General features: G+C 47.0%; 2 protein-coding genes and 1 long non-coding RNA gene across 6 annotated transcripts; 2 read left to right on the top strand and 1 right to left on the bottom strand.

Annotated features, from left to right (window-relative positions):
* Positions 1-11,486: 11,486 nt before the first annotated feature.
* Positions 11,487-41,607, top strand: PFAS (phosphoribosylformylglycinamidine synthase). 4 transcript variants are annotated; one of them, XM_077446936.1, is made up of 29 exons: positions 11,487-11,654; positions 18,107-18,250; positions 19,515-19,650; positions 21,489-21,594; positions 23,513-23,699; positions 23,789-23,894; positions 25,558-25,698; positions 25,832-25,956; positions 26,210-26,338; positions 26,426-26,557; positions 26,640-26,768; positions 26,984-27,057; positions 27,140-27,296; positions 27,373-27,434; positions 29,405-29,566; positions 29,658-29,768; positions 31,767-31,898; positions 31,992-32,222; positions 32,318-32,498; positions 32,588-32,668; positions 33,321-33,476; positions 33,664-33,783; positions 35,759-35,904; positions 38,447-38,657; positions 38,734-38,825; positions 38,906-39,020; positions 39,531-39,680; positions 39,855-40,010; positions 40,803-41,607. In XM_077446936.1, the coding sequence occupies exons 2-29, from the start codon at positions 18,133-18,135 to the stop codon at positions 41,123-41,125; spliced, it is 3,969 nt and encodes a 1,322-aa protein (XP_077303062.1). In that variant the 5' UTR covers positions 11,487-11,654; positions 18,107-18,132; the 3' UTR covers positions 41,126-41,607. The 4 variants fall into 4 exon arrangements, with proteins under 4 accessions (XP_077303062.1, XP_077303059.1, XP_077303061.1 ...); XM_077446933.1 differs by having other exon boundaries at positions 11,496-11,654; positions 32,588-32,671; XM_077446935.1 differs by having other exon boundaries at positions 11,499-11,654; positions 32,588-32,671; positions 39,858-40,010.
* An 8,777-nt stretch (positions 41,608-50,384) lies between these two features.
* On the bottom strand, positions 50,385-143,708 carry LOC143923325 (uncharacterized). Its single transcript, XM_077446932.1, has 15 exons — positions 143,177-143,708; positions 115,664-115,905; positions 110,638-110,844; positions 109,535-109,584; positions 108,178-108,529; positions 94,828-95,058; positions 92,036-92,061; positions 89,190-89,436; positions 87,195-87,395; positions 79,861-79,965; positions 76,832-76,906; positions 67,042-67,237; positions 51,638-51,770; positions 51,398-51,505; positions 50,385-51,030 (listed from the first exon to the last, which is right to left on the bottom strand). The coding sequence occupies exons 1-15, from the start codon at positions 143,410-143,412 to the stop codon at positions 50,596-50,598; spliced, it is 2,844 nt and encodes a 947-aa protein (XP_077303058.1). The 5' UTR covers positions 143,413-143,708; the 3' UTR covers positions 50,385-50,595.
* LOC143923324 (uncharacterized) lies at positions 119,528-121,619 on the top strand. The gene is made up of 2 exons (XR_013261715.1): positions 119,528-120,337; positions 121,043-121,619. It is a non-coding gene; the product is annotated as an uncharacterized LOC143923324 (long non-coding RNA).
* Positions 143,709-144,179: the final 471 nt, after the last annotated feature.

Below are 144,179 nucleotides of genomic sequence, written 5' to 3'. Positions count from 1 at the left end.
TTGCCCCTAGGTATTCCTGCACCATGTAAATCAGACGCTGGCGATGGGTGCTGGAACCGATCACACCTTGGGGCTGCGGACTAAAAAATTGTCTGAAAGCATCAGTCAGACGGCCACCTTCTCCACCGCTCCTTCTGACCAATGCCTCAGCAACACGTTGTCCAGGACCAGGAGTTTGTAACCTCCCAGTCTCTGGGAACGCGTTGCACAGACCTTTCTGCAAGGCCTCCCGGAGATGTCTCATCCTCTGCTCCCTCTGCGATGGCAAGATAAGGTCGGCAACCTTACCCTTGTACCGTGGATCAAGGAGAGTGGCCAGCCAGTAATGGTCCCTCTCCTTGATCCGAAGAATACTGTCACGTACCTTACAGCGGAGTCAGACTGTTGAGGGTGGCCTCTTGCACGGTTCCGGTCTCCACACCCCTGGAGGTGGTAACAGGGAGCGTGAAAGACAGCGAAAGGGTGCAGGTGCCTGCAGGTGGAAGTTGAAGACCTGGAGACGCTGGGACCTCACGGAGGAAGAGGTGTTGGTTGATCACGGAGGTAGACAGCGGAGCTTCAGCAGGTATACAGGAAACACTGCGCGTCTGGAACAAGCAAGGTCGGCAACTGGCAGGCAATGCGGTACAGGAACAAGAGGCAGGTGCGTAGTCAAGGACGAGCAAGGGTCTGGTAACGTGCTAGCAATGAGGTACAAAATCAGGAAACAAGCCAAAGTCGAAAGTCCAAGCCGAGGTCAGAGGTAGTCCAGGAGATCAAAACAAGGAGTATCCAAAGGAATGGGTATCAGGAACAAGGTCACAGGAACAAGAGCACAGGAACAATGGTCAGGGTGTCTCAGGAGCAGCTGAAGACGATCCAGCACTGGTATCACGTCAGGATCCTGTTTATATAGGGTGAGATGTGCCCGGATTGGTGGACGTGGCCGTGCGTGCGTAATTACGTATACACGTTCGGTTGGCGCGAGTGCGTCCACGTGTTCGTATTGGCGTGCGTCCGTTCGTACCGGAACTCGCACGCCTCCGACGGGGACACCGCGCATGATCCTTGGGTCGAAAGTGAGCTGCTGCTACACGGGGACGGATCTTCGCATGGTGAGTTCTCTGACAGTGCCCCCCCCTTAAGGGCAGCCTCCGGATGCCTCTTCGAACCACACTTTGAGAATGATGAAAGGCCCGTATGAGCCTCTGGGCATGGAGGTTTGTTTCGGGTTCCCAGGAATTCTCCTCAGGACCAAAGCCTTTCCATTTAATTAAATATTGGTTTTGTCCTTGGCGTTTCCTGTAATCCAAAATGGCTTCGATTTCGAACTCCTCCTGCCCATCTACCAACACAGCTTCTGGAGGGCCTATTTCACGACCTGGAAAGGAATTGGGTACATCAGGTTTAAGTAAAGAAGCATGGAACACAGGATGGATCCTAAATGAGTCAGGAAGTTCAAGTTCATATGCCACTGGATTGATTTTCTTTTAATTGGAAAAGGTCCCAAATATCTGGGTCCCAATTTTCTAGAGGGACATGCCAGTTTTAGGTTCGCGGTTGAAAGCCATGCACAATCACCAACCTTTAAATCCAATTCTCCTCTTTTCTTTCTATCGAAGAATCTTTTATTGTCTTCTTGTGCTTTGGCAATGGTTTCCTTAAGTACCTGATTGTTGGCAACAAAGAAATTTAGCCTGTCCTGGACAGCTGGTACAGGATAATCCATTACAAATGTTGGCAGAAAAGAAGGATGAAAACCATAGTTAGAAAAGAATGGTGACTGGTTTGTGGCAGAGTGAGTAGAATTATTGAATGCAAATTCTGCCAAGGGTAATAATGAAGCCCAATCCTCTTGGGAAAAGGAAGTGAAACAACGTAAATACTGCTCCAACGTCTGATTAGTACGTTCCGTTTGTCCGTTGGTTTGGGGATGATAGGCTGAAGAAAAATTCAATTTGATGCCTAGTGCCTCACACAAGGATTTCCAGAATTTTGACGTGAACTGAACTCCACGGTCAGAGACAATATCACTGGGAATTCCGTGGAGCCTAACAATTTCTTTAATGAATATTTTGGCTGTTTCAGTCGCAGATGGAGTTCCTCTCATGGGAATGAAGTGTGACATTTTAGAAAAACGATCCACTACCACAAAAATGGAAGAAAACCTTTCAGATGGAGGAGGTTCAACAATGAAATCCATTGCGATCTTCTCCCATGGTCTTTCGGGAATGGGTAGTGGTCTCAACAGTCCCCATGCTTTATTCTTGCTATTTTTATTCCTGAGGCAAGTTGGGCAAGAGTTGACATAGTCCCTACAGTCTTTTGCAAGATTTGGCCACCAGAAGTGTCTTTGAACTAGATTCGTAGTCTTGTGACCCCCAAAGTGACCAGCCAGGGGATAGTCATGGCAAACCTGTAGAACAGAAGTGCGAAGATCCTGAGGGATGAAAAGTTTGTCTTTCAGCCAGAAGAGACCATCCTTCTCTTGGAGGTTTGTATCTGGAGGGATTAATGTTCCTTGGGAGGACTGACGAACCTGTGATAAGAAACTAGGTTGTGTTAATAAGAAATTTCCAGCTTGCAGGATAGTGTCTGGAGGAGATGAGACTTCAGTTTCTGTGAACATACGGGATAACGCATCAGGTTTACTGTTCTTGGATCCTGGTCTGTAAGTTATGTGAAAATTAAAAACGAGAAAAGAAAAGAGCCCATCTTGCCTGCCGGGGCCTGAGACGTTTGGCCGTTCTGAGGTACTCCAAATTTTTATGATCTGTGAAGATCAATATTGGGTGTGTTGCCCCTTCCAGGAGGTACCGCCATTCCTCTAAAGCTGATTTTATTGCCAAAAGTTCCCGATCCCCCACATCATAGTTCTTTTCCGATGCACCTAGTTTTTTGGAAAAGAAAGCTACAGGATGCATTAAGGACTGAGGCCCTTGGCGTTGGGACAAAATGGCTCCTACAGCATTTTCTGATGCATCCACTTCCAGGGTATAAGGCAGAGCAGGGTCAGGATGTTTTAATATTGGGGCAGATGTGAACAGTCCTATTAATTTATCAAACGCAGCTTGAGCTGCAGCAGTCCATTGAAACCGACTTTGTTTTCTTGGGAGTTGTGTGATAGGTGCAATAATGCTGGAGAAGTTCTTGATAAATTTTCTATAGAAATTAGAAAACCCAATAAAACGTTGTACCCCTTTCTTATCGGTTGGAGGTGGCCAGGATAAGATGGCTGAAACCTTCTGAGGATCCATTTCCACACCCTCAATCGATATCACCAAGCCGAGAAAGTGAATGGTCTGGCGCTCAAACTCACATTTCTCGGCTTTGGCATAGAGTCCGTTTTGCCTCAGTCTGAGAAGAACCTGTTTTACGTGGTTACGATGTGTTTCTAGGGAGTCTGAAAATATCAAAATATCGTCCAAATAAACGATCACAAACAAATCCAAAAAGTCTCTGAAAATATCGTTTACAAAATGCTGGAACGTAGCTGGTGCGTTGCAGAGTCCGAATGGCATGACCAAATACTCGAAGTGGCCAAAGCGTGTCCGGAAAGCCGTTTTTCACTCATCCCCTTCACGGATTCTGATCAAATTATAGGCCCCTCGCAAATCTAGTTTTGTAAATATTCTTGCCGACCGAAGTCTCTGGAATAATTCCGGGATCAATGGAAGGGGATATCGATTTTTAATCGTTACTTTGTTCAAGTCCCTGTAGTCCACACATGGGCGGAGGGAATGATCTTTTTTCTCCACAAAGAATATTCCAGCACCAGCTGGAGAGGAGGAATGCCGGATGAACCCCTTCTTGAGGTTCTCATCAATATATTCTTTGAGGACCAGAAGTTCAGGTTCCGATAAGGGAAATATCCTTCCGAAGGGAATTTCAGCTCCTGGTAATAATTCAATTGGGCAATCGTAAACCCGATGTGGAGGAAGAGTGTCAGCTTTTTGTTTGTCAAAAACATCTAGAAAACTGTGATAAGTAGCCGGGACCAGTCCTTGAGCCTCGGATGCGGGCTCTGAGCAGGCAAGAACTGGGACCAAGTGATGGGAGATCTTGAGGCAGTTCTGAAGGCAGTAGGCGGATTGAAAAACCACTTCACCAGTCACCCAGTTTATTTGAGGATTATGGGCTTGTAGCCAGGGCATCCCCAGAATGATCAGAAATAGAGGTGAAGAAATAACGTCCAGGCGGAGTAGTTCCTGATGGTTGGGTAGTATGTTGGCGGATAGTGGTTGAGTCTCATGGGTGATGGGGCCAGATTTAATGTTTGACCCATCCGCCAACCGTATGGAGAGTTGACGTTGCTTGGATATCAGAGGTATATTATGTTGAAGGACCAGAGCGTGATCAATGAAGCAGCTGCAGGCGCCAGAGTCAACTATAGCTTGAACCTGGAGTGTTCCTTCTGGAAGCTGTAAGGAAATGGGAACAGCGATGTGAATGGATTTTGTTAAAGGCAAAGCATTGGGTTCAAGAAATGAAGGATGGAACTTACGAGTCTTGTTTGGACACGTATTTGCATAATGACCAGCTTCTCCACAATAGAGACAGAGATTGTTCTGACGACGGCGCTGTTTTTCTTCCCCAGATAACGGCGAACAAAGCAAGCCTATTTGCATTGGTTCTGGAGTTTCAGAAGTGGTAACAGGTGTATGAGATGAAGGAATGGGAGGATGATTCGGGATTTTAGGCAACATCCATGTGGGACGAATTTGGCTGATTCTCTCAGATCTCCTTTCCCTGAGACGACGATCAATTTGAATTGACACTTGTATTAGGTCCTCCAAAGAACTGGGAACTCCGATACGGGCCAACTCGTCTTTTAGAGCCTCGGATAGTCCAATGCGGAACTGATAACGGAGGGCGGCGTCGTTCCATTGAGTATCAGAACTCCACCTCCTGAAGTCCGTTACGTAGTCCTCTACAGGTCTGCGACCCTGCTGAAGGGCATGGAGACTGGCCTCTGCAGTAGTGGCACGCTGAGGGTCATCATATAACTTAGTCATCTCATTTAAAAAAGAGTCCATGGTATCAAGCAGAGGGCTGGCCTGTTCCAATAAGCGGTGGGCCCAGGTTTGGGGTTCGCCCTGAAGTAAGGAAACAATGAATCCCACCTTTGTGCTTTCCAGGGAAAAAGTACGAGGCTGCAGCAAAAAATATAACTGGCAGGCGTTCTTGAAGGCGCGAAATTTGCTGCGATCTCCGGAAAACCTCTCTGGGGTAGGAACTCGAGGTTCTGGGGGTGGCATCACTACTGCATGTGCAGATGCGGATGTTGACGGAACGGAGGATCGGGATGCTGTGGCCCCTTGGAGAGCAGCGGTGCTTGGTGTAAATGACTCCACCCTCTGCTCAAGTTGGTGATAACCATCTTGCAGGCCCTGGACTGCTTGGGTGAGGGTGGAAATTTGTTGGCACAAGGCTTCCAAGGGTGAGGCCCCCCTGTCGGACTCCATTCTTGGCTGGATCGTACTGTCACGTACCTTACAGCGGAGTCAGACTGTTGAGGGTGGCCTCTTGCACGGTTCCGGTCTCCACACCCCTGGAGGTGGTAACAGGGAGCGTGAAAGACAGCGAAAGGGTGCAGGTGCCTGCAGGTGGAAGTTGAAGACCTGGAGACGCTGGGACCTCACGGAGGAAGAGGTGTTGGTTGATCACAGAGGTAGACAGCGGAGGTTCAGCAGGTATACAGGAAACACTGCGCGTCTGGAACAAGCAAGGTCGGCAACTGGCAGGCAATGCGGTACAGGAACAAGAGGCAGGTGCGTAGTCAAGGACGAGCAAGGGTCTGGTAACGTGCTAGCAATGAGGTACAAAATCAGGAAACAAGCCAAAGTCGAAAGTCCAAGCCGAGGTCAGAGGTAGTCCAGGAGATCAAAACAAGGAGTATCCAAAGGAATGGGTATCAGGAACAAGGTCACAGGAACAAGAGCACAGGAACAATGGTCAGGGTGTCTCAGGAGCAGCTGAAGACGATCCAGCACTGGTATCACGTCAGGATCCTGTTTATATAGGGTGAGATGTGCCCGGATTGGTGGACGTGGCCGTGCGTGCGTAATTACGTATACACGTTCGGTTGGCGCGAGTGCGTCCACGTGTTCGTATTGGCGTGCGTCCGTTCGTACCGGAACTCGCACGCCTCCGACGGGGACACCGCGCATGATCCTTGGGTCGAAAGTGAGCTGCTGCTACACGGGGACGGATCTTCGCATGGTGAGTTCTCTGACAAATACGAGGATCCTTCCGCAGGCTTTGCAGGATCAGGGAGGCCATGCAGCGTAGGTTAGCTGAGGCATTCGGTCCGGAGTCCTCTGGGTCACTAAGGACAACATGATCCGCAGCTACCTCCTCCCAGCCACGTACAAGTCCACGTGTTTCTTGGGACTGTAAATCATCCCTACAAGACTGCTGCTGCTGCTGCTGCTGCTGATGCTGATGCTGAGTGCCAGCCTCCACCTCCATGCTGACACAATCATCCTCCTCCTCCTCTTCCTCCTCCTCATCCTCTTCCTGTGTGATGGGTGGCACAGCAGGAACACTGTCTGGATAAAGGGGGCCTTGAGAGGCAAGGAAGTCCTCCTCTTCCTGCCTCTGTTCTGCCTCAAGTGCCCTGTCCATTATTCCACGCAGCGTATGCTCCAAGAGGTGGACAAGCGGTACAGTGTCACTGATGCATGCACTGTCACTGCTCACCATCCTTGTGGCCTCCTCAAACGGTGACAGGACAGTGCATGCATGCCTGATCATGCCCCACTGGCGTGGTGAGAAAAAACCAAGCTCCTCTGACCCTGTCCTGGTGCCGTAGTCGCACAGGTACTCATTGATGGCCCTCTGCTGCGTGTGCAGCCGCTGCAGCATGGCCAATGTTGAGTTCCATCTGGTGGGCATGTCACATATAAGGCGGTTCTTGGGCAGGTTCAACTACTTTTGGAGCTCAGCCAGCCGAGCACAGGCATTAAATGATCGGCGGAAATGCACACAGACTTTCCTGGCCTGCTTCAGGACATCCTGTAAGCCGGGGTACCTGCCCAAGAACCGCTGCACCACCAGGTTAAGGACGTGAGCTACACAGGGCACATGGGTCAGTTGTCCCTGTCGGAGGGCGGAGAGGAGGTTGGTGCCATTGTCGCAAACCACCATTCCCGGCTTAAGCTGGCGTGGCGTCAACCACCTCTCGGCCTGCCCCTGCAGAGCTGACAAAACATCCGCCCCAGTGTGGCTCCTGTCCCCCAAACAAACCAGCGCAAGCACGGCATGACATCGTTTTGCCTGCGTACTTGCGTAGCCCCTGGAACGCCTACGGAGCACCGCTGGTTCTGAGGACAGAGCACTGGAAGAGGCCATGGAGGAAGAAGAAGAGGAGGGGGTGGAGGAGAGAGGTGTGTCACAACCAATAGTAGCATTTTGGAGGCGTGGTGGCGGAACAACCTCCAACACTACTGCACCTTGTCCTGCATCCTTCCCAGCTGCCAGAAGAGTGACCCAATGGGCCGTGAAAGACAGGTAACGTCCCTGTCCATGCCTGCTGGACCATGAGTCAGCGGTAATATGCACCTTACCGCTGACCGCCCTGTCCAGCGAGGCAAGGACATTGCCTTCCACATGCCGGTAGAGAGCCGGAATCGCCTTCCGTGAGAAAAAGTGGCGTTTGGGGACCTGCCACTGAGGAACCGCACATTGTACAAACTCACAGAAGGGGGCCGAGTCTACCAACTGAAAAGGCAGCAGTTGAAGTGCTAGCAATTTAGTCAAGCTAGCATTCAACCGCTGGGCATGTGGATGGCTGGGAGTGAACTTCTTTTGCCGGTCCAGCAGCTGGGGCAGGGACATTTGCCTGCTATAATCGGACGTGGGTGTACCGCTAGCAGAGTTCCTGGAAGCACTTGGCTGTGACAAACCTAATTCTACACCTTCATTCCTCTCAGAGCAGGTTTCAGAGAGGACTGAAGGTCTAGTGGGGTTGGAGATGCCAGCTGATGAGGATCAAGGAGAGGTCCGCTTTGTTCTTTGGTGTGGGTCTTTGAGGTACGCTTGCCAACGAGCTGCATGGCAGGTCAACATATGTTTGGTCAAGCATGTGGTGCCCAAGTGGCTGATGTTTTGGCCACGTGAGATACGATTGAGACATATGTTGCAAATAGCAGCGGTGCGATCTGATGCACTCGTCTCAAAAAAGGCCCACACCAAAGAACTTTTAGAATAACGCGCAGAGGAAGCGCTCTGCACAGGCGGAGCTCTGCGGTGTGATTCAGTCGGTGTGCTGCCCCTAAGCTGGCCCCTGGAGGGCATCCTGCCTCGTTGGACATGTGCCTCCTCCTCCTCCTCCTCCTCCCTCCTTCCAGGCACCCACGTGGAGTCAGTGCTCTCATCATCCCCTCCCTCTTCATCGCTGTAGCAAACCTGGCAGTATGCTGCAGCTTGTGGAACATGACTGCCAGATTGCTGTCCTTCTTGAGCATCCCCTCTCTCTGCGCTCACGCTACTGCCTTCCTCTAGCTGAGTGTCATCATCAGAGCCCACAAAACACTGGGCATCCTCCTGGAGCATGTACCCAACACTGTGCTCAAAGAGTTCAGGAGACTCCTCAGGAGGACGTGGTGGGTCTAGGGAAGGAGTCACTGATGATGACATTGAGAGGAGGGAAGACGATGCGTTGGCAGCTGCTTTGCTAGTACCCTGAGACTGGGTGAGAGAGGATGAGGAGGATGAAGAGGGCTTGGTCATCCACTCTACCAAGTCGTTGGCATGTTGCGGTTCAACATGTCCAGCTGCCGAAAAGAAGGACAAGCGTGTCCCATGGCCACGTGCTAATGACAATGCACCGCGTCCACGACCAGCACTGTTGTCTCTAGACACAGAGCCTGCTTGCCCTTTTTTATCGGCTCGCGCCTGTCTGCCTCTCCTTGCTGGCCTTCCAGACATGGTAATGGCCTGAAGGGAGTTGGGTAAAAAAGCAGTTGGGTAGTGTATATTGTGCTGGAGGCACACAACACCCACTAACTCCTGCAGATGCCTTTTTTATAGAACACCAGAGATAAAGGGGTATATACAGATGTATACTGTGCTGTGCTGGAGGCACACACAACTTCCAATAACTCCTGTAGATGGAAAGTGGGCTCAAATAGAGAACAGCTATGTAGGTGGATATAGTGGTATGTACTGGGTACAGAGCACGCAGACAGCACGCACAAGCTCCTAACACTACTGACTGCAAGCTCTATTATAAAAGATAGATCACTAGCTATATAGGTGAGGTGAATATAGCGGTGTATACTGCGGTCAGGGCACGCAGACAATAACCAGAGAACACCAGAGATAAAGGGGTATATACAGATGTATACTGTGCTGTGCTGGAGGCACACACAACTTCCAATAACTCCTGCAGATGGCAAGTGGTCTCAAATAGAGAAGAGCTATGTAGGTGGATCATAGCGGTATGTACTGGGTACAGAGCACGCAGACAGCACGCACTATCTCCTAACACTACTGACTGCAAGCTCTATTATAAAAGATAGATCACTAGCTATATAGGTGAGGTGAATATAGCGGTGTATACTGCGGTCAGGGCACGCAGACAACAACCACTACACAACAGCAAGATCGAAAATCGACCGAAAACGATCGGTGTGTACTGTGTTGAAGGTACACAGAACACCCACTGCTTCAGACGCCAACACACTACACGAGGCCGCCGCGATGGCGGCCTTATATAGTGTGGGGCGTGCACTACACAGCCTGAGCTATGATTGGCCACAGGCATCCTGCCTGTGGCCAATCATGGCTCTCCTCGCTGCTGGCGCTGCGATTGGCCAAGCATGCGGGGTCACAGTGCATGCTTGGCCAATCATGAGCCAGCAATGCACTGCGCCATCGCAGTGCATTGTGGGCCACACGAATTTGACGCAAACGGACCAAAATGTTCGGACTTCGCCGAACGGACGAACAGCCAATGTTCGAGTCGAACGTATGTTCAACTCGAACACGAAGCTCATCCCTAACAGTAGGATACCGTGAGATGTGAGAGAAGATCTATAACGGGTTACTGTGAGTTACGTGTGTAGATCTATAGTTCAGTTGCTATAGGAGACAGCCGTTCTACAAAATTCAGTGTGCTGCATCCAGCTTAAAGGCCCTCCACCTATATAGCTGTCTTCCTATTACTATTTTTGGTCAACGGAGTCTGCCAATTACCATTGCATCTGCCTTAGGGTGTCCCGACCCTAACCCTCTCTAAACCAGTTCTTGTTAAAGTGGTTGTAAACCCTTACAAGCCACTTTGACCTACAGGTAAGCCTAGATTAAGGCTAGGCCTGTAGGTCCAAGAAATATCTCCTAAACCAACACGGTTTAGGGGATATTTACTAAAAGACAGGCACAGCTGTCAACGGCGCATGCGTCGTAGACAGCAGCGCGCAGGCGCACTATCGCCGTTAGTGGCGGCTCCCATGCACATGCGCGGTACTGACGTCATCGCTGCTCCGGCGCTGTGAGTGGGACAGCTGTGACATGGATGCTCCGGACTACAGGGGACAGCGGTGACTTCGCTGGCTCCTGTGTCAGGTAAGCGACACATAATGGGCTACTATGCGATGCGATGCGATGCATAGTAGTCCATTATGCTTTACCTTTGCAGGGAGACAAAGAGGAAGTAACACCCACCAGGGTTTACTTCCTATTCAAGGGACAATAAAATCTCTTTTGTTGCATTCAAAAAGTGACTGGCGCCCATGTTTCCAACTGGCATTACGCCCACCATGCCCAGTGTCCTGCACCCTGAGGAGGAATGTCAGTTCTCCCTGGCTCTGGGGGTCACCATTAAGCCCTTAGATGTTGGGGAGACCGCGACATTCTAATTTATGTTCTTTGTTTTCTTGAAGTTCTTTCTCTTTACACTGATAAAACTCCCTTCTGTTTAATGAATCACATTCATTCATTCATTCTCCTCATTCATCTATAAAACGGATGTTTTCTAGGCACATGGATATTTGTAAAGTATACAATGTGGCCCCCGTACTGAAATTCCTGGAGACCCCCGATGTCAGATAATGGAAATCCACGCTGAGCGTAAATAACTTCTACTCCTTTAGTCAATCAGCCCCTCTGACTCCGGAAGACCCCGGAAGACGCGGCAAACAATTTGCAGGCTATTGATCATTCCGCGGTGGAGGGCGCTCTGATGGGGGGGGGGGGGGGGTTACTCGGGGACAATCATGAGGACATCACGAGGGTCCGGAGTACATAACACACAACGAGTGACCCTCATCAGACCGGAAAGACAATTATCAGCCTGAGAGGAGTGTACGCACGATGATCCGCGCTCTTCCTGTCACCCTCCCAACACTCCACTCCTGATTTTTACCTTCACTGAAGATTAACTCTTTGCACTCCGCTATACCCCCCTCCATAGTTCTGTCCAGCCTATGGATCAAATCTGGAATCCTGGTTCACATACATTGCAATACATGTTTAAGCCGGCCAACTGCGTCAAAGATCTTTGCATCTGAGCACAGACAGTTCTCTATTTCAGCTTTTGAGTTTCCTCCTCTGCTACCTCCCTTCCCTGTCACCCCTCCCCCATCTCTTGTTCTTCCCTACCCCTCCTCCATAGCAGTATATCTAAGTGTCTCCTCCTCCAGCAGGCTCTGCTCTGGAAGCACATGGTCTAGGTGAGCGATTGTATGAATTGTACAGGAAATCTGCAAATGGAGCCTGCGCTCTGTGTGCTGAAGTCGTTGCAGGGTGATCGGTGCCAGGCTGGGTGCAGAGTGATCGGTGCCAGGCAGGGCGCAGAGTGATCGGTGCCAGGCTGGGCGCAGAGTGATTGGTGCCAGGCTGGGCGCAGAGTGATCGGTGCCAGGCTGGGCGCAGAGTGATCGGTGCCAGGCTGGGCGCACAGTGATTGGTGCCAGGCTGGGCGCACAGTGATTGGTGCCAGGCTGGGCGCAGAGTGATCGGTGCCAGGCTGGGTGCACAGTGATCGGTGCCAGGCTGGGTGCACAGTGATCGGTGCCAGGCTGGGTGCACAGTGATCGGTGCCAGGCAGGGTGCACAGTGATCGGTGCCAGGCAGGGTGCACAGTGATCGGTGCCAGGCAGGGTGCACAGTGATCGGTGCCAGGCAGGGTGCACAGTGATCGGTGCCAGGCAGGGTGCACATCCTGGAAGGTGCGGGGTGACTATGATACAAACTCAGTAGAATAACCTCTGCCAGTGCTTAGTTCCTGGCTGCAGCTTTGTATCTCCTCTGCTGCTGATCATTGAGGTTGATTTTTACTAAAGCTGGAGAGTGCAAAATCCGGCTCAGATCTACATAGAAACCAATCAGCTTCCAGGTCTTATTGCCAAAGCTTAACAGAACAAGCTGAAGTTAGAAGCTGATTGGCTACCATACACAGCTGCACCAGATTCTGAGTGCTATAGTTTTAGTAACTGTCCTCCATTGTGATGTGAGATATAATATATATATTATTCTCTGGGGTGCTTTACTCTCATCTGCAACTTTGTCTCTGCTCTGTGTCCATCCTGATTGTTTGTTTGTTTTTATAAATCTGAAACATACTTTATAATCTGTAACTTTGTATCTCCTTCCTGGTCCATTTTAGAATTGTTGTTGTGCTTTATTCTTCTCTGTTCTTCTCTGCAACTTTGTATCTCTGAACTGTTGCTGATCCTTGTTTTGTAAACCTGGATTGTTGTGCTTTTATTATCTGTAACTTTTTTTAATTTTTTTTGTATTTCCTGTTTGTTTTTGTTATTTTATGAACATAGTACACTCTGAATAATTGTACCCAGGCTATCAGTGATCATTGTATATCGGAGGAAGTGGAATACATTTTTGTTGTGTTTTTATTGTACAACAGGGGTGCCCAACCAGTGGCCCGGGGGCCACATGTGGCCTGAGGAGCCCTCTGATGTGGCCCGCGACCTCCTTCTGTGGGATGGCAGATTGGCAAGCCCAGACCATGGGTTGCAGACCCACCATCCCAGAGCATCTGTGTTGTTAATGAAGTCGGCAAAGCAAGCAGCTGTGGAGCAGAGCTGTATAAGCTGATGCTTCCTGTATAGCTCCGTCTCTCGCTACAGGCGGAGTGATGCCAAATGCACTCTGCTGGGGACAGCAACAGCAGACAATATCTGAATGGAGAATATCTATCTATCTATCTATCTATCTATCTATCTATCTATCTATCTATCTATCTATCTATAATCTGAGTTATGGGGATGCTTTGGGTGGGCTTCGCTCGGTTCTGGGGGTGTGATGGGCTTTGGGGGGCTGTGATCAGTTCTGGGGATGTGATGAGCTTTGGGGGGCTGTGGTCAGTTCCTCGGGGGCTTTTGGGGCTGTTCTCGGTTCTGGGGATGTGATGGGCTTTTGGGGCTGTGCTCAGTTCTGGGGATGTGATGGGCTTTGGGGGGGCTGTGCGCGGTTCTGGGGATGTGATGGGCTTTGGGGGGGCTGTGCGCGGTTCTGCGCATGTGATGGGCTTTGGGGGGGCTGTGCTCAGTTCTGGGTATGTGATGGGCTTTGGGGGGGGGGGGCTGTGCTCAGTTCTGGGTATGTGATGGGCTTTGGGGAGGGGGGCTGTGCTCAGTTCTGGGTATGTGATGGGCTTTGGGGGGGGGGGGGGGCTGTGCTCAGTTCTGGGTATGTGATGGGCTTTGGGGGGAGGGGGGCTGTGCTCAGTTCTGGGTATGTGATGGGCTTTGGGGGGGGGGGGGGCTGTGCTCGGTTCTGGGTATGTGATGGGCTTTGGGGGGGGGGGGCTGTGCTCGGTTCTGGGTATGTGATGGGCTTTGGGGGGGGGGCTGTGCTAGCTTCTGGGGATGTGATGGGCTTTGGGGGGGGGGCTGTGCTCGCTTCTGGGGATGTGATGGGCTTTGGGGGGGGGGGGGGCTGTGCTAGCTTCTGGGGATGTGATGGGCTTTGGGGGGGGGGGGGGGCTGTGCTAGCTTCTGGGGATGTGATGGGCTTTGGGGGGGGGGGCTGTGCTCGCTTCTGGGGATGTGATGGGCTTTGGGGGGGGGGGGCTGTGCTCGCTTCTGGGGATGTGATGGGCTTTGGGGGGGCTGCGCTCGCTTCTGGGGATGTGATGGGCTTTGGGGGGGCTGCGCTCGCTTCTGGGGATGTGATGGGCTTTGGGGGGGCTGCGCTCGCTTCTGGGAATGTGATGGGCTTTGGGGGGCTGCGCTCAGTTCTGGGGATGTGATGAGCTTTGGGGGGCTGTGCTCAGTTCCTCGGGGGCTTTGGGGGCTGCGCTCGGTTCTGGGGATGTGATGAGCTTTGGGGGGCTGTGCTCAGTTCCTCTGGGGCTTTGGGGGCTGTGCTCGGTTCTGGGGATGTGATGGGCTTTGGGGGGCTGTGCTCAGTTCCTTGGGGGCTGTGCACCGTTCTGGGGATGTGATGGGCTTTGGGGGGGGCTTGCTCGGTTTTGGCGATGTGATGAGCTTTGGGGGCTGTGCTCAGTTCCTCGGGGGCTGTGCTCGGTTCTGGGGATGCGATGGGCTTCGGGGGCCTGTGCTCGGTTCTGGGGATGTGATGAGCTTTGGGGGGCTGTGCTCAGTTCCTCGGGGGCTGTGCTCGGTTCTGTGCATGTGATGGGCTTTGGGGGGCTGTGCACGGTTCTGGGGATGTGATGGGCTTTGGGGGGGGGGGGCTGTGCGCGGTTCTGCGCATGTGATGGGCTTTGGGGGGGGGGCTGTGCTCAGTTCTGGGTATGTGATGGGCTTTGGGGGGGGGGGGGGCTGTGCTTGGTTCTGGGGATGTGATGGGCTTTGGGGGGGCTGTGCTTGGTTCTGGGGATGTGATGGGCTTTGGGGGGGCTGTGCTCGCTTCTGGGGATGTGATGGGCTTTGGGGGGAGGGGGGCTGCGCTCGCTTCTGGGGATGTGATGGGCTTTGGGGGGGCTGCGCTCGCTTCTGGGGATGTGATGGGCTTTGGGGGGCTGCGCTCAGTTCTGGGGATGTGATCAGTTCCTCGGGGGCTTTGGGGGCTGCGCTCGGTTCTGGGGATGTGATGAGCTTTGGGGGGCTGTGCTCAGTTCCTCGGGGGCTTTGGGGGCTGTGCTCGGTTCTGGGGATGTGATGGGCTTTGGGGGGCTGTGCTCAGTTCCTTGGGGGCTGTGCACCGTTCTGGGGATGTGATGGGCTTTGGGGGGGGGCTGTGCTCGGTTTTGGCGATGTGATGAGCTTTGGGGTCTGTGCTCAGTTCCTCGGGGGCTGCGCTCGGTTCTGGGGATGCGATGGGCTTCGGGGGCCTGTGCTCGGTTCTGGGGATGTGATGAGCTTTGGGGGGCTGTGCTCAGTTCCTCGGGGGCTTTGGGGGGCTGTGCACCGTTCTGGGGATGTGATGGGCTTTGGGGGGGGGGCTGTGCTCGGTTTTGGCGATGTGATGAGCTTTGGGGTCTGTGCTCAGTTCCTCGGGGGCTGTGCACGGTTCTGGGGATGTGATGGGCTTTGGGGGGCTGTGCACGGTTCTGGGGATGTGATGGGCTTTGGGGGGGGGGGCTGTGCGCGGTTCTGCGCATGTGATGGGCTTTGGGGGGGGGGCTGTGCTCAGTTCTGGGTATGTGATGGGCTTTGGGGGGGGGGGGGGCTGTGCTTGGTTCTGGGGATGTGATGGGCTTTGGGGGGGCTGTGCTTGGTTCTGGGGATGTGATGGGCTTTGGGGGGGCTGTGCTCGCTTCTGGGGATGTGATGGGCTTTGGGGGGAGGGGGGCTGCGCTCGCTTCTGGGGATGTGATGGGCTTTGGGGGGGGCTGCGCTCGCTTCTGGGGATGTGATGGGCTTTGGGGGGCTGCGCTCAGTTCTGGGGATGTGATCAGTTCCTCGGGGGCTTTGGGGGCTGTGCTCGGTTCTGGGGATGTGATGGGCTTTGGGGGGCTGTGCTCAGTTCCTTGGGGGCTGTGCACCGTTCTGGGGATGTGATGGGCTTTGGGGGGGGGCTGTGCTCGGTTTTGGCGATGTGATGAGCTTTGGGGTCTGTGCTCAGTTCCTCGGGGGCTGCGCTCGGTTCTGGGGATGCGATGGGCTTCGGGGGCCTGTGCTCGGTTCTGGGGATGTGATGAGCTTTGGGGGGCTGTGCTCAGTTCCTCGGGGGCTTTGGGGGGCTGTGCTCGGTTCTGGGGATGTGATGGGCTTTGGGGGGCTGTGCTCGGTTCTGGGGATGTGATGAGCTTTGGGGGGCTGTGCTCAGTTCCTCGGGGGGCTTTGGGGGCTGTGCTCGGTTCTGGGGATGTGATGGGCTTTGGGGGGCTGTGCTTGGTTCTGGGGATGTGATGGGCTTTGGGGGGCTGTGCTAGGTTCTGGGGATGTGATGGGCTTTGGGGGGGCTGTGCTAGGTTCTGGGGATGCAATGGGCTTTGGGGGGCTGTGCTAGGTTATGGGGATGCGATGGGCTTCGGGGGGCTGTGCTCAGTTCTGGGGATGTGATGGGCTTGGGGGGGGGGGGGGGCTGCGCTCGGTTCTAGGGATGCGATGGGTTCTGAAGGCTGTAGTTTGGGGGGGCTGCAATCATCTGCGAGTTGTCTGATCTTGTACAGTAGTAGAAAAATTTGCGTAAAACAAAAAAAACTGTAAAAAACAGCTCATGCTCACTGATCACCAGCCGGCTGCAGTGATCTGATCTGATCTGCTCTCCTCTCCTCAGCAACAACTTCCGTGTGAAGAGACGAGAGCCGATTGCCTTGCAACTGGCTGTTTACATCACATGATGGCTTTGATTGGACACGGCCGTCATGGGATCAGGAGGGCCAATCACAGAGCCCTCCTGCCGATCCAAGATGCACCATGTCCGGGTAACACGAGCGCATCGGGATTGCGTCGCTGCATGGGCACGATCCCCCCTCCTTCTGAAGGACGTTCTTGAACGTCCAGTCAAAAGGATAGAGCTCCCACCCGGCCATATATATATACATTGGCCGGGTGGGAAGTAGTTAAAAATAATACAACTCCAATTTGCTTTGCCATATATTTAAATGGTCTTTAGTAATGTATATGTAAAAAACAATTAAATTACCTAAAAGGTATAATAAACAAACTTCATACGTTAGCAGAGCTTTAAGAAGTCTTATCTTGAGAAGCTTCAGTGAGGTGATGAGTTCCAAAGGGATTCCCTCCCTACATTTCTTCAGCTACCTTTCTTTCTTCCCATCAGACTTCCAGATATGTGATCTGTAGCTACTTTTTATCTTCTCCCTAAAAGTGGGTGTGTATTTCTTATTACTCTCAAATGACCATGATGTTTATACGTTTCTATGGCAACCATAATAAACGCCATTTTGAATAATTACTATTTTTCCCCTCTAGGGGGCAGGGTTGTATCAGAAATGACCTTTTTTTTTTTTTTTTTTTTTTTAAATGTGATTGTCATAACCTTCTGACCTAGGCTTAGAAAAACACCATTGATTGTGTAATGGTTGACAATCAAGTGTTACTATCCCCAGCCATCCTGGCGCTTCTTAAAAATTTATGGGGGGGGGGGGGGGGTCCCCACACACAATTAACTGAGACCTGTAAATGCCATGAAAGTGAAGTCATTATTCTAACAATAAACGTATAATAGTATATATGTGGACAGGTTTATAAATGAATAACTAATACATATATATACTATAAACATTATAAAAGAAAACCTCATTTAAAATGCAATATGAGACGAATTGTGAATAAGCCCTCTGGCTTCTGTTGCTTAATTCTGGTCATACCAATTGTGATCTCAGATTTCATCTGTAGAATCTCCCCTTTATCTATACATGTATAAACCTTTACATTTATGGTCTGGGAAGGTGGTGCAGACTCTCATTATAAGACAGAAAAACAATGTCTTATTCATGGGCTATGAACTCTGATTTAACATTTAAAAAAAAGATTCAAGATGGCTTTGGGTTTTCTCAAAGCCTCGATGGGGGGGGAAATAATTAAAATATATTTATAAAAAAAAAAAGTGTATGTGTGTATGTATGTGTGTGTGTGTGTCTGTGTGTATGTGTGTATATATATATATTTATAATTTTTTTTATTTTAACCCCAAATGATCTATTATCTTGTAAACCAGCTGTAACACAATTGTATATATTTTTTTTTTTTTTTGTTTTCTGACTTGGTTTCTTCTTCCTGCCCAGGTGCCCGTCCCCACTCCTCAGACAAGATGGTGGTCCTGCACTTCTACTGCGCCCTCCAGGGCTCCACCCACTCCCTGCGTCTGCCCGGAGCGGAGAATATCCAGAGCGTTCAGAGAGAGCTCTGCTACAACGTCAACTGGACGGGTAAGTGACCCCCCCCCCCCCCCCCTCCCCCAGACTGTGTGGCTTGGTGTCTGAGCCAATCATAGTCCTGAAGAGGGCCACAGACAGGCCACTGATGTGTCAAAGGATTGATGGATAATCAATAATAATCTTTATTGCATAGACAGAGGAAGTGTCGGAGGCGACATTTTATTCATATAATGTAGATGTAAACCCAATCGCCAAAACCTCCTATAGAAGCTTTAAAATATTCACTTTTTTGCAAGGGTCATTTTTAATATCTGCAGCCTTCCTTAAAAATAATAATCCATGGTGATCCCGCCATGGAGGTCCTTGTTCAGGCCCTTCCTGTTATAGGGTGACAACGCTCTGTCCCCATTTCCTAATTGTGCTTCCAGGTTGTCACCCCGTCACACAGGCTTCCGGGAGACATGTACGGCTCGTCTCGTTCCAAATTGATATTTTTGGTATTCATAGATTGGATGTATCCAAATCTCTGAATTACAATAGTAACGAATTATAAACAAGTCTGAAATAAAGAATTATCCAAATTCAAGACAAATTTTGGGAAAAATTAAATCAAGCGAATTTGAAACGTAAACCTATTACTGATTTCCTTCAGAGACCTTGTGTATTAGACTATAGCTGTTTTCCAAAAAATTTGAATTTTGTAAAGAATGGGCTAGAATAAAGCCATCTTCCAATGTTGGAATCGAAAAGAAAAAGAATAGATTCTGCCTGCTTTCCAGATCGTGTTCTAGCCACACCTTTTGGGTTGTATTCAATGTTGATGGCACCCCAAACGCGGTAAAGAAACGGGCATTTTTGTCACACGACAAAAAACGCTGAAAACTTTTAAAATCTCCCAAATTCAGCTTAAAAAAAAAATAAAAAAAAATAAAAGGGCCCTACTTTGGCGCGCTTTTTTTTTTTTTTTTTTTTGAGTGTAGGGCAGCCCGTTAAAATTGCACTGTATTGTCTATTGATGATGTCCTTTTTGAGTTTTAACAATTTATCCATCATGAGGAGCAAAAGAGAATCTGGAGAGAACCAATCACAGCTTGTAGTCAAGTCACCAGGGAAACAAAAAACAAAAAAAAAAAAACATGAATTCTGATTGGTGGTTGTATTTCTCTGGCCATATTTAGTTGTTTATGATGTATTGCCACCTCTCATAAAATTACAAAAGTTTTATTTTCCCTTTTTTTTGCATAACGTTAGTAATCTTGTCCATCCCATATAAAGGTATCTGTATTGTTTTTTTTTTTTTTTTTTTTCTGTGCAGGTGAAGCCCCGCCTTCTAGCGAGGAGGCGGAGTCGTTGCGTTGGCTCTTCAGCTGCCCCTTTGACCCCCAGAGCACCTCAGACGTGTCTTTTCTACACCCGGAACCCTCAGACCTGCTCGTGGAGATTGGACCAAGGTGAGCCGCAGGCAGTATTTTTATTGCACCATAAACATCCAGATCTCTTGAAGTTAAACTCTTTAAATACGATGTGTTGTGCGGCATTCAAACGATTTTTAGGTTATTTAAAAAAATAAAATAAAATAAATAAATAATCTAATTCTATTTCACTTTGTAGATTGCAGCCATTCTTTTCTAAAATTTGTTCCAGGCAACCTTCTCCTTCCACCCATGGCTGTTGTACTTTGAATCCTTGTCCCTCTGCTCTTGTAACTGGTTTGCTGGATCTGGAAGTTCAGATTGAAGGCAGCTTGTTGCATGGAATGTGTTGTGCCTCGTAGTGACAGATTCTACCACTTTTGTCATCATGTCTCTTAAAGGAACAAACACTTGTACTCCCCTTTCCTGTTGCTCTGCTCCTCTGTTGGAGCTGGGAATGGTGACGCCACCCCCCTCCTCAGATTGTACACCGTGTTGACGCCACCCGTTCCTTAGCACTTACATGGTGTTGATTAGGCTTGTGCAATTCGTTTCGTAACGAATCTAAATTCGGCCAAATTTTGCATCTTTCGGACATTCGGATGCATCCGAATGTCCAAATAGAAAAAATAACGAATAACAACGAATACGAAAGCAATATAACGAATGAATTTGAATGAATTCGACATGATTTAGTAATTCTTTAAAGATATAATGAAACAAAAGGTCAGCTCAAAGTAAATCTTACAGTCCAATCAGCTAATTTAATTTTGTGCCGGAGGTTGGATTACTGGCAAAGTGCATTCCTGAGAACTGAGTGAGAAGGGTGTTGTATTGTATTGGAGCCGAGGAGAAGAGACATTGTCATTGTGTGTGTTAAAAGATTCAATAAACAAATGACTTTCCAAACTACGAATCATTATCATGAATGTCTATACATACATAAATAGCAAATTTCAACGAATACGAACGAATGAATTCGACACTCTACGAATAATAACGAATTATCCGAAAACGTATTAACGTAACATAACGAATATAACAGAACGAAATTATGTATTTTACGAATGACAACGAACCGAAACTAAATGAAAATTGTGCACAAGTCTAGTGTTGATGGCGCCACCCCTTCCTCAGATTGAATGGTGTTGATGGCGCCGCCCCTTCCTCAGATTGAATGGTGTTGATGGCGCCACCCCTTCCTCAGATTGAATGGTGTTGATGGCGCCACCCCTTCCTCGTGTTGATGGCGCCACCCCTTCCTCGTGTTGATGGCGCCACCCCTTCCTCGTGTTGATGGCGCCACCCCTTCCTCGTGTTGATGGCGCCACCCCTTCCTCGTGTTGATGGCGCCACCCCTTCCTCGTGTTGATGGCGCCACCCCCTCCTCGTGTTGATGGCGCCACCCCTCCTCAACACTTACATGGTGTTGATGGCGCCACCCCCTCCTCAGATTGTACACAGTGTTGATGGCGCCACCCCTTCCTCACATGGTAGTGTTTGGGTATTTTTAATTGGCTGCTCAGCGTGGCATCCTTAGAGATGGTCAAATGACAACCCCCCTCTGCATACCCCAAAATACCAGGTATTATGTGATGGCTCTAATAAAGGCAGAGCATGGTGGGTCGTTGGGTGGGACTAAAGAGGACTCTACTACTTCGGCCTGAATGGAAAATATAACACCACTAATAAAGGCTCGCTGGGAAGCAGAAAATCTCCCAAGCAGGAATAAAGCCAACAGTAAAAACCGGGGGGGGGGGGGGGTGGGTTCTAACCTTCCCTAGTTCATTAGTGCTGAAATGAAGTTCAGTTCCTCTATTCATTCCTTTTTTATTTTATTTATTTATTTATTTTTTAAATGTCGCCATCCTCTACAGGCTGAACTTCTCCACCGCCTCCTCCACCAACGCCGTCTCCATCTGCCGCTCCATCGGACTGACCGCTGTGGACAGGATAGAATGCTCCAAGAGATTCCTGATAAAGGTAGGAAGGGGGTTCAGGGGATCACTAAACCCAAAAGATGCTTATTGGGGGTTCAACATCAGGTTATTGGGAGCTAATGTGGGCATGTTGGGTGGCTAGGAATTCTGCCTTGCAGTACTGGGGTTCTCGATTCAAAGCTAAACCAGGACACTAGCTGCATGGAGTTTTCTCTCCTTGGCCTTGTGCGAGTTTCCTCCCAAGATTCAAAGACATGCTGGTCAGCTAGTTGGTGTACCTGTAATAAATAAATCAATCGCACCCAGGAAAAGAACAGCACCCGTACTTCTATAGGCAGCCCTTGTCTTTAAACCTCAGTCCTTTGCCCCCTGACCGCTGAATGTAATCAACCCTTCTGGGTGTATTCCATGCCTGCTCCCCTTGCTACATGCTGTGGTACTTTCCACCAGGCCGTGGGTCCTGTAGTGACAAAGAAACCAGCAGGAGGAGCAGATATTCACACACCTGACCTGATCCTGCCTCCCCGGGAACCACATGGGGGGAGGGGGAGGGGGGGGGGTTGTGTGTAAGTATTGATACTTTTCTATAGGGACAAGGTCACGTTACCATAAAGCTATAGGTGTCAGGAACCATGAAACAGACAGAAGTACAATCAAATCACACTTGTTTATTAATAAAAAAGATAAATAGAAAAAAGCATAGCCAGAGTCCAGTAGCCAGATCGGGTAATCAGCCAGTCCAGACGTCAGGGATCCAAGGAGAGCAACTGCAAGCAGAATAGAAGCCAGGAGGGATGTCAGCAAGCCGGTCTTGAAACAAACAGCAGGAGATGGTTCCTAGTGATGTGACCAATGCTAAGGCAAAGGAAAGAGTGAGCAGGAAGGCTTTAAATAGGCAGGTCAGACGAGCATCATCGGGAACAGCTGGTAACTGTGGAAAGAGAAGAGAGCTGGCAATTAGCCGACAGCTGAGCGGCCAGTCCAGAGGTGGAAGGGCTAAGCCAGCCCTGACAACAGGTCAATGAGGGAGAATATTGTATGACATGCTGCTCTCTGCTTCCCATCAACCTTTGCCCTGCCTAAAATGACCAAACATACCATACAACAGCAGTCCAAAAAAAGAACATGCTCTGCCACAAATTACCCGGAAGCCCTTGTACACACGGTCGGACATTCCAACAACAAAATCCGTCTGATTTTTTTATTTATTTTTCCGATAGATTTTGTCCGAAACTGGTGTTGCATACACAAGGTCGGAAAATCTGATCATTCGGAACGTGATGACGTTCGGTCATTGCGACAGGACTACCTTGCAGCTAGTAGCCAATAGCGTTGGTCTCGTAATTTGATCTGAGCATGAGTGGCACGTTGTCCGATCGGAATTCTCTACAAACGATCGGACCATGTTGTCGGAAAAATTTTATATCCAGCTCTCAAACTTTGTTGGTCGGACATTCTGACGGAAAAAGTCAGATGGAGCCCACACACGGTCGGATGATCTGACCACGCGGTCCGATCGGGCCTTTTCCATCGGAATGGCCGACCGTGTGTACAAGGGCTAAGAGTGGGGACAGGGGCTCTGGTCCAAACATCTTTGGATTGTTGCAATAATCCTCTAATATAATGAAGCTGGCTACTCTGTAACATCCATTGTATCAAATCTTTATTGCCTACATGGCAGGATACACACGTAAAGACCTTAACGCGTTTCGTACAAAGTTTTACTCTATAGTAGGGCTTTAGCCAAAATGCAGAGTTTTACTGCTGTATCCTGCCATGTAGACAATGAAGAATTGGTGCAATAGATGTTTCTGAGTAGCTGCCTCCATTATATTAGAGGATTATTGCTACGTACCATACAATGGGTGGTCATTTTGTTCTACACGCCCAGTAATGTTTTGGGTTCCTGCTTGTCCTGTGTGCCGCTCTCAGCCACTCATACACTATACATTTTTTTTTAGTTCCATAGACGGCTGGAGGAGAGCGAGAAGCAGAAGCTCGTTGCGTCGCTGTACGATCGGATGACGGAATGTGTGTATCCGGATCCGGTGACGAGCTTTAAGATCTCGGTGCGTCCAGAGCAGGTTTATGAGGTGGATGTGATCAGGTGTGGACGGGCAGCACTGGAGCAGGCAAACAGTCAGCTGGGTATGTGAGCCCCATAATGGAAGGATTCTCCCAGGATTAGATATCTGGAATGTTTCCTCAAGTCCCATATACATTCTTTCCATCTGCAGGTTTGGCGTTTGATTCCTGGGATCTGGACTATTACACGGGGCTCTTCCAGAGTGTTGGCCGCAACCCCAGCAGCGTGGAGTGCTTTGATCTGGCTCAGTCCAATAGGTCAGTGATACTTGTGTGTATCGGGCGGCAGGATGGAGAGAGACTGTGCAGTTCAGTCAATGGGAAGAACTGCAAAGCTTGTTTGTTTTTACCCCATTGTGGAGGAACATGGCTGAACATCACCGGCTACTTCTATTAAATCATTTCTAGGGCTCCGGGATGTTTCCCGTCTTTGACTGAGTAATCATATGAGAACCATCCCTCCTCCCTCTCCTCCTCTTCATTTTTCCCTGTCTCACTCTCTTCTCTCCTTCCACTTTTTTTTTTTTTTCTCCTCCTTTTCTCATCTCCTGTCTCCTCCTCTACTCCTATTTCTCCCTCCTCTTCCCCTCTTGCTTTCTCTTTGCTTCTCTCCTCTCTGCTCATTCTTTTCTTCTCTTCTCTTCTGCTCTTCTTTGCTCCCTTTTTCTTCTGCTCTGCTCTTCTCTTTGCTCCCTTTCTCTTCTGCTCTGCTCTTCTCCTCTTCTCCTCTGCTCCCTCTCCCCTTCTCTTCTCTTCTCTTTGCTCCCTTTCTCTTCTCTTTGCTCCCTTTTCCCTTCTCTTTTCTTCTCTTTGCTCTTTCTCTTCTCTTTGCTCCCTTTCCCCTCTCTTCTCTTCTCTGCTCCCTTTTCTCTTTGCTCTCTTTCCCTTCTCTTTGCTCCCCTTCTCTTCTCTTTGCTCCCTTTCCCTTCTCTTTGCTCCCTTTACCTTCTCTTTTCTTTGCTCCCCTTCTCTTTTCTTTGCTCCCCTTCTCTTTTCTTTGCTCCCCTTCTCTTTTCTTTGCTCCCCTTCTCTTTTCTTTGCTCCCCTTCTCTTTTCTTCTCTTTTTCTTTGCTCCCCTTCTCTTTTCTTCTCTTTTCTTTGCTCCCCTTCTCTTTTCTTCTCTTTTCTTTGCTCCCCTTCTCTTCTCTTCTCTTTGCTCCCTTTCCCTTCTCTTTGCTCCCTTTCCCTTCTCTTTGCTCCCTTTCCCTTCTCTTTGCTCCCTTTCCCTTTTCTTTGCTTGCCTTTTCTTTGCTCCCCTTCCCTTTTCTTTGCTCCCCTTCCCTTTTCTTTGCTCCCCTTCCCTTTTCTTTGCTCCCCTTCCCTTTTCTTTGCTCCCCTTCCCTTTTCTTTGCTCCCCTTCCCTTTTCTTTGCTCCCCTTCCCTTTTCTTTGCTCCCCTTCCCTTTTCTTCCCTTTTCTTTGCTCCCCTTTTCTTTGCTCCCCTTTTCTTTGCTCCCCTTCTCTTTTCTTTGCTCCCCTTCTCTTTTCTTTGCTCCCCTTCTCTTTTCTTTGCTCCCCTTCTCTTTTCTTCTCTTTTTCTTTGCTCCTCCTTTTTCTTTTCTTCTCTTTTTCTTTGCTCCTCCTTTTTCTTTGCTCCTCCTTTTTCTTTTCTTCTCTTTTTCTTTGCTCCCCTTCTCTTTTCTTTGCTCCCCTTCTCTTTTCTTTGCTCCCCTTCTCTTTTCTTTGCTCCCCTTCTCTTTTCTTTGCTCCCCTTCCCTTTTCTTCTCTTTTCTTTGCTCCCCTTTCCCTTCTCTTCCCTTCCCTTCTCTTTGGGTCTTCTCCTCCTCCTCCTCTTCTTCTCTTGTCTCTCTCTTTTCTCCTTCCTTCTTTCTCTCTCTCCAACTTTTATGGTGTGTGTGTGTGTGTGTGTTTTTGTTCGTTTTTAATTATATTTTTTGTTTCTTTACCTTCTTCCTCCGCAGTGAGCACAGCCGACATTGGTTCTTCAAGGGTCGGTTGGTGATAGACGGAGAGGAGAAGGCTCACTCGCTGTTTGATCTGATCATGAAGACACAGGACACCAGTAACCCCAACAATGTCATCAAATTCTGTGATAACAGCAGGTAGGTGTGAAGAGGATTGGTGCCGTACGTTGCCATGTCTGAACACTTTTTGGATACAATTATCAAGTCGCACTCATGTGAGAAATTAATTGAATGCATTTTTATAAGATGTTTTGGCCTTTTATCTACCCAGTGCCATTCAGGGAAGAGAAGTGAAAAGTCTGATTCCTGATGACCCGTTACGTGCCAGCCGCTATCACCTGCACAGCTCCACCCGGCACCTCATCTTCACTGCTGAGACCCACAACTTCCCCACAGGTGAGACCCACACGTGATTGTGACCCTGTACTAACCTTTCATGAGGCAAAGGGTTATGTGGCAAGTCTATGCTTCTGCACCATCCTATTGTTAGACTGAGGGTCTAACATGAGACATGTGTGTCTCTCCCCATCATGAGAATGAGGGTCATGTAACATGTATGTCCCTCTCTCTATTATAGGACTGAGGGTCATGTGACATGCCTGTGTTTTTATAAGTCTAAGGGTCATGTGACTTCCCCCCTCTCTTTCAGGTGTAGCTCCATTCAGTGGTGCCACCACAGGCACAGGCGGGCGTATTAGGGATGTGCAGTGCACAGGGAAGGGTGCTCATGTCATAGCAGGCACTGCTGGATACTGCTTCGGCAACTTGCACATTCCAGGTAAGTTGGCTGCATATGACCAATCTTCTACCCTTGCATGGCTGTCTTGTTCTTTGCTCACTGGAGTATATGCCCACCTCCACCCAGGTTACCCCCTTCCTTGGGAGGAAGACTCCTTTCAGTACCCAGTCCAGTTTGCCCGGCCTATAGAGGTTGCAATTGAAGCCAGCAATGGAGCCTCTGATTATGGCAACAAGTTTGGAGAGCCAGTGCTAGCAGGTAAATTATGTTCAGCGCATTTTATTCTGTACACAAATAATCACTGGTGAGCTAAAGTTATCTTTTTGTGACCTATCCACAGGGTTTGCCCGTTCCTTCGGCCTACGCTTGCCCTCCGGAGAGAGAAGGGAATGGGTGAAACCCATCATGTTCAGCGCTGGCATTGGTTCCATGGAGGACATTCACCAGAAGAAGGAGATGCCAGAACCAGGTGAGGGATGTGATGTGAAGAGCGGGTCAAATGTTTATCTTTTTAAAACCTAACTTTTATGGGTGGGGGGAAACGTTTAAGCAGAAATTTCCAATTGGTAAAACCTCTTTTTTTGCAAACAAAGCGGCAGCCACCAATTGATCTGTTATTGACTGCAGCATTTGCACGGTCAATGTCCCATATATCTTGTATTTATTTATGTCCTGTTCCTGTAGGAATGCATGTAGTGAAGATTGGAGGTCCAGTGTACAGGATTGGTGTAGGAGGTGGAGCGGCCTCTTCCATTCAGGTGAGGATGGTCTCTGGAGCAGGGCTGTATTGTTTATTGAGAAGATGGAGAACACACGTTTTTATTCTTCACCATCCTCCAGGTTCAGGGGGACAACGCCAGCGATTTGGACTTTGGCGCAGTTCAGCGAGGCGATGCGGAGATGGAGCAGAAGATGAATCGGGCAGTTCGGGCGTGCGTGGAGAGGGGAGAGAGGAATCCTGTCTGCAGTATTCATGACCAGGGTGCAGGAGGGAATGGTGAGAACCTGGATCTTCTCCCTGTTATTTCTGTTGGTTTAAACCTCCATCCTGACTCGCTTGATCCACTCCGCAGGTAACGTCCTGAAAGAGCTCAGCGAACCTGAAGGAGCCATCATCTATACCAAAACCTTCCAGGTAGGTGCAGTGACCGTCCCTTACAAAACCCACCTACCTTCCTATACCCAGATCATTCCTTTGCCCCTTAACCTGGATTTAGAAGTCAATGACTGTCCCTTACTTATCTTACCTACCTTCCATTCACTGAGTCCTTCTTATGCCTTTTTAACCTTGGTTTACAGGAACCAGTAACACTACCTTTCCTCCTATTTCCCCATCTTCCCATACCCGAGTCCTTCTTTTACCCCTTTCTCTGGTGGCAGGAACCAGTGTTTGTTCCTTACTTCCCCTACCTACCTTCCCATACCTGAGTTCTTATGCCTTTTTTTTATCTGCAGGCACTAGTAACTCTACCTTTCTTATCCTCCCAATCTTCCTATACCCGAGTCCTTCTTTCACACCCTTACCCTGGTGGCAGGAATTAGTGATTTGTCTCTTACTTATTCCACTTACCTTCCCATACCCGAGTCCTTACCTTGGCTCCAGAAACCAATCATTGCCCCTTATACCATCTTCCTCCCCATAACTTCTGATGCCCTTACCACCAGGCTGCAGGAACCACTAATTTACATATCCCGCTTACCTTTCTTTCCCTGGGGGCTTTTTCTTACCGTGTCTTCATGCTGTGAAACCGATTTGCATTCCACGTGCTACTAGGTAGACTTCTGTAAACTGGAATCTGTGTTGCTTTTATATAAGCCGTAATTGAATACAGCACAGGATTTTCAGGCCTTATGTATTGATACAACATCCAAAAAAGTGACCATACATTATATATAAATGTGCAAGACAGTTGCAGCCAGTAGGTTTTGTTTATAAACAATATGGAGGGCACTGTGACAGCTGCAGCCAGCAGGCTTGTTTGTAAACCATGTGGAAGGCCCTGAAGGTCTAGGTTGGAGAATCTTCTAGAAATTAGTGGGAGGAGTTTAGAAGGAGCTGCCTTGCCTATTTATGGAGCCTCAGCCAATCTTCAGCAGTGGGCTGGCCGGGGCCCTTAGATCACTCCATAATTAGACATGGGCCAAGCCAGTAGGATGGAAGATGGAGATACAGTAATGGAGATACAGTGTTCAGAAAGAGACGGTCATGGCCCTCCAGGGTTATCCTCTAGTCTGGTGGTTGGAGGAGGTGGGGGGGCATGGTGTCCTTCCCTGGGCTGGGGCTCGGGTGCCAGACGGAGAAGGCTTTCCTAGAGTCATGGGAACAAGAGGATAGAGTAGGTGGCAACACTGTTTGGACTAACAAGAGGAGAGACTGCCACGTGTAGCCAGTCTCGCTGAAGAGTGATTTTGCTTGCGTCTTAATTCCTTTCCTGAGAGTCAGCTGGGTGGGCTGGTGTCGGAGTTAGCCTAGAGGGCTAGTGATGGGGGCAGCTGCAGCCAGGTGGGTTGGCAGTGCCTGAAGAGGTGGTCTAGGGATCAGTGGCCACAGTGGAAGCTGTTTTGACTATTTATTTATTTATTTATTTATTTTTTGGTTCACATTTTTGCTACACAACCAGGGGCTACAAGTTCCTACCTGTAAAGGGCCATTGCTAAAATCCGACTGTGAGTCAGCTGAAGCAAGCAAGTGTGTGCAGGAGACTGTATATAGGAAGAGGTCTCTGAAGTTTTGCTGAAGTCAAGTGGGCATCCCATAAATTTCCATCCCTATTTAAGTTATTAACCCTCAATAAATAACAAAAATCAAAGTCAGACTGTGCTTGTGAAGGTTGCCCCTGGGAGTAGGGGATCCAATTTTATCAGCAGTCCCTACGGGGGGGGGGGGGGGCGGGGGCTGCTACATTGCATTTGCAGCTGGTGAGAGGGACCAGCAGGGAATGTGCCATCGGATACACCCAGAGACTTCATAGAGCAGTAGTGGACAGTAGCAGTCTTTTTATTTATTCTAGTGACGGGGTTGCTTTATTTTGATAACTTTTTGCTATATGATCCTCAATCTGTGTTCTCCCCCCCCCCCGATTTGTTTCTCCCCTGTCTTTGCAGTTGGGGGATCCCACCCTCAGTGTCCTGGAGATTTGGGGTGCGGAGTACCAGGAATCCAATGCCTTACTCCTCCGCCCAGATGACGCGGATTTCCTGCGTTCGGTGTGTCGCAGGGAGAGGTCCCCTGTAGACTTTGTTGGGAAGATCACTGGGGATGGCAGGGTAAGTAATCTACCTCACTACAGTTCTGGCTGGCTGTACCTACTCAAGAAGCGCAATCGCTGATTGTTCTCCCTTTTTTGCAACTGTGCAGATCGTTTTGGTGAACGGAAACGAGGCCGATCCGAAACCCGATCACAGCGACCGAAATTCTGTGCCGGTGGACCTGGAACTGGAGTGGGTGCTGGGCAAAATGCCTCGTAAGGTGCAGACTATCCCCACTCACTGCAGTGTGTAACTATATCTGAAGACTTAAATGCCCTGATTAGATTGTTCATAGTAGGCTTTTTTTAGAGACATACAGTGACTACAAGTAGTATTCAACCCCCTGCAGATTTAGCAGGTTTGATAAGATGCAAATAAGTTAGAGCCTTCAAACTTTAAACAAGAGCAGGATTTATTAACAGATGCATAAATCTTACAAACCAAAAAGTTATGTTGCTCAGTTAAATTTTAATAAATTTTAAACATAAGTGTGGGTCAATTATTATTCAACCCCTAGGTTTAATATTTTGTGGAATAACCCTTGTTTGCAATTACAGCTAATAATCGTCTTTTATAAGACCTGATCAGGCCGGCACAGGTCTCTGGAGTTATCTTGGCCCACTCCTCCATGCAGATCTTCTCCAAGTTATCTAGGTTCTTTGGGTGTCTCATGTGGACTTTAATCTTGAGCTCCTTCCATAAGTTTTCAATTGGGTTAAGGTCAGGAGACTGACTAGGCCACTGCAACACCTTGATTTTTTCCCTCTTGAACCAGGCCTTGGTTTTCTTGGCTGTGTGCTTTGGGTCGTTGTCTTGTTGGAAGATGAAATGACGACCCATCTTAAGGTCCTTGATGGAGGAGCGGAGGTTCTTGGCCAAAATCTCCAGGTAGGCCGTGCTATCCATCTTCCCATGGATGCGGACCAGATGGCCAGGCCCCTTGGCTGAGATGCAGCCCCACAGCATGATGCTGCCACCACCATGCTTGACTCTAGGGATGGTATTCTTTGGGTCCTATGCAGTGCCATCCAGTCTTCAAACGTCACGTGTGTGGTTGGCACCAAAGATCTCGATCTTGGTCTCATCAGACCAGAGAACCTTGAACCAGTCTGTCTCAGAGTCCTCCAAGTGATCATGAGCAAACTGTAGACGAGCCTTGACATGACGCTTTGAAAGTAAAGGTACCTTACGGGCTCGTCTGGAACGGAGACCATTGCGGTGGAGTACGTTACTTATGGTATTGACTGAAAACGTCCCCACTGCCATGAGATCTTCCCGGAGCTCCTTCCTTGTTGTCCTTGGGTTAGCCTTGACTCTTCGGACAAGCCTGGCCTCGGCACGGGAGGAAACTTTCAAAGGCTGTCCAGCCCGTGGAAGGCTAACAGTAGTTCCATAAGCCTTCCACTTCCGGATGATGCTCCCAACAGTGGAGACAGGTAGGCCCAACTCCTTGGAAAGGGTTTTGTACCCCTTGCCAGCCTTGTGACCCTCCACGATCTTGTCTCTGATGGCCTTGGATTGCTCCTTTGTCTTTCCCATGTTGACCATGTATGAGTGCTGTTCACAAGTTTGGGGAGGGTCTTAAATAGTCAGAAAAGGCTGGAAAAACAGATAATTAATCCAAACATGTGAAGCTCATTGTTCTTTGTGCCTGAACTACTTCTTAATACTTTAGGGGAACCAAACAGAATTCTGTTGAATTGAGGGGTTGAATAATAATTGACCCTCTGAATAAACTTTTCACTATTTAAAAAAAAAAATTAAACAAGAAATAACATTCTTTTTTGCTGCAGTGCATTTCACACTTCCAGGCTGATCTACAGTCCAAATGTCACAATGCCAAGTTAATTCCGAATGTGTAAACCTGCTTAATCTGCAGGGGGTTGAATACTACTTGTAGGCACTGTAACTAAAAGTAGCAAAAAAATGGCTTGCCTTTCTTTTTAAACCAGTTAAAATTCAGTACACAGTTGCCTACGGGATGTTGGACACTAAACAAATGCTTCTTCCACCTTGGAGTACCCCTAAATTACAAGCTCGGTTTTTGCTTGGTGTCTACAAGAGGACTTGGATTTCCTGAGTTGTGTTATGCTGACAAGGATTGGCCACACACAGAAGCTTCGATTGTCCTTGCAACTATTTTCTTAGATGTTTTCAAACTAAGTTTCTGGAAAGCTCAATGGAGTTCCCATTTTTCAACCATTGTTTTATATTTCAGGAGTTTGTGTTGAACCGAATTTCGCCTGAACTCCGACCCTTGGCACTCCCAGAGGGTCTCACTGTGAGACAAGCCCTGGAACGGGTTCTCAGACTCCCGTCCGTGGCCAGCAAGAGATATCTGACCAATAAGGTGATTGCCTCCTTTTAGAGGTCCCCTCTGACTTGGATATGTGGTCAGTAGTTCCTATGTACTGTTTTTCACACTGTGTGTTTCCATCTGCAGGTGGATCGCTCTGTCACCGGCCTCGTGGCTCAGCAGCAGTGCGTGGGTCCCCTCCACACCCCATTGGCTGATGTGGCGGTGGTGTCGCTGTCCTACACTGACACTGTGGGAGGAGCCACAGCCATCGGAGAGCAGCCAATAAAAGGTCTTCTGAACCCGGTGGCTGGGGCCCGAATGGCAGTGGGGGAGGCGCTGACCAATCTTGTGTTTGCTCTCATCACCGATTTAAAGGTAATTTCCCACTTTTTTTTTGTATATTCAGTTTTTACACAGACAATGCAAATACACAGCACTCTTCCATTTAATCTTCTGACAATCCTACACAGGATGTAAAATGCAGCGGGAACTGGATGTGGGCGGCCAAGCTGCCAGGAGAGGGCGCCGCCCTGTATGACGCCTGCGTGGCCATGTGCGATGTGATGGCACAGGTTGGCATAGCTGTGGATGGAGGGAAGGATTCCCTCAGCATGGCGGCCAGAGTTGGCTCAGAAACTGTGAAGGCTCCAGGTAGGTGCAAGGATAGAATGGGCCCCTGTCCTGATTTTTGTTCTACTGTATGTAGCTAATCCTCCTCTAATCACTTGTCTTATTTTCAGGGTCCTTGGTGATCTCTGTGTATGCTGTGTGTCCAGATATTACTGCCACCATCACCCCGGACCTGAAGAATTCTGGCATGGGTAGTAAGTCTAGACATCTAGAGCTTAACAAGCTGGGTTATTCTTGCTTCGGGCAAGGAATATACAAGGGGTTACCAGGTCCTAAACATTGACCTCCTTCCCTGATTCTTCTGTGCTGGTGCCGGTCACCTGACAAAATGCAGAAGCATTGGTCATGCAATCTCTACAGAAAAGGCATTAGACTCCAGATACAGGCATGGACTGAGCTGTGTTCCCACAAGCACATTTATCTGAACATCATCGTACAAGTGCTTTTGGGTTTAGTCATGGGATGCCAAATAATTGTTTCATTGTTGGTCAGTAGCAGGCTTAGGCCGCTAAAAAGAACACGAACCCTCATCATTGTTGGTCAGTGGTTTACTTACCCGAGCTCACACTGCTTTGCTGCTGCCTCTACCTTTCGGGTGGTATATGCAATTTCTGGCTACTTTTCATTGACGCCGGTGTTACACTGAACCACCTTTAACAGACCAGGTGGTGGTACCCAGTCCAGGCTGCCCCAGCTTTAAAAAGTGTATTTGCATGACACTTGGTATACATCATGCATGACTTGTACTTGGGTAGCCTTGAGAATTTTTCCTCTTCTCTTGACTTGGTGTGTTGGACTATTTTGTTATAATTACTTTTTTGTTTTTTTGCATTCTGGTTCCAGGCATCCTCTTGTACGTCCCTGTTAGCCCCGGTCAGCACCGGTTAGGTGGTAGTGCCTTAGCCCAATGCTATTCACAGCTGGGAGAACATTCTCCAGATCTGGATGACCCCCAGACACTGGTGTCCTGCTTCCAGGTCACTCAGAAGCTTCTTAGAGGTGAGTTTTCTACCATTAACTTAACTTCTCCAGAGTCGCCCTATTGTACATAAAGGTCACATACCTTTTTCTACTGTAAATCAGATTTTCAGTGTATTGCATTTACCTTGTTCTCAGAATATCTGGCTTATACTTGGTGGTTTCCACCACAATTCTCCTCCAACCACTCCTTTCCTCTTGTTCTCAGATCGCCTCCTGAGCGCTGGACATGATGTCAGTGATGGCGGTCTCATCACGTGTCTCCTGGAGATGGCGTTTGCTGGGAACTGTGGATTGGATGTTGAATTCTTCTCCCCAGACATTAGCGGTAAGAAAGTGTTTTTCTGTGTACTCCACACATCTTGTGTAACATTTAATTGGAACGATTCTGCAGATTCTTTTGCTGGCTTCAGTGTCACCGAATGATGCCTGGATGTTTTAGTCCTCGTCCCCAGTGCCCTGGTCATCGCTTCCTCCTCCTGGTTTGGTGGCTGATCTTCTATCCCTGTCCAATCATATACAGTGCCTTGCGAAAGTATTCGGCCCCCTTGAACTTTTTAAACTTTTGCCACATTTCAGGCTTCAAACGTAAAGATATAAAATTTTTTAATTTTTTGTGAAGAATCACCAACAAGTGGGACACAATTGTGAAGTGGAACGAAATCTATTGGATATTTTTAACTTTTTTAGCAAATAAACTGAAAAGTGATGCGTGCAAAATTATTCGGCCCCTTTACTTTCAGTGCAGCAAACTCACTCCAGAAGTTCAGCGAGGATCTCTGAATGATCCAATGTTGTCCTAAATGACTGATGGTGATAAATAGAATCCACCTGTGTGTAATCAAGTCTCTGTATAAATGCACCTGCTCTGTGATAGTCTCAGGGTTCTGTTGAAAGCGCAGAGAGCATCCTGAAGACCAAGGAACACACCAGGCAGGTCCGTAATACTGTTGTGGAGAAGTTTAAAGCCGGATTTGGATACAAAAAGATTTCCCAAGCTTTAAACATCCCAAGGAGCACTGTGCAAGTGATCATTTTGAAATGGAAGGAGTATCAGACCACTGCAAATCTACCAAGACCTGGCCGTCCCTCTAAACTTTCAGCTCAGACAAGGAGAAGACTGATCAGAGATGCAGCCAAGAGGCCCATGATCACTCTGGATGAACTGCAGAGAACTACAGCTGAGGTGGGAGAGTCTGTCCATAGGACAACAATCAGTCGTACACTGCACAAATCTGGCCTTTATGGAAGAGTGGCAAGAAGAAAGCCATTTCTCAAAGATATCCATAAAAAGTCTCGTCTAAAGTTTGCCACAAGCCACCTGGGAGACACACCAAACATGTGGAAGAAGGTGCTCTGGTCAGATGAAACCAAAATCCAACTTTTTGCCCACAATGCAAAACGATATGTTTGGCGTAAAAGCAACACAGCTCATCACCCTCAACACACCATCCCCACTGTCACACATGGTGGTGGCAGCATCATGGTTTGGGCCTGCTTTTCTTCAGCAGGGACAGGGAAGATGGTTAAAATTGAGGGGAAGATGGATGCAGCCAAATACAGGACCATTCTGGATGAAAACCTGTTGGAGTCTGCAAAAGACCTGAAACTGGGATGGAGATTTATCTTCCAACAAGACAATGATCCCAAACATACAGCAAAATCTACAAAGGAATGGTTCACAAATAAACGTATCCAGGTGTTAGAATGGCCAAGTCAAAGTCCAGACCTGAATCCAATCGAGAATCTGTGGAAAGAGCTGAAAACTGCTGTTCACAAACGCTCTCCATCCAACCTCACTGAGCTCCAGCTGTTTTGCAAGGAAGAATGGGCAAGAATTTCAGTCTCTCGATGTGCAAAACTGATAGAGACACCCCAAGCGACTTGCAGCTGTAATCGCAGCAAAAGGTGGCTCTACAAAGTATTAACGCAAGGGGGCCGAATCATTTTGCACGCCCCACTTTTCATTTTTTATTAGTTAAAGTTTCAAAAATCCAAAAGATTTCGTTCCACTTCACAATTGTGTCCCACTTGTTGGTGATTCTTCACAAAAAATAAAAATGTTATATCTTTATGTTTGAAGCCTGAAATGTGGCAAAAGGTTGAAAAGTTCAAGGGGGCCGAATACTTTCGCAAGGCACTGTAGTGCTCTGTTCCTTGCATGTTGTCCAGGCTGTCACATGGACTTCATGGGTTTGATCTCTTGGGTTACCAGGAGTTTCTTTGCACCCCCTGTCGCTAATATTAACCTACCTTTTTTTTTTTTTTTACAAATGTTCATATCTTCCCTTGTTTCTCTTCAGCACTGGACCTGCTATTCGCAGAGGAATTGGGGTTGGTACTGGAAGTCCCAGAGGCGGAACATAAGCGGGTTATAGAGCAATACCAAGCATCTGGACTGCAGTGTGTAAAGATTGGACGCACCCATGGGAGAGGACCCACTTCCATTGTAAGTCTCCTGGGAGGGAAATGGGGCTCCTTGATCATCCCAACTGTTTTAAAGCTGAATTACGGCCAGGATAAACACTATGCTTCTGTTTTTAAATTGTGGTCTTCCATTCCATCGTTTTTTTTTCTAGAGTGTATTTTTTTGTGGAGGCCGCGTGACTGCTTAGTCCCAACTCCTTTCTGCAAGGTTTGGAGAGAAGATTGGAAGAGATGCTTGACAGCTTCTGCCTATTTCACAAATCCAAGAAGATTTATCTTCAAGGCAACCCCACACATGTTCCAAGCCTGTAGGTGTGGATACAAGATCTTACGACCTCCCCTTCCTACACGTGGTTTACTGAAGGGAGCAGTGACCTTGCGCTTCTTTCTGTGGATGTGTGTGTGCAATCTCTTCAGCGATTGGGTCACGACCGCAGCCATTGGGTGGAGGAAATCGTAACAGCCCCTGTAGTTCGCACAGCTCTGACTGCCTCAAGCTCAGCCCACATATATGCCCACCATCATGCATTTCCCATTGAAGCAAATGTGGGCTTTAGTAGTTCATTGGCATGGGATGTGGTGATCCAGCGCAGATCTGTCCTAGTGTGGACGCTGTGACTCTTCCTCTATGATATGGGAGATGCAGGACATTGATGAGTGGCGTGCCTGTAATCTCAAGCCGGAATACAGCTGCATGCCCACATCCAGCCCTCCATAGCTTGAGTGACAGCAGCTTCTGGCAAGGGATGTCTATCACCCTTGTATCCACACCTACAGGCCTGGAACACGTGGGGGTTTCCTTATATTTGTGCAATAGGTAGAAGCTGCCAAGCATCTCTTGCAATTTTCTCTCCCAGCCTTGTAGAGAAGAGTTGGGACCAAGCAGTCACGCGGCTCCAGCAAAATGCACTCTGGTGCCTTCCTTTTTCTATTTTTTATTAAACGTAGAGCTTATGAGTTTACTAATGGTATCCAGTGTCTTTGTTTGTTTTTAATAGGTTTTGCATCTGTATAAACTTTAACCATTTTGTACCTTTTTTAACGTTGATGGGTTTTTGTTCAGTTCAATGGGTTTTGCATTTCCATACAAGTCTGAGGATGCAAAACTCACTTGAACCAGGTCAAAAGGAGGTAAACTGTAGGCCAAAGGCACCCATCAATGAAGTCTAAATGGTGAAGGAGACCTTGGTTACCGTTCTGAGGTCATGCCACTTGCAATAATCCAGCCATGGGTGGTGCGCTCTTTCTTCGGCATTTGTTTTTCTCCCATATAAATCAGTGCATGAATAAAGATGCACAATGCTGTACCAGACTTTATCGACTTTATATCGCCTAATTATATGTGTTTTTATGGTTTTTCTACCATTTTTTTTAAAGTTGGTGTAAACTCCCATGCATGACTCTAGGTACAGTAAATTATCTCCTAGATGTGCACTGTTTAGGAGATATTTTACTTTTGATGCAGCCGGTGATGTCGCCAGCACATGCGCTCCTGAAGGAACGGCATACCATGTCGTTCCTCCAAATTCTTTTGCTCTGAACAGGCGGCTCCTGCACGTGTGTGTGCGCGGGAGTGATGTCATCACAGCTCCGGCCACACGCACAGCGGGAGTCCGCGAGCAAGGAAGAAAGTCCGGGTAAAGATGGAAGCACGTTCAGTGCGCCACTCGAGGGCTTCGTTCTAAGGTAAGTTTCACATAATGTGCTAATAGCATACATTGCATACTAGCACATTATGGCTGTACCTTGCAAGATTGCAAAAAATAAAAACCGTGGTTTATCACCGCTTTAAGCCCTAGTAAGGGGTGAAAAGTGTCCTAAAAAGGTGCCGGTTTTATCTCTAGTACAGCACTGTGTGTGACTTATTTTATACAGTGACCCAGGGCCAGATTAACGTAGGGGCTATTGGAGCTGCAGCTCCAGGCCCCTACTTAATATAGGCCCAGCAGGGTTGGACTGACCATTTGGGCACTGCCACTGCCAAACCTAGCCCCAAATGCATTTTGGAAAAAAAATAATTAAATGAAATTGTAAAGAATTAAAAAAATGAAATAAAAATATTTTAAAAACTGCTGACACTCTACTGACTCCATCCACTACCCTACCGACACCCTCCACTGCCCCCCCCCCCCCCCAAACATTGTGGGGAAAAAAAGTTCAATTGGGAAAAAAAAAAAATGTAAACAATAAAAGATTGCAACAAATAATTGAAAAAATTAAAACGTAAAATTTGGGCTCATTCAAACGGGTTCTCTTGCATGTACAGTGTCAATGAGCAGTTTGTTTAAAATACTTAATTTCTTATAATAAAAAATTGTTTGTGTTTTTAATTTTGTTTATTAACCATAAAAATGGCCATCCAAAATCCTCAGCATCAGGCCCATGATGCTCATAATCTGGCCCTGCACTGACCGATGCCATTGACACGGAACCTAAAAATTCCCTTTCCATGGTAGATGTCACCTACCTGCAGCTATAGTTCTGATTTGCTGAATAGTAATGCATTTTTGGAAACTGTACAATTCTAGTAAATTATTATTATTATTATGATGATTTTTTTGCAGGTCAGAGTTTGCGTGAATGGGGAGGAAGTGCTTCGGGATGAGGTGGGGACATTGAGGGCCATGTGGGAGGAGACGAGCTTCCAACTGGAGCGTTTGCAAGCCAATCCCAGCTATGTGTCTCAAGAAGAGGCGGGACTCATCCGACGAGAAGGACCCAAGTATCAGCTGACCTTTAACCCCAGTGAAAAGCCCCCTCTTCTGGCTGAAGCTGGTATGTGTGCATGGGGATGAAACGAACCATTTTTATTTGGATTCTGCGTTGTCTACAAATGCTGTTATCTTCACAGGTTTCACCCAGCCAAGGGTGGCTGTTGTACGTGAAGAGGGCAGTAATGGCGACAGAGAAATGGCGGCAGCACTGTTGATGGCTGGGTTTGAGGTAATGGCCAGGTCCAATCACAAGCAGGGCGTTCTGTGTCTCCGGAGACTCCAATCTCTCATTGTCCTTCTCATTTCCAGGTCTGGGATGTCACCATGGAGGATCTTCTATCGGGAGGATGCACACTGGACATCTTCCGGGGTGTGGTGTTTGTTGGAGGGTTCAGCTATGCTGACGTTCTGGGCTCTGCGAAAGGTAAATGGCCATCGGAAATTCTGCAACATGCTGAGTTATTGGAAGGGGAATGTGGGGTAAATCTCTAGATGTAGGAAGGCCCTGAAGCTGACGGGTCAGGCATACAGAGTCCACCAATTTTATTCCAACCACACTAGTGGAGTTGTACCACCAGCACAAGTCTGCATGTTTTAACATTTCTGATATGTCCGCATTATACAGCAACCATATCGCTTTTCGGAAGAGCTTCACCTTTTTCATTAAAATGCCACCCTTAAGCTCCAGTCACTGACCTTGCCTAGGTGGAGATGATGCCACCAGTCTTGCACCCCTTTTGTTAATTGGGAGCAGCATCTGCTTGTTTCTGCCCCCCCAAGTTTAGAAGGGCGGCAAAGGCAATTATGCTCGTGCCACTTTTTAATTCCCCCATAGATTGGGTGTATCAACTTGTTTCTTCTGACTTCAGTGAAGTTGATGATTTTAGAAAGGTTTGGAGCACGTACGGTATCATTTTGAATTCCTCTGTTCCAGGCTGGGCAGCTTCTGTGAAGTTCAATGCCGGTGTTCGCCAGCAGTTTGAAGCCTTCCGCCGTCGATCGGACACGTTCAGTCTGGGAATCTGCAATGGCTGCCAGCTTATGGCTCTCCTAGGCTGGGTTGGCGCTGACCCAACAGATGCAGGTGGGTAAAACCAGGACTCCGGAGAACCTCATACCACTCGCTCCGTGTATTTGTGTGCCCGTAATTCCACTCCCAAGTCTTGGTCGTTTTTTGTCCTGGGTTACAGCAGATCTCCGTCCTTGTATGTTAAATGTGTCTTTCATGCTCTCAGTTCACATTTCCCTTTCCATCCAGCAGGGCAGGGCCCCAAACAAGGCGTACTACTCGGCCACAACACCTCTGGGCGCTTTGAGTCCCGCTTTGTTACAGTGAAAATTGAAGAGAGTCCATCTATCCTGCTGCAGGGGATGTCCGGCTCATCTCTGGGGGTCTGGGTGGCTCATGGAGAAGGTAAAAACTTTTTGCATTGTGTCAAGTTACGAAGGGATGTGAGGCGCTCTAGTGGGTGTAATGGTTGCTCTGATGGAGTATTGGGATGGTGTATAAGTAGCTTTGCCTTTTTTTTTTTTTTTTTTTTTTTTTTAATATAGGTTGCTCTGGTATGGTATTGATGGGGTCACAGGTAGCTTTGCCTGTAATATAGGTCGCTGTAGTATGGTATTTCTGGGGGGGTATAAGTTACTATGGGTGGAGTATTGATGGGGTAAAGGTAGCTCTGTTGGGTATAGGCCGTTCTGGGTACTGGTTGTGTTTTAGGTAGCTCTGGTGGTGGTATTGGTCAATGTAGTGGGGTATATGTTGCCCAGCAGACTTTGGTGCTTCTCATCTCCTGCCAGCCAATCCGAGATCATTATTGGGCACTTGGGTTCTCTGATGGCAGGCAGTGGGTGTGGCATCACTTCAAAGGGCTTTCCAGGCTTCCTGCATGTGCAGTGTGTGTGAAGGAGACTTGGTCTCCTGATTCCGTAGTAGTAGTAGTAGTAGTAGTAGTAGTGTAGGACTCAAAGGGGGTGAAGTCCCTGACGGGGCAGCTTCTTGGGCCAACTCGCTACACTTGGAGGGCACCGTGGTGTCAGCACCCTCTGGCCTACAGATGATATTAATCATGCTTGTCTAATCTGCACTGATGTCCAAAACTCCTACTTATAATGTCCTCCACATATCCTAATCGCAGACTTCCGAAATCTTAGTAGCTGTTGTTATACAACTCTCGCTTGACTTCCTTCCTTTCCCTTCCTCCAGGTCTGATGAGGTTCCGGTCTCAGGCGGTTCTGGATCATGTGACTTCCCACCACCTGGCTTCCGTCCGCTATGTTGATGACCAAGGCCTGCCCACGGAAGAGTACCCCATGAATCCCAATGGCTCTCCGCTGGGCATTGCCGGACTCTGCTCTGAGGATGGACGCCACCTCGCCATGATGCCTCATCCAGAACGCAGCGTCCTGACCTGGCAGTGGCCCTGGATGCCAGAAGATTGGCACCGGTCGCTTACCGTCTCACCATGGATGCGGCTGTTTGAGAATGGATACAGGTGGTGCCTGAAAAACGCTGTGCACAATGTGTAGGCTCAGGGAGCTATGTGATACCAAACAACTCTGTTTTACTTCTCGCAGGTCAGATGTTTTCCACCATGTTTACACTAGAGACTAACGCAGTGTATCACTGACCTCTACACATTCCATCATCGACTCCTCTAGTGTTACCATGCCTGCCTTGAAGGCCTAGGGTTCCCTGTTTGAATCCAGGCCCAGGACACTATCTGCATGGAGTGTGTACATGCACTTTCTTGGGTTTCTTCTAGGTACTCAAGTTTCCTTCCACACTCCAAAAACACGTCGACAGACCTAAAAGGCTCCTGTCTAAATAGGCCCGTGTGTGTGTGTGATGGGGATCTTGGTTTGTAGGCTCCTTGGGGATGGGGACCAATGTAAATGTACAATATGTAAAGAGCGGTTTATGTTGTTGGCGCTATATACAGTAAATACCTGTAATAAATATGGGCTGCTGCTTTTTCATGTTTTGCCCTCTTGGCTTACTGAACTTTAAATCGGTGTTGTGTGTCTGGTCCGCCTAAAATGACATTTCAGTTCTAGGTGGAGTCTGATGGGCTGAATTACCGACTGGCTTCTTGTGTCACTCCTCCTGGTGAACTGTCCCAACCACAGCTCTTGGAGGTGTTCCTGTGTCTCCTATGTTCTTCTCAATGCAGAAATAATAGAAAAATTCAGTAGGATCTTGGTACCCCAGCGTAAAATGTCCCTAACAGATGTGCAGAGTCAGGAACATCTTACCAATGAAGCCCCTCAGACCAAAATCCTTTGATCGGGTGTCTCCAAACTTTCTAAACCAGGGGGTCTTAACCACTAGAGATCCGCGCTATAACCGAATGACGGCTACAGCGCGGACCTGCTATGTCGGGATTACGTCTAGTGACATAGTCCACGAGCGGCATACGTGCCCCCTGAGGGGCGCGCGCGGCGCGCTCTGTGAGCAGCGAGTCTGAGACTCGCCTGATCACGGACCAGAGTATGGGGTCAATCCCGACCTCTTACCACGTGATCAGCTGTCAGCCAATGACAGCTGATCATGTGACGCAACAGAGCCGGTAATCGGCTATTTTTCCTCCTCGCGCTGACAGTGCGAGGAGAAAAAAAAAGCCGATCACTGGCGGCCGTGATTGGGACATCAGTCCCGATCATGGCTAGCTTATCGGTGCCCACCTGCCCCCTGCCAGTGCCACTTAACTAATAAAAAAAGTGCCCCCATCAGTGCCCAGTGTCGCCCATCAGTGCCCAAAATATGCCTCAACAGTGCGGCACCCCAGTGCCACATATCCGTGCCCATCAGTGTCATCTACCAGTGCCCAGCAGTGCCACCTATCAGTCACATCTATCAGTGGTGCCCATCAGTGGCGTCTTATCAGTGCCGCCTTATCTGTGCCTATCGGTGCCCACCAGTGCCACCTCATCAGCGCATTTCAATGAAGAAGAAAAATTACATGTTTGCAAAAATTTTTTTTTATTTTGCATATTTTTTTGTTTGTTTAGCAAAAAATGAAACTCCCAGCTGGAATTAAATACCACCAAAAGAAAGCTCTATTTGTGGGGAAAAAAAAATGATAAAAATGTCATTTGGGTACAGTGTTGTATGACCGCGCAATTGTCATTCAAAGTGCGACAGCGCTGAAAGCTGAAAATTGGTCTGGGCAGGAGGGGGGTTTAAGTGCCCAGTAAGCAAGTGGTTAAAGTGGTTGTAAACCCTCCCCCAAAACTTTATCCCATGTAAATCAGCATAAACAACCCTAATCAACACTGCTTGTAGATATCTCCTTACTTGGTATTGTTGTAATCCTTGTTGTTCTGTAGAATGAAGTCACTGAGCATGCCCAGATCTCCCCTGATTTAACCACTTCAATACTGGGCACTTAAACACCTTCCTGCCCAGACAAAGTTTGAGCTTTCAGCGCTGTCGCACTTTGAATGACAATTGCGCGGTCATACAACACTGTACCCAAATGAAATTTTTATCATTTTTTCCTCTCAAATAGAGCTTTCTTTTGGTGGTATTTTATCACCTCTACGGTTTTTATTTTTTGGGCTACAAATAAAAAAATACCAAAAATTTTGAGAAAAAAATTTTTTTTTTTTGTTTCAGTTTCAAAACTTTGTAAATAAGTACGTTTTCTCCTTCACTGATGGGCACTGATGGGGCTACACTGATGGGCACTGATAAGACGGCACTGATGGGCACCAATGAAGTGGCACTGATAGGCGGCACTGATGGGCGACACGGATGGACACTGATAGGTGGCACAAATTGGCACTGATAGCTGGCACAGGTGGGCACTCATAGGCGGCACAGGTGGGCACTCATAGGCGGCATCGGTGTTATACTATAGTAATGGATGCCAATCAGTGCCAAACAATAATGCATGCCAATCAGTGATGTCCATTGTGGGCACTGATTGGCATCCATTATGGGCACTGATTGGCACCCATTGTGCTGACTGGCATCCCTGGTGTTCTAGGGAGGATTATGACCTTTATTACCTTTTCCCTGGTGGTCCAGTGTGGGCATCCTCGGGGGGCTGTGCTGATAATCGATCAGCACAGACCCCCCCTGTCAGAGGAGCAGCCGATCGGCTCTCCTCTACTCACGTCTGACAGACGCGAGTGAGGGAAAGCCGATCACCGGCTCTTCCCATTTACACTGTGATCAGCCGTGATTGGACACGGCTGATCACGTGGTAAAGAGTCTCCGTCGGAGACTCTTTACCGAGATCGTAGTTGCCGGGTGTCAGACTGACACCCCGCAATAACGATCGCCGCGATGCGCGCCCCTGGGGGCGCGCAGCGGCTCATAATCCTGATCACGTCATATGACGTCCGGTCAGGATTATGAAACCACTTTGCCGCCGTCAATTGCCTATAGGGCGGGCGGCAAGTGGTTAAGGCACACTCTCTATATGCTTGTCTATCTGTTATCAGAACTTCTTACAGCACAACACTGAACTCTGCTAATCGCTCAGAGCTTCCTCCTACACACCATGTGACCACGTGACTTCACATAGTCTAAACGTGGCCATTACTGCAGTCTTATCCGCTGAAGCGGATAAGACTCACAAAGGCAAACGCTAGATAATCGGCACAAGTAAATACTATGAAATAAAACAAGTCGGCTATGAACAGGGAAGCAGGGTTGCCATAGAAACGTTGGATTGAGAAGGAGGCTTGGTTAACAGTACAGGAAGTGCTCAATGTAAGGGCGGAAATACACTCCACTGTGGACTCAGAAAACAATACTTAAGATGGCACTGCCTTACCCCTGGAAACAATTTTTTTTTAAAGTTTCTTTAAACAGTAAGTAATATGTGATTTGGGCTGGATTACAGTGGCTATAGTCTGATAATGACTTATTATAATGGATTAAATGAAAAGAAGCATCAGAGTGGGAGAGTTTACTTCCTCTTTAAACCGATGGCCTTCAAGCTGTTGCAAATCTACAAGTCCCATGAGGCATTGCAAGGCAATGACTCCCACAGGCAGAGGCTTGATGGGACTTTGAGTTTCGCAAAACAGCTGGAGGGCCCCTAGTTTGAGACCCCCCCCCCCCCCGTTCTAAATAGAGGGCCAGTTTACTGCCCTTCAGAATTTAGTGGGGGGGGGGGGGGGCAGGACTTGGGCCAGAAGGAGTAGAACTTTTCCTGGCTTCAACAGGAAGAATGGTGCCCCATCTTTGGTATTGGTGTGAGGAATATGTCCCATGTTGTTAGTGGCAGAAATTGGAGTATACCCATGTTTTTTTTTTTTTTTGTTTTTTTTTTTGTTTTTTGTTTTTTTTTTTGTTTTTTTTTTACGTGTCTTGTATCAGGTGGGAGGAGAAGTATCACAATGGCTGGTTAAAGGCAAGCAAAGGCCCGCAGTTTGCAGACCAGTGCCTTTTGATCAAGGTTCTCCAAACTGTGGCCCTTTGCTTGCCTTTTATCCAGCTCTTGGGGCACTATTGCTCCCACTGCCACCAATGGTGTGTTTCTTAGTGGGAGTGTAAAAAAATTATAAGAAACACACCATTGGTGGCAGTGGGGGCAATAGTGCCCCAAGAGCTGGATAAAAGGCAAGCAAAGGCCTGCAGTTTGCAGACCAGTGCCTTTTGATCAAGGTCCAAACTGCAGGCCTTTGCTTGCCTTTTATCCAGCTCTTGGGGCACTATTGCCCCCACTGCCACCAATGGTGTGTTTCTTATAATTTTTTATTTTTTTTTTACACTCCCACTGACCACCAAGACTATGACATTGTTTACTCCCACCAATGCCAGGGCATTTTGTACTAAGATCTAGAGTCTGGCCTCCCAAAAGTTTTTAAAAAGGCAGTAAACTTGCCCCTTTTTTGTTTGGAGACCCCTGCCTTAGGTCAAACGCTCCAATATCCCATTTTGGGCGGTCTGCCTAATTTACTCTGCCCACTGTGATCAGGGGGCAGCATTGGATGACCTGAGTGATTTTTATTTTTTTTTTATTTTTTTTATTATTATTCTTATTACACCTAGTTATTTTACATTCAACATTTTTAATAGCAAAAATACTAAAGGTATGGCTTTTTATTGGGAGCTTTTTGAATCCTGACCATTTCGATCAGGATCAGAGTGTAGCGGAGACGAGTCTTGAATGTATTGTATTGGGTGTGTGGTGTTTTATTATTATTATAAATAATTTTTTTTTTATTTTTTTAATACAGCCTTGAGAATAAAATAATGGGTATATCTACCAACTGTGAAAACAAAAAATAGATCTCGTGCCTCCTAATTTCTAAACTAGGTTCCTAAACTGCTACCCCCTTAACTAGGTGTAAAATCGCCAATGCAGAATTTGGAGAGGTTGGCAGGGATTGGTCTAACAAACCGGAAAAAAAAAAATTAAAATGTTAATTTTTTTCTTTTTATGGCAACCAGCCTGCCTGCCCCTACCAACCTCTCCATATATCTACCAACTACATGGAGACTTCTTGCCTAAAGTTGGACTCTAGCCTTGGGGGGGTTTGTGGTGTTTGTTTGGTGTTTTGTGCGTTTGTTTGGTGTGTGTGTGTGTTTTTTTTTTTTTTTTTTTTTCTCCCCCCTCCCTTTCTTCTTTCTTCCTCTTTTCCCCCCAGATTCTCCCCGCCCGGCCACTTTTGTAGCAAATTCTCTCCTGTGATAAAACTGATTGCTCTCAATTCCCTGCAAGCTCGGTCTCCACAGTATAACCCTTTGAAGCTGAAGCCGCTGAATTGAGGCCGCCTTCACTTCCTGTCTGCACAGCTTCAATCTTCCGGTCTGTGCTGCTGTTGGCCCACCTGCTGATGCAACCTGATTAGTTACTTACACGAATAAGAAAATCGTCAACAGATTACACAGATAACATTTTTGAAGAGCTCAGTTGCAGCAGAAAAAAGCATGCACATCCAAAGGGGGGGGGGGGGGGGGTTGTTACATTCTTTCGTATAACTCTTGCGGCAGGGTTGTTGTGACCTTTACAGGAGCCACCAAGTCCCCTACAACCAAACTTCATTCTACTGCAGCACAAGGACCAGCAGACAGATGCAGTGATGAGGTCACTGGCACTTTAAGATGTATTTCCTGAAAGGGAAATGATTTCATTGAGAATTTTAATGCATGTTGATCAGGTAGATGATGGAAGGTAATATACACTTTATTGGGACACCTGCCTTTACACACACATGAACTTTAATCGTGTCTTAGCCCGTAGGGTTTAATATTGAGTTGGCCCGCCCTTCACAGCGATAACAGCTTCAACTCTTCTGGGAAGGCCGTCCACAAGGTTTAGGAGGGTGTCTATAGGAATTTTTTGACCATTCTTCCAGAAGCGCATTTGTGAGGTCAGGCACTGATGTTGTTGGATGAGAAGGCCTGGCTTGCAGTTTCCACTCTAATTCATCCCAAAGGTGTTCTATTGGGTTGAGGTCAGTCAAGTTCCTCCATCCCAAACTCGCTCATCCATGTCTTTACGGACCTTGCTTTTGTGCTTTAGTTCCAGTAGTCTTGGTCAAAGCTTACCATAGAGCAGTGATGGCAAACGTTGGCACCCCCAGATGTTTTGGAACTACAGTTCCCATGATGCTCTACTACACTGCTGAGTGCATGAGCATCATGGGAAAAGTAGTTCCAAAACACCTGGGGTGCCATGGTTCCCCATCACTGCCATAGAGCTAGCTACACATAAGCACCATCAGGCTCATTCTAGACCTCTTACAGAAGTTGGGGTCCTGCCCCACCATCTTGTCTTTTCACCAAACTTTTTTTTTTCTGCACATACTTCACTACTACAGGAAAAACGTAAGATGGGTGTACCCAGCTATGATGAGGTCTTCAAAACCTAGTGTGGTCACAAGACTTGCAGACCATGAGGACCTTCTCTTCTGCTCCTGGCTGAACATGGCATATATGATATGGAAAGCAGAAGTCCCTCTCTTTAGGTTGTTGATGTCAAGAGAGGGACTAGTCATTTTTTAAAGAAACCCGGCAATGGGAGTCTCCATGCTTCTTAGTCCAGCTCACTACATGTGAAAGGCCCAGTGGTATTCGTATCCCCTATCTCTGGTCCCAGACCTACAGATGACAATAATGGTCTGTCCTGATATTCAAAACTCCTGCTCATAATGTCCACCACATATAATAAGATGGGCCTCAGAAATCTAGTACCTTCCATAAAAGTTTGTCTCATTTGACTTTGTCTGTACCTCCACTCTTTATCTCTTGCTTTGCCACATTCTGGTTATAATTCCCACAACATTTGATGGCATGGTTAGGATGCCCCTTAGACATAAAATGATAACTCCATATCAGGAGTAGAATAACAGCCTCCTGGGTGAACATGGCATATACAGTAAGAGCCGATTCACACAGGGGCAACACGATTTTTGGAGGCAACTTGGACACGACTTCAACACGACTTGGGGCAACTTACAACACGACCTTAAGTCGCCCCAGGTTAGGCGACTTTTGCCGTGGCCAATCAGAGAATGAGCTCTCAAGGGGGAACTCCACGCCAAAAAAAAACAAAAAAAAAAACAGCGTGGGTTCTCCCTCCAGGAGCATACCAGGCCCTTAGGTCTGGTATGGATTTTAAGGGGAACCCCCTACGCCGAAAAAACGGCGTGGGGTCCCCCCCAGATCCAAACCAGACCCTTATCTGAGCACGCTACCCGGCCGGCCAGGAAAGGGGGTGGGGACGAGCGAGCGCCCTCCCCCCCCCCTCCTGAGCCGTACCAGGCCGCGTGCCCTCAACATGGGGGACTGTGACATCATAATGGGCAGGTACATCATCCAGTGATGTCCCTATGTAAGTCGCTGCACACCGCGTGTCCTGTCATAGTGACCGGAGACAGCGACGAGGCAACATCTCCAGAAGAGAAGAACAGAAGACGGCGACAGCGGCAGCGGCGACGGAAGACAGGGCCACCGCTTGTAAAAGAGCTAGAAGAAGGTGCAGTGGCCCGGCAAGAAGAACCGAAGAGGGGGACAAGACCCCCGAAGTCGGAAGAAGAGGGCGGCGGCAGCGAAGAAGAAAGTCGGGCTCTAGACATGTGCAGACTAGAATATTTCGTTTTGTTTTTTCGTTTTCGTCCGTAAATTTTATTTATTTAGTTACTCCCGAAATTCGTTTTTATTTATTTCGTTTTTCGTGCAAAAATTGCATTCGTCCGAAAATCCACATGAATTACGATCGAATCTGTCTTGGAAGGCTTATGGTATCTGTCGAATGGATAAAGAAGATTCGATGGAGCTGCTAAACTATATTGCCTATAGGCGGAGCATTCGATTGCCGAAATGTACGATTGCAGTGTCGTATAGTTGCGACGATCCCGTCGAATATTATTATAGACGTGCAACGATCCCGTCGAATATTATCTATTTTTTTTTTTTATTTACTTCCCCCACCCAATTCCAGTATCGTTTCTCTCTGTCGATTCTGTTCTCTCTATGTCGAATATTTACTCTCTGTCGAAGCTTTTCTATATAATAGGACTAATAGAGGTAAACGAAACTTAGGCACATTCGACCACAGGTTCAATAGACATATGGAGTCACGTCGAATCTCCTATTCTATATCGAACGGTCACTTCGAATCTCCTATTCTATATCGAACTGTTGTAACAACGAAAACGAAAAAAAGCATTTATTTATGTCGGATCTTTCGTTTTTCGGAATCTGCACTTTCGTTATCGTTTGTCAAAACGAAAACGAAAATACCTGAAATTCGGACGAAAATGCATTCGGACGAAAACGAATGCACATGTCGACGGGCTCCTCCGCTAGTGAAAGAGCTAGCAGAAGATAGTGGAGGAGTCCGGCGAGAAGACCCCCGAAGACGGAAGAAGACCCCCGGAGCTGTGCAATAAACTATTTTAACCCTTGTGTATTGTGTTTTTGTTTTGTTTTTTACATTTTTTTCACAGGTGATTGGGTAGGGGTACATTGTACCTCATACTCATTCAGATAGGGTGGGGGGCCGGTATCCAGGGGCCCCCTTATTAAAGGGGGCTCACGGATTCAGAAAAGCCCCCCGCCTGCAGACCCTGACAACCAACGGCCAGGGTTGTCGGGAAGAGGCCCTTGTCCTTATCACCATCCCCCCCATGTTGAGGGCACGCGGCCTGGTACGGCTTGGGGGGGGGGGCGCTCGCTCGTCCCCACCCCCTTTCCTGGCCGGCCCGGTAGCGTGCTCGAATAAGGGTCTGGTATGGATCTAGGGGGACCCCCACGCCGTTTTTTCGGCGTTGGGGGTTCCCCTTAAAATCCATACCAGACCTAAGGGCCTGTTATGCTCTCGGTGGGGGAACCCACGCCAATTTTTTTAAATAAATTTGGCGTGGAGTTCCCTTTTGAGAGCTGATAATTCTATGAGAGTCGCCTCCGTATAGACGGAGATCCGACTTGGAGGCGACCTCCTTTGAAATCAATGGGTACCAGTCAGATAGAAGTAGTACAGGAACCTTTTCTGAAGTCGGAGCGACTTCAGTAGTGTGCATTAAGACGGCTCTCATTCACTTACATTGATTTTTACATGTAGCGTGACTAGGGGCGACCTGAAGTCGGATCTGAGTCGTCCCTGTGTGAACCGGCTCTAAGAAGTCCATCTCTTTACATCAAAGATGACATCCTTTTATTTTCTTCAAGAAAAGATGGCAGTTCCTCCTTGTCTCCCCCCCCCCCCCCCCCCTAACAAACTCTCACCTAACTTTAATTTTCAACCTCTTGCCAAACGCCTCTCGTAATTGGAGAAAATAATCACCCAATCCAAAGAGAGACAGAGAGCTGTGAGTTGCAATGTTCTCCATAGGAAGGTGCATTTCTAGATTTACTCATTGATCATGGACTATAATGTTAATAGCAAAGTAAAAGTCTTAAAGATATGTAGATATGTCCAGATATGTAGAACCAACAGCAAATGCAGAGCTGGATTTTGTTTCTTTGCACCCGTATATAATGAGTCAGGTGGGATTCAATGCTCTATTAGATATCACAGTGAGGGGTAGTCCATTCAGAATGTATAGCCATAGTGTTTCACAAGATCAACCCCTTCCATGCTTTTAATCGCAGAGACCATTCTAGAAGCAGTAGGTCGTTCTTTCGGTTCATAAGAAAAGCATTCTTTCACAATGGGTTGCAGCTTCTCGGTCAGTGCATCGAACGTCTTGGGTAGTTCTTTGTTAAACATGTTCTTCAACATTCCATTGCACGTCGTCCAGGGCTTTTTCTGAGTAAAAACTTCAAGGAACGTTGCTCCAACAGACCAAATGTCGGACATTTTGGTTGGCGGTATTTGATCTTCCAAGACACATTCAGGGGCCTTGTACAAAAGCGTCCCTCCGATCGGTCCAATCTTCTTTGACTTTTCCACTTTGTTTCGGACAGTTTCTCGAATGTTGGCCATGCCCCAATCCGTTAGGAAAGTTTTCTTTGTTTTTCCTTCCACCTGTTGGAAGAAGACATGTCTATGTATCCTAATGATTAATTGTAAAGGAAATATAGAGGCTGCCTTGGTTGACCTTCTGCAAACACTACTAGCCTGGCCATCTATGGTTTTCATGCCTTCAGATAATGACTCTGGGAACAATCGTGTGCATCAGGAAAGTTGGAGCAAAGTCACAACTCTATATCAACAAACTTGTTTCCAAGCCAGTAATTAGGCATTTTCTGGAGCTATTGGATCTACGTGACAGCCAAGGAACTGGTCACTTTTAGAGGAGAAGCCACCAATGGGAGTCTCTATACTTCCTCAATACAGTTTCCATTTAAATGACCAAAAAAAATAATAATAATGGAACACAAACATGGCTTACTAGAATATTGACGGGTTTGATATCTTGGTGGATGATATTCTGCGAATGAATGTATTCCACGGCCAACATAATCTCCAGGCTGACGTACATTTTGTCATCTTCTGACAGCTGTAAAAGACATCACACATGTTAAGAAGCCAGTAAATCCCGGCCCACTTAATTAAAAAATAATGGAGAAAATGTGGGAATATTTTTAGTCTGATTCAGCACAGCTATGTTGCGTCCTCTGTCAGTGCTTACCTTTATAGAGCAGGAGGGGCTGTGAAGGATTCTATCCAGATTTGCTCCGTGGATATATTCAGTTGCCAGCAGAATATGTCGGTCTGTTTTGGTTGCTGCCATGAGCTTCACAATATGGGGGTGATGTAGTCTCCTATTCAATAAAATAGCGAGACATTAAACCAAAGAACGACAATCACCGCTGTCTGGGTAACCTAAATTTTAACCTTACCTAAGCTCATCCTAAAGATTCCCAAGCAGTTGCTTAAAGCGGGATTCCACTGCCGTTCTTTTTTTTTTTTTTACCTGTGTCACTGTTGGGCGATTCCTACCGGGTCTTTGCAGCCACGATCGGCTTCTTTTTAACCACCGGCGTGACGATTTCATTGCTAAGGAAAACTTTAAAAAAAGCAGTCCGGCGGTTTCCATTTTCACTGTGGGCGTTTGAAGCCCACAGGCATTTACTTCCTGGATGCGATGACACTGAGCTCCCAGCATCCACTGCTCCATCTCGCACATGCTCATTGAGTGTCCTCTTTGTTTTCCTTCCTTTTGTCTCCTGTGCTATAGTGGTAATGGCTGATAGACCTGCCTGCCCACTTTCAAAATGGCAATTTCGGCTTGACTGTGTCCCCCATGGATTCCTGGGAAATAGCTAAAAAAGTTCCCAGGGACCATTGCGAAGCCGATAAACACGCCTACTCCCACGGGAGGAGAGCCCAGAAGTCGGCATAAACATTAAAAATAAAAGGTAAATACTGCATATTATTTTATTTCAATGGTCATAACTGCATCTATGTTCCAAAGCCATTTGAATAAGATGAACTTGCAATTTTCTGTACAAAACCACTTTAATTACCTTTATGGCCATTTACCACCAACAGGTTAAAAGTCTCCCTCTGGTCCGACCACACCTGCGTAGAGTCCTCCATAGACTTGCATGGGCCTCATTCCCATTCAAGTCTATGAGGGCTCACGGTGCAGTGCTGAGGAGGATGTAAGCCATAACCAGAGCACACACAGTGCATATTCAGAATGCAGAAAGAGGGCACACACATAATACATACAAACAAAGCATACACAGACAGAGTATACACAAACAAAGCACATGTAAATAGAGTATGGAACCCACAAATGGAGCACACATAAAAAAAAAGCACACACAGAGCACCCACAAACAAAGCACATACAGAACACACACAAAGAACCCACAAACAGAGCACACAAAACACACACAAACAGAACATGCACAGAGCAAACACACACAGAGCACCCACACACAGAAAACAGAGCACACAGAGTACACACAAACAGAACATACACAGAGCAAACACAAACAGAACACACACAAACAGAACATGCACAGAGCAAACACACACAGAACACAGAGCACACACAAACAGAACATGCACAGAGCACCCACACACAGAGCACCCACACACAAAGCACACAGAACACAGAGCACCCACACACCGAGCACACAGAACACACACAAACAGAACATGCACAGAGCAAACACACACAGAGCACCCACACACAAAGCACACAGAACACACACACACACAAACAGAACATGCACAGAGCAAACACACACAGAGCACCCACACACAAAGCACACAGAACACACACAAACAGAACATGCACAGAGCAAACACACACAGAGCACCCACACACAGAACACAGAGCACACACAAACAGAGCACACACAAACAGAACATGCACAGAGCAAACACACACAGAGCATCCACACACAGAGCACACAGAACACAGAGCACTCACACACCGAGCACACAGAACACACACAAACAGAACATGCACAGAGCAAACACACACAGAGCATCCACACACAGAGCACACAGAACACACACAAACAGAACATGCACAGAGCAAACACACACAGAGCACCCACACACCGAGCACACAGAACACACACAAACAGAACATACACAGAGCATCCACAAACAGAGCACCCACACACCAAGCACACAGAGCACACACAAACAGAACATGCACAGAGCAAACACACACAGAGCACCCACATACAGAACACAGAGCACACACAAACAGAACACACACAAACAGAACATGCACAGAGCAAACACACACAGAGCATCCACACACAGAGCACACAGAACACAGAGCACCCACACACCGAGCACACAGAACACACACAAACAGAACATGCACAGAGCAAACACACACAGAGCATTCACAAACAAAGCACATATAGAACACACCCAAATAACACTCAAACAGAGAACCCATAAACAGAACACACACAGAGCAGCCCCACAAGGAGCATCCACACACAGAGCACCTACAAACAAAGCACATATAGAAGCCACACAAAGAACCCACAAACGGAGCACACGTAAACAGAACACACAGAGCATTGACAGAGTACATGAAAAGAACCCACAAATAGAGCACACGTAAACAAAACACACACGGATCACCCACAAACAGGGCATATACAGAACACCCCCAAACAGAACACACCCAAAGAATAAGGTGACCAGATTTTTAAAATGAAATCCGGGACATATATATATATTTTTTACTAGTAATGGGGGCAATCAGCGCTCTCTGCCCATCGCTGCTGCCGCCAGCCTCACAGCCTCACTCTCCAGGTCCCGGCTACTACTGGGTGGGGAGTGGAGGAAAATCACTCTCCCAGGGAAGGCAAGGAGATAAGCAGGCAGGCGGCTGGTCAGGACTTGAGCCAAGGCAGAAGAACATGCGAGCGGAGCTGGATGGGCATGTGCCCGAAACTGAAGAAATAGTCCCTCCGCTCCGACCAGCAAATGATCATCAGAAAGGGGCACAGATAATGGAAAAAAATACACTCCCCTAAGCTAGTAGGAGCGGCAGAGCGAGGGGGGAATGCAATTCAGATTTGTTCTTTTTTTTTTTCTTATTCTGCACTGACTGTCTTTGAAATTGCCCTGGCCCCTGTTCAAATCGAATCCGGGGACAGACTTGGTCCAGGGACAGTGTCCTCAATCCGGGAACTGTCCCTGGAAACCGGGGATGTCTGGTCACCCTAAGCCCTTGTACACACGATCAGAGATTCCGACGGAATGTGTCCGATCGGAGCGTTTTGTTGGATATTCCGACTGTGTGTGGTATGCATTGGACTGTTTCCGTCGGACCAAATTTTCCAACTTGCCGGAAATATTTTCCGTCAAAATGCTCCGATTGGACATACTCCAATCATGTGTAGAGAATTCCGATCGGACAAAGTGCCACGCATGCTCAGATCAAATTCCTACACCAAAGCTATTGGCTACTAGCCTGAACGTAGTCCCGTCGTAACGAAATAACGTCATCACGTCGGATTTTCCAACAACTTCGTCCAACTGTGTGTATACAACAGTTCGGACAAAATCCGACGGATTTGGTTGTCGGAATCTCCGACCGTGTGTACAAGGGCTTACAAAGAACCCACAAACAGAGCACACGTAAACAAAACACAGACATAGATCACCAGGGCTGGTGCAAGGATTTTTGGCACCCTAGGCGAAACCTCATTTTGCCGCCCCCCCATTGGCCCCGCCCCTGACTCCACCCCCAGAACACCGCTTCACCAGCGCTCAACAATTCCGCCTCACCAGCGAATAAAACGGCGATTGTTGCAATATTTTATGTCACACGGTATTTGTGCAGCGGTGTTTTAAATGCAACTTTTTAGGAAAAGGGACGCTTTCATGAATTAAAAAAAAACAAAACAGTAAAATTATCCCATTTTTTTTGCATAATGTGAAAGATAATGTTACGCCGAGTAAATAGATACCAAACATGTCACACTTTATAATTGCACGCACTTGTGGATTGACGACAAAGTACGGTACCTAAAAATCTCAATAGGCGACGCTTTAAACATTTTTTACGGTTACCAGGTTAGCGTTACAGAGGAGGTCTAGTGCTAGAATTATTGCTCTAGCTCTGACGATCGCGGCGATACCTCACATGTGTGATTTGAACACCGTTTACATACGCGGGCGTGACTTCCGTATGCGTTTTCTTTGCTTTGCGAGCTCGCGGGGACGGCGGGCGCTTTAAAAAAAAAAATTTTTTTTTATTTATTTTATTTATTTTAAAATGACTTAATTGTTTAAATTAAAAAAAAAATTTTTTTATCACTTTTATTGCTGTCACAAGGAATGTAAACATCCCTTGTGACAGTAATAGGCGGTGACAGGTACTCTTTATGGAGGGATCGGGGGTCTAAAAGACCCCCCACCCCTCCTTTACACTTCAATGTATTCAGATCGCCGAAAACGGCGATTCTGAATACCGGATATTTTTTTAAATCCGGCGCCATTGGCAGCCGAGTAAACAGGAAGTGACGTCATGACGTCACTTCCGTGTTTACTAGGAGGAGACTGGAACGAAGCCGACTACGGCTTCGTTCCAGTTCCTCCCCAGCGGCCGGAGGCGCCGCAATAGGAATCGGTGCTCCCGATTGAGCGGGAGCACCGCTAACAGCGGCGGGAGGGGGGGACGTCCCCTCCCGCTCCCCCGGCATAACAGCCGAGCGGCTTTTAGCCGCATCGGTTGTTATGGCTGGATAGCCAATCGCCCGCTGACTAAAAACGTACCGGGATGATGCCTGCAGGTGCGGGCATCATCCCGGTATACCCCCGGCCGGGCGCCCTAGGCGGCAGTGCGCTCCAGGCGGTTGCCTAGTCCGCCTAGTGGTAGCGCCGGCCCTGTAGATCACCCACAAACAGAACACACACAAAGAACCCACCCAAAAACGGAGCACATGTAAAAAAAAAAAACACACACACACACAAACAGAACATGCACAGAGCACCCACAAACAAAGCACATGCAGAACACACACAAAGAACCTACAAACAGAGCACATGTAAAAAAAACACACACACAAACAGAACATGCACAGCGCACCCACAAACAAAGCACATGCAGAACACACACAAAGGTCATACAAACAGAGCACACATAAACAAAACACGCACAGGACGCACACAAATAGAACATGCACAGAGCACCCACAAACAAAGCACATGCAGAACACACACAAAGAACCCACAAACAGAGCACATGTAAAAATAAAACACACACACAAGCAGAACATGCACAGAGCACCCACAAACAAAGCACATGCAGAACACACAAAGAACCTACAAACAGAGCACACATAAACAAAACACGCGCAGGACACACACAAACAGAACATGCACAGAGCACCCACAAATGGAGCACGCCGCTCCTAAAGCGCCCCTGCCCGTTGAAATCAAGCAGCGGCAATTTGCTGGCACTTTTAACCCTTTTTTGCCCGCCAGGGGTTAAAAGTGCCTAACTAGCAGTGAAAAGCGATGCAAAAGCTACGCTCACACCCCCCTGCCCCAGGGTAAAAGTGCCCTTACTAAATATTATGAAACATCCCTTAGCCAGGGTTTCCTGCAGAGGTTGCTGGGGGGGGGGTTCCTTGATCAATGAGCAATTTCTGCCTCTCAGATAATTTCCTATCGACACCATTGGTCTTTTTAGCTATCTGTAAGGGGGTAATTCTAGGGTTGCCACCTGTCCATGATTCACCCGGACAGTTCGGGTTTGGAATCATGTGTCCAGGTTTCGGACTGTCTGCAACCCGGACACATTATTTAGACTTGACTATGGCTTCCTAGCAGGGTTGCTGGCTGCAGGTTTCACTGCTGAGAGTGTCTGTTACACTCTCTTTCACACTACCCAAAGCCAACACTAACAAACCATACCCTCCACCCAGTGGCGTAACTAGAACCTTCAGGGCCCCGATGCAAGAAACCATGAAGGGCCCCATTGAACCCCAGCCAGGGCGCTTCCCTCCGAGTCCGGCAGTGGAACTCCAGGGCGTGGTCACAGGTATGACCTTTGTGAGCCCTGTAGTTCCACCACTGGTTGGGGAGAACAGACATCGGACTGAGCGGCAATGCATGGAGCAGGAGAGGGGTACTCTGAGGACACAGGTCACGCAGGGAATGCACAACTAAAGAGCAGCCAGTGCGATAGTAGAGCATGGAGCTCTGCTAGTCACCCTCCGCTTCCAGCTACCCGTGTGCATGGTGCACTGGAACCCCTAGCTGCCTATGCTGCTGCCGGCCATATGTAGAGGGGGCTGCATGGGCCCCCTGCATCACAGGGCCCGGTTGCGGTCGCAACTGCTGCACCCCCTATAGTTACGCCCCTGCCTCCACCCCCCCACAAACACATACAAACGGGAGAGGAGAGAGGGCTTAATCTGCACCTCTCCCCCCCCCCCATCCCTACCCCTCTGTGTCTGCCCACACTCAAATCCCCAGCGCTGTGCCTGAGAAAAGGAAAGTTGGGGCCGGAAATTTGAAGTCCAGCAGCCTCAGATCCATCTGAATGAGAGGTGCTGACTGCCAAGGGGTAAGTGAGCTCACCATCCATCCCTGTCTCTGAATGAAGTCTCTCCCCTTCCCTCTCCTGCCTCTGAGTCAGTACACTAAGTCAAATCAGGGTTCCCACAGCACCCCTTACATCAGACTTACCATTTACACCAGTGTTTCCCCTTACAGCAGAGTCCTCTCCGTACATCAGAGTACTCAGTGTTCCCCCATAACTCAGGGTTCACAGAGCATCCCTTATGTCAGCGTCCCCAGAGTTCTGCCTTACATCAGAGTCTGCAGAGTCCTTGCTTACAGTGAAAGAGAACTCTTTCACTGTAAGCAGGGACTGTAAGCAAAAGGGAGGCCCCGAGTTCAGAGGTAAAAGGGGAACTCTGTGGACTCTAATGTAAAGGGGGGCTCTTGTTATTAACTTCATATGATTAGAAATGTTATTTAGTAGCAAAATATATGTATAGCTTATACTATAAAAAAAAAAAATTGCTGTGCACCGCAAAACTGTTCGGGTTTGACTTGAAGAAAAGGTGGCAACCCTAAGTAATTCTTCCCTGTGACCACAAGTATAAGGATCGTTTTTCCCACTGACCATCACACTAATGTATCAAGGGAGCCCCGGAATGACACGTACTGAAGGGGAGGGGTAATGGAGGGGCGGGCATGACCGGGTGCCTAGAGACACCAAGACAGAGGATAGGTGGAGGAAGAGAAACACACAAGGGGGAGGAGCCATATAAAAGGGGGGCGGAGCCGGAACGGGACCAGTCTCGAGGGGAAGACATCAGAGGAGGCAGCTTTCCAGCGCTGCTCCTCTCTGGACAAAATGGCGGCGATCGACCACGTGTTGGAGCGGCTGCGGGCGCAGGCGGAGGTACGGGGTTCAGAGTGGCTAACCGAGCAGGTGGAGCGCTGGATGGGCGAGACGGAGGCGGGCACGAGTAGCGGGGAGCCGGTGCTGCGGGCCCGGAGGTCCCGGCCTCCGGCGCGCTTTTCGCCGGGACCCGCCCCTCGGCCACCTCGTGAGCGGCGGAGCCCGGGGGCGGACAGGTCGGTCCCCCCCGCAAAACGGAGACAGCAGGACGATCGGGGCCTGGGGCGGTCTGCACGCCGCCGGCCTACCCCGGGGGGCGGGGCCACGGGCCACGATGGCGCCGGCTCCCCGCCGTCCAGCCCGGCGACCGTTCGCGTGGGGGACCCCTGTGGGGGGCCCTGCACGAGCAGGGGGACAGCCAGCGGTGCGGAGGTTTCTGCAAGACGGACGGAGTCGGCCTACAGGGGGACACGGGCGGTGGGTGGGGGGCGCCGGGCGGATGCGGGCTCAATTGATGGACAGACTGGAGGACTGACGCCCAGGGGTGGTGCGGGGGGGCGCCCTAGGTCTGGTTCTCTACGCCAGTCTGGGAGCAAGGCCCCTGTGGTGAAGGATCTTCCCAGCCACCTGCTTGCTGCGGCCTCTGGGAGCGGATCGCCCAGGGGGCTTCTGGCGCCTGCGGAGAGGGAAGAGGAGGACCGGTCGGAGGGAGAACTGTCCGCTGAAGACGACGTGGTTCCCCCGGCGGTGGAGAGCGGCAACGCGGCTGCGGGACGTATTCCTGGTCGGCCCGGTAAGTCAGTACCTACTGTTTTATCTGATGTTTGGCAGGGGTTGCTGGGGGTGGTGCAAGGGGCGGCTGGTTCAGCGGCGCCTCCGGCGCCGCTGGGTGGGGTGTCGGTGGCGGGGTCGGGTCAGGTGGACCCGGGGCCCGCGCCGCCCGTGCAGGGTTTGTTGGAGGGATTGCGGGCTTTGGTGGACAGGTTTGGGGGGGGTGGGGGATCTCCTGCCCTGACGGCGCCTTGGGGGGCTGGTAAGGTAGCGGGGGCGGCGGGGGTCCCGCCGGCTGCGGGTGGGGAACCTGCGGCGTCCGCAACGGCAGTGCCGGTGGTGGGCGGGGGGTCCGGCGGGGAGGAGGCGGCCGCGACACCCAACCGTACGGATGTGGTTCGGATTGGGGATGCGGCGCGTTGTGAGGTGTACGTCTGCTTCGAGGGACCGCTCGGGGCGCACCTGAAGCAGGAGGTGCGGGAGAAAATTGCAAAAGGTGAGTATGTGGAGATATTCTCTCTGCTCCCACTGGAAAAATTCAATTTGGATCGGGTCAAGCCCAATGACACGAAAAAAGACGATGAGGAAAAGAGGCGTTATAGGCTGATACCGCGTACGTTTGCGAATTGGTTGCAGGCGTTCGCGATTTTAGCGAGCGTCATCGGCGAAAAGAACCCCGAGCACTGCTCGGCGTTGTTTTGCTATATGGACGCCATTGGGGAGGCACACCGGGTGTACGGGGGGGTGGCATGGCTCCGGTACGACGAACAGTTCCGGCAGCGGAAGGCGGTGCGTCAGGAGTTGCGGTGGGATCACGAGGACATCAGCCTCTGGATGAGGCTGATGTCCTCCGCCCGGGCCCCGCCTCAGTTTTTTCAGGGGGGGGCCGGGGGTACACCCTCCTCAGGACTGTCGGCCGGAAAGAAGTGGGGGGTGTGCTGGTCTTTTAACGAGGGTGCCTGCAAGTTTGGAAGTGCGTGCCGGTTCAAGCACGAGTGTTCCGGCTGCGGGGGGGCTCACGCCCTGTCTCGCTGCTTTAAAAGGGGAAAGCGTCCCGGCGACGCTGCTAACAAGAGGGAAGACGCCGGTGAGGGTGGAAAGGATGCTTCCTTTCCTAAATAGGTACCCGGACAGGGTGGCTGCGCGGCTGCTGGCCGAGGGGTTCCGGGAGGGTTTCCGGATTCCCTGTGACTTGAAAGTGGTGCCGCCGGTGGCGCGAAACCTCAGGTCGGCCTTGCAGCACCCTACGGTGGTGGACGAAAAGTTGGGGAAGGAAGTGGCGCTGGGTCGGATGGGGGGGCCGTTTACGGTTAAGCCGTGGGACTCGCTGGTGGTGTCCCCCTTGGGGGTTGTCCCCAAGAAGGAGCCGGGCAAGTTTCGGCTCATACACCACTTGTCGTTTCCAAAGGGGGGTTCGGTCAACGATTTCATTGACCCGGAAGTCTGTGCGGTGTCGTATACGTCATTTGACGCGGCTGTTCGGTGGGTGCGGCGCTACGGCCGGGGAGCGCTCATGGCTAAGGCGGACATTGAGTCGGCTTTCCGGTTGCTGCCGGTGCACCCGGACAGTTTTCGGTGGTTGGGTTGTCACTGGCGGGAGCAGTTCTACGTGGACAAGTGTTTGCCTATGGGCTGCTCCGTTTCTTGCTCCGTGTTCGAGCAGTTTAGTTCGTTCCTGGAGTGGGTGGTGCGGGATGTTTCCGGCAGCGAGTCAATCATTCACTACTTGGACGATTTTCTCTGCATCGGCCCCCATGCCTCCGCTGTGTGTGCGATTCTCTTGTCCACGTTGCAGCACATCGCAGGCGTTTTTGGGGTGCCATTGGCGGCCGAAAAGACGGAGGGCCCGGTGGGGGTGTTGAGTTTCTTGGGTATAGTGATAGATTCGGCGGCTATGGAGTGCAGGTTGCCGGATGACAAGTTGGCGGATTTGCAGGGGGCGATTCGGGAGATTCAGGGCCGTCGGAAAGTTCAGCTGACAACCTTGCAGTCATTGCTGGGCAAACTGAACTTTGCGTGCCGCATCATCCCGATGGGACGGGTGTTCTGCCGGCGGCTGTCGGCGGCGACGGCGGGGGTGCGGGCGCCCACGCACTTCATTCGGTTGACGAAGGAGCACCGGGACGACTTGGGGGTGTGGCATGATTTCTTGTCCTCCTATAACGGCAGGGCGGTGTGGATGTCGGGGCCGGTGAGCAACTTCGATGTCGCATTGGTCACAGACGCAGCAGGGTCTACGGGCTATGGTGCGTTTTTTCAGGGCAGGTGGAGTGCGGAACCTTGGCCGCGCTCGTGGAAGGAAGCGGGTTTCCTGGGCAACCTGGTGTTGCTGGAACTCTTTCCGATTGTGTTGGCCCTGGAGCTGTGGGGGGAGAGTTGCAGGAATTTGAAGCTGCGCATCAACTGTGACAACATGGGTGTGGTGCAGGTGGTGAATCGCATGTCTGCCTCCTCCCCTCCTGTTATCAGACTTTTGCGCCAATTGGTCCTTCGGTGCCTGCGTTTGAATGTGTTTTTGTATGCTGTGCATATACCTGGGGTGGAGAATGCCTTAGCTGACTCCCTGTCTCGTTTCCAGTGGGACAAGTTCCGGGAACTGGCACCTGGCGCGGAGGCAGTCGGGATTCCGTGCCCGGGGTGGATTTGGGAGCTGCCCTTGGAGTCGCCGCGGGCTGGATACGCAGGTCTGTAAGTGGGGCTACCTGGACGGCATACGTGAAGGTATGGCGGGAATGGCAGGAGTTGGTGCGAGAGGTGGACGGAACTGGGGGAGCCGGGGATGGGCGCTTGCTGGCACTTTATTTTGTGGTCCGGAACGTGGAAAGTGGGCGCTCGGCGGCAGTGATCGATCGGAAACTGGCAGGCTTGTCATTCCTTTTTAAGTTGTTGGGGTCGGAGGATTGGTCGAAGGGTTTTTGGATACGTCAGATGATGAAGGGTTTTCGGAAGCAGTCGAAGAGGGGGGACACGAGACGTCCGGTGACGTTTGGGGTCTTGGTGGCCATTTGTGGTACATTGGTTTCGGTTTGCACGTCTCCGTTCGAGGTGCGGTTGTTCACGGCGGCCTTTTCATTGGCTTTTTACGGGGCTTTTCGGATTGGGGAGTTGGTCAGCCCGTCCCGGAAAGTTCCTGGGGGGCTGGGGGATCAGGACGTTCGGGTGGCAGGATCGGTGGTGGAAATAACTCTTAGGCGTTCGAAGACGGACCAACGGGGTAGGGGTGTGAACATTTGCTTATTCAGTTTGGCAGGGTCGCAGGTTTGCCCGGTAGAAGCGGTTCGGAGTTACCGAGCGGTTAGGCCGGGGAGTCCGGGTCCATTCCTTGTCCACGCGGACGAGTCTTTCCTGTCCAGATTCCAGTTCGTGGCGGTTTTCCGGCGAAGTTTGGCGCTGAATGGTTGGGAGGAGTCGGAATATGCTTCACACTCCTTCCGCATCGGGGCGGCCACAGAGGCGGCCCGGTGCGGGTTGGATGAGGCGGCGGTACGAAGGATTGGTCGTTGGGAGTCGCGTAGGTTTAGGTCATACGTTCGACCTCAGTTAGCGGTTGGGCGGTCCAGGGAGTGGGATGGCCCTTAGTTGTATTCCTGGTTGGTTGGTAATACGGAATGCGATACAGGAACCGTTCCTGGGACTGATGGAGTTTTTTCCACGGGGGTAGGGTTGGGATCTCCGTGGGGTGGTAAGGGCAGTGGTTAGTGGTTTTGCTGTGGGGGTTATTGTTTTCGGGGATCAGCAGGTTTTGGTTTCTCGTTTCAGATGGAGGTTCACCGCGCCTCGTTTGGATCGTGGGCCACTCCTACGTGTGTTGGGGGGCCAGGAGAGGAGACATGAGACCTGCGGGGAGGCAACTGGGTATTTCCAGGGCAGAAGCGGAATTGAGATGGTTGGGGATACCAGGAATGCGGTGGGAGAGGGTGGTGAGTGTGGTTGAAAGGTTCGTGTGGCTGCATGGGCCCCCGGATGTGTTGGTTCTGCATGCTGGGGGGAATGACCTGGGAGCCCGGAAAGTCCGGGATTTACTGAATGACATTAAGGCGGATTTTCTGAAGCTGCGTGCTAGGTTCCCCAGTACGATCCTGCTGTGGTCGGATATTGTCGCCCGGACGCAGTGGAGATGGGCAAGGTCAGTGGCCAGCATTCAGAAGACGAGGATCCGGGTGAATAAGGTGGTGGGGAGATTCGTGATTCAGAATGGAGGGCTGGTGATCAGGCACAGGGAACTGGAGTCCAACGTGGGTCTGTACCTAAGGGGGGATGGGGTTCATCTCACGGATGTCGGGATTGACCTGTGGTCTTTGGGTTTACAGGGGGGGATCCAACAAGCTTTGAGGGTGTGGGGTTGCCCTCAAGGGTAAGGTGGTCACCCTTTTCAGGCTGTGGCGTGAGATTTCTGGTGGTCTTTGACGGTGGCGGTAAAACAGAGGTGATATAAAAGGGTGGGGGGGGCTCATTGGTATTATGGGCCCCTCAGTTGTATTCCCGAACGGTGGACGGAATACTGGGAGGTTTTTCACTGCAGGAATTATTTGTCTCTGAGCGGTCACAGCGTGAGGCCTGGTATGGTAAACAAAGGTAAAGCAGTGAGGTTGGTTTTTGGAATTAAAGTGGGTCACCGTCAGAGATCACCAGACTGGAGTTGATAAAAGTTGTTCAAGGTTTTGGTTTACAGTTGTAGATATATATTTATATATTTATATATTTATATACATATTTTGGAGGGAGTAAAATATTTTGGTTATGTTTAATAAAAGGCTGTTGTGGCCATTTTACTCCAAAGAAAAGGTGTGGTCTCATTATTATAGATATATAAGGGCTGGTATGGGACATTATTGAGAGGGGGACTGTTGGGCTACGCAGGTCAAGGGAGCCCCGGAATGACACGTACTGAAGGGGAGGGGTAATGGAGGGGCGGGCATGACCGGGTGCCTAGAGACACCAAGACAGAGGATAGGTGGAGGAAGAGAAACACACAAGGGGGAGGAGCCATATAAAAGGGGGGCGGAGCCGGAACGGGACCAGTCTCGAGGGGAAGACATCAGAGGAGGCAGCTTTCCCACCCTCCCTCCCTACTGGATAGCATGTTTGGGTGTGAGTTGTTGGTTGGATTGCTGGTGTTTTCGTTGTGTTTGTTTTCTGTCTTTCAGGTGCAGTGGGATGTTCGTCACAACAGTGAAGTCGGCCCTTTGGGGGGCTGCTGCGTGAGATTTCTGGTGGTCTTTGACGGTGGCGGTAAAACAGAGGTGATATAAAAGGGTGGGGGGGGCTCATTGGTATTATGGGCCCCTCAGTTGTATTCCCGAACGGTGGACGGAATACTGGGAGGTTTTTCACTGCAGGAATTATTTGTCTCTGAGCGGTCACAGCGTGAGGCCTGGTATGGTAAACAAAGGTAAAGCAGTGAGGTTGGTTTTTGGAATTAAAGTGGGTCACCGTCAGAGATCACCAGACTGGAGTTGATAAAAGTTGTTCAAGGTTTTGGTTTACAGTTGTAGATATATATTTATATATTTATATATTTATATACATATTTTGGAGGGAGTAAAATATTTTGGTTATGTTTAATAAAAGGCTGTTGTGGCCATTTTACTCCAAAGAAAAGGTGTGGTCTCATTATTATAGATATATAAGGGCTGGTATGGGACATTATTGAGAGGGGGACTGTTGGGCTACGCAGGTCATGAGTTGTAGATATAGTCATTTTTTAGCAGGGATTCCCTGAGACTGGAAAGTTATTTCAGGGATTGGGAAAGGCTGGCCTCAGCCATATACAGTGGTGTGAAAAAGTGTTTGCCCCCTTCCTCATTTCCTGTTCCTTTGCATGTTTGTCACACTTAAGTGTTTCGGAACATCAAACCAATTTAAACAATAGTCAAGGACAACACAAGTAAACACAAAATGCAATTTGTAAATGAAGGTGTTTATTATTAAAGGTGAAAAAAAATCCAAACCATCATGGCCCTGTGTGAAAAAGTGATTGCCCCCCTTGTTAAAACATACTATAACTGTGGTTGTCCACACCTGAGTTCAATTTCTCTAGCCACACCCAGGCCTGATTATTGCCACACCTGTTCACAATCAAGGCATCACTTAAATAGGAGCTGCTTGACACAGTAAGGTCCACCAGAAGATCCTTAAAAGCTACACATCATGCCGAGACCCAAAGAAATTCAGGAACAATTGAGAAAGAAAGTAATTGAGATCTATCAGTCTGGAAAGGGTTATAAAGCCATTTCCAAAGCTTTGGGAATCCAGCGAACCACAGTGAGAGCCATTATCCACAAATGGCGAAGACATGGAACAGTGGTGAACCTTCCCAGGAGTGGCCGGCCGCCCAAAATTACCCCAAGAGCGCAGCGACGACTCATCCAAGAGGTCACAAAAGACCCCACAACAACGTCCAAGGAACTGCAGGCCTCACTTGCCTCAGTTAAGGTCAGCGTTCATGCCTCCACCATCAGGAAAAGACTGGGCAAAAATGGCCTGCATGGCAGAGTTCCAAGGAGAAAACCACTGCTGAGCAAAAAGAACATCAAAGCTCGTCTCAATTTCTCCACAACACATCTTGATGATCCCCAAGACTTTTGGGACAACATTCTGTGGACCGATGAGACAAAAGTGGAACTCTTTGCAAGGTGTGTGTCCAAGTATATCTGGCGTAGAAGGAACACTGCATTTCATAAAAAGAACATTATACCAACAGTAAAATATGGTGGTGGTAGTGTGATGGTCTGGGGCTGTTTTGCTGCTTCAGGACCTGGAAGACTTGCCGTGATAAAAGGAACTATGAATTCTGCTGTCTACCAAGAGATCCTGAAGGAGAATGTCCGACCATCTGTTCGTGTACTCAAGCTGAAACGAACTTGGGTTCTGCAGCAGGACAATGATCCTAAACACACCAGCAAGTCCACCACCGAATGGCTGAAGAAAAACAAAATGAAGACTTTGGAGTGGCCTAGCCAAAGTCCTGACCTGAATCCTATTGAGATGTTGTGGTATGACCTTAAAAAGGCCGTTCATGCTCGAAAACCCTCTAATGTAACTGAATTAGGACAATTCTGCAAAGATGAGTGGGCCAAAATTCCTCCAGGACGCTGTAAAAGCCTCATTGCACGTTATCGCAAACGCTTGGTTGCAGTTGTTGCTGCTAAGGGTGGCCCAACCAGTTATTAGGTTTAGGGGGCAATCACTTTTTCACACAGGGCCATGATGGTTTGGATTTTTTTCACCTTTAATAATAAACACCTTCATTTACAAATTGCATTTTGTGTTTACTTGTGTTGTCCTTGACTATTGTTTAAATTGGTTTGATGTTCCGAAACACTTAAGTGTGACAAACATGCAAAGGAACAGGAAATGAGGAAGGGGGCAAACACTTTTTCACACCACTGTAACTAATGATATAAAACATCATGAATGCGCCATACAAGGAACGGGAACACTTTTCTGGTTTCGAGTATAAAACTTACATGCTCACTTGGATTTCATGCATTATGCCATTGAGGTCTTCATCCTCAAGATCCAATTTCTTAACGGCAGAAGCCGTGCCCTGATAGGATCCTTTGTACACCGTCCCGAAGCTGCCCACTCCGAGTTTACAGCTCTTATCAATCTGGATGTGTTCTTCAGGTACAAACTGAACTGGAGGCAGCTGTAACATAGCATCTAAAATACAAAAACCAAATTGGGGAAGATACTATTTTAGGATAACAGTTCCAGAATTTCGTCTTTCATTGCCGTAGTTGGGAGTTTTCATAGCTATTCAGTACACTAGAGAGGGAAATATCACAAAGAGTTTGGGAAATCCTCATTTCTTCCAGTAGAATGAATTGCTTTGGGGTTGGGTTCCCACTGGTGCGATGTCTGAGATCGGATGTGATTCGCATAAAGATCGTATGGCTGGATTTACATCAAACTCGCACAGGACCCTTTTTTTTTTTTGGTCCGCAGCAGAATCGGATAACTTTTAACTGACACTCCCTGCAGTTCCCACAGGGCAATGTGAACTGCCGCCGGGAGACATGCAATGCGGGAACCCGCAGGGGATTTTCAGGGTTCCTGCATCGCAGCAATGTGAACTGGACCTGAAGAGAAAATGGAGCAAGAAATGCGATTCTACATAATTAATGGTAGTATGAGGGGGACACCAAGAAAAGCTCAGAATAGCTCATCCCAGAACCCTGCACTCTGTACACAGCTCATCCCAGTACCCTGCACTCTGTACATAGCTCATCCCAGAACCCTGCACTCTCTACATAGCTCATCCCAGTACCCTGCACTCTGTACATAGCTCATCCCAGAACCCTGCACTCTGTACACAGCTCATCCCAGAACCCTGCACTCTCTACATAGCTCATCCCAGAACCCTGCACTCTGAACACAGCTCATCCCAGAACCCTGCACTCTCTACATAGCTCATCCCAGAACCCTGCACTCTGTACACAGCTCATCCCAGAACCCTGCACTCTCTACATAGCTCATCCCAGAACCCTGCACTCTGAACACAGCTCATCCCAGAACCCTGCACTCTCTACATAGCTCATCCCAGAACCCTGCACTCTGTACACAGCTCATCCCAGAACCCTGCACTCTCTACATAGCTCATCCCAGAACCCTGCACTCTGTACATAGCTCATCCCATAACCCTGCACTCTGTACATAGCTCATCCCAGAACCCTGCACTCTGAACACAGCTCATCACAGAACCCTGCACTCTCTACATAGCTCATCCCAGAACCCTGCACTCTGTACATAGCTCATCCCAGAACCCTGCACTCTCTACATAGCTCATCCCAGAACCCTGCACTCTGTACATAGCTCATCCCATAACCCTGCACTCTGTACATAGCTCACCCCAGAACCCTGCACTCTCTACATAGCTCATCCCAGAACCCTGCACTCTGTACATAGCTCATCCCAAACCCTGCACTCTGTACATAGCTCATCCCAGAACCCTGCACTCTCTACATAGCTCATCCCAGAACCCTGCACTCTCTACATAGCTCATCCCAGAACCCTGCACTCTGTACATAGCTCATCCCAGAACCCTGCACTCTGTACATAGCTCATCCCAGAACCCTGCACTCTGTACATAGCTCATCCCAGAACCCTGCACTCTGTACATAGCTCATCCCAGAACCCTGCACTCTCTACATAGCTCATCCCAGAACCCTGCACTCTGTACACAGCTCATCCCAGAACCCTGCACTCTCTACATAGCTCATCCCAGAACCCTGCACTCTGAACACAGCTCATCCCAGAACCCTGCACTCTCTACATAGCTCATCCCAGAACCCTGCACTCTGTACATAGCTCATCCCAGAACCCTGCACTCTCTACATAGCTCATCCCAGAACCCTGCACTCTGTACATAGCTCATCCCATAACCCTGCACTCTGTACATAGCTCATCCCAGAACCCTGCACTCTCTACATAGCTCATCCCAGAACCCTGCACTCTGTACATAGCTCATCCCAGAACCCTGCACTCTGTACATAGCTCATCCCAGAACCCTGCACTCTCTACATAGCTCATCCCAGAACCCTGCACTCTCTACATAGCTCATCCCAGAACCCTGCACTCTGTACATAGCTCATCCCAGAACCCTGCCCTCTGTACATAGCTCATCCCAGAACCCTGCACTCTGTACATAGCTCATCCCAGAACCCTGCACTCTCTACATAGCTCATCCTAGAACCATGTACTCTGTACATAGCTCATCCCAGAACCCTGCACTCTGTACATAGCTTATCCCAGAACCCTGCACTCTGTACATAGCGCATCCCAGAACCCTGCACTCTCTACATAGCTCATCCCAGAACCCTGCACTCTCTACATAGCTCATCCCAGAACCCTTCACTCTCTACATAGCTCATCCCAGAACCCTGCACTCTGTACATAGCTCATCCCAGAACCCTGCACTCTGAACACAGCTCATCCCAGAACCCTGCACTCTGTACATAGCGCATCCCAGAACCCTGCACTCTGTACATAGCTCATCCCAGAACCCTGAACTCTCTACATAGCTCATCCCAGAACCCTGCACTCTGAACACAGCTCATCCCAGAACCCTGCACTCTCTACATAGCTCATCCCAGAACCCTGCACTCTGTACATAGCTCATCCCAGAACCCTGCACTCTCTACATAGCTCATCCCAGAACCCTGCACTCTGTACATAGCTCATCCCATAACCCTGCACTCTGTACATAGCTCATCCCAGAACCCTGCACTCTCTACATAGCTCATCCCAGAACCCTGCACTCTGTACATAGCTCATCCCAGAACCCTGCACTCTGTACATAGCTCATCCCAGAACCCTGCACTCTCTACATAGCTCATCCCAGAACCCTGCACTCTCTACATAGCTCATCCCAGAACCCTGCACTCTGTACATAGCTCATCCCAGAACCCTGCACTCTGTACATAGCTCATCCCAGAACCCTGCACTCTGTACATAGCTCATCCCAGAACCCTGCACTCTGTACATAGCTCATCCCAGAACCCTGCACTCTCTACATAGCTCATCCCAGAACCCTGCACTCTGTACACAGCTCATCCCAGAACCCTGCACTCTCTACATAGCTCATCCCAGAACCCTGCACTCTGAACACAGCTCATCCCAGAACCCTGCACTCTCTACATAGCTCATCCCAGAACCCTGCACTCTGTACATAGCTCATCCCAGAACCCTGCACTCTCTACATAGCTCATCCCAGAACCCTGCACTCTGTACATAGCTCATCCCATAACCCTGCACTCTGTACATAGCTCATCCCAGAACCCTGCACTCTCTACATAGCTCATCCCAGAACCCTGCACTCTGTACATAGCTCATCCCAGAACCCTGCACTCTGTACATAGCTCATCCCAGAACCCTGCACTCTCTACATAGCTCATCCCAGAACCCTGCACTCTCTACATAGCTCATCCCAGAACCCTGCACTCTGTACATAGCTCATCCCAGAACCCTGCCCTCTGTACATAGCTCATCCCAGAACCCTGCACTCTGTACATAGCTCATCCCAGAACCCTGCACTCTCTACATAGCTCATCCTAGAACCATGTACTCTGTACATAGCTCATCCCAGAACCCTGCACTCTGTACATAGCTTATCCCAGAACCCTGCACTCTGTACATAGCGCATCCCAGAACCCTGCACTCTCTACATAGCTCATCCCAGAACCCTGCACTCTCTACATAGCTCATCCCAGAACCCTGCACTCTCTACATAGCTCATCCCAGAACCCTGCACTCTGTACATAGCTCATCCCAGAACCCTGCACTCTCTACATAGCTCATCCCAGAACCCTGCACTCTGTACATAGCGCATCCCAGAACCCTGCACTCTGTACATAGCTCATCCCAGAACCCTGAACTCTCTACATAGCTCATCCTAGAACCATGTACTCTGTACATAGCTCATCCCAGAACCCTGCACTCTGTACATAGCTTATCCCAGAACCCTGCACTCTGTACACAGCTCATCCTAGAACCCTGCACTCTGTACATAGCTCATCCCAGAACCCTGCACTCTGTACATAGCTCATCCCATAACCCTGCACTCTGTACATAGCGCATCCCAGAACCCTGCACTCTCTACATAGCTCATCCCAGAACCCTGCACTCTGTACATAGCTCATCCCAGAACCCTGCACTCTGTACATAGCTCATCCCAGAACCCTGCACTCTGTACATAGCTCATCCCAGAACCCTGCACTCTCTACATAGCTCATCCCAGAACCCTGCACTCTGTACATAGCTTATCCCAGAACCCTGCACTCTGTACACAGCTCATCCTAGAACCCTGCACTCTGTACATAGCTCATCCCAGAACCCTGCACTCTCTACATAGCTCATCCCAGAACCCTGCACTCTGTACATAGCGCATCCCAGAACCCTGCACTCTCTACATAGCTCATCCCAGAACCCTGCACTCTGTACATAGCTCATCCCAGAACCCTGCACTCTGTACATAGCTCATCCCAGAACCCTGCACTCTCTACATAGCTCATCCCAGAATCCTGCACTCTGTACATAGCTCATCCCAGAACCCTGCACTCTGTACATAGCTCATCCCAGAACCCTGCACTCTCTACATAGCTCATCCCAGAACCCTGCACTCTGTACATAGCTCATCCCAGAACCCTGCACTCTGTACATAGCTCATCCCAGAACCCTGCACTCTGTACATAGCTCATCCCAGAACCCTGCACTCTCTACATAGCTCATCCTAGAACCATGTACTCTGTACATAGCTCATCCCAGAACCCTGCACTCTGTACATAGCTTATCCCAGAACCCTGCACTCTGTACACAGCTCATCCTAGAACCCTGCACTCTGTACATAGCTCATCCCAGAACCCTGCACTCTCTACATAGCTCATCCCAGAACCCTGCACTCTGTACATAGCGCATCCCAGAACCCTGCACTCTCTACATAGCTCATCCCAGAACCCTGCACTCTGTACATAGCGCATCCCAGAACCCTGCACTCTGTACATAGCTCATCCCAGAACACTGCACTCTCTACATAGCTCATCCCAGAACCCTGCACTCTCTACATAGCTCATCCCAGAACCCTGCACTCTCTACATAGCTCATCCCAGAACCCTGCACTCTGTACATAGCTCATCCCAGAACCCTGCACTCTCTACATAGCTCATCCCAGAACCCTGCACTCTGTACATAGCGCATCCCAGAACCCTGCACTCTGTACATAGCTCATCCCAGAACCCTGAACTCTCTACATAGCTCATCCTAGAACCATGTACTCTGTACATAGCTCATCCCAGAACCCTGCACTCTGTACATAGCTTATCCCAGAACCCTGCACTCTGTACACAGCTCATCCTAGAACCCTGCACTCTGTACATAGCTCATCCCAGAACCCTGCACTCTCTACATAGCTCATCCCAGAACCCTGCACTCTGTACATAGCGCATCCCAGAACCCTGCACTCTCTACATAGCTCATCCCAGAACCCTGCACTCTGTACATAGCTCATCCCAGAACCCTGCACTCTGTACATAGCTCATCCCAGAACCCTGCACTCTGTACATAGCTCATCCCAGAACCCTGCACTCTCTACATAGCTCATCCCAGAACCCTGCACTCTGTACATAGCTTATCCCAGAACCCTGCACTCTGTACACAGCTCATCCTAGAACCCTGCACTCTGTACATAGCTCATCCCAGAACCCTGCACTCTCTACATAGCTCATCCCAGAACCCTGCACTCTGTACATAGCGCATCCCAGAACCCTGCACTCTCTACATAGCTCATCCCAGAACCCTGCACTCTGTACATAGCTCATCCCAGAACCCTGCACTCTGTACATAGCTCATCCCAGAACCCTGCACTCTCTACATAGCTCATCCCAGAATCCTGCACTCTCTACATTGCTCATCCCAGAACCCTGCACTCTGTACATAGCTCATCCCAGAACCCTGCACTCTCTACATAGCTCATCCCAGAACCCTGCACTCTGTACATAGCTCATCCCAGAACCCTGCACTCTGTACATAGCTCATCCCAGAACCCTGCACTCTGTACATAGCTCATCCCAGAACCCTGCACTCTCTACATAGCTCATCCTAGAACCATGTACTCTGTACATAGCTCATCCCAGAACCCTGCACTCTGTACATAGCTTATCCCAGAACCCTGCACTCTGTACACAGCTCATCCTAGAACCCTGCACTCTGTACATAGCTCATCCCAGAACCCTGCACTCTCTACATAGCTCATCCCAGAACCCTGCACTCTGTACATAGCGCATCCCAGAACCCTGCACTCTCTACATAGCTCATCCCAGAACCCTGCACTCTGTACATAGCGCATCCCAGAACCCTGCACTCTCTACATAGCTCATCCCAGAACACTGCACTCTGTAAATAGCTCATCCCAGAACCCTGCACTCTCTACATAGCTCATCCCAGAACCCTGCACTCTGTACATAGCGCATTCCAGAACCCTGCACTCTCTACATAGCTCATCCCAGAACCCTGCACTCTCTACATAGCGCATCCCAGAACCCTGCACTCTCTACATAGCTCATCCCAGAACCCTGCACTCTCTAATAGGGATGAGCTTCGTGTTCGAGTCGAACGTACGTTCGACTCGAACATTGGCTGTTCGTGCGTTCGGCGAATTCCGAACGTTTTGGCCGTTCGCGTCAAAATTCGAGTGACGCGCGCGCGGACCACAATGCACTGCGTTGGCGCAGTGCATTGCTGCCCGATGATTGGCCAAGCATGCACTGTGACCCCGCATGCTTGGCCAATCGCAGCGCCGGCAGCGAGGAGAGCCATGATTGGCCACAGGCATCCTGCCTGTGGCCAATCATAGCTCAGGCTGTGTAGTGCACGCCCCACACTATATAAGGCCGCCTTTAAGGCGGCCTCCTTTAGTGTGTTACTTTGCATCTGAAGCAGTGGGTGTTCTGTGTACCTTCAACACAGTACACACCAATCGTTTTTGGCTGATTTCCTATCTTGCTGCTGTGTAGTGGTTGTTGTCTGTGCCCTGACTGCAGTATACACCACTATATTCACCTCACCTATATAGCTAGTGATCTAGCTTTAACCACTTAACAACTGCCCATTGCCGATTAACGGCTTCAGGGCGGTTGTTTAACTCAGAGAGGCCGTTAATTAACGGCCTCCCAGAATTCTGCTCTCGCGTGCCCCGAGGTGTGCGCACTCGAGAGCATCCGTGACCGCCGGGTCCATAGGACCCGGCGCATCACGGTAAACGGCCGCTCATAGCGGCCGTTTACCACGTGATTGCTCCGTCAAATGACGGAGTGATCACTTGGAAACAAACCGGCGTCATGTTATGACGCCTGTTCCTACCTCCCCTCTCTGTACCGATCGGTACAGCGGACGGGAAAGAGATCGGTGTCAGCAGCGATGTGGGCTGCATCTGCAGTGCCCACATCGCTGCTCACCGAATTTAACCCCTCAATTCCCTGCCAATACTCTGCAATACCAGTGCATACTCTGCAGTACCCTGCCATTACTCTGCAGTACCCCACCATTACTCTGCAGTACCCCGCCATTACTCTGCAGTGCAGTACCCCGCCATTACTCTGCAGTGCAGTACCCTGCCATTACTCTGCAGTGCAGTACCCTGCCATTACTCTGCAGTACCCCGCCATTACTCTGCAGTGCAGTACCCTGCCATTACTCTGTAGTACCCCGCCATTACTCTGCAGTGCAGTACCCCGCCATTACTCTGCAGTGCAGTACCCCGCCATTACTCTGCAGTGCAGTACCCCGCCATTACTCTGCAGTACCCCGCCATTACTCTGCAGTGCAGTACCCCGCCATTACTCTGCAGTGCAGTACCCCGCCATTACTCTGCAGTGCAGTACCTCGCCATTACTCTGCAGTGCAGTACCCTGCCATTACTCTGCAGTGCAGTACCCTGCTATTACTCTGTAGTACCCCGCCAATACTCTGTAATACCCTGCCATAAATTGCCATACCCAGCCATACTCAGAGATACCCAGCCATACTCGGTGATACCCTGAAATACCCAGCCATAGACGCCCCCCACCCCTCACCGCCCTCCGGTGCTTCTACCAACTCGCCAGTACCATCAAAGCCAGAATCTTTTTTTTATTTTTTATTTCAGGCCTCCCAGCCTAGAGGTGAGATGTGGGGTCATATTGACCCCCCAGATTTCACTGTAAAGAGGACCTGTCACCCCATATTCCTATTACAAGGGATGTTTACATTTCTTGTAATAGGAATAAAAGTGATCAAAAATATATTTTTGGGAAAAAAAATGTCAAACTAAAATAAATAAAGTAAAATGAACAATAAAAAAATAAAATAAAAATTAAAGCGCCCATGTCCCCATGTGCTGGCATGTGCCACACATGTGAGGTATCGCCGAGAATGTTAGAGCGAGAGCAATAATTCTAGTCCTAGACCTCCTCTGCAACTCAAAACATGTAACCAGTAAAAAAATATCTAAAGCGTCGCCTATGGGGATTTTTTAAGTAGCGACGTTTGGCGCCATTCCACGGGCATGTGCAATTTTGAAGAGTGACATGTTTGATATCTATTTACTCAGCATAACTTCATCTTTCACTTTATGCAAACATTGGGCTAACAAGTGGTTAATAATAGAGCTTGCAGTCAGTAGTGTTAGGAGATAGTGCGTGCTGTCTGCGTGCTCTGTACCCAGTACATACCGCTATAATATAGGGCAGGCCCCTACTTTCAAACATCCAACTTACAAACATCTCCTACTTGCAAACGCAAGGAGACAGCAGCAAGTGAGATGAAAAAAGATGGACGACAAAACAAATTATACAGGGGTGATAACCCTTCCCTATGTTTTACAAAAAGCTTAAAGATAGTTTTTTTTGACTGGAGCTACACTTTAAAAATGTACCGGTTGAAAATTACAAACAGATTCAACTTAACACAACAAACCTACACAGTCCCTGTCTTGTTTGCACCGCCTGTATACTGCTGTTCTGAGTATATAGGGCCTGGGGGACACACGCATTTCCTTTTTTTAATATGGGTACGGGGTTCCCCTTAATATGCGTACAAGACCCAAATAGGCTGGTAATGGGCAGGGAGGGCTACCCATGCCATTTTTCTCAATGATTTTCAACCATATTGCAGGAACCAGATATAACATTAAAACCGCAAGCAGTTTTAAATGGTGTTATTTCCGTTTAATGTCATTTTGTGCAGGGACTGTTCTAAACACGGGAAACACGTGGCACTTCACAGGCATACTACAGACACCCCCCAGGCACCATATTTAAAGGAATATTTCACTTTTTTTTTTTCACTTTAATCGTCATTAAAATCAGTGCTCCCGCCAAAACGGCAGTTTTTAAAACTTTTTTTTGCAGTGACCCATGTCCCCTGAGGCAGGAGGCAGGTCCCCAAACCCTTTTTAGGACACTATCTTGCATATTAGCCGTTAAAATGAGCACTTTCCAATTCGAACGTTCGAGTCCCATAGACTTCAATGGGGTTCTAACGTTCGTACCGAACGCGGGGGTCGTTCGCAAGTTCTGGTGCGAACCGAACCGGGGGGTGTTCGGCTCATCCCTACTCTCTACATAGCTCATCCTCGTATTTTAGCCTCACAGACAGTGGGGATCGGCGTATAACACGCACCCACGACTTTCCCCCGATTTTAAGGGGGAAAAAGTGCATTTTATACGCCGATAAATACGGTATGTGAAAGCAGAATATCCCCCATGCTGTATGATGGGACCATACCTTGAGCTGCTTGCCTTTCGCTCGTCCCTTGGCTTCCTGCGATATCTGCTATGGCGCTGTCCACTGATTCAGTCTCTGAAATAAAAGACCACCTTTAGCTTGGAATGTACAGAGAGTTAAAAGCAGCGGTCTCCAAACTGTGGCCCTGGGCTTATTCAGCCCTTGGGCACTGTTTCTCTCACTGATACCAGAAATCAACAACAGAGCCCTATTCCTCCCACTGACACCAATAATGGGGCACTATTCCTCCCACTGACACCAATGATGGGGCACTATTATTTCCACTGACACCAATGATGGGGCACTAGTCCTTCCACTGACACCAATGATGGGGCACTAGTCCTTCCACTGACACCAATGATGGGGCACTATTCCTTCCACTGACACCAATGATGGGGCACTAGTCCTTCCACTGACACCAATGATGGGGCACTCTCCCTCCCACTGACACCAATGATGGGGCACTATTCCTCCCACTGACACCAATGATGAGGCACTATTATTTCCACTGACACCAATGATGGGGCACAATTACAACTAATAATACCAATGATAGGGCATTATTCCTCCCACTGACACCAATGATAGGGAACTATTCCTTAAACATTGTTTAAAAACAATGTTACTTTGCATCTGTCTATCACTGAACGATGTTTATAAACAATGTTCCTTTGTATCTCCTTAGTTTTGTAAATATTGATTAGAAGGGAGATAAACAATTATACTTTGTATCTCTTGTCTAAACAATGTTTATAAACAATGTTATTTTGTATTTCTCTATCTCCTCTGTTAACAATTTTTATAAACAATATTACTCTAATATCTCTCTATTTCCTGCTTGATCAAAATTTTGTAAAAAAATAATTGTGACTTCCTTCCTGCTTGATCAATATTTATAAACAAAATGTGACTTTGTATCTCTCTATTGCTTGTCTGTACAACGTTTATAAACAATGTTACTTTGTATCTCTTTATTTCCTGTCTGTACAATGTTTATAAACAATGTTACTTTGTATCTCTCTATCTCCTTTCTGATCAATGATTAATAAAATGCTACTTTGTATCTCTTTATCTCCTGTCTGTACAATGTTTATAAACAATGTTAGTTTGTATCTCTTTATCTCCTGTCTGATCAATGATTATAAACAATGTTACTTTGTATCTCTTTATCTCCTGTCTGTACAATGTTTATAAACAATGTTACTGTGTATCTCTTTATCTCCCGTCTGATCAGTTTATAAACAATGTGACTTTGTATCTCTTTATCTTCTGTCTATACAATATTTATAAACAATATGACTTTGTGTCTCTCTATCTCCCGTCTGTCCAATGTTTATAAACAATGTTACTTTGTATCTCTCTATCTCCTGTCTGATCAATGTTTATAAACAATGTTAGTTTGTATCTCTTTATCTCCTGTCTGATCAATGATTATAAATAATGTGACTTTGTATCTCTCTATCTCCCGTCTGATCAGTTTATAAACAATGTGACTTTGTATCTCTTTATCTTCTGTCTATACAATGTTTATAAACAATGTGACTTTGTATCTCTCTATCTCCCATCTGATCAATGTTTATAAACAATGTGACTTTGTAACTATTTATCTCCTGTCTATACAATGTTTATAAACAATGTTACTTTGTATCTCTTTATCTCCTGTCTGTCCAATGTTTATAAACAATGTTACTTTGTATCTCTTTATCTCCTGTGTGATCAATGTTTATAAACAATGTTAGTTTTTATCTCTTTATCTCCTGTCTGTACAATGTTTATAAATAATGTGACTTTGTATCTCTCTATCTCCCGTCTGATCAATGTTTATAAACAATGTGACTTTGTATCTGTTTATCTTCTGTCTGATCAATGTTTATAAACAATGTTACTTTGTATCTCTCTATCTCCTTTCTGATCAATGATTAATAAAATGCTACTTTGTATCTCTTTATCTTCTGTCTATACAATGTTTATAAACAATGTTACTTTGTATCTCTCTATCTCCCGTCTGATCAATGTTTATAAACAATGTGACTTTGTAACTCTTTATCTCCTGTCTATACAATGTTTATAAACAATGTTACTTTGTATCTCTCTATCTCCTGTCTGATCAATGTTTATAAACAATGTTAGTTTGTATCTCTTTATCTCCTGTCTGTACAATGTTTATAAATAATGTGACTTTGTATCTCTCTATCTCCCGTCTGATCAATGTTTATAAACAATGTGAGTTTGTATCTGTTTATCTTCTGTCTGATCAATGTTTATAAACAATGTTACTGTGTATCTCTTTATCTCCTGTCTGATCAGTTTATAAACAATGTGACCTTGTAACTCTTTATCTCCTGTCTATACAATGTTTATAAACAATGTTACTTTGTGTCTCTCTATCTCCCGTCTGTCCAATGTTTATAAACAATGTTACATTGTATCTCTCTATCTCCCGTCTGTCCAATGTTTATAAACAATGTTACTTTGTATCTCTTTATCTCCTGTCTGTACAATGTTTATAAATAATGTGACTTTGTATCTCTCTATCTCCCGTCTGATCAATGTTTATAAACAATGTGAGTTTGTATCTGTTTATCTTCTGTCTGATCAATGTTTATAAACAATGTGACTTTGTATCTGTTTATCTTCTGTCTGATCAATGTTTATAAACAATGTGACTTTGTATCTCTCTGCCTCTAAACAATGCTTATAAACACTGTGTCAGATGGTCTGGAACTTCTCCAGCTGAGAGTTGGTGGCACGTGTGAGTGAGAGAGGGCAGCAGGAGCTTTTCTGGGCACGTGAAGTTCCTCCAGTGCCCCCAACTGGTTAAAGTCGGAGGGCCACCATGACTTTTTTTTTCCTTTCCAGACTTGCTGGAAGGTTAATTGGCTCCTGTCCAAAATGGCCGCAGGCTGTAGGCATGTTAGACGGGGATGTTAGATTGTAAGCTCCCGAAATATATCATATGTAAAGCTTTGCATAAGTTGTCTGAGCTCAATAAGTACTTGTAACAAAGAATAAAATATGAGGTCTCTCACCGTTGTCTACGCCGATCGGCACCCCGGGATTATTTCCAGTGTCCGAGGTCCCTCCATCGTCTCCCGTTATTTGGGGCTCGGTCATATCTGGAGGTTCAAGAGGACCTGCGGGGTTTTATATACACAATGATTACACTCTGTTCACATGAACAAGGGGCTCGTTCTTCAATCCCTTTCTCAATATTTATCATCTTATTTTTCTACATTTCCCAGATAATGAATCCAATCACGTTATTTTAACCGCCCAAGAATATATTTTGTGTTACCGCTACCTGAAACGATCGCTTCTGATAACTGAGCTCTCCAGGGAGCCTCAGCCGTGCACGTTTCCATATGAGATTGTGTAGGGGGTGTGTCCATTTCCTCCACTCAGGTCTCAGATTACACTCAACTCCCCGCTTTATGCTGCGCAGTGTATGAAGTCAGATCCTCGCCCCCTGCCTCTGGAAGCTTCAGAAATTCTGTGTAAACTCTGGACTTTGAACACCCGTAGAGAAGAGAAGACTGCAGGTAAACAGGTACAACTTATGTAGGAGAATTTGTTTCAGCTCTGTGTATCCCCCCCCCCCCCCGAGGCCGGTCACTTCACTGGGTGTGTGTGAGGGTTATAACCACTTGAAGACCGCCCCCACGCTGATATACTGCAGCAGGGCAGTCCTCCCATGCAAAATCAAAATCATGTACCTGTACGTGAATTCGTGCACGGGGGTCTGGGGCGTGCACATGCACAGCTGGTGATCCGCTCCCGCTGTAATTGGATACAGCCGGGAGCCAATCAGTGGGACCCACCGATCGTTCTGAGGAGAGGCAGAACGGCAGCCTGCCCAGAGGGGAAAATGGAGATCTTGTGTTTCTGCTAAGCTCTCTGTTTGCACCTCCCCCACAGTTAGTAAGCACTCCCTAGGGACACATTTAACCCTTTGATCTCCCCCTAATGTTAACCCCCCCCCTTCCCAGCCAGTGTCATTAGTACAGTGACAGTGCATTTTATTTTAGCACTGATCACTGTATTGTTGTCACTGATCCCCAAAAAATTTCAAAAGTGTCAGTTAGGTGTCCAATTTGTCCACCGTAATGCCGCCATTACTAGTAAAAAAAAAAAAAAATCCATAAAAATATCCCATAGTTTGTAGACACCAATCAATATTCGCTTATTGGGATTTTTTTTTTACCAAAAATATGTAGCAGAATACATATTGGCCTAAATTGATGAAGAAATTCGATTTTTTTTTTAAATTTATGTTTAACCACTTGCCGACCGCCTAACGCCGATGTACGTCGGCAGAATGGCACGGGCAGGCATAAGCACGTACATGTACGTGATTTGCCTCCCGCGGGTCGGGGGCCCGATCGGGCCCCCGCCCGGTGCCTGCGGCGGTCGGTTTTCGTTCGGGAGCGATCCCGGACGAGGGGACGGCCATTCATTCATGGCCACCCCCTCGCGATCGCTCCCGACGAATAGAAATCCCCGGTGACATCACTTCCTCTCCTGTAATGTAAACACAGGAGAGGAAGTGATGTATTCTCTCCTCCGTGTCGGTATTTTTCGTTCCGACACGGAGGAGAGCGGATCAGTGAGTTGCACCAACACATCCCACACACAGTAGAACATGCCAGGCACACTCACACCCCCCCTTTACCCCCCGATCACCCCCCCAATTACCCCTGCCCCCCAGTCACAGTGACACCAATGTCATTTTTTTTTTTTTTTTTTTTTTTTTTGCATTGGTGTCATTTGTGACTGTAATAACTGTTAGGGCAGTTAGAGTTAGCCCCCTTTAGTTCTAATGTACCCCCCTAACCCCCCCAATAAAGGTTTAACCCCGTGATCACCCCCCGTCGCCAGTGTCACTAAGGCTGGGTTCACATTGCAGCGGTTTATGAGAACGAATGTGATTCGCACCGCACTGCAGTGCAAATCACATCCGATCTCTGTGCGATTCGAGTTCAGCCATTCGCCGCACCCGCCGCACCCGCCACACCCGCCGCACCCGCCGCAAATTCGCACGGGACCCTTTTTTTGGCCCGCAGCAGAATCGGATCGCATGGGTGTTCACACCATGCGATCCGAGTTTGCAGATCGCACTGCGATATGCGAACTGATCTGGGGGTGTCAGTAACATTTCACTGACACTCCCAGCAGTTCGCATAGGGCAGTGTGAACTGCCGCCGGGAGGCATGCGATGCGGGAACCCGCCGCGGATTCGCGGCGTTTCCGCATCGCTCCAGTGTGAACCCAGCCTAATAAGCGATCATTTTTCTGATCGCCGTATTAGTGTCCCAGGTGACGCTAGTTAGGCAGGTAGGTATTTAGGTTCGCCGCAGCTTTTTATAGCGCCAGGGACCCCCATATACTACCGCATAAAGCCCCCTGATTGCCCCCTAGTTAACCCTTTCACCAGTGATCACCATATAACTGTTACAGGTGACGCTGGTTGGTTAGTTATTTTTTTATAGTTTCAGGGCACCCGCCATTTATTACCTAATAAAGGTTTAACCCCCTGATCACCCGGCGGGTGTCATTTGTGACTAATAACTGTTAGGGCAGTTAGGGTTAGCCCCCTTTAGTTCTAAGGTACCCCCCTAACCCCCCCAATAAAGGTTTAACCCCGTGATCACCCCCCGTCGCCAGTGTCACTAAGGCTGGGTTCAGATTGCAGCGGTTTGAGAACGGATGTGATTCGCACTGCAGTGCAAATCACATCCGATCTCTGTGCGATTCGAGTTCAGCCATTCGCCGCACCCGCCACACCCGCCGCACCCGCCGCAAATTCGCACGGGACCCTTTTTTTGGCCCGCAGCAGAATCGGATCGCATGGGTGTTCACACCATGCGATCCGAGTTTGCAGATCGCACTGCGATATGCGAACTGATCTGGGGGTGTCAGTAACATTTCACTGACACTCCCAGCAGTTCGCATAGGGCAGTGTGAACTGCCGCCGGGAGGCATGCGATGCGGGAACCCGCCGCGCATTCGTGGCGTTCCCGCATCGCTCCAGTGTGAACCCAGCCTAATAAGCGATCGTTTTTCTGATCGCTGTATTAGTGTCACAGGTGACGCTAGTTAGGCAAGTAGGTATTTAGGTTCGCCGCAGCTTTTTATAGCGCCAGGGACCCCCATATACTACCGCATAAAGCCCCCTGATTGCCCCCTAGTTAACCCTTTCACCAGTGATCACCATATAACTGTTACAGGTGACGCTGGTTGGTTAGTTATTTTTTTATAGTTTCAGGGCACCCGCCATTTATTACCTAGTCTCACTAGTGTACCCCTAAATTTAGGGGTGTCTACTTTCCAAAATGGGGTCATTTGGGGGGGGTTTGTGCCATCTTGGCATTTTATGGCCTTCAAAACTGTAACGCCCTTAGAAAGCCTGAAGGCGGTGCTTGGTTTTCGGGGCCCCGTACGCGGCTAGGCTCCCAAAAAGTCCCACATATGTGGTATCCCCGTACTCAGGAGAAGCAGCAGAATTTATTTTGGGGTGTCATTTCACATATGCCCATGGCATGCGTGAGCAATATATCATTTAGTGACAACTTTGTGAAAAAAAAAAAAATAAAAAAAAAGTTTGTAATTTTCCCGCAACTTGTGGCAAAATATAAAATATTCCATGGACTCAACATGCCTCTCAGCAAATAGCTTGGGGTGTCTACTTTCTAAAATGGGGTCATTTGTGGGGGTTTTGTGCCATCTTGGCATTTTATGGCCTTCAAAACTGTAATAGGTAGTGAGGAGTGAAGTCAAATATTTACGCCCTTAGAAAGCCTGAAGGCGGTGCTTGGTTTTCGGGGCCCCGTACGCGGCTAGGCTCCCAAAAAGTCCCACATATGTGGTATCCCCGTACTCAGGAGAAGCAGCAGAATTTATTTTGGGGTGTCATTTCACATATGCCCATGGCATGTGTGAGCAATATATCATTTAGTGACAACTTTGTGAAAAAAAAAAAAAAAAAAAAAAAGTTTGTAATTTTCCCGCAACTTGTGGCAAAATATAAAATATTCCATGAACTCAACATGCCTCTCAGCAAATAGCTTGGGGTGTCTACTTTCTAAAATGGGGTCATTTGTGGGGGTTTTGTGCCATCTTGGCATTTTATGGCCTTCAAAACTGTAATAGGTAGTGAGAAGTGAACTCAAAAATTTACGCCCTTAGAAAGCCTGAAGGCGGTGCTTGGTTTTCGGGGCCCCGTACGCGGCTAGGCTCCCAAAAAGTCCCACATATGTGGTATCCCCGTACTCAGGAGAAGCAGCAGAATTTATTTTGGGGTGTCATTTCACATACGCCCATAGCATGTGTGAGCAATATATCATTTAGTGACAACTTTGTGTAAAAAAAAAAAAAAAATTTTTTTTTTGTCATTATTCAATCGCTTGAGGCAAAAAAATAAAATATTCAATGGGCTCAACATGCCTCTTATCAATTTCCTTAGGGGGTCTACTTTCCAAAATGGGGTCATTTGGGGGGGTTTTGTACTGCCCTGCCATTTTAGCACCTCAAGAAATGAGATAGGCAGTCGTAAACTAAAAGCTGCGTAAATTCCAGAAAACGTACCTTAGTTTGTAGATGTGACAACTTTTGCGCAAACCAATAAATATACAATTATTGACTTTTTTTTTACCAAAGACATGTGGCTGAATACATTTTGGCCTAAATGTATGACTAAAATTGAGTTTATTGGATTTTTCTAATAACAAAAAGTAGAAAATATCATTTTTTTTCAAAATTTGCGGTCTTTTTACGTTTATATCGCAAAAAATAAAAATCGCAGAGGCAATCAAATACCATCAAAAGAAAGCTCTATTTGTGGGAAGAAAAGGACGCAAATTTTGTTTGGGTACAATATTGCATGACCGCGCAATTACCAGTTAAAGCAGCGCAGTGCCAAAGTGTAAAAAGACCTCTGGTCATTTACCAGCAAAATGGTCCGGTCTGAAAGTGGTTAATAGCAGAAAGTAAAAAATGGTCAGATTTGGGCTCAGCCCTTCCTTCTATGAGCTGGCCGCTCGTGTGTCGGCTAATTGCCGGCTCCTACCTCTATCCACAGTTACTCAGCTGTTGATGATATCCTGCTCGTCAGTCCTGGGCCACCATAAAAAAAAAAATTATTAAAAGTCATACTGCAGCTACAAATACTGCAGCTGCTGACTTTTAATAAATGGACACTTACCTGTCCCAGGGTGCCTGCGATGTCGGCAGCAGATGACGAGCGATCGCTCGTCTCTCGGCTGCCCCCGCCGCCATCTTCTGTCAGGGAATCAGTGAAGCGTTGCGGCTTTACTTGCCCGGTTCCCTACTGTGCATGCGCGAGTGCACTGCGCGTCTTCACTGGTCCCTTTTGTGTTCTGGGAACTGTGTGTTTCCCAGAACACAACGGGGGAGACGGGCATCTGCGGCTAGCTGTGGCTAGCTATTCCCGGAAGTGGGTGCAGATACCTCGATTATACAGGTATCTGCACCTCCCTCCCCCCTGAAAGATGCCGATTATGGCATCGGGGGGGGGGGGGGATCCGATGAGTGGAAGTTAAACTTTAGGGTGGAACTCCACTTTAAGCCATCCAGCTCAGAGGATCTCTGTCTTGGTCAACATCACAGAGACTATCCCCTGCATTCCTGTTAAAAGACTTGCTTGGCTGACATCCCTTCTGGCTCCAGATCCTGCTTGCTGTTTTACTACGCTCATCTCCGGATCCCTGACATTTTGGCTTGTCTGACTATCCATTGCTGTTCCTGAACTTTGGCTACTTTTTGACTATGTTTGTTATGTTTACTTTTATTATTAAACAAGTGTGATTTAACGGTACTTCTGTCTCGGTCTGATTTCATGGTTTCTGACAAAAATATATCTTTTTTCAAAATTGACGCTCTTTTTTTTTTTATAGCGCAAAAAAAAAAAAAAAACGCAGAAGTGATCAAATACCACCAAAAGAAAACTCTATTTGAGGGAAAAAAACATAAATTTTATTTGGGTGCAGCATCGCATGATCGCGCAATTGTCAAATAAATGAACGCAATGTCGTATCGCAAAAAAAAATGGCCCGGTCATTAACCACTTAAGGACCGCCTCACGCCGATATACGTCGGCAGAATGGCACGGCTGGGCACAATCAGGTACCGGTACGTTGCTTTTTAAGTGCCCAGCTGTGGATCAGGAGAGCGCTACCGGCGGCGAGCTCCCGACCCGGTCCTGAGCTCCATGACCGTGGCCGTGGGACCAGCGGACCCGATCGCCGCTGGTGTCCTGCGATTGGGTCACAGAGCTGAAGAACGAGGAGAGGTCTGTGTAAACAAACATCTCCCCGTGCTTCCTACTGTGGCTGTCACCGATCGTCTCTTCCCTTTTATAGGGAAGGACGATCAGTGACATCACATGCCAGGCCACGCCCCCTACAGTAAAAAAAAAACCACATAACGTCATACATAACACCTACACTGCCCCCTAGTGATTAACTCCTTTACTGACACAGGAATCAGTGCATTTAAATAGCACTGATTGCTGTATAAATGACAATGGTCACAAAAATGTGTCAAAAATGTCCGATGTGTCCACCATAAAGTCGCAGTCACAATAAAAATCGCTGATCGCCGCCATTACTAGTAAAAAAAAATTTTTAGAAAAATGTTATAAAACTATCCCCTATTTTGTAAACGCTATAACTTTTGTGCAAACCAATCAATAATCGCTAATTGTGTTTTTTTTTACCAAAAATATGTAGAAAAATACGTATCGGCCTAAACTGAAGAAAAAAAAAAAAATTATATATATTTTTTGGGGATATTTATTATACCAAAAGTAAAAAATATTGCATTTTTTTCCAAAATTGACGCTCTATTTTTGTTTATAGTGCAAAAAAATAAAAACCGCAGAGGTGATCAAATACCACCAAAAGAAAGCTCTATTTGTGGGAAAAAAAAGGACGCCAATTTTGTTTGGGAGCCACGTCGCACGACCGCGCAATTGTCAGTTAAAGCGACGCAGTGCCGAATCGCAAAAAGTGGTCTGGTCTTTGACCAGCAAAATGGTCCGGGGGCTGAAGTGGTTAAAAGACTTGCTTGACTGACATCCCTTCTGACTCCAGATCCTGCTTGCTGTTTTACTACGCTCATCTCCGGCTCCCTGACGTTTTGGCTTGTCTGACTATCCGTTGCAGCATCGCATGACCGCGCAATTGTCAAATAAACTAACGCAGTGTCGCATGGCAAAAAAAATGGCCTGGTCATTAAGGAGGTAAAACCTTTCCGGGGTTGAAGTCGTTAAAAGGCCCAGGCAAAGCATTTTTTATTATGTATTTTTTTAATATATAAAATGGAATTGGTCTTTAAAAAAAATAATCACCAGTTTGTGGCAATCCGGGGCCAAAGAGAACCTCCCTCAGCTTAGTCAGCATCTTCTCTTCATTCTTCTTCTCTTCCTTGGTGAGGAGGAGCAGGTTGCAGGCGAACTTCCGTATCCGGGGCTGAGAATACAGAATCCGTTCCTTCTCCTTCCAGCTGCTGTTTTCTACGTCATCCATTATCACCAGAACATTGAACCTCCCTGAGCCAGACAGAAAGACCACAACAAAAAAAAAAAAACATCCCGTTATTGTAGAAGGGTATCAAACAGGAGATAATGAAAAAAATACAATAAAATAATTGGAGACCTGTCTTTATTGCAACATAAGTTGTAAGCCTACGCGTTTCACGTTGAATTGATTATTGATGTAGGAAGAAACGCGTAGATTTTTCATATGCCCCACAGTGTTTTACTGCTGTGTTTTGTTGCTTTTGTGATGCCATAAAGATGGACATTCTTGAAGTGCAGCTGTCTAAACTTTTGTGAACAAACTTTCTTGAGTACGATGAGCTGAGTTTGCACCGGTTGGAAATATTGTGGGCGGGGGCTGACTGACCTGGAGCTGCACCATATAATTAATAATTGGAGAACAAGTAATGGAAAATGTGTGCTGCTCAGGCTACAAGAGAAAGCAATCCTGTGCCCACCAATAAGTGCCGGCCCGGAAAGGAGCTTGTCTCGGCTCCAAACAACTGTTGAGTAAAGGATGGATCCCATGAAGCCGCACATCAATGCAGACCCTCTGGTATTGTAATGTATGGCAGTCTCAGCTTGGGCTCCCACCAGGCCACACCCCGAACGTGTTTCACTCCACCCCTCAGAGCTTAATCATGGTGGAAGGGGCTGAGTTTCAATACCATTGGGTCTGCATTGATGTGCGGCTTCATGGGATCCATCCTTTGCTCATTAATATTTGTAGACCATAGTGTACAAAATATATACACTATATTTTCAAAAGTATTGGGACACCTGCCTTTACAAGCACATGAACTTTAATGGCATCCCAGTCTTTGCCAGTAAGGTTGAATATTGAGTTGGCCCGCCCTTTGCAGCTATAACAGCTTCAACTCTTCTGGGAAGGTTATCCACAAGGTTTAGAAGGGTGTCTATGGGAATGTTTGATCATTCTTCCAGAAGAGCATTTGTGAGCTCAGGCACTGATGTTGGACAACAAGGCCTGGGTCGCAGTCACCGCTCTACTTCATCCCAAAGGTGTTCTATCGGGTTGAGGTCAGGACTCTGTGCTGGCCAGTCAAGTGCCTCCACCCCAAACTCGTTCATCCATGTCTTTATGGACCTTGTTTTGTGCACTGGTCCAAATCATTTGGTGGAGGGGGGATTGTGGTGTGGGGGTTATTTTTCACAGGTTTGGATTGGTTTCTTAGCTCCAGTGAAGGGAACTCTTAAAGCGTCAGCATACAAGACATTTTGGGCAATTTCAACTTTGTGGGAACAGTTTGGGGACGGCCCCTTCCTGTTCCAACATGACTGCTCACCAGTGCACAAAGCAAGGTCCATAAAGACATGGATGAGCGAGTTTGGGGTGGAGGAACTTGACTGGCCTGCACAGAGTCCTGACCTCAACCCGATAGAACACCTTTGGGGACTGTGAGCCAGGCCTTCTTGTCCAACATCAGTGCCTGACCTCACAAATGCTCTTCTGGAAGAATGGTCAAACATTCCCATAGACACACTCCTAAACCTTGTGGACGGCCTTCCCAGAAGAGCTGAAGCTGTTATTGCTGCAAAGGGTGGGCCAACCCAATATTGAACCCTACGGACTAAGACGCCATTAAAGTTCATGTGTGTGTAAAGGCAGGTGTCCCAATACTTTTGACAATATAGCGTATTTTAATAAAAAAATATTAATATTATATAAAAATTATTATTATTATGGTCAGAAGACCACACTGTAATTTAAAAAAAAAAAAAAGTCTGAAAAAAGTGAAAATGTCACTTCAAAGCAGAAAGAATGACATGACTGGGACTATATACCGAGCATGGCCGAGAGATGTTCCATCTCGGTGTCATAATTCTCCACAATGCGGACTGCCCCCTGGCTCCGGCGGTGATACAGAACACCAAAGCTGCAGTTGATGATCCCCTCAATGCCCTTGTCAGAGATATGGAAGGTTGTGACATCATCCACCAAGGCCTGAAGTTTAGGGGATTTCAGCAAAGACTGCAGCCACGTGTAATCGGTTCCCGGACAGCCGGAGAAAATCCCCACAGTTCCGAGCTTCTGTAATAAAATAGAATAAAAACTACTAATATAACAATTGCACTACCGGATCACTGTATATAAAACACTGTGTGTCTTGTTAGATGGTGGAGAAGGAAGCAGCGCTGGATCAGTAATCTGTATATAAGGTGACGGTGTGTCAGATGGTGGAGGAGGAAGCAGTCCTGGATCAGTAATCTGTATATAAGGTGATGGTGTGTCAGATGGTGGAGGAGGAAGCAGTCCTGGATCAGTAATCTGTATATAAGGTGACGGTGTGTCAGATGGTGGAGGAGGAAGCAGTCCTGGATCAGTAATCTGTATATAAGGTGACGGTGTGTCAGATGGTGGAGGAGGAAGCAGTCCTGGATCAGTAATCTATATATAAGGTGATGGTGTGTCAGATGGAGGAGAAGGAAGCAGTGCTGGATCAGTAATCTGTATATAAGTTGACGGTGTGTCAGATGGCGGAGGAGGAAGCAGTGCTGGATCAGTAATCTGTATATAAGGTGACGGTGTGTGAGATGGTGGAGGAGGAAGCAGTGCTGGATCAGTAATCTGTATATAAGGTGACGGTGTGTCAGATGGTGGAGGAGGAAGCAGTGCTGGATCAGTAATCTGTATATAAGGTGACGGTGTGTCACAAAGCAGTGCTGGATCAGTAATCTGCATATAAGGTGACGGTGTGTGTCAGATGGAGGAGGAGGAAGCAGTCCTGGATCAGTAATCTGTATATAAGGTGACGGTGTGTCAGATGGAGGAGGAGGAAGCAGTCCTGGATCAGTAATCTGTATATAAGGTGACGGTGTGTCAGATGGTGGAGGAGGAAGCAGTCCTGGATCAGTAATCTGTATATAAGGTGACGGTGTGTCAGATGGTGGAGGAGGAAGCAGTGCTGGATCAGTAATCTGTATATAAGGTGACGGTGTGTCAGATGGCAGAGGAGGAAGCAGTGCTGGATCAGTAATCTGTATATAAGGTGACGGTGTGTCAGATGGTGGAGGAGGAAGCAGTGCTGGATCAGTAATCTGTATATAAGGTGACGGTGTGTCAGTTGGCGGAGGAGGAAGCAGTGCTGGATCAGTAATCTGTATATAAGGTGACGGTGTGACAGATGGTGGAGGAGGAAGCAGTGCTGGATCAGTAATCTGTATATAAGGTGACGGTGTGTCAGATGGCGGAGGAGGAAGCAGCGCTGGATCAGTAATCTGTATATAAGGTAACAGTGTGTCAGGTGGCGGAGGAGGAAGCAGTGCTGGATCAGTAATCTGTATATAAGGTGACGGTGTGACAGATGGTGGAGGAGGAAGCAGTGCTGGATCAGTAATCTGTATATAAGGTGACGGTGTGTCAGATGGCAGAGGAGGAAGCAGTGCTGGATCAGTAATCTGTATATAAGGTGACGGTGTGTCAGATGGTGGAGGAGGAAGCAGCGCTGGATCAGTAATCTGTATATAAGGTGACGGTGTGTCAGATGGCGGAGGAGGAAGCAGCGCTGGATCAGTAATCTGTATATAAGGTGACGGTGTGTCAGATGGTGGAGGAGGAAGCAGCGCTGGATCAGTAATCTGTATATAAGGTGACGGTGTGTCAGATGGCGGAGGAGGAAGCAGCGCTGGATCAGTAATCTGTATATAAGGTGACGGTGTGACAGATGGCGGAGGAGGAAGCAGCGCTGGATCAGTATTCTGTATATAAGGAGACGGTGTGTCAGATGGCGGAGGAGGAAGCAGCGCTGGATCAGTAATCTGTATATAAGGTGACGGTGTGACCGATGGCGGAGGAGGAAGCAGCGCTGGATCAGTATTCTGTATATAAGGAGACGGTGTGTCAGATGGTGGAGGAGGAAGCAGTGCTGGATCAGTAATCTGTATATAAGGTGATGGTGTGTCAGATGGCGGAGGAGGAAGCAGCGCTGGATCAGTATTTTGCATGTAAAGTTAGCTTGTATACAGGGACGACTGACCATTGGGCCACTCGGGCACTGCCCCATCAGGGTTGCCAGCCTCAGTAAAACCAGGGACAGTATGTAAAAATCTGTGTTTTTTTTTTTACATCTGTCTCTGAAATGTCCCCTACCGAAATCCTTTTGGTCTAAAAATCCTGAGATTATAGCTGCCCCACCTCTCCAGTACCTTCTCAGCCAATAGAAACATGTCTGTGTGTACTGTGTGATTGTATACTGTGTGGTCCCATAATCTCGGATTGCTTGGGGCCCCCATAATCTCCTATTGCCCGGGGGCCCCATAATCTCCTATTGCCTGGGGGCCCCATAATCTCCTATTGCCCGGGGGCCCCATGAGTTGTCAGTCCGCCCCTGCTTGTATGTATTTTCTTTTTTTTTACTTTTGGAGAAGAAAACACCATGCTTTCACTTATTTGTATAAACTTCAGTTTAGGTTTCTGAGCTTTAATGAGAAGCTGGAAAACATTGGTTAAGGTGTCCAGAGCTCCACCTACTGGCTGCATCAAATATAAAATATTATATATATATACAGTGTTTCATAATTTCCAGACTAAAAAAGTTATATTTTTTAAATGTATTTATTTTTAGTCTTTATTATAATAATTAATAAGATATATAAGAGAACGTTACCATAAACGGCATTAGAAATCTTACCGGTGTTGGCGGAGAAGGGAGCTTTACTGAAAGATACAAAACAGAAAAGAGAACGGAATAAAGAAATGTTACATTGTATTCTCCATGTGTTTCCATGAAATCCTTATTTACCTTCCTGACACATAATAAATAAATGATTCTCCTGTGTTTGGAATATACAACATCTCAAACTACCATTTGGATATCAAGTAACCAAACTTAAAAAGAAAAAATGTGAAAACAACAAAGTAAAACATTTTAAACTAACAAAGTATTTTTTTTTTTATTATTCTTATTTATTTTCCTTTATTTATTATTATTTTCTGTTTTATTCCCATCCATGTTTTCTAGGGCTGTACATTTTTCTTTTTTTGTGTAGACTCAGCCAGGTGTTTTATTACCGGTGTCCTATCATATAAGGTCCTCCATCAGATAGTGTCCGCTGCGTACTGCGCATGCGCAGTACGCAGCACACACAGATTCCGAAAATTGCAGAGGATGAACGGCGCCTGCGCTGTGAGTCCGGGTTCCATCCCCACTATCCAAGTGGACATAGAGTAGGAATATAAAAGAGCCGAGCGCAGTGAGGACGAGCCCGAAGCGTGGCGAGCTAAGCTCACCCGCGAGGGGCGCTCTAATATTCACAACCCTATGTCCGCTTGGATGGTGGGGCCACCACCTCCACTCATGGCGCAGGCGCCGTTCAGCTTCGGAGATTTTCCGAAGCTTCGTCTGCTCCGTACTGCGCATGCGCAGTATGGGGCGGACACTATATGATGGCCGGACACTATATGGCAGAACACCGGCATGCATTACCGATGCGTGTTGATGCACTTTTCCAATCTGTTTTTACATTTAGGAATTGGATTGGATTAGATTGGATATCCAATTGGATTAGATTAGATTGGATTGGTTTGGATTGAATTGGATTGAATTGGATTAGATTGGATTAGATTAGATTGGATTGAATTGGATTGAATTGGATTGAATTGGATTAGATTGGATTAGATTAGATTGGATTGAATTGGATTGAATTGGATTGAATTGGATTAGATTAGATTGAATTGGATTGAATTAGATTAGATTGGATTAGATTAGATTGGATTGAATTGGATTGAATTGGATTAGATTAGATTGAATTGGATTGGATTAGATTAGATTAGATTGGATTGAATTGGATTGAATTGGATTAGATTGAATTGGATTGGATTAGATTAGATTGGATTGAATTGGATTGAATTGGATTAGATTAGATTGGATTGGATTGGATTAGATTGGATTGATTAGGGGCTCATTTACACTTGCTTCAGCATGTGGCATTGGACACTTATTTTTAAAGCACTCTGAATGGTTTGAATATGGAGGAACCCTTAAAATAATGTTTGGGTCTCAGAGAAACCCTGTTAATAAGCATTATCTACTGCTAGATAGAGCCGGGGCTGCTGATAGGAGGGTACCACCGGGCAGGGCCGTCTTTAATTTTGATGGGACCCTGGGCAAAACTTTTCTTGGGGGGCCCCCTCCCCCCATGAAGTTCCGCTCTCCACCTGCTCTGAGACATACAATAAATAGCAGCTAGACTCAAAATCAGTTTACTGAATCAGATCAGGCAGCTATTGCGATTGGTTGCCAGAGGTTTCAGTGTATCATTACCGCTCACTGACTGGTTGCTAGAGGTTACAGAACACATTACAGCTCACTGGTTAGTTGCTAGAGGTTACAGCACATGATTTTTGCTTGTTGATTGGTTTCTTGGGGGCCCCCCCTCCCAGATCAGGCAGCTATTGCGATTGGCTGCCAGAGGTTTCAGTGTATCATTACCGCTCACTGACTGGTTGCTAGAGGTTACAGAACACATTACAACTCACTGGTTAGTTGCTAGAGGTTACAGCACATGATTTTTGCTTGTTGATTGGTTGCTAGAGATTACTGTGGATATGACCTCAGGGGGGCATGATATACATATCAATGCTTCCGGCCCGCCTCTATTTACATATAAATGCCAGTAATTTACATGCAAACACAGGGTCTGCAGGTGAGTCATCTGTGACACAGCACAGGACTAAAACCTCAAGGGGTGAGGGAATTTAAACCAGCATAGTTGGCAAGTATGAAGCAGCTGCTTTGGGCCCCACAACAATGACAGGGCCCAGGGCAGCTGCCCCTTTTGCCCTGCCTTAAAAATGGCCCTGCCACCAGGCCTCTTGTAGAGGACCCGGACCTGGTCATTTTAACAGGTGTGCCCAGCCAGCAGCTTCAAGTTTCATAATGAATACATGTTCATACTGTTAATACATAATGTTCCTCATGGCTCCTAAGAGGTAAATCATGTTCCCTGGGCCGGTTTGGGCCCCATCAGTTTATCTAGAGGGGCCCGAGAGGCTGTAGGATAGAGGGACTTCTTTTTTCCTATTCAGTGCACAGGCAAATTTACACAACATGCCGACGCATTCCATGGAATATTGAACCCCAACATTGATGGTCAGTGGAGAGACACCCACTGACATTGGTCATTGGTGGCCAGTGAAGGTCTCTGGTACACCAATGATTGCTACTTATATTGGGAAGATGGACGCCTTTCAGATACCTGAAATGATCGTTGGTGTCAATCGCAGCTTATCTGAGCTGCTCATTGCTCAATGTACCCCTAGCAACCAAGGAAGCTATAGATACAGATATGATTTTATTCCGCAATTTGTAGATTTTTTTTACCAAAACCAATATTATGGGCTCTAATTTTCTTCTATCTTACTTTTCTACGCTAGACATAAACTACCCGAAAAAGGTAGAGATACAGAATTGTGAACTCTTACCGAGGTCATGGATCAAATCTTGGAAAAGGTTCCATCTTTGCTCAGCCTGTTTGTTGACTAGTTTATCCCGTTTGAGATGTGCCAGATAATCCGTTTCCTTCTCCTCCTTCCTGAACAGGAACAAGTCCGAGGGCCGGTTCCCCAGACTGGACTTTTTATAAAGTTCTCTTATTCCTTTCTCCGAGCTCTTCCCATCCAGGTCATCAATCACCACAATCACCTTCTTCTTATCTGCATTGGGTACAGTTGTAATTATATTATTATACATTCATTTCTTGGAAAATAAATTGCACTTTGGCAGTCTAATGCCACGTACACACGCTTGGACCTTCCACCAAGAAAACCTTTTTTAATTGGAAGGGTGTTGGCCCAAACTTGTCTTGCATACACACGGTCACACAAACGTTGGCCAACAATTCTGAACGTGGGAACGCGGTGACGTACAAGACGTACGGCGAGCCGAGAAAAATTAAGTTCAATAGCCAGTGCGGCTCCTTCTGCTTGATTCCGAGCATGCGTGGAATTTTGCGCGTCGGAATTGTGTAGACGCGATCGGACTTTCCGTCAACGGAGTTTTGTTGGTGGAAAATTTGAGAACCTGCTAAGAAACATTTGTTGGCGGAAAGTTCGACAGCAAATGTTCGATGGAGCGTACACACGGTCGGACTTTCCGACAACAAGCTCACATCCAACATTTCCCATCGGAAATGCCACCGTGTGTACGCGGCATAAGACTTTTCTCCAGGAGAATAGAGAAGTCAATGATGGAAGTAGAAGCGTTGGGAGAGGGCTTTATTTCAGGATCAATAAAAAAGTATGTAGTGTGTATCTAACACAGGGTGGTTCTGTGGATACACTGCCAAACAAAAATTCCAAATGCCACGTCCTTTCAATAATTTGAAATAAAACAAAGAAAAAAGAAGACAGAAAAGGGAAAAACACAAAAAACCTCAAAAAAATTGTTGGTTGTGTTGGACTTTTTAGGCATGCTACTGTAATTGAATATACAGCATAAAAAATAAAATAATGAAGAAAAAGATATATATATATATATATATATATATATATATATATATATATATATATATATTAAGCATAAGAAAATATATTTATTTAAAAAACAATAATAAAACACATCGAGTACTATTTTTATATAACCTGTTTATCCTCATACAATTTTATATCATATCCATGTCTATTTCCATCAGATATATGTACCCAAAAGGTAAACGAATATACATTAATACTTAGAACACAGAGAAGAAGAGGGTATAGTGGACAGGGTATTAATTACAGAACCGATCTTAGAAATACTTTGGCGCTCTACATGTTTCGTGTTATTACCAACGCTTCCTCAGGAGCTTTTATCAATTTTCTAAAACAAAGAAAAATTGTAACCATCAAATCAAAAATACAGCATATTTTACATACATTTATAATCAATTTACAACATGAAAAAAAATAAAAATAAAATTATGATTACAGTGGTAACAGACTTAGAATAAATCCTTGTTCCCAAGGGGGGAAGAAAAAAAAAACTATACCCTCTTCTTCTCTGTGTACTAAGTATTAATGTATATTTGTTTACCTTTTGGGTACATATATCTGATGGAAATAGACATGGATATGATGTAAAATTGTATGAAGATAGACAGGTTATATAAAAACAGTTCTCGATGTGTTTATTATTGTTTTTTAAATAAATATATTTTCTTATGCTTAAAATATATATATAACTTTTTCTTCATTATTTTATTTTTTATGCTGTATATTCAATTACAGTAGTATGCCTAAAAAGTCCAACAAAACCAACAATTTTTTTGAGGTTTTTTTTGTGTTTTTACCTTTTCTGTCTTCTTTTTTCTTTGTTTTATTTATTTCAGGATCCCCCTTTCATACAACACCCTTGGAATGGAGGTAGTAATCGCCAATTCAACGAGGCTCAATTTTTTGTTTTTAACAGTCTGCTTAGACACAACCTTTGCTCATCCCTCATTTCTGTTTAGTTTTTCCTCTTCTTTGTGAAGCCAAAGAATTTGAGGATATCTGACCATATGAGCATGCTGAGATTACAATTCCAAAACCACTGCACTCATTTTGGATGGTGTTTGTGGGAATTTGTGCTCAAGTGTGGCATATCAGGTGGACCGCTCTACCCTGAGGACTACCCTTCTCTATACAGGTGTCAGTACTAGAATCCCTTTAGGACCCAGCACAACTCACCTGACACAGCCTGTGTCTGGGAAACAACAGTGATTGGCCAGCTCACGTTTAAATCACCTGTATCAGCATTCAGTCAGCGCTCGTGTTAGAGTTCACTTGTGTTTGATCCAGCTGATATTTGCTCTGTGACTTTCTTGTTTGACCCGGCTTGTTTGACCTTCCTTGCTTGCTTCTGATTCTGTACCGTTTGGATTCTGATCTACCTGTGTATGACCCAGCTTGCCTAGACTACGCTTTGCCTGATTCTACTAGTACCCACATCTGCAGCAGTGAACCACAAGGTCCAGCAATCATCTATCCTCATCTACAACAGTGAACTACAAGGTCCAGCACTCATCTACCCTCATCTACAGCAGTGAACTACAAGGTCCAGCAATCACCTACCTTCGTCTGCAGCGGTGTACTACAAGTCCCAGCTGACCTGCTCTGCTTAGACCTGCTCATGGTATGTGCTTTGAACTCTTTGTATAATCAGCACACCTGAACTGTTACTTGTTATCTGCACCTAGCCTGACATTAACACGAGCCAATACATAAAGGGAAACCTATCATGAATCCTGAACAGGCTCAGTTGTTTGCACAAGAACTTTGCCGTTTATCGCATCAAGTTCAGGAAATGGCCACAGAGCTCACCAAGGTGCAATCTCCTTCTACTACCACCATTACTAAAACTCCATCTGAACCAAAAATTCCTTTGCCCGACCGGTTTTCTGGTGACCGTAAAGCGTTTTGCAACTTTAAAAACAGCTGCAAATTATATTTCAAGTTGAGGCCATCCTCGTCTGGCCCTGAAACTCAGAGGGTTCAAATCATTATCTCTCTACTACAGGGTGACCCCCAGGCTTGGGCCTTTAACCTGGAACCTAACCATCCAGCCTTACTAACAGTAGATGCCTTCTTTGAAGCCCTTGGGTTGCTATATGATGATCCAGATCGTGCTGCTACTGCAGAATCGACCCTGCGTAACTTAAAACAAGGAACTACCACAGCTGAAATGTATTGCTCAGAGTTTCGCAGGTGGGCCCCGGAATCTGGCTGGAATGATGCAGCTCTCCGCAGCCAGTTTAGAATTGGCCTTTCAGATGCGATTAAAGACGCTCTGGTCAACTTCTCCTATCCAGCCTCACTGGAGGAGGCTATGTGTCTAGCTATTAGAATTGACCGCCGCCAGCGAGAGAGGAGGCGAGAACAAACGATGGCTGTGGCAAACTGTATACCTTCCTTACCACCTGATTATTCCATCTCCAGTGCCAAATCTGAGGAAGAACCTATGCAGTTAGGCTCCACCCAGTTATCGGCCCAGGAACACAAACGCAGGCGTAATATGGGACTCTGCTTATACTGTGGCCTCAAGGGTCATATGCTCCGTTCGTGCCCTACACGTCCGGGAAACGCCAGGACCTAGGTGATTGCGGGGAGGTCACCTTAGGTCTACTCTCATCTCCCCAGGGGGACAATCGTATACTTTTACCCGCTGTCATTCACTTTGGGACAGGGGCTCATGAACTGCTGGCCTTGGTGGATTCTGGAGCAGCTGAGAATTTTATTGATAAAACTCTGATCACCTCTTTGTCCCTGGAAACTCATGCTCTAGATTGTCCAGTCCGCCTGATCTCTGTAGATAATCGGCCTCTCTCACAAGACCTAGTGCTCCAATCCACCAACCCTTTCCAGTTACAATTAGGGGCTTTGCATTGGGAGAAGATTTCTTGTCTTGTCATTGACTCTCCATCCACTCCTTTGATCCTAGGCCTTCCTTGGCTTCAGAAGCACAATCCTGTAATTGACTGGCCAACAAGAGATATTCTGGCTTGGTCCAATCAGTGTAAAAAGAGCTGCATCCAGCACCCTGTTCGACTTGATACCTGTCAAGTGGGAATAGAACAGATTCCACTTTGTTATAAGGACTTTCGGGATGTGCTTTCTAAAGGAATTGCTGACACTTTACCTCCTCATCGCAATTATGATTGTCCCATTGACCTCTTGCCTGACACTACACCTCCTCGAGGGAGAGTCTTTCCACTGTCTGAACCAGAGAATCTTGCTTTGCAAGAATACATCCAGGAAAACCTAGCTAAGGGTTTCATCCGTCCCTCCACTTCTCCCGCAGGAGCAGGATGCTTCTTTGTCCCGAAGAAGGATGGAGGACTGCGACTTTGTGTTGATTACAGAGGCCTAAATAAAATAACCATTCCCAATCGGTATCCTCTCCCTCTCATCACAGAGTTGTTCTCTCAAATCCAGGGAGCCAAAATCTTCTCCAAACTGGATTTAAGGGGAGCCTATAATCTGGTGCGAATCCGTGCAGGCGATGAATGGAAGACGGCCTTTAACACCAAGGATGGTCATTATGAATGTCTTGTCATGCCTTTCGGCCTCAGGAATGCACCAGCCGTCTTTCAGAACTTCATGAATGACATTTTCCGTGACATGATGGGTCGCTTCATGCTTGTTTATTTAGACGATATTTTGATTTACTCTCCCAATCTTGAAACACATCAGAAGCATGTCTGCTCGGTATTAGCCCGACTAAAGACTCACTCCCTTTTTGTAAAGCCTGAAAAATGTCTTTTCCATGTTAAACAAGTACCTTTCCTGGGTTATCTAATTTCTGACACAGGCCTCACCATGGACCCAGCCAAGGTTCAAGCCATTCTAGACTGGGCACCACCTTCAGACCTGAAGGCAGTTCAACGCTTCCTGGGCTTTGCAAATTTCTATCGAAAATTCATTAAGAACTTTGCCACCATTGCACATCCCATCACCTCTCTCACCAGGAAGACTCCTAGTACATTTAAATGGACTACTGAAGCCCAGGCAGCCTTCACCCAGTTAAAGAAAGCCTTTACCTCTGCACCAATTCTACGCCATCCTGTTCCTGAACTACCTTTTATTGTAGAGGTAGATGCATCTGAAGTAGGAGTGGGGGCGCTTTTGTCACAAAAAGATCCTGTAAGTGCTGCCATCCACCCTTGTGCCTTCTTGTCCCGTAAATATTCCCCAGCAGAACGCAATTACGATATAGGCAACAGAGAACTTTTAGCCATAAAGCTAGCTTTAGAGGAATGGAGACATTGGCTGGAGGGAGCTCGCTATCCATTCATAGTTCTGACTGACCACAAAAACCTTGAATATATCCGTTCTGCTAAAAGACTGAACTCGCGTCAAGCCAGGTGGTCATTGTTCTTCTCCAGATTTGACTTTACAATTTCTTATTTACCAGGTCCAAAAAACATTAAGGCCGATGCCTTGTCTCGCAGTTTTTTATCAGAGTCTCCTCCTCCGCTTCCTCCTCAACCCATTATCTCTGAGGATAGGATTTTGGCTTTTACCCAGACTGACATCTCTGAGGCCTTGTTACCAGCACAGGCTGAAGCCCCTCCCTCCACTCCCCCTGGTATGCTCTTTGTGCCCCTGGCTCTTCGTTTGCAGGTATTGCAACAAGTACATGCATCAAAACCTGCAGCACATCCAGGGTTTAGACAAACTTTTGAGATTGTCTCTCGCAACCTCTGGTGGCCATCGCTTAGGCAGGATGTGTTAGCCTTCGTCCAGGCCTGTGAAGTTTGCGCCAGAAGCAAGAGCAGTACCTCTAAGCCCCCCGGTCTCCTTCGTCCTCTACCAATACCTACCTGTCCCTGGACCCATTTATCTATGGACTTTATCACAGACTTGCCCCTGTCCCAGGGATGTTCCACGATCTGGGTGGTGGTAGACAGGTTCAGTAAAATGGCCCACTTTGTTCCGCTTCCGAAGCTTCCATCTGCTAAAGAACTGGCATCTTTATTCATTAAGCACATTTTCAGGCTCCATGGGGCACCAGTTAACATTGTCTCTGACCGTGGCTCTCAGTTTATAGCTCAGTTTTGGAAGGCCCTTTGCTCTCAGCTGGGGATTAAATTATCATATTCTTCAGCATATCATCCTGAGACTAATGGCCAAACAGAAAGGACTAATCAGACTCTAGAGAAGATGGTACGTTGTCTGATGGCCAAAGATGAGGTGGAGTGGGTCAACATCCTTCCATGGGCAGAGTTTGCCTTTAATAATTGTGCCAGCACATCTACAGGGACCTCTCCTTTCTTTTGTGTTTACGGGTTGCATCCTCGTGTGTGCTCCTTTGATCTTCCGCCCTCTGATGTTCCAGATGCCAACACCACGATTGAACATTTCTCCAAAATCTGGTCCGATGTAAATCATGCTATTTCCCGCTCTGTGCAGGCTTTTAAGAAAACTGCTGACAAGAAGCGCTCAAAGGCACCAGAATATAAAGTTGGTGACAAAGTGTGGTTATCATCTCGGAATCTTTCCCTGCATGTTCCATCTAAAAAGCTTGGCCCAAAATTCATCGGGCCTTATGAAATCTCGGAGATTGTTAATCCTGTGTCCTACAGATTAAAACTGCCCCCATCCATGCGCATTCCAAATGTCTTTCATGTTTCATTGTTGAAACCTGTTCATTCCAGCCTCCTAGTAAATGAACCAGAACCTGTGGATGTGTTGGACAGTCAAGAATATGAAGTGGCATTTATTCTTGATTCCAGACGAGTGCGCAATTCCTTACAATATCTTGTTCATTGGAAAGGGTTCGGCCCAGAGGATCGATCTTGGGTACCAGCTCGTGATCTTCATGCTGATCGACTTAAGAAGAAGTTCCATCTCCGTTATCCAAGTAAGCCTGGGGGTGCAGGAGCAACCCCTCGAGAAAGGGGGGGTACTGTCAGTACTAGAATCCCTTTAGGACCCAGCACAACTCACCTGACACAGCTTGTGTCTGGGAAACAACAGTGATTGGCCAGCTCACGTTTAAATCACCTGTATCAGCATTCAGTCAGCGCTCGTGTTAGAGTTCACTTGTGTTTGATCCAGCTGATATTTGCTCTGTGACTTTCTTGTTTGACCCGGCTTGTTTGACCTTCCTTGCTTGCTTCTGATTCTGTACCGTTTGGATTCTGATCTACCTGTGTATGACCCAGCTTGCCTAGACTACGCTTTGCCTGATTCTACTAGTACCCACATCTGCAGCAGTGAACCACAAGGTCCAGCAATCATCTATCCTCATCTACAACAGTGAACTATAAGGTCCAGCACTCATCTACCCTCATCTACAGCAGTGAACTACAAGGTCCAGCAATCACCTACCTTCGTCTGCAGCGGTGTACTACAAGTCCCAGCTGACCTGCTCTGCTTAGACCTGCTCATGGTATGTGCTTTGAACTCTTTGTATAATCAGCACACCTGAACTGTTACTTGTTATCTGCACCTAGCCTGACAACAGGGACCCTAATCTATTACTCTCGAGACCCCTGAAAGTTTTCACTTTTTGACACACTGTCAATGGTGATGGAAGTGCTATACACGAATTCATGTATGCTCGGATTCAAGAGAATATCTAAACATTTGAGCTGCATACATTTCCTCGATAAAGGCGGATTTTGTTCCAAGAAACGCATTGGATGAAAATGATTGTATGCAATGTAATCTAACATTTATGTTAGATAATTATGAGATTGAAATTGATAATTCTCTCTATGGTTTTAAACGGGAGAATTTCTGAATATCAAACCCTTTTCTATGTAAAAAATAAATAAATAAAACTTGAGAAAAATCTGAGAATTACTTAGAATCCCCAATAAAAAATGGTGACTATTGCAATTTTTTATATCACCCGGTATTTTCGCAGCGGCTTTTCAAATGCATTTTTTGGGGAAAAAATACACTTTAATTCATTTTAATGCAAAAAACACAATATATACCCCGATTTTTTTGGTAAAATATAAAAGAATGATGTTACGCCAAGTGAATAGATACCCAATATGTCACGTTTTAAAATTACGCTTTAAATGTATTTACAGGTTACCTGTTTAGAGTTACTGATTAGGTCTAGCACTAAAATTATTGCTCTCACCCTTTTTTTACAATATCCCTTTAATTTTATTTTTTTACAAATTTTTATTCTTATTACAAGGAATGTAAACATCCATTGTAAGGTCCTCTATATGGAAAGATCTGGGATCAATAAAATGTATCTTTTGCTTTAAGAAAAAAATAGTTTTCTTCCATCCTAGACCGGAAGTGACGTCATAACGTCACTCTGGTCCTCCTAGATCATGGAGCTGGATAGAGACAATCTGGTCTCTCCTCATCTCTGTGACCATCCACACAAACCGTAGGATTGTTTCCCAGGCTCGTCGGTAAGAATGGTACGGAGCGGTAAGAACGGTAAGCCCAAGAAACATCAGCGATCGGTGAAAGGGGGGCGCTGTGACACCTCCCACCACTGCTTCTAAAAGCAATCCAGTGGCTAATCAGCTTCTCTGATCGCTTTTATGAGAAACAGAATTGCTGGCTGACTGGAAAAAAATACCATCGCTTTAGCTTCAAAGCCACAACATATTGCAGCTGCCAAGTGGTTAAAGGATAAGTTCACCTTTCGTAACATGTTACACCCAGGGTTAGTGGCGACTGGTGGTCAATTTTTTTGGGGGGGCAGCAAACACCCGCACCCCCCCTTTTGGGTCAGTTATCCACAACCCCCGAGTCGGGTCGTTCATCCGCACTTCCCCCAACCCGGGAGGTCGGTTGCAAGCCCCGCAGTTACCGCATCGATGGCTCAGGCAGCGATTCCCTCCAGGGCGATGGGGGGGTGGCTTCCGCCATGCGTCTCCTCCCTCCTCCTTGACCAATTGGAATCCTTCTCCTTTCAGCCAATTGGGAAATGGGTTTCAGACGGCTTCCTGACTGGCCAGGAGAAGAATCAGTGTGACAATAGGGAAAATGTATTTGATATTGTTACACAACTGGATGGAATCCATTTGTCCAGGACCCCACATGTAGATTAGGGGGCCGGACGCATGGATAGGGGGGGGGGGGGCGGAAACCATGTGCCCCTTATGGACAGGCCGCCACTGTTCAGGGTGTAAAATGTAACACGTTACGAATGGACCCGCCAAACCCCTCTCTGACAGCTAGTGGGGATCTTCTCCCTCCCTTCTCCACCCACCCAGCAGCATCATTGATTGATAAGACTATGTGCATGGAAAACTACAAGGCCAGGCAGCCTTCGCGGCTGTCAGCTTGTAGTTTTCAATGAACTACCACGGTGCTGTGGATCTCCATGGTAGTTCCTTCGTGCTTCCTGCGAGATTGTTTCTGCTTACCCATACGGGATGTACAGGTAAGCAGATACACTGGCAGATATGCTAGAGACCTGCAATGCAAAACCGGCAAAAAAAAATTTATTTATAATTTTTTACTAAAAAGTTAACTTAACCTTTAAATATATGTGTTGATGGTAGCATTCATGCATATCAGAAATATATTTTTCTGAAATACCCCCTCCAATTCCCAAATTTCTCAATATCTCCTGTGGTTTTGGGGTGATTATACTTAAGTGTTTGGTGCTATTCCAATGAGTTGCGCCAGGTGCAACTTTATTTTAGGGCGTGGCAGCCCACTTTTATTGGAAAGAAAGAAAGAAGGGAAAAGTTCATATAGACATTGGTTGCCCACGCAGAGGTTCTTCCACATCAACAGTTAACTGAAAATGCTGAGCCATCCAGCTTCCTAGTCTTCTTACCAGTCCCTGTGTTGCCCAGCTCTCCTGTTTCATTTGGCTCACTCAGCCTTTAGTCACAGCTCCCTGCTACATAGCCCACTCCGGGCCTCTGGATAGGGCTGGACCCTATCCAGAGGCTCTGGACCCTGACACCCTGATAGGAGCTCACCTGAATCCTGGGATGAGACCTCCAATCTCTTGGCTACTGGCTGGGGCACCTCTAACTCCTGGTTGAGACCTCCTGTCTCATGACTCCTGGCTGGAAACCTCTGACTGCTGGTTGAGACCTCCTGTCTCATGACTCCTGGCTGGAAACCTCTGACTGCTGGTTGAGGCCTCCTGTCTCATGACTTCTGGCTGGAAACCTCTGACTGCTGGTTGAGACCTCCTGTCGCATGACTCTTGGCTGGGGCACCTCTGACTCCTGGTTGAGACCTCCTGTCTCATGACTGCATTCTGTCTCCAACATGGGAGCTGTCTTCAAACTGGGAGCCCTGAGCTATCCTTAAGCTTGAGCAGGGGCGTCGCGGGAGGGGGTGGCTAGGGGGGGGGGGGCTGAAGCCCCGAATGTGGCCCCCTAAAGCCCAGAGTGTCAGCTCTGCAGGGTCTCCATTGCTATCCCCGAGCGCCGCAGCGAGCTCCGGGACCAATCTGATCCTGAGCGCCGCCGAGTGCGGCCGAGTGCCAGAGCAAGTCCCGCCTTCTGGAGCCTGCACGTCCATGATGGACGTCCCACTGGTCCAATGCCGGGACCGCGGAACGTGTAACGTCCATCATAGGCGCTGTTGGCTCCAGAAGGTGGGAATTACAAAGCGGCTGCCATGCCACATCCCCGCTTGGCGCTCAGTAGAGCCGCTCTCCTCTCCTCCTCGGCTCCTCCTCTGAGGACTGGCTGCTGTGACGCAGCACACCACGGCTGAGACAGGTCAGTGTGTGTTAATATCAGTGTGTGTTAATGTCAGTGTAGGTAGGTCAGTGTATGTTAATGTCAGTGTATGTGTAGGTCAGTCAGTGTAGGTAGGTCAGGCAAGTCAGTGTAGGTAGGTCACTACCGTTATTGTATGTAGGTCAGTGTATGTATATATCCAGTGTATGTAGGTCAGGCAGGTGAGTGTAGGTAGGTCACTATCGTCAGTGTAGGTAGGTCAGGTAGGTAGGTCACTACCGTTAGTGTAGGTAGATTAGTGTATGTAAGTCACTACCGTCAGTGTCACGGCCCAGCCAATAAAAACCTGCGTCGCGTACAACACGCCCTCCCCCCCCCGTTTCCGGCCTTGAACTCCAGGCTGAAGCTCCTGGTCCTTTTGCCACCTAGCAATGCCCCCGAGCTTGAGTATATAATGACCCTGCACACCTCTGTATGTAGACCCCTGCTTAATGTAAATCCTATGTTATGTTCTCTTACATTTCCACAGTGGCAGGGCCTCATACTGCTACACTCACCATAGCTCTGTATGTTCCTTTAGTTATTCAGTTAGGTGAAAAACACTTCAGCTTAAACGTTAAATAGTATTGAACACCAACATACAGTATAATGTATTTTGTGAAAAACAGTGTAGCGCTTATTTGTTTTTACCACATTACAATGTGACCAATGTAATCAGTGCATACATTAGACTGTGCAAACAAATAAATACATTTAAACACTCTTTGCTGTATATGATAATTAAAGCTAGAATGTCCAAACAAATATATGAAAAAATGAAAAAAAATATGAAAAAAATATATCAAAAATAGGAAAACAACGTGAAAACAAGTGAAAAAGTTCTCCAAATTTTCCAAATTTTCTGTGTATGGTACGATGAAGTGAAAACAGTCCTACACCTTCTCCAAGGAATGATCGCACAATCACCGCGTGAACCCTCCACCACATAAAATGGGGGCTTACCAGATTTAATGGATCCTACTCAAAATTATATTTGGAGGATCATATATGCTTGTAGATATACATAGGCTTTTTCGGTGTTGTCCTTTTCTGGAAGACTTTCAAGTGTGGCTATTTCATCTACAGTATGTCTCCATCCACATAAATCATCATAGGTAATGGGATAGATATAAAAGAAGAAAGCAGGGACCACAATAGTGTAACTCCGTTTTTCGTTTCAAGTAACTGCAGCCTGAGATTTTATTGAAAAAGCGTTTATGTTCTTTGTACACGTGAGTTTGATAATTTTTTATTAAATTACTTGAAACGAAAAACGGAGTTACACTATTGTGGTCCCTGCTTTCTTCTTTTATATTTATCCCATTACCTATGATGATTTATGTGGATGGAGACATACTGTAGATGAAATAGCCACACTTGAAAGTCTTCCAGAAAAGGACAACACCGAAAAAGCCTACCGTATATACTCGAGTATAGGCCGACCCGAATATAAGCCGAGGCCCCCAATTTACCCCAAAAAAACTGGCAAACTTATTGACTCGTGTATAAGCCGAGGGTGAGACATGCCTGTCCATCCCTGTGTGTGTGTCCGTCCATCCCTGTGTTCATCCATCCCTGTGTGTGTGTGTGTGTGTGTCCATCCATCCATCCCTGTGTGTGTGTCCGTGCAGCCTTGTGTGTCCAGCCTACCTGTGTCCCGAGCTTGTGTCCCGAGCCTCCGTCCCGTGCCTCCGTCCCGTGCCTTGCCTCCGTCCCGTGCCTTGCCAGGATTGCCGCTGTTCGTCGGCGCCTCGGCGGCCATTCCTCTTTTCAAAAGCCGCGCCTCCGTCTGTGATAGGCGGAACACTCAATTTCCCAGCAGTCTGTGTTCCGCCTATCACGGACATCCTCTCATCCTCGTCCGTAGTACGAGGATGAGCGGATGTCCGTGATAGGCGGACCACTGACTGCTGGGAAATTGAGTGCTCCGCCTATCACAGACGGAGGCGCGGCTTTTGAATGGTAGAATGTCCGCCGTCTGTCTGCTCGACACGCTGATCGGGTAGGCAGACGGCGATGACTCGAGTATAAGCCGAGGGGGGCACTTTCAGCCTCAAAAAAGAGGCTGAAAATCTCGGCTTATACTCGAGTATATACGGTATGTATATCTACAAGCATATATGATCCTCCAAATATAATTTTGAGTAGGATCCATTAAATCTGGTAAGCCCCCATTTTATGTGGTGGAGGGTTCACGCGGTGATTGTGCGATCATTCCTTGGAGAAGGTGTAGGACTGTTTTCACTTCATTGTACCATACACAGAAAATTTGGAAAATTTGGAGAACTTTTTCATTTGTTTTCACGTTGTTTTCCTATTTTTGATATATTTTTTTCATATTTTTTTTCATTTTTTCATATATTTGTTTGGACATTCTAGCTTTAATTATCATATACAGCAAAGAGTGTTTAAATGTATTTATTTGTTTGCACAGTCTAATGTATGCACTGATTACATTGGTCACATTGTAATGTGGTAAAAACAAATAAGCGCTACACTGTTTTTCACAAAATTTATTATGCCACATTTGTACACCTAGATGTTGTGTTAGCTGCTGTTTGTATACCGTCTACACATTTGAATAGCGCAGTGTTTTTGGTTCTTTTTGAAAAAATACAGTATAATGTAGAAAGATCTCTCTTACCAGGAATAAAATGGGTCTTCACCTTTGTGTCTGGCTGAGAAAAAAAAGTCCTGAAGGTTCCCTCAGTGAAGTAGAGAAGTGGTGTGGAAGCGGAGGAGATCACTTTTGTGACTTTCTCATGATCGGTGTTTGGTACATCGGTGTATATAACGGTGATCTGGAAGTATTGGGAGGATAGAAGTCTCTGCAGCCAGTCACTGTCTGTCCTTGCGGACCAGGAGAAGAAGCCAACAGTCAGATTTATTTCCTCATAGTTTGTTTGGTTAGCTCCTGCCCTTTCTTCATGAAGGGTTTCGTGGTCTTTATTTATTATTTTTTCATATAGCTGGGGCTGTGGTGTTTTTGAGGTCTGCTGTAATGTGAAAATAAAAAAAAAAATGATATAACAAAATCAGTAAGATGAAGGCAAGGTCTCGTTCAGGTTCTTCTCAACCAGGGTCCCTCCAGAATGTTAGGGGTTCCTTAATCAATGAGCAAATTTTGCCTCTCAAATAAATTCCCATTGACATCATTGATCTTTTTGGCTATCTGTTAGCCCTTGTACACACGGAAGGAGATTCCGACAACCAAATCCGTCGGATTTTGTCCGACGGATTTTGTCCGAAACTGTTGCATACACACGGTCGGACAAAGTTGTCTGAAAATCCGACGTGATTATGTTATTTCGTTATGACAGGACTACGTTCAGGCTAGTAGCCAATAGCTTTGGTGTAGGAATTTGATCTGATGGGTGTCACTGTGGGCACTGATGGGTGGCACTGATGGGGCACTTTTTTATTGGTTTGGTGGCACTGGCAGGGGGAAGGTGGGCACTGATAAGCTGGCCGTGATCGGGACTGATGTCCCGATCATGGCCGCCGGTGATCGGCTTTTTTTTCTGTCAGCGCGAGGAGGAAAAATAGCCGATTACTCTGTTTTCTCACATGATCAGCTGTCATTGGCTGACAGCTGATCACATAGTAAGGGGTCGGGATCGACCCCTTGCTCCGATCCGTGATCAGGCGAGTCTCATAGACCCGCTGATCACAGAGCGCACCGCGCGTGACCCCTCAGGGGGCGCGCAGGCGGCTCGTGCATGGGACGACGTCAATAAACGTAGTCCCGGCAAAGCAGGTCCGCGCTGTAGCCGTCATTCGGCTATAGCGCGGATCCCTAGTGGTTAAGCAGTAAAATAAACACCAGACAGAACACACATATCCTAATAGCAGTTCTGTAGACCTATATGTATTATGTGTTTGCTAATCAGTAATTCTGACCCGCATACTGTATGATCCATGAACGTAGTTTGAGATAGAAAAAGAAACTATTTTACAATTCATTTTAGTTGATTGAGTAATGTATTGTATGTAGGACTTACTCTTTCTGGTGTGTTTTGCTCCCTTTTGCCAGTTGGATTATTTTCATGACCTGTGATCAAAAGAAAATTGATGCAAATTGATGATCCTGTATCAGGCCAAAATAGACGCATGTTCAAAATTCTACACTTATTTATCACACAGTGAAAAAAGCAATATCCTGTACAAGGTTCAGGGTTTTCAAGCTGAAAACCCTTTGCTGTACAGTATGTTCATATTTCATCTGCACTGTTCTAGCTTCTGACCTCCACCCCAACCTTACCAGCATGGCTTTCCATGGCTGGAGGGACACAAAAATAATTTACAAATATCTTCCGGTTTGCTTTTTCCACATATCATATCCTTATTTTTCTAAAACCCTTCTGTACATCTGTACAATGTTGTCCAGCTGAATAATAAGTCTTCTGACCCATTTCAAGAAAAAAAAAATATCAGTGAGCCTTGTAAACAGGACCTTGATTACCCCAAAAGGGTAACTGGACCTGATTAAAATTATTCACAGTACCTTCTAAAAATACACAGCTTGGGGTGATCCTGACCCCATTGCCGTACCCTGATATTGACAATAGACACTAAGTCAGACATAAAAATAAATCTAATTCAGAAAACACTCTGTCCTTTCTAAAATAAATGGAGATTGAAGTATATATACAGTATTAACTATGAAAATCCATACAATTCTCTCTTGTGTTATGTACTATTATATATTTTTGCCCTCCCTTTGTTTCTTTAGTGTGCTTTGAGCGTCTGGGTGTTCTTGGATTACACGCTGTCCCTTGCCTGGCCCTGGACTTTTTATAAATTTAGTTGTAAATTTCTGGTTAGTACCATAACTTATCACTAAAGAACAATCCGAAATTAATTCTCCTGCTCTTGATGATTGTAGGGATAACACATATGTGTATGTTAGTTATTGTTTGTACCCATAGTACATTCCAGAAACAATAGTGCACAGTTTACTTTTTTTTTGTCCTATTCCAGGTTGTCCTAAACATCTCTTTCTAGAGAGGGCGCTCCCTTTTATATGTTGGTGTATCCAAGATCTTACACAGCCCTCCAAGCCACATACGTGGCCAGAACAAGCACACCCACACCAGATAATCACCTGTATGACCCAGTAGGGATATTTTAAGCTTGTCCAGTTTTTCCCGCATCTCCTGAAGAATCTCTTTTCTGGTGATCCAGTCCAGGTCTGCCCTTGAGACGAGTATCGGTTTGATAATGTATGCAAATGGGTTCTTCTCCCACAGAGATATCCACTTCCTATCCAACTTTTCTGATTCACCAGACACCACAATCACTTTATCACTTCCTAAAAAGCATAAAATGTATATCAACTAACAGCATAAAATGTACATCAATTTAAGTCGGCCACAGATGGTGCGAATTTGCTTAATTAGCCCATAAATACAGTCAGTGTTGATGGGGAAATCCCTCCCTTGGCGCCGTTGTATTCTCCTGGTGGTAGTGATTATTGCTAGAGGCTATACCTAATGGCAATAACTGCATGAAAAATCTGATATGCTGGCTGTACCCAAATTGGTTTGGACCTCGGCTGAGCCCTGCTGAACAAGCTGAGACCACAGAAAGGAAAGTCATAATGGACTCCACAAATACACTGCGCTTTGTAACTAATATCATTTTAGTGTTGATGCCAGTGCAATACCAGACATCCCAACCTGCAAAAACGAATTTCAGGGAGGTGGCACTCCTGTCCATTCATAAACTGAAGCATAGTGACACATAGTTTCATAGTTTCATAGTTAGTAAGGTTGAATAAAGACACCAGTCCATCCAGTTCAACCTGAGTGAGTATCTACATTTGTCCCTGTCCCTGTACATTGCACACTCAAATCGGTCCCTACCCTCAATCCAAGGTCCTCATTCATATACTAGGGACAATTTTGGACAGAAGCCAATTAACCTACCTGCATGTCTTTGGATTGTGGGAGGAAACCGGAGTACCCGGAGGAAACCCACGCAGGAACAGGGAGAACATGCAAACTCCAGGCAGGTAGTGTCGTGGTTGGGATTCGAACTAGCGACCCTTCTTACACATAGTTTACTATGCTCAGTTATTACAGGACACAGGAGTGATCGGTAGTGAATGCTCTCTATATACCATTCAGATAAGGAAGGGACCGGTAAATGACATATTTACCGGTCCCTTCCTCCACTCTCCATCCTGGCAGCCGGTGGGAGAGGAGAGGAGGGGAGACAGCTGAGGGGGACGAAGGGGGTGGAGGAGGACAGGGAGGGCGGAGAATGACACGGAAAAGGACCGGAGGAGAACAGGGAGGGCAGAGAAGGACACGGATTGGGACCGGAGAAGGATAGGGGGCCAGAGGAGCTGCCGGAGGAGGAGCACACAGGGAGCAGCTGGGAATGATCAGTGCGGCCGGCGGGAGGGACAGCTGTGAACACCGATCTCTCTGTATAGCTTTTTAGCCAACAGCCGAGGGAGAGAGAGAAGGAGAAACGGCTGTCAGCTGAAAAGCTATACAGGGAGATCGGTGTTCACAGCTGTCCCTCCTACCACACCGCACCGATCATTCCTGGGATATCGGGAGGTGCTTGTGGGTGTCCGGGAGCTGCAGCAGAAATGGAGGAGACTCCGGCCCCTCCCGGGAAACTCGGGATGTCTGCAATACATTACACTATTTCTATTTTTCTTTTTGACCTATTCAGTCAGATAGTGGAGGAGGAAGCAGTGCTGGATCAGTAATCTGTATATAAGGTGACGGTGTGTCAGATGGTGGAGGAGGAAGCAGCGCTGGATCAGTAATCTGTATATAAGGTGACGGTGTGTCAGATGGTGGAGGAGGAAGCAGCACTGGATCAGTAATCTGTATATAAGGTGACGGTGTGTCAGATGGCGGAGGAGGAAGCAGCACTGGATCAGTAATCTGTATATAAGGTGATGGTGTGTCAGATGGTGGAGGAGGAAGCAGCGCTGGATCAGTAATCTGTATATAATGTGACGTTGTGTCACATGGCGGAGGAGGAAGCAGTGCTGGATCAGTAATCTGTATATAAGGTGACGGTGTGTTGGATGGTGGAGGAGGAAGCAGCGCTGGATCAGTAATCTGTATATAAGGTGACGTTGTGTCACATGGCGGAGGAGGAAGCAGCGCTGGATCAGTAATCTGTATATAAGGTGACGGTGTGTCAGATGATGGAGGAGGAAGCAGTGCTGGATCAGTAATCTGTATATAAAGTGACGGTGTCAGATGGTGGAGGAGGAAGCAGTGCTGGATCAGTAATCTGTATATAAGGTAACGTTGTGTCACATGGCGGAGGAGGAAGCAGCGCTGGATCAGTAATCTGTATATAAGGTGACGGTGTGTCAGATGGTGGAGGAGGAAGCAGTGCTGGATCAGTAATCTGTATATAAGGTGACGGTGTGTCAGATGGCAGAGGAGGAAGCAGTGCTGGATCAGTAATCTGTATATAAGGTGACGGTGTGTCAGATGGTGGAGGAGGAAGCAGCGCTGGATCAGTAATCTGTATATAAGGTGACGGTGTGTCAGATGGCGGAGGAGGAAGCAGCGCTGGATCAGTAATCTGTATATAAAGTGACGGTGTGTCAGATGGAGGAGAAGGAAGCAGAGCTGGATCAGTAATCTGTATATAAGGTGACGTTGTGTCACATGGCGGAGGAGGAAGCAGCGCTGGATCAGTAATCTGTATATAAGGTGACGGTGTGTCAGATGGCGGAGGAGGAAGCAGCGCTGGATCAGTAATCTGTATATAAGGTGACGGTGTGACAGATGGTGGAGGAGGAAGCAGTGCTGGATCAGTAATCTGTATATAAGGTGACGGTGTGTCGGATGGTAGAGGAGGAAGCAGTGCTGGATCAGTAATCTGTATATAAGGTGACGGTGTGTCAGATGGTGGAGGAGGAAGCAGCGCTGGATCAGTAATCTGTATATAAGGTGACGGTGTGTCAGATGGTGGAGGAGGAAGCAGCGCTGGATTAGTAATCTGTATATAAGGTGACGGTGTGTCAGATGGTGGAGGAGGAAGCAGCGCTGGATTAGTAATCTGTATATAAGGTGACGGTGTGTCAGATGGTGGAGGAGGAAGCAGCGCTGGATTAGTAATCTGTATATAAGGTGACGGTGTGTCAGATGGTGGAGGAGGAAGCAGTGCTGGATCAGTAATCTGTATATAAGGTGACGGTGTGTCGGATGGTGGAGGAGGAAGCAGTGCTGGATCAGTAATCTGTATATAAGGTGACGGTGTGACAGATGGTGGAGGAGGAAGCAGTGCTGGATCAGTAATCTGTATATAAGGTGACGGTGTGTCAGATGGTGGAGGAGGAAGCAGTGCTGGATCAGTAATCTGTATATAAGGTGACGGTGTGACAGATGGTGGAGGAGGAAGCAGTGCTGGATCAGTAATCTGTATATAAGGTGACGGTGTGTCACATGGCGGAGGAGGAAGCACTGACATTTACATACACTGACCTACCTACACTGACATTTACATACACTGACCTACCTACACTGACCTATCTACACTGACCTACCTACACTGACATTTACATACACTGACATTTACATACACTGACCTTTACATACACTGACCTACCTACACTGACCTATCTACACTGACCTACCTACACTGACATTTACATACACTGACCTACCTACACTGACATTAACATACACTGACCTACCTACACTGACATTTACATACACTGACCTACCTACACTGACATTTACATACACTGACCTATCTACACTGACCTACCTACACTGACATTTACATACACTAACCTACCTACACTGACATTTACATACACTGACCTACCTACACTGACCTATCTACACTGACCTACCTACACTGACATTTACATACACTGGCCTACCTACACTGACCTTAACATACACTGACCTTAACATACACTGTCCTTTACCTACCTCAGCCGTGGTGTGTGGTGTCACAGCAGCCAGGCAGCCAGTCCTCAGAGGAGGAGCCGAGGAGGAGAGGAGAGCGGCTCGCCCGAGCGCCAAGTGGGGATGTGGCGCGGCAGCCGCTTTGTAATTCCCGCCTTCTGTAGCCAAGAGCGCCTATGATGGATGTCACATGTCCCGCGGTCCCGGCATTTGACCAATGGGACGTCCATCATAGACGTGCAGGCTCCAGAAGGCGGGACCTGCTATGGCAGAATGTTTTTTTTTTGGATTATGGGGATAATAGGATAGCTGTACATGCTAGCCTTTCATACCAAACCAGAACCAAAAAGTTGGTGTTGGACTATACCGGTACTTTATATATAAAGATAAGAGAGAAATTAGAGATAAAAATTTAGTACAAGTTTAATGAATAACAAAAATAACAGAATACAAAATATAACGCTTAAAATGTTAATACACCCCAGATTCACGTGTACAATTACTCATAATAGAGTTCAATTCTGGTGGCGTAGATGAAGAATTCCTCTACTAATTTCGCGGATTGTCCGCTTCTTCAGGAGGAGGTCTATATAGTAAATAAATAATAAACAATTCATAACAATTAACAATTAATATTAATTATACAGATAAAGTATTGTAAAGTCAGTAAAGATGACAATTGAAATAAGGGGAATATAGGGAAATTTCACTCACCCAGAAATTCAAGGAAAAAAGGGGGGGGGAGGTAAAAACAAAATGTGGAGAAATGGGTCCCCTCTATGTTCCCCCACTCGGCCACACTTGGCCACACTCGGCGGTGCTCGGGATCAGATTGGTCCCGGCGCTCGCCGCGGCGCTCGGGGCTAGCAATGGAGACCCTGCAGAGCTGAGACTCGGGGCTTTAGGGGGTTACATTCGGGGCTTCAGCCCCCCCTAGCCACCCCCTCCCGACGCCCCTGATTGCAAGATAAGAGAAATACTGGAATACTAGTAGGAAGTAACCTTTGCTTTGGAAGATGAAATGACCTCTAATGTTGGGTGCCCTACTTGTGTGGATGCTGCTGCGTTCCGTAAAACTATTCGTTTCATTTTTTTTACATTCTAGATTGGGGTGCCTCAAGATTGTGTAGACTTTTAAAGGGTGCCTTGACTGGAAAAAGCTTGAGAAACATTGCCCCATAACAATGCACAGTTATACTTGGTGAGTTCAGGAGAGGTTTTTGGTGTCACCTTTTTTGCCCACGCAGTATTCCAAGTAACGCTCCATCTCATACAGCGGTTTCTCTGATGTGGGGGAGGTGTAGATGATGACAATGGAGGATTGGTCCACGGGCAATGTCCAGTCCACATCCTTCGTGGGCGGGGAAAGAGCTACATACCAGCAATGGGCGATGTTTTCATCCTCCTTCAAAAGGTCTGCAATGTCAATGGGATTGCGGCTCACTTCCCAGGACAAGATCAGAACCCTGAAACTGAAGGAGATAAAAAAAATAAAAATTTACAACTCTGGACACACAAAAAAATACGCTTACACCCCCCCCCCCCCCCAACCACCACCACCAGGGATTTGCGCTTGTTAATGGAAAAAAAAAATTGAAAAAACTGCACTATGAGAAATTAATTAAATTAAAAATACAAAATACCAAAAACTTTGTCAGAAGCTGCAATTCTCCTGTATAACATAATAAAAGTTAATTAAAAGAAAAAATAGAATTGCGCTAAACCTATTGAATCAGAAATGATAATTAATCAATATGTGATTCCACCAGTGCTCAAAACTTATATATAAACCTTGATAATTGATTATAGAAATTGTAGAAAAAAATACACCAGTGATCAAAACGTAATCGATGAGGTCCATCCGTATGTGCGATGGCGGCTCCAAATGTTGTTAGAAAAAATCGTGCTGAATCCACCACCAAATTTAGAAGAAATCACTTCTTGCCAGATGACCGTGATTCTCCCGTTACCGAGGATCAGGGAAAACATGTAGTATAAAACACAGCTTCATTCCGATATGCAGCGAGCACATTCAAAGTTCTTCAGGCCACCTCAATATCATTGTAAGAGAACTGTGAGAATACGTAATGTGCGTACACGTGCACAGGCGCACACTTACGGGCAACTGGCGCACGCTCACGGGCAACAGCAGATCCTTGCATGTGCGCTTATGCGCATGCACGTGCAGGAGCGCGTCCCTAAACTCAGTTGGTGCCAGATGGCCTATTTAAAGGGTGCCTTGACTCCTGAACGGTGCTGACTGGTCTTTCAGCTGTGTTCCTGATACCCTGAACTTGTGATTTCCTGTCTGGATACCCGTTGCTGACCTTGGCTCCTGTTTGATCCTGCTTCTGGATCCTGCTTATCTGATCTCTGGCTTTTGACCCCGGCTCTCCACTGACCTCAGGGCTGGACTGGGACAGAAATTTTGCCCTGGACTTCATCCAGCCCACTTACATTTTGAGTGTCCCATCACCAGCCCCCTTACATAAGAGTGTCCCATCAGCACCCCCTTACATCAAAGTGTCCCATCAGCAGCCCCCTTACATCAGAGTGTCCCATCACCAGCCCCCTTACATCAAAGTGTCCCATCAGCAGCCCCTTACATCAGAGTGTCCCATCAGCAGCCCCTTACATCAGAGTGTCCCATCTGCAGCCCCCTTACATCAAAGTGTCCCATCAGCAGCCCCCTTACATCAGAGTGTCCCATCACCAGCCCCCTTACATCAGAGTGTCCCATCAGCAGCCCCCTTACATCAGAGTGTCCCATCAGCACCCCCTTACATCAGAGTGTCCCATCAGCAGCCCCCTTACATCAGAGTGTCCCATCAGCACCCCCTTACATCAAAGTGTCCCATCAACAGCCCCCTTACATCAGAGTGTCCCATCAGCACCCCCTTACATCAAAGTGTCCCATCAGCAGCCCCTTTACATCAGAGTGTCCCATCAGCACCCCCTTACATCAGAGTGTCTCATCAGCACCCCCTTACATAAGAGTGTCCCATTAGCAGCCCCCTTACATCAGAGTGTCCCATCAGCAGCCCCCTTACATCAGAGTGTCCCATCAGCAGCCCCCTTACATCAGAGTGTCCCATCAGCACCCCCTTACATCAAAGTGTCCCATCAACAGCCCCCTTACATCAGAGTGTCCCATCAGCACCCCCTTACATCAAAGTGTCCCATCAGCAGCCCCTTTACATCAGAGTGTCCCATCAGCAGCCCCTTACATCAGAGTGTCTCATCAGCACCCCCTTACATAAGAGTGTCCCATTAGCAGCCCCCTTACATCAGAGTGTCCCATCAGCACCCCCTTACATCAGAGTGTCCCATCAGCAGCCCCTTACATCAGAGTGTCCCATCAGCAGCCCCCTTACAACAGAGTGTCCCATCAGCGCCCCCTTACATCAGAGTGTCTCATCAGCACCCCCTTACATCAGAGTGTCCCATCAGCAGCCCCTTACATCAGAGTGTCCCATCAGCAGCCCCCTTACAACAGAGTGTCCCATCAGCGCCCCCCCAAACATCAGAGTGTTCCATCAGCAGCCCCCTTACATCAGAGTGTCCCATCACCAGCCCCCTTACATCAGAGTGGCCCACTGAGCCATGGGCCCACCGGGAAACTCCTGGTAGTCCCGATGGCCAGTACATGCCTGACTGACCTTGCTTCTGGACTGTGTTTAGCTGATCCCTGGCTCCTTATCCTGGCTTCTCATCTGACCTTGCCTTTGCCTGATGTCCTGGTACCTCTCCATGCAATCAAAAATGAACATTGATTTGACCCTTATTAATGATTGACTACCCTTAAAAAAATAAATAAAATTCAAACAAAGATTCTGCTGGTGTGTGACCATCTTTAAAGTGAAAGTAAATCCCACCTTTTGGGTTGTCTCCAGAACAGGATTAGTGGAGAAATCTTCCAATGGGGACACCCTAGGATTCCTTCACTTTGAGAAGTGGGGAATTTCTTCACACTTACTAATTTGGTAATAGGACACAGATGACCAGGGGTGGCCGGTGGTATTTTTTTTTTTTGGGGGGGCAAAAAGTACCACAGTTTTCGGCTCCTTCCCTTGCAATCACTGCTCATGTTGTAAACATATTAGACGTGATAAAACCTTCCGTCTACCAAACGGTGCCAACTTTCGACCTACACACTTCGTGAATTGTCAGACACGGGGTGTGGTTTACTTTTTAGAATGCGAGTGTGGGGCGTACTACGTAGGCAAAACAAAACAGGAATTCCATCGCCGAATGTCTAAACATGTGTACAGCATGGAAATTGGCAACTATTACCTGCCGATTGGACGTCACGTTGTGCAAATACACAACTACAGAATGCCTAAGTTTACATTTACTGCCCTGGACCGTATACACATACCTGCTCGGGGGGGCGACTGGAATAAGACCCTATTACAACGGGAACAGAGGTGGATACATAAATTGGATGCCACCTCTTTCCCAGGCCTGAATGAATCGGTCTCTTTCGCTCCCTTCCTAAAGGGGTTCTCCTCAGGGAGGACACAGTAGAAACCGGGTGTACCTGCCCCTTTTCTTTGTGAGCCCGTTCTCCTTTATGTTTCCTCTTTTTCTCCTCTCTAACTCTTTAGTAAGTGTCTAGGAACACCCCCTGACCATGCCCCTCTCATAAATTATTGATAATCTCTAATTATTATGATTACAACTAAACAGGGTACCATGGTATAGTGTTCGCAGCTGAACATCATATTCTTCTGCGATTCACTGTATAATTATGTTATCACTTTATTTTTGCTGTTTGTATATATTCTCTTAGCTATATATTTACTCGGTCTGTCCTTGAATAAAGACGTGCGTTTGCACGTCGGGACATGCATACTATATGTGTATATGTAATAATCTGAAAAAGATGTTATTTTATTCTTATCTTTGGTTAAGCAAATGGCTCCTTTTAGCTAATGGTGTGTTGGGATCGGTCGCCTGTCCCTCTCCCCCCCCCCCCGCCCTTTTTTTTTTTTTTTTTTTTTTTTTCCCTCCCCTCCCTGCTCTCTACCCACACACCTTCACCCCATCCCTGTTCTGGGGGCCAGGGGAGGTATTGGACAGTAGCGACATATCCCCACATTCACTTGACCCGGGTTTACGCTTGTCCCCCACTTTTATGGTCCCCCCGCACATTGTTTCCAATGCCCTTCCGCTTTTATGTGGAGGAGGTGGTGTGTGGGGGACTGTTTGCCTTTTTCGCGCGACTCCCCGACAAGGGTAGGAGGGACCCCTGTCTGTGCACATGCAGGGCTCTCTCCACAGATGTCTCCCTATATGGCTGGTGCGGGCTGGTCCCGCCCAGCCATTGGAGACACGTATTTCCTTGTCGGCGGCGTCCCTGAACACTTCCGGACGTGCCTCACGTTCGTCTGTCCCTTCGTACGGACGGACGTGACGCAATCACGTCGTGCATTTGCGTCGGAAGTGACGTCGTTTCGGGGTCGCTTTACGACCTTCCGGGACGCCGGGGCGTTCACACGAGGTCGACCTGTTTAGGCGGCCAAGCAATAATAGGCGGTACCAGCCAATGGGTGGGCGGCCATGCCTGTGATGCAATCCCGGGGCTCTATATAACACAGTATACTTGGCAGCAAACATCAGCTCCTGTACACAAACAAGGACTCTCGTATCTTTGAATCCCTGGTTGGTAAGTTTGACTATTTGCTAACCTGGCTGACATGCCCCCATTTTACTTAAATAAACTTCTGAAAAACTAGCTTTTTTAACAGCTAGCTCCCCTTATCATTCTATTCATTCTTAGATGGGGGTGCCCCTATGGACTAGGAGTTATTGACCGTATCTGGCACTCTTCCCGGGATAGTTTCCCAGCTGCTGTCTCCCCTTTTCCATTTTGGGAATCTTTTGTTCAGCCCAGCTATCCAGGTAACTGTTATCACTTTCAGTATAAATATGGTTTATCACATCTTAATTTTTTTTTTTTTTTTTTTTTTTTTTGTCACCTCTCACTAGTTCAACATCAGCATTTTTATGCATTTTCATCTTTACCTCTATCCGTCACTAGCACCCCCATGCACTCTTTCCATTGTCACTCTGATTTCTTAATATGTTATCCCTTTAATTCTTTTCATAACACCCACACCCACACCTTTCACCTCATTATTCATTTCACCTGCACATCATTCACTCACTCATTCACTTCAGTTACCCAATATCGGGTTGTCATCCCACACACTACTCCTACCACAGGTCTTCTCACGTTTGTTTTCTTTTGATTCCCAACCGCGTTTGTTGTTTCTGTTTCTTCTTTTTAATATGTGTTTGGTTTTTGAGTTTTGTTTTTTTATTTTTTTTTTTTTTTTTTTTTTTTTCTTTCCCCCCATTCCCTTCCCTTTTTCCCCCCCCCCCCCTTCCCCTTTTTTTTTTTTATTTTTTTTTTTTTTTTTTTTTTTTTTTTTTTTCTGATGTGAATATAGATATCTGGGGATATTCCCTTTATATGCACACAAAACTTATATAAGATATCTCCATACCCCATATGTGGGTCTATATATATATAATATAGAATATAAAAAACAAATATAAAAATATATATGTCTAATTGCGATTATGTTGGGATTTTCATCACAGGCGTGACTTACCATACAGGCAGGCTGCCTACGCTTGCACCTATTCCCTACAATTTTTGTGGGGCATAGGGTTTTGTCGTGTGACCGCTCGTGAGCCGCGCCTCTGGGCTTCCGACCCTCACCCCACTGCTGGATTCTGTGGCGAGATGCATGGACCATATATCTTTTGTAACTTGTGAAGGACGCCTAAGCGTGAACCTGGGTAAACTCCACCATTAAGCACTATAATTTGTATGAACCTCTCGGCAATACCATACTGGGTAATTACACTAACAAATCTGGAATATGTTTAATACTAATCCTATTCGATAGATTTATTAAGTTGTATCTTGTCTCTCTATCAACAGACTATCTCTGAAGAAGACCCTAGTGGTTGAAACGCGTTAGAACTATAAATTTATTTTTGCTGTTACTAATCTTATACAGTATATTTATAGTTAGGTCTGCTTAGTGTATGCCCAATTGTCATTGTAATTTTTGTATGTACAAGCTTGGTTCTAGTTATATCTTTTTATTTTAAATACCTGGGTGAAGCTCATGTTTTTACCACACAATAAAGTAATCTTTTTTATATAGTATGCTATGCTTATTGTTTATTGCTGCCTAAAAATCCCGTTGGTGGGGGAATTCGTTTTGATTTTCCAAAAGTACCACAGCCTACCCCCTGTCAGTCCGTCAGTGGGTCTGGGGCACTTACCCTATCTATGCAGCACTTCTCCCGGGCGGCGGCGGCGGAGACAGCTTTCCCTTCTTCTGCTCTCCACGGGCATTGGCGGCTTTAATTTCCTCCCTACTCCTTGGCGGCCAATTGGGACTCTTCTCTTTTAGGCCAATCAGAAAATGTGTCTCAGACCTGCTTCTGGTTGGCCGGATTGAGGCTCAGTGTTACAATAACGAATATTCATTGGCATAATGCTCTGCGCTCCAAGCCCACCCTATTTTGAAGCCTATTAGAACCTTTGGCTCTAATCAGGTGATTAAAAAAAAAAACCCTGCCGCTGTAATTCAAGTGTCCGGCCCTTTTTAGGATGCTGGGTGCTTGAATTACAGAGGCGGCGGTATTATTTTGAATAGGGAGTGAGCGCAGCGGCCGTGGATAGATTCAGGCTATGAACGACTCTAATGCCGCGTACACACGATCGGACTATCCAGCGGACTTAGTCCAGAGGACAATCCGACGGACTTTGCAGCTGACGTCCGCCAGACATTCAAGCGAACGGACTTGGTCACACACGATCAATCCAAAAGTCCGGCGGATTCGAACGTGATGACGTAGAATAAGGAAGTTCCTAGCCAGTAGCCAATAGCTGCCCTAGCGTCGGTTTTAGCCCAGACAATTTTGAAGCAAGCCTTATTTGTAAGTCCGCCGGACTTTTGGGAAGAAAAAGTCCGCTGGAGCCCAACACACGATCGAATTGTCAGGCGGACTCTGGTCTGCCAGACTAAGTCTGCCGGATAGTCCGATCGTGTGTATGCGGCATATCTATTATGCTAATAGGGGGTTGTGTGGAGAGACGGGGTGGCGCCCAGGCACCCCTAATGGACGGGCCGCCACTGCAGGTGACAAAAAAGACAAAAACTGACAGGGGTTATAATCCACCCTTACTCTATCCAATATGAAAAAAAGTTTGGTCTTTATTGCAGTAGTGGTGGGGACGGGTGGGGGATGGGCATGGCGAGTGTATTTCTGTGTTGTCGTGCTTGGATTCAGGTTTTAAATGTATAGGATATGGTACAATCCATAGGTGTGCACAGCCTATTGTATTAGGGTGTGCACCTCAAAGATCAAACACATATGCGTTTGTGACATTAACCGGCCCCTTCCCCGCTTGTCATCCTGAAAACAATGGAGGGGGGGAGGGGGGAACCAGGGGGACATGGTCAGTAGAAAGAAGAGGAATTGGGACAAGAAGGGTGGGATACATTGGTACCAATCCCCTGTATTTTCCTCCTGTGGCAGCTGAATGTCGGTGAGAGGAAGAGGAGGAGAAGCCTACTTTCAGCTGCTGCAGAAGAAAATACAGATCGGTTCCACTAATTTCCACCCCCACCCCCTATCCAGTCCAGTTTCTGGGGGTCGGCAAGTAAGGATCGCGGCTTACCTGTCACCTGCTAACGGGTTGGCAACTCCAGGATTAGGGTGTGCCCAGGCACATCCGGCACACCCCTTGCGCACGCCTATGATACAATCAGATTGTAAGGTGTGTGCGTGAATGTTTCTGTGTATTTCATTTTTTTTCTTCTCATACTGCCTAGAGATGACCCCGTACTGGAGTCTACACGAGGAAATACCGACATTATACATTCCATAGAACACAGAAACGAGGAACGAAGTGTCAGATCAGCTAATATTTCGTTTTATTGTCTGCCATAAAAGGAATCAGATAACACTGCTGATTCTCCAGAATCCATCTGTGATAAATCCAGCCACACATTGTATCTTCCTGTTAATTTGTAATCTTGTAATGTAGACATTGTAACAATATTTTCTGCAGAGAGATTTCTAAGCTGCTAAGAATCCAGGGAAAGGACAATGGTGTCCATTGATGAAGCAGTGAGCATTTTTCACCGCTCCTTTCTCCGGCGTTCTCAGAGATCGTTCTCCTCTTGAGGCCAGTTTATGAAGCTTTGTAGATCGCTTCTCCTTTGGAGGAGTGAAGCCATCTACACATGCTTCGAACAATGGAGACCGGCCCCTGATACTGGAATCTCGTGAGACTTTACAAGTTTACAGTACCAGAAATTCACCGAAACACAGAGATGTCCGTCTATTAACCACTTACAGACCGGACCATTTTGCTGGTCAAAGACCAGACCACTTTTTGCGATTCGGCACTGTGTCGCTTTAACTGACAATTGCGCAGTCGTGCGGTGTGGCTCCCAAACAAAATTGATGTCCTTTTTTTCCCACAAATAGAGCTTTCTTTTGGTGGTATTTGATCACCCCTGCGGTTTTTATTTTTTGCGCTATAAACAAAAATAGAGCGCCAATTTTGAAAAAAATGCAATATTTCTTACTCTTTGCTATAATAAATATCCCCCAAAAATATATAAAAAAAACATTTTTTTCCTCAGTTTAGGACGATACGTATTCTTCTACATATTTTTGGTAAAAAAAATCGCAATAAGCGATTATTGATTGGTTTACGCAAAAGTTATAGCGTTTACAAAATAGGGTTTATAGTTTTATGACATTTTTATTAATAATTTTTATTATTTTTTTTTTTACTAGTAATGGCGACGATCAGCGATTTTTATTGTGACTGCAACATTGTGGCGGACACATCGGACATTTTTGACACATTTTTGGGACCATTGTCATTTCTACAGTAATCACTGCTATACAAATGCACTGATTCATGTGTAAATGACACTGGCAGTGAAGGGGTTAACCAGTGGGTGGCAGTGTAGGGGTTAAGTGTTCCTAGGGGTGTGTTACTAACTGTGGGGGGCTGGGCTTTCATTTAGTGAACACTGATCTCTGCTCCAATCACATAGAGCAGAGATCAGCGTCACTAGTTTCTAGGCAGAATGGAGAAATGCTGTTTACAACAGCATTTTCTCCATTCAGCCGTCCCGTGAGACGATCGCGGGTATGCCCGCGGTGATCGAGTCCACGGGACCCGCGACCGGACTCACGGGGGGTCCCGACCAGCACGCGAGTGCGCCACCGGCAGCACGCTCGCGATGGCAGGGTGGCATTGAAGATTGGACATACCTGTACGCCAATATGCCTGCCCGTGCCATTCTGCTGACGTACATCGGTGTGCGCTGGTCGGGAGCCGGTTAAGCAGTTATATATATTATATATATATAGATATACAGTGCCTTGCGAAAGTATTCGGCCCCCTTGAACTTTTCAAAATTTTGCCACATTTCAGGCTTCAAACATAAAGATATAAAATTTTAATTTTTTGTGAAGAATCACCAACAAGTGGGACACAATTGTGAAGTGGAACGAAATCTATTGGATTTTTGAAACTTTTTTAACTAATAAAAAAATGAAAAGTGGGGCGTGCAAAATTATTCGGCCCCCTTGCGTTAATACTTTGTAGAGCACCTTTTGCTGTGATTACAGCTGCAAGTCGCTTGGGGTGTGTAACGGCTCCCCTAATATAAAGGGGGTTAACGCCGTTTACGATGTTCCCTCTCCGAGACACACATCCACTCGGTACCAATATCCACAGTTAAACGACACTTTCCTATAGGAGCCGATCGCTCTGGCAAAAAGACGACACGCACTCTGTCTCTGCTGTAGTAGGAATGCCTTTATTAAAAACCAACATTGTATTTTTATACACACTTCAAGGCACATGCTTTAACATGAACAAGAGCCCAGCTCCACTCACACATCCCAAGACGTCTGCTATGCTTCAAACGATCCCACCCAATACACATCTTTTCACAAAGGGTTAGCAGCCAGTCTGTCTGGCACTTTACAATACACACAAGGATAGACTTAAATGAACAATAGAAATGCAAAACAACTTAATTCCTCACATACAGTATACATCCAATTTATGCACAATGAATTATACAGCCTTGAATATGGCTATCACAGACCATATCGGGGGTTTCTTTTATTCACCCTGTGTCCAAAGTGACCCCACTGTCACACATCTCCCCTTTCGGCAGGGGACTAACAGAGGAGGGGACCCCAGACGGGTTGACTCCGCAGTTAGTCCATGAGTCCATTCTTCCAATACTGGATAACCCATCAACATTGCACTAGGAGTCCGGGAGGGCGTCGGTTTGCCGGGACAACCCATCAGCATTGCCATTTTGCTTACCGGGTCGGTAGCTGATGGTGAAGTTGTAAGGTTGTAGGGCTAAGCTCCACCGCAACAACCTGCCATTATCTCCGGAGACCCGGTTAAGCCAGACCAATGGGTTGTGGTCGGTGACCAGTGAAAATTCCTGTCCGTATAAGTAAGGGTTCAGCTTTTTAAGGGCCCAGACCAGCGCCAACACTCCTTCTCCACTGCCGCATAGCTCACTTCCCGGGGTAATAGTTTTCTACTCAGGTATGCGACAGGGTGTTCTCCTCCATCCTCCCCAACTTGGCTCAGCACCGCCCCCAGTCCAAACATGGAAGCATCTGTGTGGACAAGAAAACGTTTGTTAGGTACTGGGGCAGCCAAGACAGGGGCATTTACAAGTGCTTGCTTGAGGGCTAGAAACGCGGATTCACAAGCTGGAGACCAGAGGACTTGCCTGGGTAAGTTCTTTTTCGTCAGGTCAGTCAGGGGTTTGGCGATAGCACTATAATTAGGGACAAAACGTCGGTAGTACCCTGCAGTTCCCAAGAAGGCCAATACCTGGGTCTTAGTACGGGACATGGGCCAGTTAGCTACTGCCTCTACCTTGGCTGGCTCGGGTCTCTGGTTCCCACACCCCACTCGGTGCCCCAGGTACTGCACCTCCGCCATCCCTAGATGGCACTTGTCTGGTTTCAAGGTCAGGCCTGCGGCCCGAATTTTGTCCAGAATCACTCCTACGTGAACCAGGTGCTCCTCCCAAGACCCACTGTAGATCGCAATGTCATCCAGATATGCACATGCAAAATCCTGGAAGCCATCGAGGAGCCTATCCACCATACGTTGGAAGGTCGCCGGGGCATTTTTCATTCCAAATGGCATGACCTTAGACTGGTACAGGCCAAATGGGGTAACAAATGCTGACTTGGGGATAGCATCCTCGGCCAGGGGGATCTGCCAATAACCTTTACACAGGTCTATTGTAGTTAAATAACGTCCCCTGGCTATACGATCTAGTAGTTCGTCTACCCTGGGCATCGGGTAGGCATCGGTGGTGGTCTTCTCATTGAGTCGCCTGTAGTCCACGCAGAACCGGGTAGTCCCGTCTTTCTTAGGCACCAGGACTACAGGCGAGGCCCAAGGGCTGTCAGAAGGCTCAATGACTCCTAACTGAATCATCTCCTGTATCTCTTTCCGCATTTCCTCTCGGACTGCTTCAGGGATACGGTAGGGGGGCTGGCGGAGGGGTGCTTGTCCAGGGGTCTCTACCTTATGTACAGCCAAGGTCGTATAGCCCGGTCTTTGGGAGAACGTCGCCTGTTTCTCCCACAGAAGCCGCTTAGCCTGTTCCTTCTTTGTGGGGCTTAACCGGTCTCCTAGCTGTACAGGGCTAATGAGGTCGGTCTGGGGCTCTCTCTCTAGTAAGTCAGGGAGGGGTAAACCTTCTGAGTCGTCCGCAGCAGGGGCACATACTGCAGCAACATCCTCCTGCCGTTCCTGATACTCCTTCAGCATGTTCACATGAAAGGTTCGCTGGATTCTTTCATCTGCACAGCTGGCAATGACATAGGTAGTATCACATACCTGGGCTACTACTTTATACGGGCCCTGCCAAGATGCCTGCATCTTGTCGGTCTTCACAGGCTTGAGCACTAAGACCTTCTGCCCAACCTGGAAGACCCGCTGTCGGGCCCCCCGGTCGTACCATCTCTTCTGTCTTCCCTGGGCCGCCTGGAGATTGTCTCTTACCATCAGAGACAGTTGCTCCATGCGGTCCCTGAGTTCCAGAACATAGGGTACTATGGGGGTCCCTTCTTGCTCTGTCTCTCCCTCCCAGTGTCCTCTGATGAGATCGAGGGGTCCGCGGACCCTTCTCCCATAGAGTAACTCGAAGGGCGAGAACCCAGTAGATTCCTGGGGTACCTCTCTGTACGCAAATAACAGGTGAGGCAGGAATCTCTCCCAGTCTCTGCAAGAGTCCGAAAAGGTCCTCAGCATTTGCTTGAGGGTCCCGTTAAAGCGTTCGCAGAGACCATTAGTCTGGGGGTGGTAGGGGGAGCTCAGTAAGGGCTTAATATTGCACACCTTCCACAACTGCCTGGTGAGTACCGCGGTAAACTGGGTTCCCTGGTCAGAGAGAATCTCTTTAGGGAACCCCACTCTGGTAAAAATCTTAACCAGGGCATCAGCTACTGTCTCTGCTTCAATGTTGGACATAGCTACTGCCTCTGGGTAACGGGTGGCGTAGTCCACCACGGTGAGAATATACTTCTTTCCGGATGGACTAGGCCGGGCCAGGGGACCCACAATGTCAACGGCTATGCGGTAAAAGGGCTCCCCAATAATAGGCATGGACATGAGTTTAGCCTTAGGGTGGTCCCCCCTACTCCCTATCCGTTGACACATGTCACACGTTTTGCAGTATTGTCGCACATCCTGGCTAAAATTGGGCCAGAAGAAATTCTGTGTGATCCTATGGGCCGTGCGACGGAACCCTAGATGTCCCGCTAGCGGCACATCATGCCTGATTCGCAGAATCTCCAGCTGGTATTTCTTAGGTACCACCAGCTGTCGTTTCTGCGAAGGGGCCTTACTTCTCTGAGATGGCTTAGGGATCCTATACAGTCTATCCCCATCCCATTCAAACCGCTCCCCATCTATTCCCCTTTCCTGAGTATCTGCCTTAGCCCTATACTTGTGTTAGGTCGGGTCCTCCCGAGTTTCCCTCCCGAATGCTTCTGGGGTATCCCAGCCTAGGCGCGCCTGATCTAAGGTACGTGTCGGGGAGGATAGTCTCACCTGGGTCTCTGCAGCAAGTGGGCCGGTTCCAGCAGTACGTGTCTGTGCACGGGTAGTCACAGGGTTGACTTCATCGGGGCCCATCGGGGTGTAAGCAGAAAACAGGGGGGCCAAATCATTCCCCAGTAGTACATCCGCAGGCAAGTCCTTCATCACCTCCACATTCACGTGTCCCGAACCAACCCCCCAATCCAGGTGAACACGGGCCACGGGTAGCCGGAAGATGGTACCTCCCGCTACTCTTACGGCTACAGTGTCTCCGGTGTGTTGGCTCTCTGGGATGAGGTTCTTCCGTAGTAGGGTCATGGTAGCGCCGCTATCACGTAAGCCATTGGCTACCGTTCCATTAACCCGGACCGTCTGCCTGTGTTGTTGCCTGTTGTCCCGGTTAGCTGCTTGTATTGGATCAGCCTCGTGCAGGACGCCCCAATGTTCTTTCCCCTCAATGCAGTGGGCCGCAGGCATGGGTGTGCGGGGGCTCCCCCTTGCTGGTTGTCTCCATGACTGGGACGGGATGGCTGGATTTAATGGACAGTCTGGCTTTTTGTGCCCTAGCTCTTTACATCCGAAACACCTGATGGGTTGTGCATAGTCCTGGGAGTTGAACCTGGGCTGCTGAGGATAATTGGCCGCTGGGGTTGGTGCTGAAGCTGTGTTAGAGGCTGATAAACTGGGCCGAGATGGTGGATAGCGCTCGCTTCCGCCTGACCTTCGAGAGTCCAGATATTCATCGGCCAAAGTAGCCGCTTGCTTTACAGTCCGTGGTTGCTTATCTCGTACCCAATCCCGTAGTACTGGAGGGGTGTGGTTAAAGAACTGTTCTAAGAGTACTAGTTGGGTGATGTCTTCTATGGTATGAGCGTGGCTTCCCTGGATCCAGCCCTTAAGGTCCCGCTGCAGACGATGTGCCCACTCCACGTATGTTATGTGGGTTTGTTTCAGAGATTCTCGAAACTTAATCAGGCTGGCTTCGGGTGTAATGGCAAATCGGGCTAGCAGAGCTTCTTTTACCCGATCATAGTCTTTAGCGTCCTCATCCTCCAGGGCCCGATACGCATCCGCCGCTCTGCCAGTTAAATTACTTGCCAGTAAGACAACCCAATCTTGGGGCAGTACTTCATGTATCTGGCATAGTCTCTCAAAGTCCTGCAGGAATGCTTCAATTTCCTCCTCTCCCTCCTTAAATAGTTTGAACGCCCGAAAGGGCAACTTACGGACAGGCGCTGCATCTTTAAGTGTTGTCTCCGATTGCCGTATTTCTGCCATTCTCTGTTCATGTTGCCGCTCTAGTTCTCTCTCCTGTCGCTCATCCTGCAGCTGGATGTCTCTAATGGCATTCTGTATGGCGGTCTCTGATGGTTTAGCACCATATAATGCCACCCGCTGTCGAACTCGTTGCTGAAACAAGTCTTCAACTGACCGGGGTCCTGCATCACCATCCCTCTGATCCATCTCGGTTAGTTCCCTGATCAAGGTGGCCTTGTTCTTTGTCCCACTGGTCCCTCCACGGCTCTCAAGTAAGTCTTTCAGTGTGGCTTTCCTGCAGGCTGCATAGCTGGTCATTTACTGTGGTGGTTTGAAGTGTCCCAGTAACTGGAGGGAAGATCCCACCGCTGCCACCAATGTAACGGCTCCCCTAATATAAAGGGGGTTAAGGCCGTTTACGATGTTCCCTCTCCGAGACACACATCCACTCGGTACCAATATCCACAGTTAAACGACCCTTTCCTATAGGAGCCGACCCCTCTGGCAAAAAGACGACACGCACTCTGTCTCTGCTGTAGTAGGAATGCCTTTATTAAAAACCAACATTGTATTTTTATACACAATTCAAGGCACATGCTTTAACATGAACAAGAGCCCAGCTCCACCCACACATCCCAAGACGTCTGCTATGCTTCAAACGATCCCACCCACTACACATCTTTTCACAAAGGGTTAGCAGCCAGTCTGTCTGGCACTTTACAATACACACAAGGATAGACTTAAATGAACAATAGAAATGCAAAACAACTTAATTCCTCACATACAGTATACATCCAATTTATGCACAATGAATTATACAGCCTTGAATATGGCTATCACAGACCATATCGGGGGTTTCTTTTATTCACCCTGTGTCCCAAAGTGACCCCACTGTCACAGGGTGTCTCTATCAGTTTTGCACATCGAGAGACTGATACTCCTTCCATTTCAAAATGATCGCTTGCACAGTGCTCCTTGGGATGTTTAAAGCTTGGGAAATCTTTTTGTATCCAAATCCGGCTTTAAACTTCTCCACAACAGTATTACGGACCTGCCTGGTGTGTTCCTTGGTCTTCATGATGCTCTCTGCGCTTTCAACAGAACCCTGAGACTATCACAGAGCAGGTGCATTTATACAGAGACTTGATTACACACAGGTGGATTCTATTTATCACCATCAGTCATTTAGGACAACATTGGATCATTCAGAGATCCTCGCTGAACTTCTGGAGTGAGTTTGCTGCACTGAAAGTAAAGGGGCCAAATCATTTTGCATGCACCACTTTTCAGTTTTTTATTTGCTAAAAAAGTTTAAAATATCCAATAGATTTCGTTCCACTTCACAATTGTGTCCCACTTGTTGGTGATTCTTCACAAAAAATTTAATTTTTATATCTTTATGTTTGAAGCCTGAAATGTGGCAAAAGGTTGAAAAGTTCAAGGGGGCCGAATACTTTCGCAAGGCACTGTATATGTATAAATATATATAAATACTGTACACACATACATTATATATATATATATATATATATATATTAACCACTACAGCCCCAGACCAATAAACACCTTAAGGACCAGAGGTCTTTTTCCAATTTCGCACTGCGCTGCTTTAACTGTAAATTGCACGGTCATGCAATATTGCACCCAAACGAAATTTGCGTCCTTTTCTTCCCACAAATAGAGCTTTCTTTTGATGGTATTTGATTGCCTCTGCGATTTTTATTTTTTGCGATATAAATGGAAAAAGAGCTAAAATTTTGAAAAAAAAAAAGATATTTTCTTCTTTTTGTTATAAGAAAAATCGAATAAACTAAATTTTAGTCATACATTGAGGGCAAAATGTATTCAGCCACATGTCTTTAGTAAAAAAAATTTCAATAAGCGTATTTTTTTTGGTTTGCGCAAAAGTTATAGCGTCTACAAACTAGAGTACATTTTCTGGAATTTACACAGCTTTTAATTTACGACTGCCTATCTCATTTCTTGAGGTGCTAAAATGGCAGGGCAGTACAAACCCCCCCAAATGACCTCATTTTGGAAAGTAGACACCCCAAGGAAATTGCTGATGGGTATGTTGAGCCCATTGAATATTTATTTTTTTTGTCCTAAGGGGATTGAATAATGACAAAAAAAAAAAAAATTTACAAAAAGTTGTCACTAAATGATATATTGCTCACACATGCCATGGTTATATGTGGAATTGCACCCCAAAATATATTCTGCTGCTTCTCCTGAGTACGGGGATACCACATATGTGGGACTTTTTGGGAGTCTAGCTGCGTACGGCACCCCGAAAACCAATCACTGCCTTCAGGGTTTCTAAGGGTGCAAATTTTTGATTTCACTCCTCACTACCTATCACAGTTTCGAAGGCCAAAGAAAAAGCCAAAATAACACAACCCCCCCCCCCAAATGACCCCATTTTGGAAAGTAGACACCCCAAGCTATTTACTGAGAGGCATGTTGAGTACATGAAATATTTTATATTTTGCCACAAGTTGCAGGAATTTTAAATTTTAAATTTACAAAAAGTTGTCACTAAATGATATATTGCTCACACATGCTATGGGCATAAGTCAAATTACACCCCAAAATAAATTCTGCTGCTTCTCCTGAGTACGGGGATACCACATGTGGGGGACTTTTTGGGAGCTTAGCCACGTACGGGACCCCGAAAACCAAGCACTGCCTTTCGGATTTAAATATAAAATGCTACCAAAAAAAACTTAGCGATCGCAGGGATCAGGCCTGACTCTGCGATCGCTGCAGTTATGTGTTTAGTGTTTTGTAAGTGACAGTGATCGATCGATACTGCACTTGGGTGGGCTGGGCGGGGGGGCAAAACGCAGGTGCCAGCAGGTATCTGGGCTGATCCCGCTAACAATGCGTTTTTTTTGGGACCCTAAACTGCTGGGGACGCTAGTATAGATCTGATCAGATCAGATATTGATCTGTTCAGATTCTATACCACTACGGGAGGTTTATGCTTTGCGTGTGGGTGTTAGCGGTACTGGCACTAACCTAGCGCTGCCTGGGGCGACGCAGACCCTGACCCTAAAACCTAATTGATATCACCCGCCGGGTGATCAGGGGGTTAAACCTTTATTGGGTAATAAATGGCGGGTGCCCTGATGCTATAAAAAGCAAACTAACCAGAGTCACCGTAAAACTTATACGGTGATCACTGGTGAAAGGGTCAACTAGGGGCAATCAGGGGGTTCAAATTTTTATTAGGTAGTATATGGGGGTCCCTGGCGCTATATAAAAACCCTGACGGGGACCTAAATAACTAACTGGCTAACTAGCGTCACCAGTGACACTTATACTGTGATCGCTGGTGAAAGGGTTACCTAGGGGCAATCAGGGGGTTAAAACCATTATTGGGTAGTATATTGGAGTACCTAGCGCTATAAAAACCTGGCGGTGAACCTAAAAAAATAACTAGATACCTAGCGACACTAATGCAGCGATCAGAAAAATGATCGCTTAGTGACACTGGCAAAAGGGGGTAAAAGGGTTAACTAGGGGCAATCAGGGGGTTAAAACCATTATTGGGTAGTATATCGGGGTACCTAGCGCTATAAAAACCTGGCGGTGAACCTAAAAAAATAACTAGCTACCTAGCGACAATAGCGACACTAATGCAGCGATCAGAAAAATGATCGCTTAGTGACACTGGCAAAAGGGGGTGAAAGGGTTAACTAGGGGCAATCAGAGAGTTAAAACCATTATTGGGTAGTATATCGGGGTACCTAGCGCTATAAAAACCTGGCGGTGAACCTAAAAAAATAACTAGCTACCCAGCGACAATAGCGACACTAATGCAGCGATCAGAAAAATGATCGCTTAGTGACACTGGCAAAAGGGGGTGAAAGGGTGAACTCTAGGGGCAATCAGGGGGTTAAAACCATTATTGGGCAGTATATTGGGGTACCTAGCGCTATAAAAACCTGGCGGTGAACCTAAAAAAATAACTAGCTACCTAGCGACAATAGCGACACTAATGCAGCGATCAGAAAAATGATCGCTTAGTGACACTGGCAAAAGGGGGTGAAAGGGTTAACTAGGGGCAATCAGGGGGTTAAAACCATTATTGGGTAGTATATCGGGGTACCTAGCGCTATAAAAACCTGGCGGTGAACCTAAAAAAATAACTAGCTACCTAGCGACAATAGCGACACTAATGCAGCGATCAGAAAAATGATCGCTTAGTGACACTGGCAAAAGGGGGTGAAAGGGTTAACTAGGGGCAATCAGAGAGTTAAAACCATTACTGGGTAGTATATCGGGGTACCTAGCGCTATAAAAACCTGGCGGTGAACCTAAAAAAATAACTAGCTACCCAGCGACAATAGCGACACTAATGCAGCGATCAGAAAAATGATCGCTTAGTGACACTGGCAAAAGGGGGTGAAAGGGTGAACTCTAGGGGCAATCAGGGGGTTAAAACCATTATTGGGTAGTATATTGGGGTACCTAGCGCTATAAAAACCTGGCGGTGAACCTAAAAAAATAACTAGCTACCTAGCGACAATAGCGACACTAATGCAGCGATCAGAAAAATGATCGCTTAGTGACACTGGCAAAAGGGGGTGAAAGGGTTAACTAGGGGCAATCAGGGGGTTAAAACCCTTATTGGGTAGTATATCGGGGTACCTAGCGCTATAAAAACCTGGCGGTGAACCTAAAAAAATAACTAGCTACCTAGCGACAATAGCGACACTAATGCAGCGATTAGAAAAATGATCGCTTAGTGACACTGGCAAAAGGGGGTGAAAGGGTTAACTCTAGGGGCAATCAGGGGGTTAAAACCATTATTGGGTAGTATATTGGGGTACCTAGCGCTATAAAAACCTGGCGGTGAACCTAAAAAAATAACTAGCTACCTAGCGACAATAGCGACACTAATGCAGCGATCAGAAAAATGATCGCTTAGTGACACTGGCAAAAGGGGGTGAAAGGGTTAACTCTAGGGGCAATCAGGGGGTTAAAACCATTATTGGGTAGTATATTGGGGTACCTAGCGCTATAAAAACCTGGCGGTGAACCTAAAAAAAAAAATTAGCTACCTAGCGACAATAGCGACCCTAATGCAGCGATCAGAAAAAAGATCGCTTAGTGACACTGGCAAAAGGGGGTGAAAGGGTTAACTCTAGGGGCAATCAGGGGGTTAAATCTTTATTGGGGGGTGATAGGGGGCTACCCTGGACCTAACACTAACTGCCCTGACAGTTTTTACTTTTACAACTGACACTGAATGTAGTGATCAGTAAATATATGATCAATGCAATCAGTGACACTGTGACTGGGGGGGGGGGGGCGGGGGGGATCGGGGGGGGTTTGTGTGCCTGTGTGTACCTACATGTCAGTGTAGTGTTTTGGTGCACTTACTTCCGCTCTTCTCCTCGTAGTTCGGTCAAAAAGACCGCCCCGAGGAGAATGACATCACTTCCTCCTTCCTGTGTAAAAAATACACAGGGGAGGAAGTTCGTCACTGGCCAGGAGCGATCGAGAAGGGATGGCCAGAAACCAACGGCCATCCCCTCATCCCGGATCGCTCCTGGGACGGACCGGACCGCCGTATCCAGCGGGAGGGGGTCCGATCGGACCCCCCACCCGCTGGAAGGCAGGCACGTACATGTACGTGCTTGTGCCTGCCTGTGCCATTGTGATAACGTACAATGGCAATACGGCGGTCCTTAAGTGGTTAATATACACACACAATATATATATATACATGCATGTGTAGCGCCGGCTCCTGAAGAGCACGCACTATGTGTTTTTGGCATTTAATATTCCTGGAACTGCAGTTTGGTTTTGGGTTTAATTACTCAAAATTTTGGTCTCAGTACTAGTCTAGCTGGATTGCATTGTGTTTTGCTTGACCATAGATGGCGCTGTTAACTCTGGCAGGTGCCAGAACGCAGTCCAGTTGGGTGCATTGAGTGCCAGTTCTCTCTCGGAGCCAGCCCAGTGGGAGTGTCTCTCATGCTGTGCATTCTAGGTGGGGGTACTTAAGGTGCTGACATCACGTGCTTCGGGGGTTCCGGTCAAGAAGTGCTTTCTGACTGTGTGGTCCTGGTCCTCCTGACCAGCCCCCCCAGGGATCTCATGGCCCGGGGTGCGGATCCACCCAATTCCAAGTCTCGGGGCTGGCTGGCCCAAGGCAAAGTAACTGAAAGAAGGGATTCGAAGGTGGTCCGGTGCCGTCTTGGTTTGTGAAGAGGCCCAGCAACTGGAGAAGCATCCAGGGGAGGACTCTTCGGGAGAAGGCCACGCAAAGGTTGGTTTCTCAGCAGGAGCCTGGAGGGTAAGTTGAAAGACCCCAAGCGAATCTAATCTCGTACGGTATCGCCGGACTGGCTGCAAGATACTGGTACGGTACGAGGGTTCTCTGAGTTGTCTACATCTTTCAGTTATTTAAGTGTTTTACAACAAGTCTGTGGCAGAGACTTTGTTTGATTTAAGCACCCTGTTGGCTGCTAGGCCTGTTGAGAGAAGGACTATATATATATTAATACACACACACACATATATATATATATATATGCATAGCTCCCAACTGTCCCTGATTTGGAGCAATGTGCCTCTGTCCCTCATTCCTCCTCATTTGTCCCTCATTTTGGTCTGATCTATATAGCTGTATATAAAATTCACTTTTTATCTATCAAAATGTGTTTTCCAGCGCTAAACCATTCATCTGATTTCTAAATTTCCAAAAGCCAATATAAAGGAATAGTAGCAGTAAAAAAAAGCACTTGTGAGTTTAACCAATCTTGTTTTCTTGTACAATTCTTCTTTAAGGGGCGTGGCAAGGGGTGTGTCCTATGCCTGGATACTTTTGCTGATAGGTGTCCCTCATTCCTATCTCAAAATATTGGGAAGTGTGTATATGTATATATATATACATAGACATGGCAGGGGGACATGGTTACTGTCATGGGGGGTCTGAACCAGGAAGGAAGAAGTCAAAAATCTTCCTCCTTCCCCCAAGATTCCTTTTTCAGTCCCCGATTCTCCACCTCTGAGCTGGGGAATCGGTGATTGTGAACTTCCGGCAGAGATTGCCAGTGAAGTGCTGAGATCACAGCTTCATAACTGTCCGTTTCTGTGATAGTCAATGAAAGCTTGGAGATCATCAACGGAGAACTTCTTCTACCCCGATCATCTCTGTTTCATAATCTGTTTATGGACTGTGATCCGAGGTGATCCTTGGGATCACCGCTGTTCATGGTTTCATAAATGGACACCCATGTCTAGAGTAGCCATGCACCGGGAGATTTTTATCAGGCAGAAAAAAAAAAAATCAAACAAATTCCTCCATCCAGGCTGTACAGCGTCGATGGATGAATCCCCCTGGTGGGCTATTTCCTGCAGTGGCTGTCCGAATACCCGAACGTAGGATGCATCTGAATGGATGTAGGTACTGCATGAGGCACAATTTTCCACCTTGATACTCCAATTTTTTCAAAGGATGGATGCTGACCGCAGAGGCGTCCATTGTTTTGGGGGTGATTTCTATCCTCTATATAGCACTTCGTTGGGTTCATTTGCTCAAAAATAATGTAGATGAGGTCAACAGTGGTGCCCGTATTGACAAAAAAATAACTGAAAAGTATTCTTGGTCAAAAGGTATTTATTGGCCAGACCAGGATAAAATACCCTATCACCGCGTTTTATGGCAACTTCATCAGGATCAATGTAGGAACACTTTAAGGAGGCAGGGTTGTTGGTGCTCTGCTGTGGCTTGGAACCCTCCAGGAGCACCTCTTCTTTATTCTTTCTGGGATGACTTCCATCTTTCATATCACTTACTGGGATCAAAGCACAACCGAACACATGATCACCTGGAACTCCACAATGAGCATAGAGTGCAACCAGTGGCGTAACTAGAACCTTCAGGGCCCCGATACAAGAAACCATGAAGGGCCCCCCTGAACCCCAGCCAGGGCCCTTCCCTCCAAGTCCGGCGCTGGAACTCCAGGGCGTGGTCACAGGTATGACCTTTGTGAGCCCTGTAGTTCCACCACTGGTATCAGTAGTTTTTTTTTTACTATTTTTTTTTTTTTAGGTGCCCCATTGGGGGACTGTCCCTAGGCAGGATGGGGTCCCCGTCCCCAGAAGAGATGAGGTCCTTTTCTCCAGGGCAGATGAAGTTACTGTCCCCAGGTGAGAAGGGGTCCCTGTCCCCAGGGGAGGTGGGGTTCCATGTCCCCACGTGAGAAGGGGTCCCTGTCCCCAGGGGGAGATGGAGGGGGTAAGTAATGGTGTGTAGGGGATGGGGTCCTCTCACTCCCCATGACCAAGCTGCAGGCCGCGCACTCATCCATGTTGGCCTGGGCTCCATCCAGTGTGCTGGATGGGCGATCGGCATATCTCCCAGAAATACCTTTTATCATCTGTGTATGACGGGGAAGGAGGGGGGCTGGCAGACAAGCCTGCAGTGTCCTCCGGGGAGCCGGCTCTCATAGGGCTGCACTGCATCTGTGTGCTTAAATTTTGTTTACCTGGGAGAAGTATGCAGTGCAGTGTGGGCTGGACTCAAGGGGGGTGGGACTCTGACTGGGGAGAACAGACATCGGACTGAGCGGCAATGCATGGAGCAGGAGAGGGGTACTCTGAGGAGCCGGCTGAGGACACAGGTCATGCGGGGAATGCACAACTAAAGAGCAGCCAGTGCGATAGTCGAGAATGGAGCTCTGCTAGTCACCCTCCACCTCCAGCCACCCGTGTGCATGGTGCACTGGTACCCCTAGCTGCCTATGCTGCTGCCGGCCATATGTAGAGGGGGATGCATGGGCCCCCTGCATCACAGGGCCCAGTTGCGGTTGCGACTGCTGCACCCCCTATAGTTAAGCCCCTGAGTGCAACCACCTATCGGGTGAAGACAGACATACTGTAATACCTACCTTTTGACCAACAATTCTTTCCAGTTCTTTTTGTCAACATGGGAGCCCCTCAACTTCATTGTTTTTGGGGTGATTTCTATCCCCTATATATCACTTCCCTGGATCCAATCGCTCAGAAAAGAATGTAGACGAGGTCAGAAGATATGCCTGTGTTGACAAAAAGAACTGGAAAGAATTGTCGGTCAAAAGGTAGGTATTATTTCTGTCTTCACCCAGGCAGTAGTAGGTGGTTGCACTCGATACTCATTGTGGGGTTCCAGGTGATCATGCGTTTGGTAGTGATTTGATTCCAGGAAGTGATATGAAAGATGGAGGTCATCCCAGAAAGAATAGAGGTCATCTGAGGTACTCCTGGAGGGTTCCAAGCCACAGCAGAGCACCAACATCCCTGCCTCCTTAAACAATGGAAGCAAGGATTTTGGTGCTCTACCGTAGCTTGGAACCCTTCAGGAGCACCTCTGCTGTCCTCTTCTCCATTCTTTTTGGGGGTGACTTCCATCTTCCTTATCACTTTCTGGGATCAAAGCACTACCGAACGCAGGATCACCTTGAGTGTTCTCAAAAATCATGAAGTGGTGCCAAAAAAGTCTCCCCCACCTTCACAAGCACAGCCTCTTACCGGCTACTGTAGACCACCAAAGATTAAGCCATCAAAAGAGCCCATACAACATATAGATATGGCTGAACTCCATGATCTCCAAGGTCTTGCACTTGTATATTGCAGGCCCCAACAATACAGTATCCTATTTTAGAACATTTCCTTCAGTATCATATTTCAGAAAATCTCCTACTGTATCAAATTTCAGAACATTTCTTATATCTGCTGCAGGCAGGAGGAAGCACTTCCTCAGTCTTCTCTTTTCCAGTGATCATACTGCAACATTTTAACTAATAAATGTGCAGTTGAGATCACCTTGAGTGTGCTCAAAGATCATGAAGTGGTGCAAAAAAGTTTCATCCACTTTCACATGCCAAATACAGCCTCTTACCGAATAATCATGATCACCAAATATTAAGCAGTCAAAGCGCCTATACAACATATAGAGATGGCCAGGGCCGTCTTTAAATTTGATGGGACCCTGGGCAAAATTTTTCTTGGGGGCCCCCCTCCCCATGCAGTTTCGCTCTCCACCTGCTCTGAGACATAAAATAAATAGCAGCTAGACTCAAAATCAGTTTACTGAATCAGATCAGGCAGCTAAGCTATTGTGATTGGTTGCCAGAGGTTTCAGTGTATCATTACCGCTCACTGACTGGTTGCTAGAGGTTACAGAACACATTACAGCTCACTGGTTAGTTGCTAGAGGTTACAGCACATGATTTCTGCTTGTTGATTGGTTGCTAGAGATTACTGTGGATATGACTTCAGGGGGGCATGATATACATATCAATGCTGCCGGCCCGCCTCTATTTACATATGAATGCCAGTAATTTACATGCAAACACAGGGTCTCCAGGTGAATCATCTGGGACACAGCACAGGACTAAAACCTCAAGGGATGAGGGAATTTAAACCAGGATAGTTGGCAAGTATGAAACAGCTGCTTTGGGCTCCACAACAATGACAGGGCCCAGGGCAGCTGGCCCTTTTGCCCTGCCTTAAAAACGGCCCTGGAGATGGCTGAACTCCATGATCTCCAAGGTCTTGTACTTGGATATTGAAGGTCCCTATCTGGGTTAACAGATCGGACACCATCTGACCACCACCAGGACAAAAATGTCAGGATGTAGGACTTTTATGGTACGGTATGAACTCATGGTACAGTCATTTTATATTAAAAATTTAAAATTATTGAATCAATTTGTAAAAAAAAAAAAAAAAACTCACCCATATAGGGAGAATAGAGACAATAAACAGGAAACTGAATAAATTCCTCTTATATAGACTGGAAATAGGCTTCAGTATCAACCCAATCAAGGGGAACTTTCATTCACACAATTCCGATCTCATACTCAACATGTTTTGTGTGAAATCCATTTATTCTGGAGTTTAATTCAGAGGAATATTTGATCTATAAGTAAATTAACTACATAAGAAAAATATATTTTCTATTAACAGATACATTTATCTTGTTTTAGAATGTTTTTTTCTTCATATATGTTTCTTATGTTATTAATTTTCTTATAGATCAAATATTCCTCTGAATTAAACTCCTGAAGAAGCGGGTTTCGCACAAAACACGTAGAGTATGAGACTGATTAACAGATACATTTATCTTGTTTTGTAATGTTTTTTTCTTCATATATGTTTCTTATGTTATTCATTTTCTTATAGATCAAATATTCCTCTGAATTAAACTCCTGAAGAAGCGGGTTTTGCACGAAACATGTAGAGTATGAGACTGGAATTGTGTGAATGGAAGTTCCCCTTGATTGGGTTGATACCGAAGCCTATTTCCAGTCTATATTAGAGGAATACATTTTTATTAGCACTGTCTGTCTTCCCTTGTGGGATATATGCACGGTTTCCTGTTTATTGTCTCTATTCTCCCCATATGTGATTTTTATAACAAATTAATTCTATAAACTTGTATTTTTTATATAGAATGACTGTACTGTACATACCGTACCATGAAAGTCCTTTTTGCCTCTGTCTAATATGTGAAATTTTTTAATCCATAGGACGTAGGTACCTCATCCTTGCTGTATTTTTTTGTAGCACCTCTTTTTAGATTTTCCACCAGGACAAAGAATCGCTTGGCAAGGACATACAAATCAAGGAAGAGAACCGCCTCATAGTGTAGTAAACATGAATCGTCACATTTGTTAAAACTCTATGCACTCACATATACAGTATCCAAATAAATTCAGCATATCACAAAATTCCAAAAATTTCAAACCAACAAGAGCGTCTCGATACTCAACGCAATGACATCACACTCTGTAGCTCTATCTTACGCGTTTCGTCATCAATAGGCATCGTCTATTGAACACACTCAAGGTGGTTTCAACTGCTCATTTACTGGACACTTTTCAATGACTTGCTTGAAGGATCATTGTGTTAGTTATATACTGTATATTTGTTTATGCTTTAACCCCTTCACGCCAAAAGTACATATACAGTATATGCAGCCTCACTGGACTGGGTGTTTTTCCATGGGGCCGCATATATGCATATCTGTCTTTGTGCTTGGAGCGCGCCACACAGCGTGCTCCCAGCACAGAGCCCTGGGTCCATACTAACAATCCGGAACTCCTGGCTCTGGGTCACCTGATCGCTGTGATAGCCTCTGATTGGCTATCACAGAGATCGGTCTCTGTGAAGCCCACCCCCTGTGTTTCTCTCTTTGTGAATGGAGAGAAAAGAAAACAATGTTTCTCTCTCTCTCCTTTCAGAGAGAGATAAATGAACAGCTTTAAAAAAAATAAAAATAATAATTAAAGTGGTGTTACCACCCAAAAAAAAAAATTGCTTAAAAGTCATAAAAAAAATGAAAAAAAATAATTGGAAAAAAATTTTTTTTTACTCACCTCTAAATGCCTGTTGCTAGGGGGTCCCTCGTAGTCTGCCTTCTTCAATGCCCGGGCTGGTGACATCACTTCCCCTCGCACCGCACAGTCATCTGGGACCTGTCACGTGTCCCAGATGACTGTGCGGCGTATCACGGCGCCGCGAGCGGAGCGGGGGGGGGGCTTCATTCCCCCGCATCGCTGGACCCTGGGACAGGTAAGTGTCCAATTAATAAAAGTCAGCAGCTGCAGTATTTGTAGCTGCTGACTTTTCATTTTTTTTTAGGGGGCACCCCGCTTTAATAAAAAATAAAATAAAAAAATACCTAGATCAAGGTTGGATCTAGGCCAGTGTCAGTGTTTTGGGTCCAAGGTCAAAGGTCAAGGTCAGGGTCAGGGTCAAAGGTCAGGTCAGCTTATTTTAGTCAGGATTTAAAAAAATAATAATTTCAGTATCAGTGTCGGTATGTTTTAGGTAGAATAAAAAAAAAAAGCGCAAAATGTGCACTATTGTTTCTGGGCCGTATTATGTGTACAAATAACCAATAACATACACGTGTGGTAAGTTCAATAGCCAGTAGCCAATAGCTTCCGTCTCGTAGTTGAAACTGAGCATGCGTGATTTTTTTGGCGTGTCAGAATTGCATACACAGGATCGGAATTACCGCTAGAAAGTTTTTCCGTCTGGAAAATTGAGAACATGCTATCGATTTTTGGCTGGCAGGGAATTTGGACAGCTAAATTCCGATGGAGCATACACACGGTCGCATTTTCCGATGAAAAGCTCTCATCGGTCTTTTTTCTGGCCGGAATTCCGATCGTGTGTACGCGGCATTAGACATTTTAGTAGGGGGCGTGTGTTATCAGAGATACGGCAGTAAGCATTTTTTTAATCATCTTTATCAACAAGGGGAAACCCGCATGTTTTGGAGCACAAGGCACAGATAAGGGTAGATGATAGAGAGTGCTGCTAACCTTTGTGTCTTGTCAGGCTTTCTACGTCTCTGTAATGTTCCGTCACCATCCCGAGTCCCTCCCGTCTTCTGTAATTCTGGGGTCTTGCTTCCCTTTGGTTCTCCAGGCCTGGGCGGAGTTGTCACCTTTTGATCATTTTTGGGAGACTTTTGATGTTTGTCTTTTTTCCTATGAGATCCCTTGTCTTCTCTGACCCCTTTTCCTTTCGGTGTCCTTTCACCGTGAGAACCTTCCATCTTTTCTAGATGACCCTATTTAAGATCTACCACCGAAGGTTTTTCAAGCGTCGAGTTTTAAGGTGACTTGTGTACTTCCTTGCGGATCCTGGGATTTGTCTCTGACATTGTGTCTGGTAATGGTCTCTCGGGGTAGAAGGTCCTTAGAGGATGTCGTCACCACCAGTCCCGTTGGGTAAATCCTGGGCTCTCATTTTATGGGATTATTTCAATGTTGGGTTCCGTCCTCCAGGAAGATACATCTATGGCAGAGATTGAGTCTCTCTGTCACTGTAAAAGTTATCACTTGATTATGTTGGGTGCAAGGTCTACAGGACGGGAAGGCGGAGCCCTGATACAAAGGTGACGGCTACATACAGATGACGTTTTCACATGTGTTATCTTATTTCCTTATATATATATATGGACGTCTACATTCCAAGAACACGTCTCTGATATTTCATGGATGAACTTCAAAAGAGTTTAAAAGAAACAAATAACTGATACAATGATAATGCTCTCTTTTGAAGGTACAGACTGGCATCACATATGGCACACCACTGCACATCACTCCATTAATATTACTGCAAATCAATGTAATTACAACCACTTCTGGATCAACGACCTACCGGTACGTCACTGACCTTCAGATTCTTATCCCGGGATGATGGCAGAAGATGCAGGCATCTTCCCTGTACTGTTTTTTTTTTTTTTTTTAAAGCCGGAGGGCGGCTCTATTGTAAAAGCAATCCTATCGGCTAAGTGGCCACTGGATAGGTTTTACAAGC

Source organism: Lithobates pipiens, unplaced genomic scaffold (genome assembly GCF_037356315.1).
Source record: "Lithobates pipiens isolate NorthernLeopardFrog02 unplaced genomic scaffold, aLitPip1_a1.2 Scaffold_22, whole genome shotgun sequence".
Classification (NCBI taxonomy): Eukaryota; Metazoa; Chordata; class Amphibia; order Anura; family Ranidae; genus Lithobates; species Lithobates pipiens.
This window is presented reverse-complemented; position numbering and strand designations above follow the sequence as displayed.

Excerpts from the sequence above, each read along its gene's own strand:
- LOC143923325 (XM_077446932.1), bottom strand. The coding sequence starts at position 143,412 with ATGGAAGGTTCTCACGGTGAAAGGACACCGAAAGGAAAAGGGGTCAGA. Across the intron at positions 92,062-94,827 it reads AGATTTGATCCATGACCTCG|TAAAGCTCCCTTCTCCGCCA; the intron begins GTAAGAGTTCAC and ends TGTATCTTTCAG. Across the intron at positions 87,396-89,189 it reads ACATCTCTCGGCCATGCTCG|GGAGGTTCAATGTTCTGGTG; the intron begins GTATATAGTCCC and ends TGTCTGGCTCAG.
- PFAS (XM_077446933.1), top strand. The coding sequence starts at position 18,133 with ATGGTGGTCCTGCACTTCTACTGCGCCCTCCAGGGCTCCACCCACTCC. Across the intron at positions 23,895-25,557 it reads GATCTGGCTCAGTCCAATAG|TGAGCACAGCCGACATTGGT; the intron begins GTCAGTGATACT and ends CTTCCTCCGCAG. Across the intron at positions 32,223-32,317 it reads CTCTCATCACCGATTTAAAG|GATGTAAAATGCAGCGGGAA; the intron begins GTAATTTCCCAC and ends AATCCTACACAG.